We start from the raw sequence: 144,179 nt of genomic DNA, 5'->3' as shown, positions 1-144,179 counted from the left end.
GGTGACGGGGCTGGAGGGGGGAAACAGGACATTCTGGGACCCAAGTGGAAGCCAGAATGGCTTCTGTAATTCTGGGATGTCCCAGGAAAATCAGAACAGCTGAGGGGTATGTAATAAGGATCTGGCCCATGGAGCCAAAAATAGTTTCCCCACCCCTGAGTTAAAGGTGCTTCTCTCAGAAGCCTGACCTAAGGCCTATGATTTCATAATATAGGGCTTGTTGATTATTTTGTCAATAAAGGGGGTGGTGGGAATTATTAAGAAGTCTGACAAAACCCTCAGCAATTTGTCAGTGGTCCCCAAAACCATGCAATTAGAGAGCCATTGAGTTCACTGATTTGAGTTCCCCCAAAGCAGAACAGATTTGTAATCTGCTTTGGCTTCTGTTATGGGATGCGGGTGGCACTGTGGGTTAAACCACAGAGCCTAAGACTTGCCGATCAGAAGGTCGGTGGTTCGAATCCCTGCGATGGGGTGAGCTCCCATTGCTTGGTCCCTGCTCTTGCCAACCTAGCAGTTCGAAAGCACGTCAAAGTGCAAGTAGATAAATAGGTACTGCTCCGGCGGGAAGGTAAACAGCGTTTTCTGTGTGCTGCTCTAGTTCACCAGAAGCGGCTCAGTCATGCTGGCCCCATGACCCGGAAGCTGTACGCTGGCTCCCTCGGCCAATAAAGCCGAGATGAGCGCCGCAACCCCAGAGTCGGTCACGACTGGACCTAATGGTCAGGGGCCCCTTTACCTTTACTTTACCTTGGCTTCTGTTCATTTTTAAACCAACTAACCAATCAACCCGTAAAACACGCTTGCTGCTGATATCTATATCTATGTCTCAGTCTATGTCTACATTAAGATTCATTATTGTGACTCTTATGATCAGTGACTGGTGAAAAACGAGAAGTCAGAGTTCATTAGCCATATCCTAAGAATAAATATGAGCTGCCATAGGCAAGCTATGAAAAGCGAGGCGTTTGTTTCTGGAATTATTTCTGTATTACACCGAGTAGGTTCAACCCCTGGAAATTGGGATCACTCCTGGCTTAATAGAACTTTGGCAAGGACACCAAGGATAAAGTCAAGTGTCACAAAATGTAGCATCAGGAGATCTTTTATATCCCTTCAGGGAGGAGGAACATCTGCTTACCATCCCAATGACAGCCTTGCATTTATCCCTAAAGAAGTAAAGTGCAACGTTATCTGCTCCCAAGCACCATATTTGGGATTTTATTGATGCCGTTAAGATATTTATGACCATCAAATAATTTCAAAAGGGGTGCAAAGGGGGAAGCCTCTCATTTAAAAAGCGGTGTGGTGTCAAATCTCATCTTTTGCAGTAACGTATGAAAACACAACATGGCAGGAACACACAGGAAGCTGTCTTACACGGTGCCAAATTTAGTAGCCCCTCTAGCTCAGGCATGTCTACACAGACTGGCAGTGGCTCTTCAACGATTTCAGGCGGGGGCCCCCTGCCAGGGGGTATTCCCAGTCATACTTGGAGGAGCCAAGGATTGAACCTGTGACCTTCTGCCTGCAAAGCAGATGCTCTACCATTGAGCTACAGCCCTACCCCAGCTTTTGTGCTGGCAAGTACTGTAATTCCATGTCAGGGACTGGCTGGAGGATGAGGAGTGGCGGGAGGCCCCAGCCGAGGAACTCCCTAGGGAAGCCATGGAGGAAGAAGGCTGAGACCCAGGGGAGTGGTGGTGGCAGTGGCAGAGGAATAATAATAATAATAATAATAATAATAATAATAATAATAATAATAATTTGTATCCTGCACATCTGGCTGAGTTTCCCCAGCCACTCTGGGCGGCTTCCAACAAAGATTAAAAATACATTAAAATGTCACACATTAAAAACTTTCCTGAACAGGGCTGCCTTCAGATGTCTTCTAAATGTCAAGTAGTTGTTTATCTCTTTGACAACTGATGGGAGGGCGTTCCACAGGGCGGGCACCACTACCGAGAAGGCCCTCTGCCTGGTTCCCTTTAGCTTTGCTTCTTGCAGTGAGGGAACCACCAGAAGGCCCTCAGTGCTGGACCTCAGCGTCTGGGCAGAATGATGGGGGTGGAGATGCTCCTTCAGCTATACTGCGCTGAGGCCATTTAGGACTTTCAAGGTCAGCACCAACACTTTGAATTGTGCTCGAAAACGTACTGGGAGCCAATGTAGGTCTTTCAAGACCGGCGTTATGTGGTCTTGGCGGCCGCCCCCAGGCACCAGTGTAGCTGCCGCATTCTGAATTAGTTGTAGTTTCTGGGTCACCTTCAAAGGTAGCCCCACATAGAGCGCATTGCAGTAGTCCAAGCGGGACATAACTAGAGCATGCACCACTCTGGCGAGACAGTCTGCGGGCAGGTAGGGTCTCAGCCTGCTTGGGCGCTTGGGGCACTGCTCCCAGGGGTGGGGCGAGCCGCCCATAAGGGTGGGGCACACCGTGTGGGCCTCTGGATTCTGCCTGCCTCCTCCCACTCAGCTGCCCTACAGCTGGGGGGGGGGGAGGCAGCGGGCGGACTGTTTGCGCCCAAGCCACCATGTCTCTCCCAGGAGAGACGCGTGGCTCAGGTGTGCTGCAGGCCCCATGGTGAGTGCTGCCTGGCATTTTCTCTCCCCCCCCCCGGGGTGGCCTGCACCCATTGCACCCCCTTCCTCTGCCCCTGGGTAGTGGGACGCAGAAGACAGATCAGAGGAGGGAGGAAGCTGGGTGGTGGAAGTCACAGGAGGCTTGAGTGAACAAGAAGCACCAAAGGCAGGGAGGGCTGGATGCAGAAGGACACACATGGAGCTCAGGATCTGAAGGAGAGGACAGGGAGGGGCCAGACATTGCAACAGCTTCACAGCAGCTGCCTGGTCCCACTGCCTTGAGCTTCCCTTCCCCTTTGACTCCAAGGTCACACAGAACTTTTCACATAGCTGAACAGAAAACTAGAAAAGCCCAAGTTGGGAGATACTCCTCCCCACCAGAGACTGTCTGCTTGGAAGACGTCCGGAAGAGGAAGGGTAGCAGGAAGAGGAGATGTCAAGAGCAAAGCTGTGTGAGTTAAAGATGGCTCAGAACCCATTGAAGATTACTGGTCTAGATTACTCAAGCCAGTGGAAATTTGGGGGTCTTGTCCGCCAGATTGTTCAAGGGGCATAATAACTCAGCTGAGCTGTGAATCATGAAGCCCTTTCTGTCTCATGAATATAAATTCCCTTTTCAACGGTGTGTTTATAATAGAGTTACATTATTCATTATGGAATTGGCAGATTCTATACACAGCGTGGGGGCACAAACAACAGCACCCCCTCACATTTAAAAAGCAAGAACAATTTTCTGGCAACATAGAAATGATTGAATATCTAGGAAGATAGATGGTTTCATTTTAACTCCTGCTGACATGCAATATGTCAATTAAAATATTAGCATAATTTTTAATTCGGGAGATTGATTTTGGGGGGGGGGGGGTTGTTGCTTTGCTTTATTTTAATGTAATCCATCATTGTTTGCTCCCTGAGAGGGACAGGGTATGTTTATTTTGTTTTATAGCCCTGGTCCAAAATGGCATCTGCCGAGTGAATCATGAACTTCCAATTGCCTCTTCTTCAGCAGTTTGCCCTCTAATCTGATCAAAGTGAAAGCTAGCACCCCCAGAGGAAGAAGGTGGAACTACAGGGTACATAATTCCTTGTTATGTAGATGTATTCTGGAGTTAAAGGGAGGGAGCACGAGGATCTGGATAACACCTGCCTAAACAGAGGCTAAACCTGGGCCAATATTTTTCCATCCCTTCATTAGCTACTTAAAAGCTACTCAATACTAGCTGATCATTGTAGGCATTTAAAGCAGCTTGATATAGACTGCTTGATTCAAGTGTTCTGGAACTAAGTAAAAAGACGCATGAAGAGAACAATGGGATGTGAATTAACCTTTGTCCCCCCCAAAAATGATATTTTTCGAGCTTTTTCATTCATGCGCATTAAAATCACACCGGCCAATGGTTTCCAATTCATTAACAGATGCAAAACTGGATCATCATGAATATCTGATAAACACAAAGGCATTGGCAGTTATAGACTAGATAAATAGGATTTCGCAGTTAGCACAGCAGTTAAGAAATTAGTGAGATAGTAAGATTAAGGGATGGCAGACAGTGGAACTCTATATTTGTAACAGACTAGTGTCCCCTTACTGATTACTGGAACAGGAATTATGGTGTTGAAATTTAGATGAATAAATATAAATACCCAGTGTGCGGAAACTGTGAAAAAGGCAAATTCTGTTCTAGGGATTGTTAGGAAAGGAATTGAAAGTAAAACTGATATCATTGTACAAATCGATGGTTTGACTACATCTGGAATACTGTGTACAGTTCTGGTCGCCTCACCTGAAAAAGGATATTGTAGAGCTGGAAAAGGCAGAAGGCATTCTTGGTAGTGGCCCCCGCCCTGTGGAATGCCCTCCTGTCAGATGTCAAAGAAATAAACAACCATTTGACTTTCAGAAATGCTGTATGGAGAAAGTGGATGAGGAACATTCCTCCCTCACAACTCAAGAACTTGTAGACAACCAATGAAGCTGAATGCTGGAAGATTAAGGACAGATAAAAGAAAACACTTCTTCATACAGCACCTATTTTGAAATCATGCTTTCATTCAGTTCAGAGACATCACCTTGCCAACAAAGGTCTGTATAGTTAAAGCTATGGTTTTCCCAGTAGTGATGTATGGAAGTGAGAGCTGGACCATAAAGAAGGCTGATTGCCAAAGAATTGATGCTTTTGAATTATGGTGCTGGAGGAGACTCTTGAGAGTCCCATGGACTGCAAGAAGATCAAACCTATCCATTCTGAAGGAAATCAGCCCTGAGTGCTCACTGGAAGGATAGATCGTGAAGCTGAGGTTCCAATACTTTGGCCACCTCATGAGAAGAGAAGACTCCCTGGAAAAGACCCTGATGTTGGGAAAGTTGGAGGGCACAAGGAGAAGGGGAGGACAGAGGATGAGATGGTTGGACAGTGTTCTCAAAGCTACCAGCATGAGTTTGACTAAACTGTGGGAGGCAGTGGAAGACAGGAGTGCCTGGCATGCTCTGGTCCATGAGACCATGAAGAGTCGGACACGACTAAACGACTAAACAACAACAATTTTATCCCTATGATCTATGCTACCTCCATTGTCAAAGGTAGCATGCCTCTGAATGCCAGTTGCTGAAGATAACAAGTGGGCAGAGTGCTGTTGAGCTCACACCCCCTTGCGGATGTCCCCAGGGCATCTGGGTAGCCCTTTTGGCAGGACTCTTCTTGAGGAAAATCTTGCACCCCCCCCCCATCTCGATGCAAGCAATTTCATGTGGTTTGCCACCGGTTCTGAATCAAGCAAACCTTTTATCTCTGTGCAATATCCTCTAGACGTGATGAGCAATGAGATATTGGAACATGTTTATTTTGTTTAATTTTACCCCGTGAACTCAGTGATTAAAATCAGAACAAATCAAGGGGTGAATACAAATATTTTTTTTAAAAAAAATCTTCCAATAGCAGCAGGAGTGGCATCAGACAGGCTCCAGGGGATGGAAGCAGGTGTGTTGGGGGGGGGGGAGAGATGCAAAGTAAAATGCTCAGCGGAACTCAAGGCCACAGCGGTTCTTAAACTGGCAGGCTGAGGGATAAAAAAATTCCTTTCAGTAGCACCTTAGAGACCAACTAAGTTTGTTATTGGTATGAGCTTTTGTGTGCATGCACACTTCTTCAGATACAGTGTGCATGCACACGAAAACTCATACCTAAAACAAACTTAGTTGGTCTCTAAGGTACTACTGGAAGGAATTTTTTAATTTTGTTTTGACTACGGCAGACCAACACGGCTACCTACCTGTAGCCTGAGGGATGGCCGTCAACCAATGCACCCAGCTCCCCAGCTCTCAATAAAGAAGAGAATTGCAGAGAGACCAGCCACAAGAGGAACTGTAGAGTCCATGCCTTGTGTAACAAGGTCCTCGGGTTCAACTCCCAAAACCTCTAGTTAAAACTTGTGTGGGGAACCTTTGGCCCTCCAGATGTTGCAGAACTGCAGCTCCCATTATCCCTAGCCATTGGCCATGCTTGCTGGGACTGTTGGGAATTGTAGTTCAGCAACATCTGGAGGGATCAAGGTTCCCCATACCAAGGTTCCCCATACCTGAGCTCAGGTAGCATGGGATGTGGAAGACCTCAGAGTCTGAGATTCTGTCAGATAATATTGAGCCGGAATCTAGATGGGCAAATAGTAGTTTGATCTTGCACAAGCATCAGCTCACAATGAGGCTTGGCAGACCGCTTTCTCCTGTTCCCAAAACTACACACATTGCTCAGGTAAAAAGGAGAGCATTTGGCTGCATGGTGGGCTTCCATTAGCCAGCTGGGAAGTCAAAATGAGTCACAGCTGCAGCTGCTCTTCTTCTGTGTGCCAGCCACTCAACCAACCAACCAACCATGCTCTTTTCAGGGATGCTATCTGCTGTAGGGGTCTCAGGTAGGGCAATCCAATCCCACGTCCCACATTTCTGTTTTCTCCCATCTGACACTCAGTGATCTGTGGCAGTTGGTGGCCACCGAGCATGCTCAGTCCTCACTCTAGTGAATTTATTTGTGTGGGGATCTGAGTATGATGATACTTCTCCATGTTTCGCGCTGGCCCAATTTCGGTCCCGTTCCTGTTGCTTTTAGAGGGAATTATTATTACTATCTGTGAAATAGCTTCATGCAGCGACTATTATTACCACATGATTAGCTCTGTCTGTGTGATGTATAGAGTCCAGATCAAGGGAATTAATAGTACCAGTCTATTCTGCGTTGGTCAGGCCATACCTGGAATAATGTGTCCAATTCTGGGCACCACAGTTTAAGAAGGATATTGACAAGCTGGAATGTGTGCAGAGGAGGGCAACCAAGATGATCAAGGGTCTGGAAACTAAGCCTTATGAGGAATGCTTGAAAGAGCTGGGTATTCTTAGTCTGGAAAGGAGGAGACTGAGAGGAGATATGATAGCTATCTTCAAATATCTCAAGGGCTGTCACTTGGAAGAGGGAACAAGCTTGTTTTCTCCTGCTCTGGAGGGTAGGACTCAAACCAATGGCTTCAAGTTACAAGAAAGGAGATTCTGACTAAACATTCAGAAATATTTCCTGACAGTAAAATCTGTTCAACAGTGGAACAGTCTCCCTTGGGAGGTTGTGGACTCTCCTTCCTTGTGTTAGGATTCATTCCCCGTGTTGCAGTCATGGGATTGTTTTTATCACATGATGGTGTATTTTTCATTCCGTATTGTGGGAAGTGATGGAGACAGGATGTTTTTACTACTGTGTTTTACTACTGTGATGTAGGATATTTGTCCTTTTGTTCTGTCTCTTTGCTATCTGATGTTGAAGAGGAAGGAGCTGAGTTAAGATGCTCCGAGTGTGTATATGTAAATAAATGTAGTTTAGCCAAAAAAACTGCATTACTGAGTCTGAACGCTGACTGCCTATATTCTGCTGATCCTGAAGTGCGCTGATGCCTCTTGGTATCAGTCACTGTGGTGTTCGGGCTGGAGAAAGCTTTTGAATCTCCCAAACGGATGACTAGGAGGGAGAGAACATGCCAGTTGGGCATGTGTCTCTGCTGGATTCCTACTCATGTGTAGGACACTTTGAAGGTTTTTAAGCAGAGGAAGGATGACCATCTGTTGTAGATGCTTTAGCTGAGATTCCTGCATTGCAGCGTCTTGGACAAGATGACCATTGGGGTCCCTTCCAGTTCTACAATTTTATGATTCTATGATGGCCAGCATGCAGAATGGTGATATTTTGCTATGCCACTGCAAGCTTTTCTTTGGGGATGTCTGCCTTGGCATGGCCAAATTTTCGGCTGGCCCAATCTTCAAGGTGGCACACTGTCTGCACCCAAACAACATGGTATATGGAACAATTTAGTGAGAGCTCCATGTGGCAGTTATTTAATAATCCAACAGGCCCCCCCAGAAAACACAGAATCACTGAACGTACAAATGTGCAAGAGAAGAATGGTTAAGTTATAGATAACTTGAATTTTGAAATTTCGTCAGTGTTATGATTCAAGCTGCTTCTAGTTTTAGAGAGCATGAAAGAAGTCTGCATTTAAAATTCAGAACTTGGGCTCCAAAATTGCTCAGTATAGAAACATTTCAGTCCATATCTCACATTGGAAAACAATTATTATAGTTCCTGACAGATGTAATATTCTAGCTGTAATCTTATTAGTAGGAAACGTATGAATGAGACAAGCTGCAGTCAGGATGAATTTACTGCCAAGACCAAACTATTTATTTACAATGATACCCAGTTTTCGCAAGGGCAGATGGTTTAATTCTCCCAACCAGCTGCTAATAAATAGCATTTGGAAATTCAGAGGTGGAAAATCAAAGATAATATTACTATATCTCCTTGTAAACATTGCCAGTGCCATCCTATGCATCTTTACTCAGAAGAGTTTTGTTGTATGCAATAGGGAATGCTGCCAGGTAAATAGATAAATGTTGCCACGCCTGTTTTAGAGATAAGCCCTTGATAAAGGTAATTGTGCCAAAAAGTATCAGGCACATTTAACAATAAAACACTTCTTGTTGGGCCTTCTCTGAGGCACATAGACAGCCTGAGTCCCTCCAGATGTTGTTGAACTTCAACTCCCTAGTTAGCATGGTCAGGAATGATGGTCCTTGGAGTCAAACATGCTGGGATAGATAAACCCTCAGCCTGATCCAGTTGTATTGTTGTTTAGTCGTTTAGTCGTGTCCGACTCTTCGTGACCCCATGGACCAGAGCACGCCAGGCACTCCTGTCTTCCTGCCTCCTGCAGTTTGGTCAGACTCATGTTTGTAGCTTCGAGAACACTGTCCAACCATCTCGTCCTCTATCGTCCCCTTCTCCTTGTGCCCTCCATCTTTCCCAACATCAGGGTCTTTTCCAGGGAGTCTTCTCTTCTCATGAGGTGGCCAAAGTATTGGAGCCTCAGCTTTAGGATCTGTCCTTCCAGTGAGCACTCAGGGCTGATTTCCTTCAGAATGGATAGGTTTGATCTTCTTGCAGTCCATGGGACTCTCAAGAGTCTCCTCCAGCACCATAATTCAAAAGCATCACTTCTTTGGCGATCAGCCTTCTTTATGGTCCAGCTCTCACTTCCATACATCACTACTGGGAAAACCATGATCCATAAAGGGGCCTGATCCAGTAGGGCTCTTAAATATGGCTGGAGAATAGTCTTGAGTTTTTGGCTTGCTTGCTGCCAAGGTACTGGTTTCTGTGATGTCATGAGAGGAACCTACAAGCTGGTGTGACCTGCTTCCCCATCAGCAGCTCTTTGGGGTTTTGGCTTCCTTCTGCAACTATATCGAGAAGGAAACCCAAACGCACCATTGCGCTGCTCTTCCCCCCTGCCCCATCTTGATTCTGTTGGCTGTTCATCTGTGCTGTACATAAATTGTGCAGCATCGCAGCTGTTGGGTGCCTGTTTTGACACCTGCACAGGTGGGAATGCAGACATGGCACGGTTCTCTGACCATCTAGTCACTTGGGACGTGTAGGTATAAAAGGTACAGGGACAAGTAGGAGCAGAGCCTACAGAAACCCAGCTATGGAGGGTACACACCAGTGTACATCCCACTGCCACCTGCAAGGTATGGGGGAAGGGTGTGGGTTTTTGGGGGAGGGTGCCAGCTGGGACTTTGAGGGATGAAGAAGAGTTGAGAATGGATATGAATTTGGGGGCTTTCAAAGCACACCTCCAATCTGAGGTAAATATTTAGGAGCCCCAATGTTCTTACCTGAACCAGGCTTGGAAGAATTTGACCAGCAATGGGAAACTGCAACTCCAATTGCTTATAGCTGCTGATAAATGCATCTGCCACTATTTTATCTAGTAGACCTCAGAGAGAGAAAGAGAGAGAGGTATCTGAGCAATAATAGAAAAAGGCCTAAAAGTAATTAAATCGAAATGCATATTGCAATTCTGTAATAATGGTGAAATTTTCATAAGTTGACCTTTTCATGCACAGACCCTATTTGCAAAAGATTTGTGGTAAATTCTGGGTTTCTGGAATGCACAGCAGATATCCCAATAGCTTCAGCATTTTCCTGGAATTCTTATACTTGTTTGTGTGTGTTCTTAGTGATATGTAGCAACCCTTAACAATTGCTATTATCTTTCCATTCTCTCATGCCTTTGGATGCACAGAGATAAAGCCAGAAGAATGAGCGATCATCTGTGAAGCACTTTGGCTTTGGCAGATGCAATTAAAGCTTTTGGCTCTAGACACAGAGCAGAACCTCGTATTATGGATACTTCAGCAATGATGGCAAAGATCCTAACGAGCAATGACTTAACACTCTGCATTTGAATGCTCGGTCACAGTGGCTGTCAAGGTTTCTTGGAGGTTAGAAGCCGAGCTGGGTTCAGCACCATATGGTCAACTCATGTGAGCAGAGCTGATTTTGTATAACCGGGTTGATTAAACTGGGAGGATGAACTGCTGCTACTACAATAAAAAAAAAAATTGGCTGTGTAATTTCATAGATACACTGTGTTACCTGCACAGTGAAGGACCTGGCCAATTACTGTGAACTGATATGCAAAATTCACCCCCCTGGCCACTTCCTGCTTTCTGGTTTCAACTTGCTTTGCCTTCCTCAAACTCTTTACTTCTCTTCTCTTCTACCAACTGACAATGCCCATCCAACACCTCCTCCTTGTAGGGAAATACTAAGCCCCTTCAAGAAAATTGCATAAGACTTATCAAAACTCTTGTAGCTTCCCTCTTGCATTTCTCAATGGACAAATAACTCAGTTTCGGTTCTCTGAGTTTTTCCTTATTATTCCAATCACACATCACATCACATTGCTTTTTTTTTTTTAAAGGAAGTCTGCTTTTCTCCTGATATATTCATTATTATTTTTTGGTTAGAGAACTGCATTGCAACATTGGGAGAAGTGTGAATTTCGAAGGATAGCTGTGTTTCCTTTCACATACTGTTTCAGGAGCTGCAGATGAAGTAGGTTTGTGATTTATGAACATAGCTGCCAACTTTTCCCTTTTCTTGCAAGGAATCCTATTTGGAATAAGGGAATTTCCCTTTAAAAAGGGGAAAACATTGACAGCTATGTTTATGGAGTATATACTGTATTCTAGTTTGGGCGCTGTTAGAATCCCCACTTCTCCCTAAATCTATAAACTCCAGGCTTTCAAACAACACAGGGCCCATGCCACCCAATTGATTAAAGTGGTACCTCGGGTTAAGTACTTAATTCGTTCCGGAGGTCTGTTCTTAACCTGAAACTGTTCTTAACCTGAAGCACCACTTTAGCTAATGGGGCCTCCTGCTGCCGCCGTGCCACCGGAGCCCGATTTCTGTTCTTATCCTGAAGCAAAGTTCTTAACCTGAAGCACTATTTCTGGCTTAGTGGAGTGTGTAACCTGAAGCGTATGTAACCAAGCAAAGTCATTGACCATACAGTGCAGCAGAAAGAAATGTTAACTCTGCATCAGCAAATATACTTTGGCTAATCTGAATACACCCCTCCTTGCTCCTCTTGTCAAAATCTGCTACTCTGGGTAATAAACCAGTTTAACAGAACTGAAGAAGCAATTGATCATCAGTCAATTCCAGAGCAGGGCACACAAATCCCCTGCCTAAACTTTAATTACGCTCTGCCATTTACTCAAGAGGCAAGTTTAGCCTGCCCCGTGTGCAAGCTCTTTATTTTATTACTTAACCGAATAGCTGTGGGATGTTTAAAGAGATAATAAAACCCAGATTATGTAGTTGTCAAACAGATCTATTATGGGAGTTGAGCTCATTAAAAAGCACAAATCAATATCACTCTGGCTTTCAGGACAATTATTGATTGCAGCTCCCCAGGTTCTCCTGAACACTTAGTATGACAAGGCCATGAGTTGTGGAGACATAGCAGCAACACGCCCTTGCTTTGAATAATCATTATCATCATAAGAAGAGTGTGGGGGAGGATGTAGATTTTTCTTAGTACAGGCTCATTTCCATTAAGCTGCTGGTTTCAGCATGTCTGAAACCCTGGAGAGCATCTTCTGGTCTTTGTAGACCTGTCACCTTCATCAAGGTTTTCAGATTCGAGTCCATCCTTTTTAACCCAGAGATCCATTTGGAAACCTATTTCTTACCCTCCAACATATTTATAGGCATAGCTGTCAAGCGTCCCTTATTTGGCGGGACAGTCCCTTATCCTAGCGCCATGTCCCGCTGCTGTCCCTTATTGATGATGTCCCTTAAATAAGCTACTGAAGGTAATGGGGCCCTTTCTATGTCCAGCTGTCCTTTGTCAACAACAAATTGTTGCTGTTTTTTGTGTTGAATATATGCTATATGGTAATTTATGGACCTAATAGGTATTAAAGCCATTTGCACGCAACGAAATATGTATTTTATCAAAGTAGTTGTTGATCCCTTATTTTGGCTGCTGATCCTTTATTTTTGAGGCTGCTGGTCCCTTATTTTCAAATCTGTAAGTTGACAGCTATGTTTATAGGGTGGTTGTGCTCCTGATGTAACTAGAGTTGCGATACTGCCAGAGCTCACCTGATGTCTCCAGGCTTGCTTCCTCCCTGCTTCAGGTGGCAAGGTAAGCGCTTGAATGGCCAGGTGGGTGAGAACACCTTATTTAATTTTTTGAAAAAATAAGAAGACTGTGCTGCTTGCAAGCTTCAGCCCAGTGGGAGCTGGCTTCAAGTTATTGCATAGAGTCTCTGCAGGGTATGGCCTCCTCTCCTCCCTCTACCAGATAACCCATCCTTGCAAATTATTGCATTGGCCTATGACAACACTAGGGACCTCAGGTTTATGCTCTGAAATCTCAGGGTGTGTGATGCTCCTGACCAAGCTACCCTAGTTGTGACCCATGTTTGGTGGGTCCCAAGCGACCAGTTGAAGACCAATTAACTTAGATCAAGGGAAGTAATAGTGCCACTGTATTCTGCTCTGGTCAGACCTCACCTGGAGTACTGTGTCCAGTTCTGGGCACCACAATTCAAGAAGGACACTGACAAACTGGAACGTGTCCAGAGGAGGGCAACCAAAATGGTCAAAGGCCTGGAAACAATGCCTTATGAGGAACGGCTAAGGGAGCTGGGCATGTTTAGCCTGGAGAAGAGGAGGTTAAGGGGTGATATGATAGCCATGTTCAAATATATAAAAGGATGTCACATAGAGGAGGGAGAAAGGTTGTTTTCTGCTGCTCCAGAGAAGCGGACACGGAGCAATGGATCCAAACTACAAGAAAGAAGATTCCACCTAAACATTAGGAAGAACTTCCTGACAGTAAGAGCTGTTCGACAGTGGAATTTGCTGCCAAGGAGTGTGGTGGAGTCTCCTTCTTTGGAGGTCTTTAAGCAGAGGCTTGACAACCATATGTCAGGAGTGCTCTGATGGTGTTTCCTGCTTGGCAGGGGGTTGGACTCGATGGCCCTTGTGGTCTCTTCCAACTCTATGATTCTATGATTAATGTAGGGGTTTGGGTCCTAACTTAGGCAAGGATAATGATGGTCACACAAGGGGCGGGCCTTTCTTGTCCTTTCCCCTAAATACAATCACTGTGTCCCCTGAAAAGGTGATTTTGAAAGTCGGTGGGGAATTTTCTGGACCAGAATCATAGAGTTGGAGGGGGCAAATTCAACTCACTGCTTGACACAGGCACCCAGGGCTAGAGCATCTCTAACAAATGGCTGTCTAGCCCCGGCTTGAAGATCTTCAGCCCAGTAGAGACCCTCTTCCCCTCTAGATTCCATGGTGCACTGCCCTTCAATTCTTACAGACGAAATGCAGAATAAATGCCACGATGACGTCTCTTCCCAACGTCACATGTTGAAATGGATGCAAAGAAAGGAGGGTTATCGCTTGGAACCTGGCCAAGCGGATGTGTTTGCCGAGTTACACATTTATTCCTTCTCTGCAGCGTGTAGGTCAAACGGCATCAATTTAGAAGTCAGGCAATGTTTTCCCTTTAATTGCCAGAGCTGACAACTAGCTGAGATGCAAACGTCAAGCAGGGAAGAGCAATCTGGGTGGTGCTTGCCTCCTGAGCCATCACCTGTGTTGTCAAGTGAATCTTCCTTCCCAAACCTTTTACCGTGGGTGTGGATGATATATATGCTCAAAATCTTGCACCTCATCTTATTTTGCTTTTGCAGTCCAATCACAGAATCTGTCGTGTCAGCAAACAGACACTTTAGATGTCCCACTTTACCCAAAAGGGTTTTTACAAGGCTTGCACCTGAAAACTGGTACTAGGGTTTAGCGTCTCGGAAGCTTCTGTAATAATGAAATGCATCCTCTCTCTCCCCCCCCTCCAGCCTCATGTTCCAGAATTGCTTTGTTGGTGTAGGCAGAAGTATTATTGGAAAGCAAGGAGGAGAGCAATTCTCTGCAATACCTACCTTTTGGAACTCCATCCCATCTCATATCAGGCAGGCTCCACCTCTTTTTGGCATCTTCCACCTTCTTGTGAGCACTTGGAGTTGTGAGGAGACCCCCATTCCCTCAGACAGGTACCATTCCTAGGTTGATTTAACCACCAGTCCCTCTTCCTAAGGAACTCTAGGAACTGTAGCTCTGTGAGGGAAATAGGCATCACCTAACCACACTCAGGGACGTGGGTGGTGCTGTGGGTTAAACCACAGAGCCTAGGACTTGCCGATCAGAAGGTCGGCGGTTCGAATCCCTGCGAGCTCCCATTGCTCGGTCCCTGCTCCTGCCAACCTAGCAGTTCGAAAGCATGTCAAAGTGCAAGTAGGTAAATAGTTACTACTCCGGCGAGAAGGTAAATGGCGTTTCTGTGCACTGCTCTGGTTCACCAGAAGTGGCTTAGTCATGCTGGCCACATGACCCGGAAGCTGTACACCGGCTCCCTTGGCCAATAAAGCAAGATGAATGCCGCAATCCCAGAGTCAGTCACAACTGGACCTAATGGTCAGGGGTCCCTTTACCTTTAACCACACTCAACACCCTTGACAAACTACAGCTCCTATTATTCTCTTAGGGGAAGTGATGGCTCTTTAAAATGATATGATACTGCTTTAAATGTATAGTGTGGGTAAAGGCTGAATTGTACTAAAAATAGACCCACTGAAATTAACAAACTTTGGTTAGTTGTAGATTTGGGTAGGTAGCCGTGTTGGTCTGACGTAGTAAAATCATTTTTAAAAAATTGTCCAGTACCACCTTAGAGACCAACTAAGTTTGTTCTGGGTATAAGTTTTCGTATCTGAAGAAGTGTGCATGCACACGAAAGCTTATACCCAGAACAAACTTAGTTGTTCTCTAAGGTGCTACTGGACATTTTTTTAATTTATTTTGTTAGTTGTGTCCATTAATTTCAATGCGTCTACTTTGAGTAGAACTAACATGGATGCAACCATTAATCATCAACCTCAACTAGGGATGGAGGACTATGTCAATTTCGGTTTTTCTGCTTTTCATTTTTCCAATCTAAAATTCAGTCCACACCTTTCTGTGTCAGGTAGCATTTTTTAAAAAAGAGAAAATTCATATGCATTTGTTTGCACATTTCTTCTAATATACACATACCTCTAGGCAGTTTCCCCCAGTATACACACAATGTTTTCTTGTTTTTGCAAGCAATTTCCCCAGACATGTTACTTTCACTAAGGCACACATTTGTGTGCGTGTGCATGCACTTTACACACACACACACACACACACACACACAGTGCACCACAAAATTTGGAGCAGTGCAAAACTGAAAGGATAACTGCTTCAGGTGAATATTAGCAAAGGTTCACATTTAAATGTTAACAGATTTCTCCCCAATCCTTATCCTCTGCTGAAACCAAACTAATTTTTGACCCCCTTATTCCTCTTGCTCCTCCTTTTTCACCCTTTCCCTCCTGTCCCTTTATTGTAATGGACATAGTTGTAAGCGCCTCAGGGCAGGGACTTGTCCTATTTGCTGACGTTATTCTTGAAAGCATTGTGTTCATTGATGGCAGTCTCTAAATGATGCGAAGCAGGATGACTTAAGATAATCAAAGAAGGAAAAAAAGTAGTTATGCACCTCCAATTTCTGCTAAAAGAAAGTGCAGTTCAGAAATGAGCTATGCACTTATTTCAAACACTTACTCTAAACAGAGCAGCAATATGCGGACTGCAGAAACACTGATGTCCCACTGTTCGCACTTATGTTCATCCTCTGAACAGTCAGGCGTTTGACCTTGCCTGACATTCAGCATGTGTTGAATTGCTGCGTTATTATAATCATGCTTATCCTCACTTACTTTCCTTTCAAATTTCCTATTTTTCCTTAGGCAATTTTATCCCCATCTGTGAAAGCATGGCATTTTTTTATTTTTTATTTTTTTGGCAGCTTTATCGAAATACACAGTTTTATCCTAACTATGGGGCTTTTTGCAAACCAAGTCTCATTGAGTTCAATGGAATCTTTTACAATACACCTGAGAATATGATTGCCGGGTTACCCTAAGGTCCAGCAAAGTATTAGATCCATAGATTTCAATGGGTTTAAGCATGTACAACTCTGTGTTACGGGTACAGCTGTTTTGATCACTTCTGTGCATGGTTATTTGGCAGGAAGTTGGTCCAGAGAGCCCAGTGTGATTTATTTACAGTACAAAGGAAGTATGCATAAAGATTGCCTGTTCCGACTAGTTGCCATATATGAGCAGAGCTTCTAGGGAGCTCAGCCAACGGAACTGATGACAAGATTGCTGAATTACTAATAGACCCCTTAAACAAAGAAACCAAACTCAAAACACAGCCCACAAAATAACTAAAAAAAACCCACCACGTTGCAAAATGCTGCCAAGTGTGATTTCTATGAAATCAGGGATGCTGGATTACTAGGATTGTTCAGCAATGTCGTTTAACATGACTAGTGTTATCCCCTTTTTCCGATGGTGGTTACTGTGCATTTCATGAAACGAGGTTATCAAAAATCAAGAAAAGCAGGATTTGGAGTGAAATTGGCAACTCCATCAAAACAGAACAGTGTCCCAAACCTACGGACTGCTCTGATGTCCGTAATCCACATTACTTTCATCAAAATTGCTAGAAAATCTCCCAGAAAACATGCTGCTCTCAGCACCAGCCACTTTCACAGGTTAGATTCTAAAAAGATCACATTTGAACATCTCTTGCTATTTATGTTAAATGTCAGATTGCTATTCATATGAAAGCAAAGAGGAGTGGGGCGAAGTTTTTCTTTTTGATTATATCCTTTTCGAAACAATAAACAAACCTTTAAAAGAAAGAGAGAGAAAGCAAAGGAGAGAAGAGCTTGGAAAGTTCGTTTTTAAAAGGAACTAGTTCCTGTTCAGTTTTGCCCCTTTACAAAATGAATTAGTTCAGTTTGAGTTCATCATGTTACAAGCTACTGTGCTGAAGTACAGGGCTGAAAAGTAAATCCAGGGCCACACAGAAGTAATAAGATTTCTGACAGACAGACAGAATGTCAACAAGTGAAGGTTTCCCCATCATTGTATTTCCATACTAGAAAAGACTTACCCTGTTTAATTTGTCCCAGCCGCACCATTGTTAAAAGGACAAGGCATCTCTCACTTTGTACTTCTTACTACAGACTGCTTCCATTGTAAGAAAACAAATCTCTTCAGTAGAAAAGATACAGAAAAGGCCTCACATTCCTTCCTTCTTATTGCTTAGCAACAGTGATTGACTCAAGCGTCTTTAGGACCAATGGCACCTCTCTATCTGCCCAATAAGCCGTAAAATGGTGCCTCCACAGTTTGCTTTCTAACTTTCTTTATATGTCTGATAGCTTCCATTATTTTTGAAAAAGTTATTCTAAGGGCCCAGGCCTCCTGCTGGGGGGCAAGCAGGGCAGGGGGGGGGAAATAAATGTGAACTAGAAATCGTTCAAAGTTCTACCCCCGCCAATGAACAATTCACCCAGCAATTATCAAAATGACTTTTGGGTGTGGCTCAGAGATTTTTTTCATTGGCTCAGTGAACTTTGTTCAACTGAACTAGTTTATCCTGAGCACTGGATGAGAAGTATTTGTCATGCAAGTGAATATTCAGGCCAGCATTGGTCTCACATCCACATTATGAAGCCAATTAAAGCAAGAGCTCCTTTAAATCTTAGCGTGAAACCACATAAGCTACATTTGTCTCTTTGGGTGCATCCTCAGTGGGAAAAGTCTATTGGGTGCTGTGGTCACATGGTGGTTGGAGCTGGAGCCAATGGTGGGTGGAGTTTTATTAACATTACAATGATGTTTGGGGGATGAGCTTCTCTCCTACCAGCCTTTATATTTCCTAGATCCAAATAAATGGAGACACTGCTGGAGGGAGGATAGTGGTGAATCAGTAAAACTAAGGCAGGAAATGACTTGTTGAGAGAGTGATGCTTTGCTTTTCTAGTCACCCCTTTTCAACTCCTCAGGCTGTTTAGCACAGAGTGCATAAGCAAGAGAGAACTGGGGGTTTGTGCAACATTATTTCCTTTCTTGCTTAGTTACATTTACATCCTGCCGAAGTGCACAAGGCAGTTTGCAGTTTAAAATAGTCAGATACCAACTCTTTTATATTGTTGCCTAAGTGGGGGTTTATTCAACCCTTTTGCCTCGTTTTGAAAACATGCATGATAGTTGCAGTGCCACTGATCGCAATCCCCATTGCTTGTTGGACGATTGTGATACAGCGGCACCTTGGGTTACAGACGCTTCAGGTTACTGACTCCACTAACGGAGAAATAGTACCTCGGGTTAAGAACTTTGCTTCAGGATGAGAACAGAAATTGTGGGGTGGCGGCGGGAGGCCCTATTAGCTAAAGTGGTACCTCAGGTTATGTTATGTACTGAATTGAATAGGATCCAAAATGCAGCAGTCTGATTGGTCCTAGAACAATGCAGCAGTATGATTGGTCTGCAGGAGCCACCCAATCCAGCTCCAGATGGAAGTGAATCCACAACCTGATTGGCCTATAGAATTCCGGAATTAGCCAATCACGTGCAGCCCATTGTGTAAATAATGTATATAAAGCAGATACTTAGGGGGGACTTTCATTCCTCCTCACCACTATGAGCTGAATAAAGAGCATGAAATCCACCCTTGACTCTGAGTATATTTCAGGTTAAGAACAGTTTCAGGTTAAGAACGGACCTCCAGAACAAATTAAGTTCTTAACCTGAGGTACCACTGTATAGGGACATAGGACATCACTCACCCCTCCTGTTGTTTCCAGTAACTGGTATTCAGAGGTAACAATGGAGGTAGAACAGAGGCCCCATATGCACTATACATCTAAATCTGTATTGTACCACTTTAAACATTCAAAGAATCATGAGAACTGCAATTTGTTATGGGCGCTGAGAGTTAGGAGACCCCTGTTCCCCTCACAGAGCTATAATTCTCAGAATGGTTTAATAGTTAATCCTTTCCCCTAAGGAACTGTGGGAACTGTACTCCTGTGAGGGGAATATGAGGGTTTCCTAACAACTTTCAGAGCAAGCTACAATTCCCTGGATTTTTTGTGGTATGATACTGCTTTAAATATGGGACACGGGTGGCACTGTGGGTTAAACCACTGAGCCTAGGGCTTGCTGATCAGAAGGTCGGCAGTTCGAATCCCCGTGACAGGGTGAGCTCCCGTTGCTCGGTCCCTGCTTCTGCCAACCTAGCAGTTCAAAAGCACGTCAAAGTGCAAGTAGATAAATAGGTACCGCTCCAGTGGGAAGATAAACGGTGTTTCCGTGCGCTGCTCTGGTTCGCCAGAAGTGGCTTTGTCATGCTGGCCACATGACCTGGAAGCTGTACACCGGCTCCCTCGGCCAATAAAGTGAGATGAGCGCTGCAACCCCAGAGTCAGCCACGACTGGTCCTAATGGTCAGGGGTCCCTTTACCTTTACCTTACTGCTTTAAATGTATAGCCATCAGGGTGAAAGCTTTTATCCTCCAAATGTTTGTCTAATTCTCTCTTAAAGCTATTCAAGTTGGTGTCCCTCACTGCTTCTCGTGCGAGAGAATTTCATAGTTTAACAATGCACTCTGATTAATTAAATAGCTCGACAATTTCCTCCCCCCCCCCCCAAATTAATGATGCTGGCCTGTTTTGCTTCTTGGAAGAGCTGGCCCTGGGAAGAGTCTTCCTGCCTTCACAATCATATGCTGGGGAATCACACTGGGAAAGCGAGGGATGTCTAATAAGTTAATTTCAATTCCATGTGAGCTCATCCCTCTCCTGCCTGCTCAGAATGCATGAGACGGCACTGGTTGTGCTGGCAGATGCTTGCTCGGCGAATGTGTCCTTCTGCCTGTCTGCCCCCAGAAACTGAATCCAAGCTGAAACATTTCAAACAAATGGCTTTTTAAATAAAATTAACAGCTGCTACTGTATTGGCCTGTGGCAGCATTTCTCGCCTGTTCTCCCATTTTTCAAGATCATCTCAGATCCACTTTTATTTTTTTTTTAAGGAAAAAAGTCTAAGAAATAAAAACACAGCACACTGGGCATACTGATGCCTGTTGATGAATTTCTTGAAGGTGCTGGGAATCAGACAAGGCTGGGAGGGTGGGGCATGCGTAGAAATATAGTTCAGTGGTGGGACTATGAAAAGTGTTTAAGGGGAGTGAGTTGTGGGCAACACAAATTGGCGGCAGAACAGAACTGGAAGGGAACACTGTTTTATGAGGAGGGGAAGGGATACAGAAAGCCCATCAACTCGTTCGAAAGCATCAATTCCAACCATGCACTGCAGAGCATCCCATGCTCTTGTGTGCATGCTGAGCATGGCAGAAGGGAAAGGGATAAGTCATTGTTCAGGAGGGGCAGGTGCCCCCCACCCATTCCCTCCACCCATATCACTGCTTGGCTTTCAATTTGAACTTTTATTCCTCTTCCTTCCCCCCTCCCCTTTTTATGAAGATTACCCGCTCTGTGATACCACAGCTAATTCTCCCTTGGTCTCCTCGCTGGCCCAAATAGGACTAATTTAGCCAGCTAGCCCGGGTGATCATCTAATGTTTATTGGATGGATTTCCCCCCTAAATTGATTTTTGAATTCCGAATTTACTGTTATTCACATTTCATACTGTATTTTATGCTGTTTTTTGTTGCATCACTTAAGTGTTTTAAATTTGTTGTTAGCCGCCCTGAGTTTTTTGAACTGGGAAGGGCGGGGTATAAATAATTTATTTATTTTTATTGTGTCACCCTGATGCCCAGATAGTGGTTACTACAGTGTGTTCCAGTTGCTTGCTATAGTATGGTTACTAGATTTTTTTCAAGGAACCCAGGGACACTTTTTCCCCCATGCTTTATTATTTTAGGAAAGGGTTGCCCAGAGTTCTTGACCTTTTTTAGGGGGGGACCCCAAAGTTGTTGGGCACACACCTCGACACAAGGCAGGCAGAGAAGCCCATCTGCAAACACACAAACACGTGGCGTCTTGGTGGGCCAGAGAAAAATTGCTGCCACATTTGTGTGCCAGATCAGGCCTCTGGGCGAGGGATTAGCTATCCCATTGTGTAGTTGCTGATGTGAATGAACTTTTCTGAATAACCAAACAGAAGGAGCTGTAATGGCGTAGGATACACACATTGTGCTGCTTACCAGCTATTTAAATACTGACTTCCACTACAGCACATTATGTTTTTTTAAAAAAATAATTTTTATTAATTTTAACATATAAATTATAAAATGTAGCACAAACCTTATCACTTATACAATCTTTTTAGACTTCCTCTGATGATCCACCGTTTTAACCACTTCTCATGCATTTCTTAACTTTATATTGCCTTTACATCTCTTAACAATTCATCCTTCCCCTTCTTCATTTTTGCAATACTTCCAATATTGCTCCTCAAAAAACTTCTTGCAAACCTACAAACGTTGTCTGATCTTCACAAATACTTTTCAAATAGTCCGTAAATTTCCTCCAGTCTTCCGTGAATTTCTGGTCCCACTGGTTTCGAAACCTTCCTGTTAGTTTATCTAGTTCTGCATAGTCCATTAACTTCATCCTCCATTCTTCAATCATGGGTAATTCTTCTTGCTTCCATTTTTGGGCCCACTACAGCGCATTATGGCCGTACAGCTGCTGCAGTAACCAATCATAATGTTCTGTAGACCAATCATAATGCACTACAGCGCATTATGATTGGTTACTGCAGCAGCTGGCTGCACACCCTTCCCAGATTTTGCGGTCTAGGAAGTCTTTGGTCATTTTGCCCAAAGGATATGGGATAAACTCTACTGGGGGTGGGGAGGGAAACCATGCAAAGACATGCCTCAGAATAATCATAAGTAGCTCATTTATTGCAAGCCTATGAAACATTTTCCCTCGTTTATAAATACTATAAATATTTATTGCAGGTCTGCAAAATATTATTTGGGGAAGAGCCTGCTGGGATACTGCCAGGGAGACAAAGTCCATCATGGCCCCAAGCCGTCTGCCGGACGATCCATCGATCTCCCGTAGGCACGCAGTATCAGCAATTAGTGACATGAGTTTCCTGAAATATCTTGCCACATTCCAGAGCTCATGCACACTCTATCAGCAGATAATGCACAGCAAAAGTCGCACTCAGGAGAGCATTATTTACAAGTTTTATTCAGCGTTGATCAGAACAAAAAAAAAAAAAACATGACTGCCTGCGTCAGTGTCTCCAGCACAGAGAGAAACGAAAGCAAAGACACAACAGAAACATCCTGTGAAAACAGGAAATACGCAGGCTGTGACACAAACATCCTGCTCCCTTTTAAGGTGGAACGGAAATATCCTAACAGAGCCATCACACAGTTTCAGAGCTTCTGCTTTGCATGAAGTTGAATCCCTGGCAACTCCATGCAGAACTTGGAAAGACACCTGCTTGAAAACTCCAGACCTCTGCTTGAAAATTACAATGACAGTATGGCTCTAGATGGACCATGGGTTTGACTCAGTATAAGGCAGCTTCCATAAAGAGCATAAAGAAGGCTGATCTCTGAAGAATTGATGCTTTTGAATTATGGTGCTGGAGGAGACTATTGAGAGTCCCATGGACTGCAAGAAGATCAAACCTCTCCATTCTGAAGGAAATCAGCCCTGAGTGCTCACTGGAAGGACACATCCTGAAGGTGAGGCTCCAAGACTTTGGCCACCTCATGAGAAGAGAAGACTCCCTGGAAAAGACCCTGATGTTGGGAAAGATGGAGGGCACAAGGAGAAGGGGATGACAGAGGGCGAGATGGTTGGATAGTGTTCTCGAAGCTACCAGCATGAGTTTGACCAAACTGCGGGAGGCGGTGGAAGGCAGGAGTGCCTGGCGTGCTCTGGTCCATGGGGTCACGAAGAGTCGGACACGACTAAACGACTAAACAACAACAATAAGGCAGCTTCCCATGTTCCTTCATTTGCCCCTAAACCATTAGGATAAATTCTTTGCTGAATCTCCCTCAAATACATTTAATTGCAGTAATGATGGTGTGTTGGGTGTGAAACTGCTAGTATGGCAGTTTAATTAATTTTTTTTCCACCTCCCAGTTTAACAGGATTTGACACATAAACATGAGTATCTTTCGGCCCAGAGATGAAAAAGTAATGTGTCAAAGTTTCAATTAACATTTGGGGATCTCCAGAGGTTTGCCACCTAACTAAGGGAGGAGGTGTGTGGAATCACTTGAATTACGATAAAAGTTCCATTTGATCTTTGACAACTTTTTTTAAAAAAGAAAGCAGCACCTAATTTCACTCTTCATATTTATTCTCTAGCAAAGTCTGAAATGATTTGCTGTCATGGGTGGAATGTATTAAAGATGCCGTGCTGCGATCTGCTGTTTGTTTGTATGTCTCCAAAGGAGGCCCCAGCCTGTCAGAGTCTTTTTAATGGAAAACTTTCTCTTTTGTCATCTGGCAAAAATAATAATGGGGTGAGAATTTATTTCCCCTTCTCCCAAAAAAATATCTGCCATCAGCTTTCAGCTGCTTGTGATTCCCCCCGCCCCAGTGGGAAATTATTTTTCCTGGGCCATATTATTAAAATGGTAGGTGCTGAGAGAGAGAGAGAGAGAGAGAGAGAGAGAGAGAGAGAAACCTTAGGTTTTTTTGCTTTTGTCTTAAAGTGTCCAAATAAAATTTTCAGCATATGGCATGGCTCATGTTGGATGTCTGAGAGAGAAAACAATAATATGCAGTCCTATACAGAGCTACTTGCCCCTGAGACTTGGTTAGGTAGTCGCCTCAGGCGGCAGGTTGGACTAGCTGGAAGCGTGCTGCTTACTGCCTCCTGTGCATTTTGCCCTCCTTCTCCCCACTGCCTCTCTCCATGGTCCAACCCCCCCCCCCCAGCATTCTGGGGCTTCCCTTGGCTGCCTCGATTTTCTGTTTTGCCTTCAGTAGCAAAATATCCTTGAGCAGCCTTGATTCTGTGCACACTTAGTAAGTACCAGGGCCACAGAAATCAGTGGAACCAGTAGCAGACAATGTGTGTGGAGGGGGAGGCTGCTGCCATTCACCTGACCTCCGTTTGGTTGCATTGCTGCAGGGTAGAGCGGAAGAGGTGGAAGAAGCAAGGTCAGTGTGGTGCAAACACACCGGCAGAGGAGAGGTATTGCAATTCTGAGCCGTTTATAGGTCAACACCGCACCTTGAATTGGGCCTGGAAATTAAATGGCATCCAGTGCCGTTGAACCAGGATTGGTGTTATATGCTGAAACCGTCTTTCACCAGTGAGCAACCTGGCTGCTGAATTCTGTACCAGCTGGTTTCTGAACTGTCTTCAGAGGCAGCCTCACATATAATGCATTGTAGTAATCTAACCTAAAGTTGATCAGAGCCTAGACAAGAGAGGTATGGCTATTCCTGTCCAGATAGGGGTGCAGCTGGGCCACCAGGCAAAGCTGATGGAAGGCATGCCACGCCACTGAGTCCAAGAGACAGCAATGGAACCGGAAGCAACCCAAGCTATGTAGCTGCTCTTTCAGATCAAGTGTAAGCCCATCAAGTGCAGGTAACCTCTCATCCATCGATCTAGAAAACTGCCCACAAGCAGTGCCTCAGACTCGATCTCAACACACCAAAGAAGCATTTCAGGAAAATGCATTGCAATCTTTGTACGAGAAATTGTGTGGGCAAAACCGGAACATCTGGAGTCACGGTGCTATAATGCATACACAATGCATATAAAACGCTTTTTCTTTACCAGTGTAGCTGAGTCCTCAGTCTTATCTGAATTGAGCTTCAGTTTCAATGTATGTACTTGATGGTCTGGATTGTGTAATGGTCTAAAGTGTGTGTGTGTGTGTGAGAGAGAGAGAGAGAGAGAGAGAGAGAGAGAGAGAGAGAGAGAGAGACAGGCTGGTGGTCTGCTATTCCTGTGGCTGATCACAAAGCTGAATTAGTTGCTTCCAAATAAAGTAATATTTTGGTTGCTTACAAATAAACTAATTTTATTATTGGAGTTGGGCCTGAAAGCACTGTTCAGTAAAAATAATGGATGAGAGTCAAATCTTAAAATGCAATGTGATGTTAAACTGTTAATCAAAATTGCCTCCTACCAAAAAATAAAGTATTCAGTATGGGCTGAATTGTTGCATAAATATAGTGAAGATGCCACACAGTAATACTAGCAGTAGCAGCAACAGCAGCAGTAATGGTACCAACAACTCCCTCTAAAAGCTGTGTTCAGAAGTGATTGTGTAGGGGAAAAGCAGCACTCAGGCATCAAAGGAAGGAGTCGGAATGCTTGGGGAATTCCAAGGTTTTCAGAAGGCTAAAAATATTTAGAAAAAATAATCACTAAGAAGACCAAAAAAAAAAAAAAAAAAGAGAGAGAGAGGAAATGAAACAAAATCTGAACAGCCCGTGATGTCTGACGATGCTAACTGCCACAGCTGTTTGTCTCTGGTGTAAATGTGGGTAGGGAGTAAAGAAATAATTTTGGAAGTATTTTGGAAGAGGGTGCAGCTGAATGGCTGGTTAACAGAACAGAACAGAAGCATTTGGTGCTGCAACACTTTGTGTTACATCCTCAGCATCAGTACATTCTGAGTGTTAGAAGCATTCCATGTATATTTTAATATATTATTTTAATTCATGCTTGAGCAGTGCTATAATAAGTGAATAATTCCTCATGTAAATCCCTAACTGAATAAGGAACTAGTTGTGCAAATAGTTCCTAGTACACATAAAGTTTTATTTACCTGTAAGTGGTTTACCAGAAATACTAAAATCATCCATAAAAAAATAAATTAAAAAGGGAGATCCAGAATGTAGGTGCTGCCACACTAAAAGATTGATTTCTTATAACAAGTATTATGTGGCAACTACAACAGTGCCAGTTCTGCAGATCAAAGTTAGGGGGTCAGGTGATCCCGCAAGAAAAGTAGTCCCATGACACGAAGGGCTTTACATATCAGCAGTAACATATTGAACTTTCTAGCATAGAGCTTAAGGTGGCATGCATCATTCTCCCCTTTCTCTTTTTATCCTCACAACAACCCTGTGAGGTAGGTTACACTAAGTCAGGGGTCAGCAAACTTTTTGTTAAGTTGTGGGTGAACATATCAGACGTCACAGCGATTCTTCAAACAGCACTTGTTTATTCACAGGCCAGAACAGAACTGAACTGAAGGGTTCAGCCAGCCAGCTTATATAGAGCTGCACTAGAACGCAACAGTAACCATTTTCTGTAATTATCCAATCACTGAACGTCACTTTCAATCCCTTATTTGCATATGTGGACCTGAGTGAAAACTTTCTATACTATCCCCCTGCTGGCCCAGGGTGAGAACTTCAGTATATAACACTTCTTCAGCAGGGGGCCGGTCCACTGTCCCTCAGACCTTGTGGGGGGCATAGCTGTCAACTTTTCCCTTTTCTTGCGAGGAATCCTATTTGGAATAAGGGAATTTCCCTTAAAAAAAGGAAAACGTTGACAGCTATGGTGGGGGCCCAGACTATATTTTGGGGGAAAAGAAATGAACGAATTCCTATGCCCCACAAATAACCCAGAGATGCATTTTAAATAAAAGCACACATTCTACTCATGTAAAAACACCAGGCAGGCCCCACAAATAACTCAGAGGTGGATTTTAAATAAAAGGACACATTCTACTCAAGTAAAAACATGCTGATTCCTGGACCATCCGTGAGCCGGAGTTAGAAGGTGATTGGGCCGGATCCGGCCCCCGGATCTTAGTTTCCCTACCCATGGACTAAGAGAAGGCGACTGACTCAAGGTCACCCAAAAAGCTTGATGGCTGAGCAGGGATTTGAAGCTGGGACTCCTACGCCTTAGTCCAACATTCTAACCATTACACCATAGTGCCTCTCCTGTGTCCTTTTCTAACATAAAGGCCCAATACATACATTGAAAGCATGTAGCAATAAACCCACTCACATTTGTTTAGGGGAAGTTGTCCTCCATTGGTTAATAACAAGACACTTAGCCGACTGTAATCCACATCTGCACTATATCAAACTGTTTGCATGGATAACCTACCAAAACTAAAACACTCCCCCCCCCCATTCTTGTTTCCTAAGTCAAAAAGTGAGTTATATTATGATTTCACACCTTTTTACATTGAACACTGTGTCAACACAAATTAACATGTTTTATTTAGGACTAATTTGAACATAATTTGGTGCTGAAACATCAGTTTCTTAGTACGGTGGTGCCCCGCAAGACGAATGCCTCACAAGACAAAAAACTCACTAGACGAAAGGGTTTTTCGGTTTTGCGTTGCTTCGCTAGACGAATTTCCCTATGGACTTGCTTTGCAAGACGAAAACGTCTTGCGCTGTTTTTTTAAAGCCACTTGAAGAGGCGCAGTTGTGACAGACCGTGCTTCGCAAGACGAAAAACATCGCAAGACGAAAAGACTCGCGGAACGAATTCTTTTCGTCTTGCGAGGCACCACTGTATTTTAAATGTAGGGCATAATCCAGCCATAATGAAACCCATTGAGTACAATGGGTGATTGTTAGCAGGTTGCTTAATCAGATGGATTTAAAAATGCTTTACTTTGGATTTTTGGTGCATAAATGTGTGTGTGTGTGTGTGAGAGAGAGAGAGAGAGAGAGAGAGAGAGAGAGAGAGAGAGAGAGAGACTTTTGTTCAGCCTTTCATCCTATTGTCTAAGCTATTACCCATTACAGACCTCGGTAACTAGAGACAGAACATCATACTGACATCTAGATCTCCCCTATGCTTGGACTTCTGCCATCTGCACAGGCAAGACTTGATGTGAATTTCCTCTAGCAGCTAGAAGGAAATTGAATTTTTTAAAGTGCATTTGTTCAGAAACTGGTTCTCCTGTGGAAAAAACAAACCCAGACCCAAAACAACCTCTCAGAATAACTTCAAGTCTTATATATATATTATCCTACTACCTTGGCCGGTGTGAGATTTGCAGATGTGCATTACAGTTGTCCTTTCTGCCCTTGCTACATTCAGAACTCGCTAAAATTCTGCAATACCCGGCAACAAATGTTAGCATCTGTAATGAGTAAGCTCTGCCTTTAAATAAGGGCAGGACTGAAAATGTGGAAAGTTTATTCTGAAAGTTGAAATGCAGGGTTTTGGGGTGGGGGAGAGAGAAAGAGAGAGGGGTAATGCCACAACCATTTTAAACAGCCATGTGTTAGTATATGAACTGACTTAGCCAAGCTTAAATAGTTGCATAGTTACAGCATTCTCAGTCTTGTTGGGTAGTGGAGAGCTTCAGCCTCACATGTCTATCATAGGATTTTTCTTAACAATAATGTGTAACTGAAAGCATGAATTAAATACAGTGGTACCTCAGGTTAAGAACTCAATTTGTTCTGGAGGTCCGTTCTTAACCTGAAACTGTTCTTAACCTGAGGTACCACTTTAGCTAATGGGGGCTGCCACTGCCGTGCAATTTTTGTTCTCATCCTGAAGCAAAGTTCTTAACCCGAGCTACTATTTCTGGGTTAGCGGAGTCTGTAACCTGAAGCGTCTGCAACCTGAAGCATCTGTAAGCTGAGGTACCACTGTAAATGGAAAAACGTAGGGTGGAGGATAGCTCAGTCAGTAGGGCATGAGACTCTTCATCTCAGGGTCATGGGTTCCTACCCCATGTTGGATGAAAGATTCCTGTGTTCCACGGGGTTCAACTAGATGACCCTTGGGTCCCAACTCTACAGTTCTATGATTTTACGATCTAGACTAAGCTACTCACACTTTAGTCCTCTTGAAATCAACAGGACAAATTAGTCATGTGCAACTTAAGTCCCATTGCATTGTATATGCTGCCGAGACCACATAACACCAGTCCTGAAAGACCTACATTGGCTCCCAGTACATTTCCAAGCACAATTCAAAGTGCTTGTGCTGACCTTTAAAGCCCTAAACGGCCTCAGTCCTGTATACCTGAAGGAGCGTCTCCACACCCATTGTTCAGCCCGGACACTGAGGTCCAGCTCCAAGGGCCTTCTGGCGGTTCCCTCACTGCAAGATGTGAGGTTACAGGGAACCAGGCAGAGGGCCTTCTCGGTAGTAGCGCCCATCCTGTGGAATACCCTCCCATCAGATGTCAAAGAAATAAACAACTATCTGACTTTTAGAAGACATCTGAAGGCAACCCTATTTAGGGAGATGGCATTTTTAAAAATTATTTATTTATTTATTTATTTATTTATTTATTTTTGTTATTATTATTCGGCTAAATTCTTCTCAGATTCGGCCCACTAAAATGAATGAACCAAGTTAGTTGCGTCCATTAACTTCAGTGAATCTTCTCTGAGTGTGGCCAACCTTGAATGCCACCCACTGATTTCAAGGGGGCTAAAGTCTGAATATGTTGCTCTGGACCAGCCCACTGACATGAGATTTGCTCTGTGATGATTCATTTGCATGTGCAAGCCAACATTTAGTACTCTAGTCATCAAGTCATCAATTTGCCTCTGTGAACCAGCCCTTCAATGTCTTAAGTTGCAGTGTTGCCCTTTGATGGTATACACCCAGCAGCAGCAACTCCTGCCCCCCCCCCCGGAAAGTAGATCAAAACCTTCAGCTGAAAGTTGCATGAAGGTGTAGTGAAGAATGGATCAGGCATGTATGTATGTAGGGTTTTTAAAATATAAAATAACACAACCCAGGCATATACATATAAATTTATGGCATTTATAATTGCTAACATAGAATACGAGGCGTCCTTCCACCCCCAAAGGACAACCTCATTTAAAAGTTATAATTTTACATGAACGAAATGACTTATTCATCTCAAATGCATTACCTGTAAATTATTCATTGGCATAAAGCACAGAATAAAATTATACCAGCCAGTAGAAATCCTTGTCAATGGATCATCCTTGTTTCTGCTTTCACAACAACAGATTTTTCTTTAGCGCCTGCAGATTTTAGTTAACGATGTATCTTTCTGATGAAGAATTCGTATAGGCAGCATACCTGAAAATACCCTTATCGTCACTGAAAACCAGACACCAGAAACCCTGATAAACCAGGCTTCTTTCGACTTTTATTTATTGGCCTTATGTAGTGTTTTGCACTTCCACACTTCCCCGAATGCTAATTTCCTTTTGAATGGGAAAACACGGACGCTGACCAGTAGTCCATCTATAAAATGAGCCCTGCTGGATTGGGCTTAAAGTCCATCTCTCCCAAACTCCTACTGGGAAGAGTTGTCAGTCAGCTGCCTCCAGGAATTCAATAATCAGGGCATGGATAACAACCTTGTCTTGCTTTTGACCTCACCTGGCAGCTATTAGTTTTCAAGGGCATACTGCCTCAAAGTGTAGTTTCCATCAGTGATGTAGGGACCCAGAGTTACAGGGTGCATATATGCAAGCACCTTTTACTGTAGCAAATCTCTGTCTCCAGTGTCCTAGGGCCACCCAGTTAGCACAAAGGGGGCATATTTTAGTCACTGTATGCTCCAAAGCTATGCATAGCTCAATTGGTAGAGCACGAGACTATTAATCTAAGGGTCGTGGGTTTGAGCCCCACATTGGGCAAAAATATTCCTGCCTTACATCGGGTTAGGCTATACGACCCATATCATCCCTTCCAATTCTGCAATTCTTTGATTTAGGAGCACTGGAAACCCAAAGTGTTTCAGTTTCAAGAGAATGGTGTGCAAGTTCAAGAGAATGGAGCAATTTATTTCATTTCATTTAATTTCATTTTGATTTGGTTTGGTTTGTTATATTCCTGTGCCTCTTTTCATTCATGTGAATCTCAAAGCGGCTTACAAACAATAAATAAAAATGACATAATAGAACATTACAAATACAGCATAAATCGTACAGAATAATTAACAAATCCTCAGTGAAACAATAACAGTCTATAAAACGCTGCTAACAAGGCAAGGACTGAAAATAAGCTAAAGCAAAAGTCATATCAATTAACAAATCAATGCAGCATTTATAATCTATAAAACAATATAAACCACATTAGCAAATAGCAGCCCAAAATAAACTGTTAAGTTCATGCACACACTTTCCACACCCCAACGACTCATAATATTTTATTCTGTTCTGCTCATTAAAATACACGAATTCCTGGCACAGCGACTCCCTTCTGAAGGTTTCTTGGGCTGGAGGTGGAACCGCACAGGTGAAACCAACCACCCCACGAGGGCAAACAGAGTCTGTCTCCCCTCACATTTCTTCCTCTGGAAACAGCTCCCTTAGGCAGATGGAAAAAGCCATTGCCTGCTGGCCAACACTCAGAAAGAAGCTATGGGAGTACTCCAGATGATTTGCCCATGCCCATGCAGAGAAAATAGTAGGTCTAAGCCAAAAGGCAACACATTGATCATTGCAATGCACCCTGAATTATTATTATTTTATCATTATAATATTATTGTACAATCTTAGAAGAGGTGTGGCTGTGCCTATAATGAACGGACCCTGAACTTTACCACTGCACTACTGGTTTCCATATAGTCATCAGGTCTAACGTCCATTGATAAACTGATCCTCCATGAATTTGTCTAATCCTCGTTTAAAGCCATCTATGTTGGTAAAAGGTAAAGGGACCCCTGACCATTAGGTCCAGTCGTGGCTGACTCTGGGGCTGCGGCGCTCATCTCGCTTTCTTGGCCAAGGGAGCCAGCATGTGGCCAGCATGACTAAGCCACTTCTGGCGAACCAGAGCAGCGCACGGAAACACCATTTACCTTCCCGCCAGAGTGGTCCCTATTTATCTACTTGTACTTTGATGTGCTTTCGAACTGCTAGGTTGGCAGGAGCAGGGACTGAGCAATGGGAACTCACCCCAACGCAGGGATTCGAACCGCCGACCTTCTGATCGGCAAGTCCTAGGCTTATTACTATTTCTTGTGTAAAGCTGTGTAAAGTGTAACATATTCTTGCCTGTTCTGATTCTCTCATTCTTCATCTTCCCTGGATGACCATGGCGGACAGGAACTCTCTAAGGTGCTTACCATCAGCACATCATGTGACAATGAATTCCAATAGTTATTTATGCATTGTATGAAAAATATACCGGTATTTTCCTATGGAAGGGTGCTCATTCAATGCATGTTTTATGGCAGAATTTCTAAACTGTATTAGTGGTTGTGAGTACATAGCTGTGGGTGGCATAAAATATGCATATTAAAAATATGTGCTGTTGTATATTTTCCCAAAATAACTGGGTGGCAGATAATTATATACCAAGTGGGGACATTATGTAGGAAATTAGATATTGCAAGGCATTGTTTAAATTATGGAGACAAATGTGAGTTGGCTCTCACAATGATGCAGAATATATTAGACTAGGATTAACCATTTTCTAATTGGGGCAGGTGTTTTGCTATGAGGAATCTTGTGCTTTCTGAAAAATCTATTGAATATGCTTTACTTGTATATTTGTGTTTTTCGCTTGTCTTTTAATGCTGTGAACTCCCTGAGATCTATGGATGAAGTGTGATATACAAATTTAATAAACAACAACAGGTTGTTGAAACTATCTGAAAGGTTATACCAGTCTAGGATTAGTTTTTTTAAAAAGCACAGTACTGTTGTTTTCTTTTTAAATACAATCTGCTATCTCTTATCCTATATATATATATATATATATATATATATATATATATATATATGCAGGTTTTGGTGTCTTCGGGTGTCTTCCCGTGTAAGAGTTGGGGTGTCTAGGCGACGTTTCGACGAGGTCTCACTCGTCATCTTCAGGCTGGTGCTTTCGGCTTCTTGTTACTGGAACAGAGCAGGATCTCAGTGTTTGAGTTCCTATAAATACTGTTGAGGGGGTGTGGTGTATAGCCTCCAACGTTCTGGGCAGAGAGGAAGTTCCCAGGTTAGTGTGCCTTTTCTTCTTTTGTTCATTAATTACTTGAGGGATATCTTGAGTGATTTCTTGAGTGATATTCTGAGTACCACTTAGGAGGGTCATTAGGTGTGGATTAGTTGCTAAAGCTTTCGTGTCTTGACCTCTTGAGCTTGTGAAGAGTTTTTCTGAGAAGATGGCTGTACTGCACTTAGTTGTGCTCTGGCTTGGCTTCGTGTATAGGGGCGAGCTGTGGTTTTGTGCCCTGTGCCAGCCAGATCTGTGTAGGGATTGCAGGGGGGTGCAGCATCCGGAGGTGCCACTATGGCCACAGATCTGGCTGGCACAGGGCACAAAACCACAGCTCGCCCCTATACACGAAGCCAAGCCAGAGCACAACTAAGTGCAGTACAGCCATCTTCTCAGAAAAACTCTTCACAAGCTCAAGAGGTCAAGACACGAAAGCTTTAGCAACTAATCCACACCTAATGACCCTCCTAAGTGGTACTCAGAATATCACTCAAGAAATCACTCAAGATATCCCTCAAGTAATTAATGAACAAAAGAAGAAAAGGCACACTAACCTGGGAACTTCCTCTCTGCCCAGAACGTTGGAGGCTATACACCACACCCCCTCAACAGTATTTATAGGAACTCAAACACTGAGATCCTGCTCTGTTCCAGTAACAAGAAGCCGAAAGCACCAGCCTGAAGATGACGAGTGAGACCTCGTCGAAACGTCGCCTAGACACCCCAACTCTTACACGGGAAGACACCCGAAGACACCAAAACCTGCATTCCTGTACCCGTGAAAATCTACGAAAGCATATATATATATATATATATATATTACCTTTAACCATCTAAGAAACATTTTAAATTCGTATCGAGGTATTGATTAATGAGCTTTACTGGGACAATCTCACCTGCAGCTGACTCCTCTACTTTACACTAATCAATCACAGGAGCAGAACTGACTTGAGGTTGCTTCTTCTTCTTTAAGCACTGTAAACCTGAATTTTTCACATGTTCAGATTCAGCACAATAAACTGTAGGTGGTGGTGGTGAAGTGTAGATAAAAATGCAGGCTGACTCTAGCCTTTATTGCTAAGAAACAAATCATTAGGGTATGCACCAAATACAAGTTTTTGTTTGAACTCCGAATGCATCAAAAGGGTGACTCCAGAGGGTGCCTAATTTTTTTCCCATTAAAAATTCTGCAATTCCTCCCTTTCCCAAATTTACAGAATTGGATCACATACTGAGGCATAGTAGCATCCCTTGAGTGGATAAACTTGCCAAATTAAGAACAAATAGTTCCGGTGGTTTTGGGGCTTCATACTTTTTCTACTATTTATGCTAAAAATAATAAATCTGAAGGTTTAATGTGGTTTGTGCGCATTCTACTAGGTGCCATTAAAGTCTATGCTTTTCCCCTCTTTTTTTTTTTTTTTTTGAGGAAGATGTTTTCACTCCTTGTAGTTTTGTGGGGAAAGATTTCAGTAGCAAAATGTCATGCATTCTAGAGGTAAAGGTAAAGGACCCCTGGACGGTTAAGTCCAGTCAAAGGCGACTCTGGGGTTGTGGCGCTCATCTTGCTTTCAGGCCTAGGGAGCCGGCGTTTGTCCACAGACAGTTTTCCGGGTCATGTGGCCAGCATGACTAAATCGCTACTGGCACATGGAGGACCGTGATGAGAGACAGAGCGCACGGAAATGCCGTTTACCTTCCCGCCAGAGCGGTACGTATTTATCTACTTGCACTTTGACGTGCTTTCGAACTGCTAGGTTGACAGGAGCTGGGACACAGCAACAGGAGCTCACCCCATTGTGGGTATTTGAAACACCGACCTTCCAATCAGCAAGAGGATCAGTGGTTTAGACCACAGCGCCATCCGCGCATTGTAGAACTGCTGCTAGGAAAGTAGCCACTAAATTTTCAGGAGGATAGATGAAGGGTGAAATATACTCGGAGTCGAGAGTGGATTTCATGCTCTTTATTCAGCTCATAGTGGTGAGGAGGAATGAATGTTCCCCCCAAATATCTGCTTTATATACATTATTTACACAATGGGCTGCACATGATTGGCTAATTCCTGGATTCTCCTGTAGGCCAATCAGGTTGTGGATTCACTTCCACCTGGAGCTGGATTGGGTGGCTCCTGCGGACCAATCATACTGCTGCATTGTTCTAGGACCAATCAGACTGCTGCATTCTGAATCCTATTGTTCTAGGACCAATCAGACTGCTGCATTTTGGATCCTATTCAACTCAGTACATAACAAAGGGGGTTGAAATAAATGGGGAAATGATAAAAGTTTCAGTCTTATGTTCTCCTCAGTTGGCACCCAAAGTCTCAGAAACTAAGTGCAAAGCTGATTTGACAGAAGTGGCTGGGTGGGCATGTGACTGAGCCAGAAGGCTTTGAAAGTCCAACATTTTCTAAGCAAGCACCCTACAGAATGAGTAGAGAACACAAAACAGACAAGAACAAGGTGATATATTACTTCAGCACCCCTCCCTCAAAGCACTATGATTGGAGGGCCCTGGTGAAACCAATCCCTCTGACCTGTCAGTCACAAAAGAGGTCTTCCATTCTACTCTACCCACCCTGGCTTCTTTGTGGGCAAATGTTTCCATTTTGGCAGACATGCTGTCTGCAATGCTTTATCGATATCTAAATTTCCAAAGCACCCCAAAATACTTTGGAGGTCCCTGTTTCAATTTGGGGCACTTTAGAGAGATGTTGCTTTCGCTTAGAGATCCCCTGGACCTATTCAAAGCTTCAGTTTCCATTTTGGATTCACCCGGAACAATCGCACCCCCCAACTGTGTGCCTTTCCGTCACAGAGAGCCAGTGTGGTGTAGTGGTTAAGAGCGGTAGACTCATAATCTGGGGAACCGGGTCCGCGTCTCTGCTCCTCCACATGCAGCTGCTGGGTGACCTTGGGCTAGTCACACTTCTCTGAAGTCTCTCAGCCCCACTCACCTCACAGAGTGTTTGTTGTGGGGGAGGAAGGGAAAAGGAGAATGTTAGCCACTTTGAGACTCCTTCGGGTAGTGATAAAGCGGGATATCAAATCCAAACTCTTCTTCTTCTTCACAGTCCACCTCACCCAGTATTTTCTGCTCCGACACAGTGGCTCATTTCAGTCAGACATTTCCCCGCCCCCATCTCCCGCTGCCTAATGCTTTTAACTGGAGATGCCAAAGACTGAAACTAAGGCCCGGTTCCAGAAAAAGCATGTGCTCTACCGCTGAGCTATGGTCCCTCCTTAATGGATATGTACAGCTTGTTTGGAAAGGAAAGTTTATTTCTCCCTGTCTCTTTCTTTGCAAAGCAAAGAAGTAAGTCTAAATCAATCCTTCTAAATTAAGAAAGAGAGAAGCAGCATATGTGGGGAGGCTGTAAAGAAAAGAAAAGAGCTAAGTAGAAGGAGTGCTGAAAATGGAGAGAAAAGGCAGCATTGCTACTTCTGCAATTAAAAGGCTCAGAGGTTATTGAGCTCTCTTTTCCATCATGGTAAGGATTGGCAGAGAAAGGGAAAAGCGAAGTGGGAAAGATTCTATTTTATTTCAGAGTGCGCATCAAAACTGAAGTTTTCATTCCTTGTTCTTGATCAGAGAAAAATGCCAGAGAGTTCACAAAGTTTCAGTCGTGTGAAAAGATGGTCTGGATCAGGGCCACCAACAGGGAAGTACAGGGGTCAGTAGGGGCCCCAGACGTTTAATTTTTTTTTTAAAAAAGTAAGTCAATCAAACATTTCTAAAGAAAGTTATAAAACAAAATGCAAGGACAATGCCAAGGCTGTGGCAGGCAGCACCATGGTTAAGGATGCTTAATCTCCATTGCTAAGCAATCACAAGAAGAAATGTTGACTATCCCCAGCTGGGACTCAGAGCAGCAGCAATTCAAGAGAAACTGGATGGAGGATACTGGAGTATGTTTGTCTAAGCATTTTTCTTGTGTCCACATGATTTCATTCACTCCCCAAGTGTGCTGCCTTTGCAGAACAAAACACAATCACTTGGAAATAGCTCTCTTGATATAAACGAGGCTTCCTTCTGATTGAGAAAAAATGTGATATTGCATTGCCCTCCTCAGATTTTCTAAGCCCAACCTTCAATCAATCAATCGGCAGTAACCATCAAATAAAAATATAAAATGCAAAATGAATAAGCAAATACAACCATAAAATAATGAAGCATCTTACAACTGCAGCAAGTTAAAATTCCCAGAGACTGTACTTTAGCACAAAGAATTTTGTTGTTTATCAAGGTTGGCAAAGAGTTTTGTGTGAGAGTTCTGAAACTGCACATATGCTTTGCTTGTTGTGTGTTTGTAACTTGGTTTTCCTCCTAAAAGCTCTAGTCTGTGTTCCATTGTCTTCCCCCCTTTATCTTCACAATTGCCCTGTGAGGCAGGCTAAGCTGAGAGTTGGTCTTCAGCATGTAATGGAAACTACATATGGACTTCTGTGGTGAGGGAATCTCATCACTTGGGGGCGCCACAGAGGCTACCCTGCCTAGGAGAGGTCCTTAGCACCTTCCATTTGGGCCTTTGAGAGTCACGTGTAAAAATAAATAAATTCAGAAAGTTTTTAACTGAAGCTGATTTTAAACTGGAGAATCACAGTTTTCATTTTTGTCCTACATTATGTATTTTTGGATTGCTGTTGTGGATTTTATTTTGGTTGACTGTAATGTTATTGTGAGAGTTCTGTTTGTTTTTAAAGCAAAGTGTGCAGAGAATTTTGCTTATATGCTGGTAGAAGTTTAATAAATACACCCTTTAAAAACCTGCACCAGCTGTTGATTTTATCTATTGTTTTGTATACTGTACCTTACAATGGCAGGCAGAGTTCCCAGATGGTCTTCCATCTCAACCAGACCAAAGAGCTGCTTAGTTTCCGTAAGGTCCCTATACTTTGTACATTTCTACCACATCCTTTCTATAACAGGGATGGGGAATTTGTGGTCTTCCAGATGTTGTTGACCTTCAACTCCCATCATTCCTGACCATTGGGGCTGATAGGAGTGGTAGTTCAGGAACATCTGTAGGGGCATAGACTGATCTACATGGAATAATTGGTTTAAGCTGTAGCTGCTGGGCCAGCCCAAGACATTTTGGGAACTAAGAAGGGGTAACTGAAGATCCACATCAGGAACAAGGAGAGAATCCAATCAACATTACCTGAATCAATACTTGTTATGGGAGGAATGCCCATTCTGAATAATGTCAGGTGGGTGCAGAGCTCAGAGGGCAGCCCTCGCCATTTCCTCCCTAAGGGAGCCATTCACTGAGAGGTTGTTGTAGAGGCAACATGGGCATGGGATGCCAAGGAGGTTTCAGATCCAGCCTCCAAGGGGCATGCCACAGCCATTGTTGTAACTGTGGCAGTGGTGGCAGCAACCTTTTGATGATCGCCAAAGGAATCCCAGAAAGTGTGCTGACACTGCTGACTTGTGCCAGGGTGCCAGTCTTAAATGGGACATTCTGGGATTAAAACAGAAGCTAGGATTGGCTTCTGTGATCAGGGACGCCCTGCTTAAGTTGTGAGGTATGGAAAACAGCTTTCTATTGTCACCATTAGACAAGGTTGTGGTGTGTGTTGTATGATGCTTGTGGTTCTCACAACAGTTCCTCTGGTTTGCAAATGTGCTTACAGACCTAAAAACATAAGACAATTCCTGTTGTAAATTAATAGGATAGAATAGAATACTCTGTGCTTGTGGCACATTATAAAGACTGACATTTCTTACTACCATTATCCATTATTTTTGTTCATTCATCTATTTATACCTACAGATCATGTGATCAGTGTGATGTCATCTTGTAGGAAGAAAAGAATGTGGGCAGACACCATCACATGTACCTAAAGCTTAGTTACAGCTGAGAACAAAGATTAAAAGGATAATCTAAAGATCACACGAAAAGGGTAGGCTTTGAGGATGAATTTGAAGGAAGATAGAAGCCTTACATTTCCATCGTGGAATAGCTGCTGCTCTTAAGCAGCTGATTCACAGCCCAGTATAGAGAGAGGCTCTTTATAGGTATATATCTGAAAAGCATTTTAAAGGACAGTTCTTGTGGCATTTCAGTATTTATTCAATGATGCCTATAACTCCACTTCTACAAATTCGTACGAACACATGCAAATGCATTTGCACACAGCCCTTTTATTTTCCCTTTTTATTAGTGTGAAACAAAGGCCAGGTCACATTCAATATTGATTTCCTTATGAAGAAGACATTGTGGCTTCTCTGGATAAGCACTGGAACAAGCGACATTTGGCATGACTCTACAGATTTCAGATTAATGGGCTTCACTAGTTTGAAGGCTGAAAGGAATGATCACAACCTTCTAGTATTAATCATTTCATGACAGTCTTTCCTAATAGCACCATTTTTATACCTCTATGGTAAATTTAGCTTTCAGTGTTAAATCTCCCACTGCAGATCATCCATCCTCACAATGTCACCGCATATTTTCAGCACCAAAACTGTTGAATAAAAATGGCAGGGAGAGAGGAGGAGGAGGAGGAGGAGGAGGGGGGGAGGGAAGGAGGGTAGCAAGGCATTAAGCTTTCAATCAACCAGAGAAGGCTTTAGATCAGTTTTGAGCAATGTGCAAACACACAATCATGCTATGGCTGAGCAGGGCCCACCGAGGTGCGTGAGACTGATAGGGAACTGATCTGGAAGGAAAAGAGCATGTGATGGTACATAAAAAAGAGAAAAGCTAGCTGGGTAATACACGAGGGGTCTGTAAGGTGCTCTTTGTGTATGTTTCTCAAACTAGGACTCAACAGCTGAGCTCTCGCACTAGGGATGCGAGAAATTACATAACATATCTATGCTACATCTTTTTTACGTAAATTATGCAACTTAAATTGTCGTTACGTTATTCCGTTACATTCATTTCAATGTAAATGAAACACAATGCAAAGGGGAGGAAAAGAAATCAATTTCCTATAATGTAAACCCTGAAAGTAAGTATAGCAGTGAATTCTGATTATATTAACTGGATTTATTTGTGTTCTGGACATGGGAGGAATATGCAATCACTGGCAATTTCCACTCCTGTTTCTGTTTTTGTCAGAAGTCTCTAACATCCAATTGCATTTTTTCTCTTGCGCCACTAGTGCTGTGTTTCTACCTTATATCTCAGGAGTGTCCGTTAGGTGGCAGATCTAGCCCTGTCACCTGACTGAGCATTATATGGCAGACATTAATCTCTCCTGTCGATAATGACCCTTTCACTCGTAAACTGCAATACTTTCTGTTACAGTTCTGGAAAGACACTCCACACTGGAATTGTTCTCTGTTCCCCATTTGTGGATTAGATTGTTGATTTGCTCTTTAACTGCTGGTGTCTTTGCTTCCTTAACGTTGGTTTTCTTGTAGTGGTTTTTGCTAAAGTTGGTTGTATGGTACTGATCCTGTAGGCAGATCAGAACTACCTTATGTTTTAATATTGCTATGTATTGCACGGATATTTTATGAGATGGTAGCACACACCCATAAACCCACACACCCTTCCTCCCGCCATCTTGGATTATATTGGATGAAAGTAAAAATTGCCACATCCCTCCCTGTCTGTAGAAAGTAGTTCTTGGGTAATCTACAATCAGGTAGGCCAGGAACTGAGATGGGTCCAGGAGTGCCTAAAGGCAGCAATCACAAACCCTTGATGGAGAGTGAACTCTGTCAATTAGGCATGAACCCCTTTTCCCTTCACCACCTGCTGTTCACCAGATCTGCTGACCATCACTGTTTCCATTTAGTCCGGGTTCTGCTTCAGTCAGTTCTCTGTTGCCAAAGCCTGACACACTCATTAGTGAACTGGTTCATTAAGACTTTGCCGTAATTGCTGTGGTTAGGCTAAGCTTCAGTAAGCACCAGAAAATGTTTATTTGCGTTCAGGAATGGGCGAGAACCAGGAAATACTTTTTTAAAAAATGAATCCTAATGTGCAATGAAAGAGAGTTCTCATTTGTTTGTTGTGCTTTTCATGGAAACCGAAAGTTCTTCTGTGGATCCAGATAAAACCAATTATCTGATGCAGACAATAAAGCATGAAATGTCATAGGAGTTTGGGAGAAATATCCTTGGGGTATCCACTTTCTTCCTGGTTCTCTGACTACCCATTCAAATTGATTAGGTAGGCATTCAATGACGAAAGAAGACCTTGAAGGTCTGTACAGATGGAATTGTTCTGCCGGAAATAAGACAACTTGAAATAGTTCAGGGGGGAGGGGAGTAGGGATAAAGAAGAGAGAAAAGAAGTATTTGGTTCTGACTCAGTGGCTGTTCAGACAGGCTTGGAAGAGCTGTTCAGATTTCTTTCCTGTGATGAGGGCTGGTTTGGGGTGTGTGTGTGGATCAGGTTGCTGTAGTTTAAAAACAAGTAGCATTTAAGAAACCGAGAAGAGCCTGTTAGATCAGTAACTCACAGCTGCCAACCAGATCCCTGTGTTAAGCTAGCAAGCAAGACCCAAGCAGAATAACATTTCCTGTTCCTGTGCTTTTCAGTACAGTGGTACCTTAGGTTACATACGCTTCAGGTTACATATGCTTCAGGTTACACACTCCACTAAGCCAGAAATAGTGTTTCAGGTTAAGAACTTTGCTTCAGGATAAGAACAGAAATCGTGCTCCGGCAGCGCGGCGGCAGCAGGAGGCCCCATTAGCTAAAGTGGTGCTTCAGGTTAAGAACAGTTTCAGGTTAAGAACAGACCTCTGGAATGAATTAAGTACTTAACCCGAGGTACCACTGTAACTGGAATTCAGAAGAACTGCCTCCAGTGGTGGTGGCCGCGCATAGTCATCATCACCAGTGGCCATTGGTAGCCTTATCCTCCATGAATCTGACCAATCGTCTTTTAAAGCCATCCAAGTTGGTGGCCATCACTGCCTGCTAGGGAAGCGAGTCCCATGATTTAACTATGCGCTACGCCAAGAAGGACTTTCTTTTCTCTGTCCTGAAGCTTCCAACATTTAGCTTCCTTGGGTGCCCATGAGCTGTAGTGTTACGAGAGAGGGATGATTTATTTGTGGGTGGCGCTGTGGGTTAAACCACAAAGCCTAGGACTTGCCGATCAGAAGGTTGGCGGTTCGAATCCCCGCGACCGGGTGAGCTCCCGTTGCTCGGTCCCTGCTCCTGCCAACCTAGCAGTTTGAAAGCACGTCAAAGTGCAAGTAGATAAATAGGTACCACTCCGGCGGGAAGGTAAACGGCATTTCCATGCGCTGCTCTGGTTCGCCAGAAGCGGCTTAGTCATGCTGGCCACATGACCTGGAAGCTGTATGTCAGCTCCCTCAGCCAGTAAAGTGAGATGAGCGCCGCAACCCCAGAGTTGGTCACGACTGGACCTAATGGTCAGGGGTCCCTTTACCTTAAAGATCCCTGCTTGTGTGCTAATGTAGATCCTACATTTCTGGGTTTTTCCAATCATTTCTAAGGAGCCCAGAGGACCATAAGCCCATGCAAAGCTGACCTGACTTTTGAAACAAATGTGGAAGCTCTTGTAGGGTGGACATTTCATGTAATCGTTGGTTCCCTGTGCTCACGAAAGATGAGCAGGGTGAATACTTAACACATAGGTGTGGAACCTGTGGCCCTCCAGATGTGGTTGGACTCCAGTTTCCATCAGCCTTAGCGACCAGTGGTTAATGGTCAGTGATGATAGGAGTTGTAGTCTGGAAACATCTGGAGGTTCGCAGGTTCTACACCTCTGATTTAATCTTTTCGACATTCTAAAGAAATTATGAGTTGTTTCTCTTACTGTTGAAGGATACTTTGATCAGATGCATTCACCAATCCACCTTGAGGGAGAGCCTGAGAAGCACAGCTGGGCGTGGAGACCCCTCAGTGGATGGTTTCTGAATCAAGCAGATGGCTTCAGTCTAAATAGTGGACATTCCTTTCTCACAACCTCTCAGAAAAAAATCTCAGCCACATATCGAAACGCTTTCCCCCCATGCTTCCCATAATGTAATTTTATAATTATCATCCATTTAAATTATTAACAACAGGGCTAGCCCATAAATGTGACCTTTTGTTCTCTCGCAATTAGAAATGCTAGCACTGGTTTGAGACAACATAATAATGCTATTGTGGAAAATGCTGAAACACACACACACACACACACACACACACACACACACATTCATTTCCATTCAAGATTGCAGCTTGCACAGAATGAATTTAATAAGAAGCCTGATGCCGATACAGTGGTACCTCGAGTTACAAACTCAATTCGTTCCAGAGGTCCGTTCTTAACCCGAAACCGTTCTTAACCTGAGGTGCACTTTCACTAATGGGGCCTCCTGCTGCCGCCATGCCGCCGGTGCACGATTTCCATTCTCATCCTGGGGCAAAGTTTGTAAACCGAGGTACTACTTCCGGGTTAGCGGAGTTTGTAACCCAAAGTGTTTGTAACCCGAGGTACCACTGTACTTTGCTGGCAAACGTCCTCCCTCTATGTGGGGAGGAGATGTCTTATGAAGCACTTGTGTGTATGCAGAGACTTCAGATCAGGGTATTTACAGTGTTCCTAGAAACTGCTGGCAGGAAAGCTCACCACCACCCTCACCGCTTATGGCTGCTTCCACCAGCCGAGCAGAGCTGGACCACCTGAAAGAACTTCCCTGTGATGAAGAGCACCATCTCCATCTGCTCTGGGGTGCTGGTACCTTCTGGGCCACTGAGACTTTCCTGCCAGGTGGAGGGAGAAGGGAGATGTTGATCAGTCACCTTGGAGTCACCCTGGCTCAGAGGGACAAGTGGGATGTCGGGAGTGATGAGTGTGTGTGTATGTGTGAAGGAGAGTGCCATAGGGTGCAGCAGCACCCCTGGGTGCTTCTTCTTGTCTTCTCCTTGAGTCTAACCATCCCTTTCACCATCTTTCCTTCCCATTCTCCCCCCTTCATCTTTCTTCACACTCAGGAAGACACTGGCTGCATTCAAATGGAAGTTTATTCACTTTCCTCCACGTATCCCTAACAATCACTTTATGCATTACATTTTAGCTTTCAAAAAGACGTACGTAAAAGCCACTTCCAGAAATCTAATGGAATACTGCACATGTTTGGCACTCAGTTCCATGTTATTTGATTCCAGGAGTACGAAAGTGATGAAATTTGAGGCAGTATACGGTTACCCAGTTCTTTCCTGCTGCTTTTATGGGTGAATCATTGGGAGAACAGAAGCAGGCATGTAGAAAAAATGGGTGAGGAGTAAAGACATTTTCCAGGAATGTTCGTCACTCTGTCACACGGCATCCACCAATGTGAATGATATTTGGCACACCGTAGAATCATAGAATTGTAGAGTTGGAAGGGACCCTGAGGGTCATCTAGTCCAACCCCCTGCGATGCAGGAATCTCAGCTAAACCATCCATGACAGATGACCACCCAATCTCTGCTTAAAAACCTCCAAGGAAGGAGAGCCGACAAGCTCCCGAGGGAGTCTGTTCCACTATCAAACAGCTCTTACTGCCAAACAGCTCCATGCTGGTATATTGGTCAAAATGCAACAATTCCACAATGCAACAAGTACTGCAGTGTGAACAGAATATTAGAAAACGGGACAGAAGCTTTAGTATTATAATCGGTAAAACTAATGCAATATTCCCCATGCTTGAACACACTCAGTCTGGATCTATGCTGATTGTAAAAACGCTTAAAAAAGAAATGTTCTATAGCTCTCAATGGAATTTCACATTGTCAATTTTACATTGCTCTGCAGTGCCCTCTGGTGTCGTATGCTTATAACACATTGATAACATTTCAAATTTTACTAGTATAGATTAGTCCCCAGTCTGTTCCCCTGTCATCCATTTCGCCTCTTTCCTTCTTTTTCTTTCTTTCTTTTTCCTGCCCCCTGTCAAATTCCCATGCCTTAGCCTTGCTTACAAACCACCTCTTCCTGTTTGGGAGCTGCTGCTGTCAGAAATGAGGGAGGCAAGCAAGAAGGCCCTTGGCACGCTGCCCGAAAGTGTCCCTGAAAGTGGACTAAGACCTGCTGGTCCTCTCTGGCTTACAGTTTGTGAAACTTTGGTGGACTACAAGAGGACCATACTGCATAGAGTTGGGGGGTCAGTCTAGATGATGCCCTGGATCCCTTCCAGTTATTGGGCTCCTTTATCTGTTGGGGTAAAATGTATAAGAACAAGCTTGCCAAACCTTTTCCTTCCATTGAGGTAGTGACATTGGCTAGCCAGTTAAGCACCACACTTAGCATAACCAAATACTTGCTCTGTGCCATAGAGAAAATGGGCCAATGTTGGGGGGGGGGTTAACCCCCCTCTTCCGCTTACTTATGGGGTTCATCCTGGAAGCCCCCAACCCCCCAGTGACCCAGCCCAACATTGTGAGTACTATGGGACCTGTTCATTTATTCTTGTTCTGACTCAGAGCCTAGTATGTTTTAGGTACTTGTTCCGTATTTTATGCCCTGCGTTTACATAGCCACTCACTAACAGAAATTATTCTCGCTGTCCGCCAGGTGAAAGAGCAACAAAATACACTACAAAATAATAACAGCACCTATAACATATTATTATAAAAAACATATTATAATACAAAATACACTACAAAATAATAACAGCACCTATAACATATTATTACAAAAACATATTATAATACAAAACATAACAGCATACTATAACATATTATTACAAAATAATAACAGCACCTATAACAAACAATACTTTTGTATTTGAACGAACAAATGAATAGAGGACACTATTAATAGCTGGGGACCCTCTTTAGTAAAGGTAAAGGGACCCCTGACCATTAGGTCCAGTCATGGCCTACTCTGGGGTTGCGGCGCTCATCTCGTTTTATTGGCCGAGGAAGCCAGCGTACAGCTTCCCGGTCATGTGGCCAGCATGACTAAGCCGCTTCTGGTGAACCAGAGCATTGCACAGAAACGCTGTTTACCTTCCCGCCAGAGCGGTACCTATTTATCTACTTGCACATTGACGTGCTTTTGAACTGCTAGGTTGGCAGGAGCAGGGACCGAGCAATGGGAGCTCACCCCGTCACGGGGATTCGAACCGCCGACCTTCTGATCGGCAAGTCCTAGGCTCAGTGGTTTAACCCACAGTGCCACCCGCGTCCAGGTGACCCTCTTTAGGTTGGCGGAAATGCCCTCTGCATCTGTTCAGGGGCACCCATATTCCAGGAGTTCACTCTTGATGCTACTACCAATTAGGTGCCAACACAAAGTCTCCATGAGCTCCAGCTTAAAACTCGATTTTCTTGCCGCCCCCTTTTTTTAATGCCAAGGACGGACAGCTGTCAGGGATGATGGGAGATGCAGTCCAGCAAACATCTGGACTGAGGTCCACAGGTATCCTCATGCCTGGACCACAATCAGGCGAGCCCTTCTTTCCCGGCGCAGCAAAACCCGCTTTCAAAGAGGGAAGGGGGCAAGCAAACGTCGTTATATATAAGTGTAGCATTTCTTTCACCCAGGCAGCGAGTGAGGGCGGATCTCGCCGCCCACAACCGGGGAGGGGAGGAAGGAACGAGGCTTGGGGAGGGGGAAGCTCTCTCTGGGCTGATTCTCTGATCTCATCGCACAAGCCAGTCAGCTGCGAGCTGTCTGCCTCTCTCGTCAGCTGATCCAGCAGGAGAGCTTTCCGTCTCTCATTGACTCTTCTCCTCTCACTTCCCAAGTGGATTCCTTCCTTCCTTTTTTTTTTTTTTCAAAGATAGCAGCAGCAACAAAACTCTTGCCGGGGAGTTTCTGGGTCAGGAGGAGGATATATTCCGAAGGCTGGTCGGGGGGGGGGGGATTTAAAGCAAAACAACAACACCAACACACAGCAGCAGCACCCAAGCCCACAGCCCCAAACTGGATTGCATTGCAACTTTGCTACAACTCCGCTCCTTCTGTTCCCTCCGTCCAGGATGGCTTCCAATTTTAACGACATAGTGAAGCAAGGGTATGTCAAGATAAGGAGCAGACGTTTAGGAGTAAGTATTTTTATTTTTTTGAAAAACAAACAAAACAAAACCCTCCACTGGCGTTATTGTACCGTGTTTGATTTATCAATGGGTTGGTGTTGTTTAACCACAGCGTTGGCCACGTGCGTTGTGTGCGGTTGTCCGAGGACCTGAAAGGGAAAACAAGGTTGCATGCTTTATTTTTATTTTATTTTTGACTGTGCAAAGGGCCAGTCCTTTTCCAGGTCTCTCTCCACTGCCATATGTGCATTATAAATATAGAAGCAGCTTGCAGTGCCGTGCAAAGGACATTTCTCGATAACGGATACAAGCGGGGTGGAGGGAAGGAAAGCCTGCAAAATCCACACTGGCTCTATTGCTGTCTTTCCAGTGCCTTAGCTGTGTTTGTGTGTGGAGAAACTAGCAAGCTTTGGAATGTCACAGAACTCTTCTGTTAATGGGGTTTGTGGAAGTGAGGCTCATTTCTGAAGATTTAAGAGCGTGCTTAGATAAATTTCTTCTCCAATCATATTAGAATTGTCTAAGGGATCTCCTAGTCAGCCAGTGTCCCCTCTTAACTTTTCACTTTCAGAAGAGGAGCCAGCAAGCAGACTTTAGGACTCAGTGGTTCAATGCCCATGCGCAGTTCCCATTCATTTCAATGGGGCTCGCCCAAAAGAACTTCCTGGCAGATTAAGAGTGTTGTAGCACCTTAGAGATAAGCAGCCTGATGCTGGAGAAGCTCGCTCAGAAATAAGCCCTGCAGGATCCAGTGACATTTATACCCCAATAAATATGCCGTGGCAGTAAATCCAGTGGTATTTTTGCATGCAAAAGGTCTCTGGTGAAACCCCTGGCATCTCCAGGTAAGGCTAGGAAAGATCTCTGTCTGGAACCCTGGAGAGTCAACAGTAAACCATATGGACCAATTGTATGAGTCAGTATAAGGCAGCTCCTTACATTCCTATTCTGCCTTGAACATTGATAAAGAAAGCAGAGATATAAAATTTTTGAATAATGATCAACAACGTAATGCCTAGATGACAGGCAGCAGTAATGCATTTGTTTCTGAGCCAACATGCAAGGGTGCTACCGTGGACATGGACAGTCATATCTATGTCTAATCAGAATTAAGTCCCATTGACTGAAATCCCATTGACTCCATACTACACCCCATTAAGTGTGCATAGGATCTCAGGCTGCATTAGCTGGTGCAAACATCAAGCTACAACGGGAATGTAAAATTCACATTGGCCGCAATGTGACAAATATGTAAAATTCACATTGGCTGCAGTGTGACAAGTGCAGTGTGTAGGTAATTGGAGTGACAGTTCTTGAATATCATAGTCTCATATTAACAAATCACCTGTTTGAAGGGACACATGTCTTGCTACCTGACTAAATATTAGATGTTCCTTTCAAATGTGTATTGCTCAGCATGGATACAGGTGCAAATGTGAGGATGTCATTTCCTACATACATGGCACTTGTCAGAAACCTCTGCAATGCATCTGTAGGTATAAGTTTCGGTGTCAAAATGTTACCAAGGATGCCCCCTCCATGCAACATTTGGTACCTAAAAAAAGCCACAGTCTTTAGTGTGCTAAGTGAGCTTGCAACTCTCTACTTGGTTGGAGAGTTTGAGGAAACAGGAACCTATGCTATTCCAATGGGGTTGATATTATACAGAAGTGCTGGCTATAAATGTTCACAAAGTTTCATGGTATGGAAGGTGTGTGTGTGTGTGTGTGTGTGTGTGTGTGTGTGTAGAAGAAATACCTTGTATGAACATGTGTGTGTTTAAAGATATATCTCCAGACCAGTGCCTTATTGATTGCAACAGAAACTGATGCCTTAATTTCCTGGTTTGACTCTACATTTTATGTTTAAGCAATGATTTCATTTATTTACACTTCTGTTCCATTTTGTACTCTAGGTTCATGGAGGTTTATGTAGCAAACCTATGATAGTCTTAACTCCACCATCATGCTCTCTGCCACACAATGTTGAACTACAGTGATCCATATTAGGACTGGGTTCTGCAAGTCTTGGGTTCAAATTTGAGGGAGGCACATAGCTCAATGGTAGAGCACATGCATTGCTTGCATAAGATTCTGAGTTCAGTCCCAGGCATCTCCATGTAGTGCTATGTGAGACTCTTATGTGAAAATCTGGAGAGCTGTTGTCAGTCAGTGTAGACGTTCCTGAGCAAGATGGACCAATGGCAGCTTCTTATGTTTCTATTCTCACCCATTGATGAATTTACTTGATAGACGTTGGCAACTCACTATTGTTCTGCCTTGGTTCTTCCATCTGTGAAATGGGAACTATGACCGATCTTGGAGATTGCTCATACAGAACATATAACTAAGGTGTCTCACGTGGCAAGCAGCAGACAGAAAATAGGTGATGCCTGAATTTCAGATCTGAATTGCAAGTTGACTCCTAGAGTCCTCGCTAGGAATGGGATAAATACAAGAGATATGTACAAAAATATATCAAAGGTTTTTCGTCTATGGCACCATTTGAATGACCTTGGATAAAGAAATATAGGAGAAATAAGATTAACGGTACAAATTGTTGTAATAATGTATTAGAGAATATATAAAGAATAGATTAAAAATGGTAGGTACATTCACTATTAGAATAAAAGCATACAACGAGAATTGACAGGAAGTCCAAAGTTTTTATGATATTTTTTGTTAATAACTATTGTTAATAATCTTTGTTAATAACCGCATAAAAAGTAGCATAAACACAGCTGAAGCTTAAGGTTTATAACTATGTAAGAAAGGACAAGTATATGGGGTTTTTTGTGTGTGTGCGTGTATATGATTGAAATCTCAATTTACTCAATGAGATTTACTATATATATGTAATGTATTATAAGACTATTAATAAAGCTTGTTACATTGCAAAGAAAGAAAGAAAGAAAGAAAGAATGCTAAGGAGCCACAGAATAGTCACTTCCAATGGTACAGTAAAAGTGGGAAAGGTGGCCTGTTGGGAGAAGGAGATAAAGCTTAAAGGTAAAGGTAAAGGTACCCCTGCCCGTACGGGCCAGTCTTGCCAGACTCTAGGGTTGTGCGCTCATCTCACTCCATAGGCCGGGAGCCAGCGCTGTCCGCAGACACTTCCGGGCCACGTGGCCAGCATGACAAGCTGCATCTGGCGAGCCAGCGCAGCACACGGAACGCCGTTTACCTTCCCGCTGGTAAGCGGTCCCTATTTATCTACTTGCACCCGGGGGTGCTTTCGAACTGCTAGGTTGGCAGGCACTGGGACCGAATGACGGGAGCGCACCCCGCCGCAGGGATTCGAACCGCCAACCACGCGATCGGCAAGTCCTAGGCGCTGAGATTTTACCCACAGCGCCACCTGAGATAAAGCTTGCTAGTTATTAAAAGTTTCAAACAGATGATGCCTTGCGAAGATCATAATGAAATATGCCAAATTGTACCGTGTGCTAGGGCCCTCAGGTACAGTTCACATTAAATTGTCACCTCAGGTGCGGTAAGCTTTCTGTGATTATTGTGCTCATCTATGGTGTTACCATTGTTAGCTTTGCTGTCATTTTTTTAAAAAGTGTTTGAAACAAACACAGCAAAATGGTCAGTGCTGCTGCTCTCATTATATTGCTAATTAATTGTGTTTTGCACCAGGTGTAATGAGAAAAAACCACCACCAGGTGCTTGTTTAGATGGGAGCTCAGGGACTATACAGGTGGAAAGTGGTGCTTATACTTTGTCCAGGACACCTTATATTGTATTCATGGTGTGGAACAGACTGTCTAACCAGAGTTGTGCATGCTCTAGTTATCTCCCGCTTGGACTACTGCAATGCGCTGTACGTGGGGCTACCTTTGAAGGTGACTCGGAAACTGCAATTAATCCAGAAAGTGTCAGCTAGACTGGTGACTGGGGGCGGCCGCCGAGACCATATAACACTGGTCCTGAAAGACCTACATTGGCTCCCAGTACGTTTCCGAGCACAATTCCAAGTGTTGGTGCTGGCCTTTAAAGCCCTAAATGGCCTTGGTCCTGTATACCTGAAGGAGCGTCTCCACCCCCATTGTTCAGCCCGGACACTGAGGTCCAGCACCGAGGGCCTTCTGGTGGTTCCCTGGCTGCGAGAAGTGAGGTTACAGGGAACCAGGCAGAGGGCCTTCTCGGTAGTGGCGCCTGCCCTGTGGAACGCCCTCCCAGCGTTCAAGGCAATAAACAACTATTTTACGTTTAAAAGACAATGAAGGCGGCCCTATTTAGGGAAGCTTTTAATGTCTGATGCTGTATTGTTTTTAATATTCGGTTGGAAGCCACCCAGAGTGGCTGGGGAAACCCAGCCAGATGAGTGGGGTATAAATAATAAATTATTTTTATTATTATATAGTTGATACCTATTGGAAAAATTCCCCCTCCCCAAAATGTTATTGTCTATTTGAGTTGTTCACCTATGTATTTATAAGCTATTATACGCTGAGCCTAGGGCTTGCCTATCAGAAGATCGGCGGTTCGAATCCCCGTGACGGGGTGAGCTCCCGTTGCTCCCTGCTCCTGCCAACCTAGCAGTTCGAAAGCACATCAAAGTGCAAGTAGATAAGTAGGTACCGCTCCGGCGGGAAGGTAAATGGCATTTCCGTGTGCTGCTTTGGTTCACCAGAAGCAGCTTAGTCATGCTGGCCACATGACCTGGAAGCTGTATGCCGGCTCCCTCAGCCAGTAAAGTGAGATGAGCGCCGCAACCCCAGAGTCGGTCACGACTGGACCTAATGGTCAGGGGTCCCTTTACCTTTAGCTAATAAAACATGGATGCCTATGGAGATGCCGAAAGGAAAAGGGAAAACCTACAAATTCAGTACTGCTATGCATTTCCTTTAAAGTTAAATAGAATAGTTAGAATTAATGGAGTCCAGGAGACATTATTTTGGAGAAAGAGGATGTCACTGTGGCTACTGGAGATGAGTTTGTGGCTGCTTTCTGCCTCTGTTCCTATTGCTGTGAATTAAGCCACGGTTGGCTTAGCATGTTGTCCAAGCCCAGGCTCGTAGTTTCTCTTGCTTTAGACAAACCATAAGCTGTAACCAAACTTTGTTCTTGGCTTACAGTTTGTGCTTTGCCTGGAAGAGACAAACTACAAGGCTGGGTTTGGATGACACCCTAATTGAAACCATGGTTTAGTACGAAGCAAGGTAGCAGCAGAAGGGCTGGGGCACCAACTTGGGGCCCCCACTGTGGGTGCCCAATGTTGGCATGCACTGCGCCATGCCCTAGTGAAGTTGTGACATGGCATGATGTCATCATGTCATGTTGTGATGCCACTGCCGTGTAGCAGCAACTGAACCAGAGCGAATCAACTAAAACATCTGTAACATTCATGACTTGCTTTGATACAACATCATTCTAGCCTCCCTGGAATTAGATCTTGAATACAATATCACAAGCACATGGAATCAGAGATAGGAATAGTGGGTGTGAACGGTGAGTGTTGAGGCCAAAGACTTATTCCTAATGGTTTCAGTGTGATCTTGTCTCATATTAAGCCACAGTTCTCTTTATTTATTTGTTCACTATTTTATGTTATAGTCTTCTTTGGTCATGATGGTGGGTCAAAAAAAGTAAGAATTAAAATAAGTAGCAATGTACAATTAAAATCATAATATAAAAACTAGAAAAAATAACCAATATTGGTATAACAAAATGACAGCACAGAACTGGAGGACCACACTGGAGGAGGAGGAAGAGGAGGAAGGAAGATGTCCCCTCAGCCCGAGGCCTGAGGTGCCCCTTGACCAAAGAGGTGCAACTTGACCAATCATCAAATCAAATTTTATTAAACGGTCACAGACCAGATTAACTCGTACAGCTAGTCAGCGAAGCATAACACCGGAAAAAACAAAGGACAATTTCGATACATAACTGCAATTTAAAATTAGACAGCATAAATAAAATTAAGTATTTGCCTTCGCCTGCATATTGACATTGGAAAGCTCTTGTTTCCTGCGCTTAATAGCGGCTACACAAAATTTGGCCACATTGATCGTAATTTCAGGAACCTTATCTTCTACCAAGGCTCTCATACGTTGGAGTTCTGGTTCATTTTTAAGCTTTTGTAGAAATGGGGCAATAAAGGTCAAATGTAGATCCTCGTAGTAACTACAATGCAGCAATACATGCAGACTTGTTTCCACTTCCGATGAGCCACATGGGCAAACACGTGACTCATATGGTTTGCCCTCATATCTGCCTAGCAGCAGGGCAGAGGGCATCAAAAATCATCAAAAAGCATAACTGATGGAACAAGACAGACCTCATAGGGGAGGTCATTTCACAACGTGGGAGACACCACGGAGAAGACCCTGTCACATGCTACCACCTCTTGAACCATGGAGGGTGGCAGCTCGGCCAACCAGGCCTCTGCTGCTGATCTTAACATCTGGGCAGATGGATGTAGGATGAGACACTTCTTCAAATATTTGGGGCCCAAGTTGTTTAGAGCATTGGCATGTGACACAGGGAATTCTGGCTCAATGTGGGTTAACAACTGAGGAATTATAAACCAGGATTAGTTATTCACTATTATATTATATAAGAGCAGGTACCTTAATTTCCTTATTTTCTACTTCCTTTGTCCTTCCTCATCCATTGTTCTTTGGCATCATAAATATATTATATAAATGTATTACACTCAAATTGATTTGTTTTTTAAAAAATGACACATAGTCTAATAGTCATAATGACAAAGGATGAGGAAGAAGAAAATAAGGAAATTAAGGTACCTGCTCTTATATAATGATATAGAATGAAATTATAAAATAGCCACTGATGAACTCAGTTTGGGGCAAGGAGGAGAGGCAACTAATTGCAGTTGGTCCCATCCAAGCCAATGGTATGAGCCTCATTCTTGTTATTTGTGATAAGACAGGAGACAAAGTCCTGCTAAACATTTGAACCAGCTGAAATATTTATATATACAAACAAGTTTTTGCTTGAAGGCCACAGTAAGTGAATATACATGTAGCAGGAAAGGGAATTACAGAAATTATAGCTGGTGGCTAATTTAAAAATCTGATTTGGGTTATTTACTGTTAGTAAAAGTGCAATTTTACATTCCATTTGAAACGGGCAATTAGCATATTCATTTAATTAAAAAAATAGTTGCCATGGAAGCAATAGTATCACATCCTCCTTCCAAAGAAAAGTAAAATTATCGCATTGCCTCTCTAAAATACCAAATTCATATTGAAAATCCAGGGATCTCAAGGCAAAAACATTGTTGCTGTTGTTGTCGTCATTTTCATTATCATTCTGCAAATTTTTTTATCTGCCTTTTGACTTCCAAAAGGCCCCCCCCCCAATGTGTCATCCAGATAAAAAAAAAGCAACAAAACAATATAAAATTAGATTAAAAACAAACACAGTACATCAATTAGATGATTTAAACTATATGTGCACCTTCTGGTTAGGATCCCCAAACACTGACTCAGTTTCTCCCCCTCATGAGTGAAATACAGTGGTGCCTCGCAAGACGAAATTAATTCGTTCCGCAATTCTCTTCGTCTTGCGGTTTTTTCGTCTTGCGATGCACGGTTTCCCATAGGAATGCATTGAAAATCAATTAATGCGTTCCTAGGGAAACCGCCCTATCGCTATCTCCCCCCAGCCCCTTGCTTCAGAAGAGGTCCGGGGGAAGCGGGAAGCGAAGCACTTCGCTTCCCCGCTTCCCCCGACGTCTTTTGCTGCAAGGGGCTGCAGGGAGATCGCTATCTCCCCCCAGCCCCTTGCTTCAGAAGAGGTCCGGGGGAAGCGGGAAGCGAAGTGCTTCGCTTCCCCGCTTCCCCTGACGTCTTTTGCTGCAAGGGGCTGCAGGGAGATCGCTATCTCCCCCCAGCCCCTTGCTTCAGAAGAGGTCCGGGGGAAGCGGGAAGCGAAGCGCTTCGCTTCCCCGCTTCCCCCGGACGTCTTTTGCAGCAAGGGACTGCAGGGAGATCGCTATCTCCCTGCAGCCCCTTGCTTCAGAAGAGGTCCGGGGGAAGCGGGAAGCGAAGCGCTTCGCTTCCCCGCTTCCCCCGGACGTCTTTTGCAGCAAGGGACTGCAGGGAGATCGCTATCTCCCCGCAGCCCCTTGCTTCAAAAGAGAAGACCCGCTGTCCCCGGGGCAAGCTTCGTTTTGCGAAGCAAGCCCATAGGGAAATTCGTCTTGCGAGGCAACTCGAAAACGAAAAAACCTTTCGTTTTGCGAGTTTTTCGTCTCGCGAGGCGTTCGTCTTGCGGGGTACCACTGTACCTCTGAGCATCTACAGAATGCTTTCCCTTAGTAAATGGAATGTGCCATGAAGTGGCTTTGCTCCTCTACTTCTATTTCAGCATGTAATCTAAGGGCCAAGGTAGTTTTAAAAAAACTCTTAAAATCAGCTAGGGATTTCTGACTTATTTTCTTTCCCCTGCGGAAGCAGGAGAGAGAGGTTGTGCATTTTGCCCACTCTTGGGAAAATGTCGCCTATCAAAATTTCCCTGGTCTGTCTGGATATCAGCCAGAGGAGGTTACTGGTAAGCAAGCTCCAAGGGCAGTGAGAGGGGCCAGCCTCTATGGTGGGGGCTTGCAAACTAACAAGGGAATGCTGAACAGCTCCCCCACTAAAATTACCCCCCCCCCCGCCGCCACAAGCTGTTATTAGCCCTGCTGGAGAGAAAAAGATCACAGAGGGTTGAACTAGATGATCCTTGGGGTTCCTTCCAACTCTACCATTCTATGATTCTGTGATTGAAGGAGAATATTTCAACTGGGAAATAACACTAGGGGTGGCGATTAAGCACTCCCTGTTCCAATGCTTGTTCTCCATTGCTGATTATAAGTTAAAAACAGCTGGGAACATTGTCCTAATGTTGTCCTGGTTTAGACAATACCATACCCTCCAACATTTCTCAGATGAAAATGTTATTCCATAACGATAATTTCACTATTTATACCCCACATATCTTATTGGGTTGCCCCAGCCACTCCAGGCAGCTTCCAACATATATAAAAACACAAAACATTAAACATTAAAAAAACCTTCCTTATACAGTGGTGCTTCAGGTTACGGACTCCATTAACCCAGAAATAGTACCTCGGGTTAAGAACTTTGCTTCAGGATGAGAACAGAAATTGCATGGCGGCAACAGGAGGCCCCATTAGCTAAAGTGGTGCTTCAGGTTAAGAACAGTTTCAGGTTAAGAACGGACCTTCAGAATGAATTAAGTACCACTGTACAGGATTGCCTTCAGATGGCTTGGAGGTTGGATAACTTCATACTCTCCAACATTTCTCCCATGAAAGTAGGGACATCCTAAGGAAAAGCAGGACATTCTGGGATCAAATCAGAAACCGGGATGTCTTCTCTAAATCAGGGGTGTCCCTGGAAAACAGGGACACTTGCAGGGTCTGTAATACGCTTGCTACATATGCTTGTGAGACTGAATGATCTGTAATCACAATATTATGTTGCCTATGCAATATATTATACAGTTATTTATCTGGACTATGAAAACTGAATCCAAAGGACACTTTCTGCTCTCTACCCAGATCTGCCTTCCTGTAACTCACTGCTTCCTGTTCTATTGTCAGTGGAAGGGATGATCTACTATATTACATCCTGCGATACTCATTCTACTATTTGTAAAATGATCACCATTTCTCTCTTCCAGTGCTTCAGTCTAATTACGGGCGATTCCATTGGCTGCCTCTCCTACGGTTTTCTTGCTAGATCTTGTATCATCCTTGCAGGTGTCCTGAGAACCTTGTATGGCTTGTCAAAATCCACTGACACATACTCAGGGAGGGGGTGTCCTTGTATTCAGAAATAACACCGTCTTTTCCCACCAATTGTAACATGAAGAAGAATCCCAGGCGGAGACGCTTCTGTTATATATAGAGTGTGAACTGCTAAGACCTGAGCATTCCATAGTGACTTCCTTCCTGCATCTTTGATATCCTCTTTAATGGGGCAACCTGAGGACAAGACTTGGAACTGGCAGGGCTTGAACTTGGATGCAAGCTGCCAAATGTGTTCACAGACCAGTTTAGAGCCACCCACTGCTGTTTCTGGCGGAGGACTCTGAATTCTACCTTGCTCCCCACTTCCCCGTCCTGCTGCTTCTGCAATGATTACAATTTTATCGACCAATAAAATGACAGTTAAGGAGTTACAGACTTCCAAAGGGGCAGTAACAGAGCTATGGGCACCAGGCACCCAGCTGATGCTCACTAGGCCTTGCAGTACACCAAGATTAATTGAGCTCATGTACCTTCCATGAACTAGTCAGCCCCATTCCCAGGTGTGTGCAAAACGGTTGCATCTCTGAAATAACCACATGGATTTTGTGATCATGCAGGCATTTATCTGAACATTAAAGTTGTTTCTTGTCTTTCAATCCTATACAGTGGTATCTCGGGTTACATATGCTTCAGGTTACAGACGCTTCAGGTTACAGACTCCACTAACCCAGAAATAGTACCTCGGGTTAAGAACTTTGCTTCAGGATGAGAACAGAAATTGTGCTCTGGCGGCGCAGCAGCAGCAGCAGCAGCAGGAGGCCCCATTAGCTAAAGTGGTGCTTCAGGTTAAGAATAGTTTCAGGGTAAGAATGGACCTCCGGAACGAATTAAGTACTTAACCCGAGGTACCACTGTACATATTTCTGTTAAGCAGAGCATTAGTTTGTTTTCTTCCCCTTTGGGCACTCCCTGCAAAGTTGGGTTGTTTTATTTGATATTACTGTCAAATTCTTCCACTCTAATACTTATTAATGGCCAGGTCTAACTTCTTTATCACCCACTATACCCATCTGTTTATTTTGTGTTTCTATCTTATTCTGTTATATTTATTCTCTGGCTTGCTCTTTGATCAGAATTTCCTTTTCGTTGATAACATTTTGCTAGATTCAAATGCGCCATACTTCTAAAACACAGTGTCTTCTGTTCCCTGCCCCCGAACACCTATCCCACAGTTAAATGTGCAGCAATCCTTGTTGCACATGAATGCAGGTGGCCTGTATCTGAAACTTTTCTGAAACTACAAACCAGGGGACATAAGAACAACCACCCAGTAGCTCCTTCTATGCCCCCCACTTATCCAAATTGCATTGAGATAATAAGGCAGTAAATGTCCAGTCGCTGACAAATCCACCATGGATCAGTGATGGTCCATTGTTAGGGAGCATTCAGGGCCATGTCAGTGCAGTTTGCCTCTGAATACCAGTTGCTGGAAACTGTGAGAGGGGTTTGGGGCTCCCTATAGGTAACTGGTTGCCCCCCGTGAAAACTAGACTTTAAGCCTGATCCATCAGGGTTCTTCTCATGTATTCTGCTAAGCTCTTGACTGGCAGGAGAGAAAAGCACATCTGCCTCAGAATAGTGCCCCTCTTAGTGTTTTACACATTCTACCAGTTACCTGGTTTCATCTTCTTTGCCAGTATCATTGACAGGAGCGAGCCAGCAGTAAATTACATTGAGTAAGTTGGAGTTAACTCTGGATTGGCAAAAACGGGATCTGCACAGGAGTGTCATGTCTAATGAGCACAGCAACTCATCTCTAGCAGGTCTTGTTGTAAAGACTGAAGTTCCCTGCCCCTCCACAGCTGCCTAAATCCTGTCCTCCTCAGGATTTTCCCCAAGTAATCTGAGACTATGCTTATGTGAAGCTTACTACTCTGCCCTCTTCATGCCTCTCCTGGTTCTGGGAGACTAGGAGAGAGGGGAGCTTGTTGCAGCAGCAGCGGGAGCCACCTGTGCCTCTTCACCAGCTGGACTCCTCTCTGCCTCTTGGCCTCCCCACTCTCCTGCTTCTGATTCTGGACTTCTCTTTGCCACAGACTCTCCCAGCAAACCCGGTTTACCTCTTCAGCTTCTGACACCTCCTCCCAGTCTTCTCCCTCTGACCACTCAGCATCGTCCCCCCTCCCCCATGTCTTGGAGCCTTCTTCCCTTGGGGCTTCCACACCTGGTTTCTGTTATTCTCACCCTGGGCCAGCAGGGGGATACTGTAGATAGTTTTCACTCAGGTCCACATATGCTAATAAGGAATTGAAAGTGACATTCAGTGATTGGATAGTTACAGAAAGTTGTTACAGTTGCGTTGTAGTGGAGCTCTATATAAGCAGGCCGGCTGAACCCTTCACTTCAGTTCTCTTCTGGGTCTGTGAATAAACAAGAGCTGTTTGAAGAATCACTGTGTCATCTGATGTGTTCACCCACAACTTAACAGTTTCTCTCACCATTCTCCTGTGCCCAACCACTCCATGACAATCATTAAGCAGCACAACTTGAAATCTTTTAAGCCAACTGCAGGTTGGCTGTGTAAATAACTGATCTGATTTTGCTGTTTATCTGGGACTGTAAATACAGGGTGTGTGTGTGTGTGTGTCAGGCACCTACAGAAGATAATATGTGGCTAGTATGCTGTGTTTGGCTTGCTGGGACACAAGTCATTCAGACTTGCTTTAATTTACAATCCCCAAATGTACAGGGGTTTTATTTATCTCTTGGTATTTCAACAGACGCCATCTATAGAATGTAAATTAGGACTTTCTTCTATTGCCAATTTTTTTGACAGGCCATTTGTTTGATTTCCCTGTTTTGCAATTATTAGAGAACCAAGGGGGAAACCGAGAGAGTGCGTGAGAGAGAGCACACTGTGATTTTTAAATTCACCGTGCTCGTGTCGGATGCTTTTCTGCATGACCTGCCTGTGCTGACTCTTAGTGGTGTGTAATTTGTAATTCCAGGCCATGTTTCCCCCCAAGATTCCATGGATTTATGTTTTAGCCACATCATAACGGAAAATTTGCCAAGACAAACCGCTAGCTGTCATTGAAGATTTACAAAAGAATATTTTTAAAAAGTTAATCTTGAAGCAGCATCTTGGGGAAAGTTGCAAAATGCTTTCATGTCTCAGAGATGATGGTTCACGTGTCAGATGAGCTAAAAAAAATGATTCTTACTCTTGAAGGAAGTTAAAAGTTATTAAAGTTATTATTATAGCTGATCATGTCTGCCAAGCCTGTTTTAGGATTGTAGAACAGAGATAACAGACATGTTTCTGCAAGTGTCTGAATTGTTAAGAGTTGTTTTGGTCATCTTTGGCATTCTGTTGAATGATTTCCCTTTGGAAGCATTTCCACAGTGTGCATAACAGAAATAAATACTTATTTCATTCATTCCTTTCGAAAACAAGAAATAATAATAATAATAATAATAATAATAATAATAATAATAATAATTTATTATTTGTACCCCGCCGATCTGGCTGGGTTTCCCCAGCCACTCTGGACGGCTTCCAACAAAGATGAAAGATACACTAAAATGTATTATTATTATTGTTATTATTATTATTATTATTAAATTTTTACTTGCTTTAAGGTGCCCAAGGCAGTCCAATGCAACTTACAAGCAAATATAAGTACCTGTGTATTATATATTTACCTAGTCAGATAGGTTTTCATTGGAGAACATTTGACGAGTTGTGATAACCAATCTGGTTTCATTCTGTTATTTTTATTCTCTGTATTTTAGCTTTTAATGTGTTGTCATGACTTTCATGTGTGCGGCCTCAGGCACTTTCAATAAATACTTGATATCGAATAGGCCACAAGAAAGGTGACAAGTGAGCCTCTTTGGGAAGAGTATTCCACAGCTGGGGTGCCACCACTGAGGAGGCCCTTTCCATTGTAGTTATTGTAACAGAACCCTTCTCAAACAACAGTATGTTTTGCATTTAACCAGGACAGCTTGTAACTTTCAGCCAGCGCCTGGTGGTATAGCTCAAAGCTAAGGGGTGCTTCCTCAAAGTAGCAGCTTTGTGTTCAGCAAGACATTCTCCCTGTTTTATATTCCTGCCTTAGGCTGTAACTGGCTTTGATCCATCCCACTCATGCTGGTGTCATTGGTCCATCTAACTCAGTATTTTCTACACTGACTGGCAGTGGTTGGCCAGTATTTCAGATTACAGATTCCACTAACCCAGAAATAGTACATCGGGTTAAGAACTTTGCTTCAGGATGTGAACAGAAATCATGTGGTGGCGGCAGGGCGGCAGCAGGAGGCCCCATTAGCTAAAGTGGTACCTCAGGTTAAGAACAGTTTCAGGTTAAGAACAGACCTTCAGGACGAATTAAGTTCTTAACACGAGGTACCACTGTACTGCAGATTAACCTCGGACTTCCTGCATCAAAAGCGGATTTTCTACCATAGAGAGCTACAGCATTCCTGTCAATCACTGTTCTCATGTGAAGTCAGGACCAGAAACCAGGCCAAGACCTAGAGATGGATTTGCATCATCAAGGCAAAGTCCTAGGTGGAAAAGGAAGCATTTACATCCCTTCCTGTTGAGGAGAGATAGTGCCCAGTCTCGAATGGGAGAGACACTGACCATCCTTCATTCTCTAGGAATATGCTCCAACCTGTAGGCCTGATGGCTCATCATCCTAAAAGGCCAGTTGTGCAGAGAGCCAAGGGTTCCTGAAGCCAGTGCTTTTTTCTGGGGGTACACATACACCTAAACATTTTGTGAATCTAAGTTTGACCTCATTGAGTGGCAGTATTTCAAATATGAGTAGGAGAATGAGAGTACAGTCATACCCCATATTATATTTGCTTCATGTTATGTTTTTTCAGGTTGCATCCCACGGCGACCTGGAAGTACCAGAAAGGGTTACTTCCGGGTTTTGCTGCTCGTGCATGCGCAGTAGTGCTAAATCGTGCTTTGTGCATGCGCACAAGCACCAAATCACGCCGCGTACATGCGCAGATACGGTGCTTCATGTTGTGAACGGGCCTCTGGAACGGATCCCGTTTGCAACCGGAGGTACCACTGTACCCCTTTAAAGAAAAAAAGCACTGCCTGTAGCCCCTGTAGTTCCTCACAAGAGGAACCACAGCTGCCTGTATTTTAAAAGTCTAGGTTGTGAGGTGATAACTCTAATTTACTGCTTCTCAGTGACTCAGTGCTTAAGCCTTTAGAGTAGTTATTCCCCACTAAATTTTGTGGAAAATGATTTGCTGGTTACTAGTGACAATTAAGGGAAGTTGCTTAAAGTAATGCATGCATTGGCTATTTCCTTTCTATTCTTCATTGGCGGAGCTTAATTAAATGGAGTTGCATTGATCCAAATCAGCACAGGAGCTGATTGAAAGTAATCCAGTTACTTTATATAGAACATTTAGATGACAACTTCCAGGGCAGAACCTTCCCAGGGCGGACTGTGTCAGAAACTTAATGCATAATGCATCAGATATCAGTAAAGGCAGCGTCTCAAAGAAAAACATTAAAGCATGAACTTTCTGTGCCAGTAACACCAACAGTCAACAAACTGGGGAGGTTTTCGAGAAAGTTATGAAAGTGGAAAAGGTCAGGGAGATAAATCATATGTGGGCAAATGGAAATAGCAAGGTATTTTAGAAAAGCCAGTTAAGGCTGCAGTTCTGAGCACTCACACTGAGAACTCGTTGGAAAGTCGACGTGTTTAGATCAGGCAGCAAGATGATTATAATACTCAAACACAAAATATAATGTTATAAAAGGGAGCAATTGTTCTCTTGATCTGCTGAGAGCAGCAGCAATAGCAATGCTGTCTGGGCTATAAGATGACAATTTAAACTGAGCTGCTCACCGGAACAAACAACTGAGAGGGCGTATGGAATTTCCTTCCCAAGAAAAGATGGAGCAGACATCTGCCAGGAATGGTTCACGTTTACAACGTGGCACCTTAGGAAACGGCTGTGGTCCCATCTGCATATTACATTTAGTTTCAAAAGGGAAGGCCTTGATTTGAACTGGGTCTCAGTAAGGGAGAAGGAGAATGCTATGGAGTTCAGCGTGGGACTTTTTCCATAGCAGGAGTGATGATGTCAACAATGAGAGCAGCAGGTTATTTGATGGAGTCTTCTTGCTTTGGAAAACGAATGAGTTGATGGCGAGGCTTTCAAGTTTGATTTCAACAGATCAGCATAGAAGAAGGCCATAGGGTGAAGCTGGTTATTTATTCCCTTTTCTTTAATGCAGTTTAAATGGTTATACTTCTTTGCAAGTTGTTTTTGTTTCCGATTGAATGCCTCAAAGCAGTGGTTCCCAATTGGTGGTCTGTGAACCCCAGTTGTTCTATATAACCCACCCAGGGTGTCTGCGGCACCATTCACATAACAAAAACTATTGTAGAGATATCAAAATTTTCAAAAATAGTGGGTTAATGGCTTGGCTTTTGAAAAACAGGGGGGCTGCTGTTACGGTTGCCATAGCTTCTAGAAAATTTTCAAAAATCGGCAATTTTGAGTTTCGTTTCCTCCAAAATCTCAAGAACTTTTGAATTTTACTTCTAAAAATATGGCAATCCTACTGTTGTACTTAGCTAATTGGAAACCACTGCCTTACATATTGCATGTCAGCTGGCTGAATATCTTTTTTTTGTTAAGTTCAGTGTGCTGCCAGAAGTAAGCTCTACTGAGTTTGGTGGAGTTTGCTCCAAAGAAACTATGCATAGAATTGCAGTCCTGATGGTCCTGATAAATTGGATATTACGCTATTTATTGGTGCTTGTGTTCTCTATCTACCGCTATCCATTCAGCAGCCTGCATTTTGGGACTTTCCCTGAGGGACATGCCTATAGACCATAGCTATCAACTTTCAGATTTGAAAATAAGGGATCAGTAGCCTCAAAAATAAGGGATCAGCAGCCTCACCTGTCCCAGGGACAGTCTACAGGATATCTAATAATCCGAGATAGCAATGGGAAGCAGCAGGAAACGGCGCTGGAATAAGGGAATTTCCTGCAAAAAAAAGGGAAGGTTAACAGCTATGATGTAGACATTTATTGGGACTGTGGCTGCAGCTGGAGCCATTATGAAAATTTACTACTATACCACAGAGTGGAGAGGAATTTGTGAAGAGTGCTTCTGAGAATGTACAGGTTACATATAGCTCATTACTAAGTAGCTGCAACCATCTTCCCCCTCCAGGCAGAAGCTTGGCATTTGCCTTTTTCAGAGACAGACCACAGTGTACAACTTTTGGGGCCTCTTCTCATATATGTACAGTATATAGGATAACCAATGATAAGTGGAGTGACTAACTGGGGATTAGGTTAATTTTTGTGGAGTTGATGGACTTTTCTTTCCATTTTCATTTTCTTGAGTCATCAGCAAGTATGGCCAGGGCCCACGCTTCTAAAATGACTCAGGGCTTTGTTTACTGCTGTACCACTCATTTCTTTAGGTAACAGGCTACGTAGAAACGTAAAGAAATTCATGAAGGGTTTTTCCGAGAATATATGGGTTACACTTTGTTGATGACTAAGCTGCTATCATCTTCCCCCTCTGGGCACCTAGGTCAGAACGTGCGCTTTCCACACACTTTTGAACACTGGCACTTGCCTTTTTAGAAACAGACCCAAAGTGTAAGACTTTCAAGGCTTCTTTATCCATCTGCAAGATAACCAGCAATAATTGGGGTGACATACTGTGGATTTGATTCATATAGTTTTTTTGGAGCTGACAGATCTTTCATTGCACTGTCTGCAAATATGATCGGAGTCCCACGCTGCAAGAGTGACTCAGACTTTTGCTTCAGTGAAATTAATGTCACTGGTTTTAATTGAAATTATTGATCCATTAGGATGTTTACACCATTTACTTCCTGGTGCCTAAACTGCAGAGGATTAAATAATTGGACTCCTCATTTGTTTGATGTCAACGAAGAAAACGTTGGTTCCAGTGAACTTACTGATTTAGTTTGGAGCGGTGGCGAGGGAAGGAACCCTTTTCCATCTGAGAGCTGCATTCCTTCCAGGGCTGCATGCCGGCAGGGGAAAAGTCCAGAAGCAAAAGTGGGAAGATGAGACTCTTAACCTTGATACAATAGGCTACATTCCAGCTGTGCAAAAGTCAGATATACAGACACATGCACACACCTCTCTCCTCCATCAAGGCAAGCAAAGGGTATTTTTTGCTCAAAGAATAGCACTTGATGGGGTCATGGAGCAGGGCCTGTGAGGGGTGTGGCCTGGAGAAAGTGGGTGTGGCCCAGTGTGGGGGAGGGGAATAGCCTAAAGAGAGTCCTGAACATCAGACAGATTCCTGGACAATTGCATTTGGTCCCCAAGACTTTAGTTCCCTATCCTCAGTTAAGAGTATGCTTTCCAATTTCTTCTTTTGTTCAAGTATATGTATGTATGTATGTATACAATAAATTCAGTTCAATAATATTGAATGGCGTAGCTTATTATAGAGGCAAGGGAGTTCTGATCACGAGGCACATCTGTTAAGGCCTTGGTCTTAGCTTCTAATTTTTTGGCTTTGTGGAGCTCGAGTGAACATCAGACAGCTCTAGCTCTGAACTTAAACCAGCAGAGTTTTAAAAAACCAACAACATTAAATAGCACAACTGACCCATTAAATGAGCAAGGCTTTTTAAAGGAAACAACTCTGATAAAAAGGCATTGATAAAATAGTATCTGAAGAAGTGTGCATGCACACGAAAGCTCATACCAAGAACAAACTTAGTTGGTCTCTAAGGTGCTACTGGACAATTTTTTATATATATATTTCTGATAAAAAAGCAAGATTCATCACAACCTCCTGACTCTTCTCCCCACAACCAAACAAACTTCAAAACACTCCTAGTATCCCTGTGCCTGCTACTGCAAGTCTTGATTGATTACCAAGAGGTCAGAAATCGAGAGATGTGTGTGCACAACTGGACCAGTCCCTAAGCAAAAAGTACCACAAAGGTATCACCCTCTGGCAATAAGCAGAAGGCATGTTCCATCTGTTTTGTACGTCATTCTCTTATGGCTCATATCATCACCATCACCATCATTATTAAAAGTGGAGGAAAGAAGGCTGCATACCACAGCAGATGGAGGTGAGCAAAGTGTTAATGAGTGCATTGTACAAGCTACGTCAACATTAGCAACAGACGACAGCTCTTCCCCCTCCTCTGCAGCCTTCATCCTAATTGCTAAGTCCTCATAGTCCCCCAAGTTCCAAAGTCTGTATGGCCACGAGTTAGTCACTGGATGTATTGCACTGGCAGGCAGCCCAAGTTATTAATGAACTGACTCATTTATTTATTTTTAAGCAATATCTGATCTGCGCTGGTGGAAGCTCCAGTCAGGTAGCAGGAACAGAGCTGAATCGATAGTATTTTCTGTGTCTTTGTCATTATAGACTTAGTTACTGTACTGTGAACATTACTCATATAATTTATGTTTGGAATCAGCTTCACGTTGAAGCAGAATGGATATTAGTGTGGGCACTCAAGGTGGACTTTCAGCACTAGGGACAAGTGTAGGAGGAATACCAGATTACGATTTTGGATATAAATTTGAGGGTTCTGGAGGATCAGCCCCAGTTAGACAGAAGAGGCAGTGGTTGGTTTGGTGGGAATATCTGTAATTCAGTGGTAGCTTTGTCTACAGAAGGCCCCAGGTTCATCTCCAGGTAGCGCTGGAAATATCCCCTGACCAAACGTCTGGAGAAACTGATGTCAATCCTGGGCTAGATGGACCAGTGGTCTGACTCAGCAGTTTCCTGTGTTCCTTACACCGAAAATCCATTTTGGGGTTGCCACTTGGGGAGTTGCCACTCTGAGACCTTATTTATGGCCCCCAGCATGGTGAGAGAGTGTGGAAGGAAAGCTGTTGGTCACCTTGTGGGGTGAGAGCCCACAACAATGGTGGTCATAAGGCTCTTCCTGGTGAGAGCTGGGGTGGGAATATCTGCACTACCCCAGGTAGGAAATGGAGTGGCCTCCTTGGAAGAAAGAGTCTCAGAACCAAACCAAATATTGAGTGTGCTACTATTCTATTTATATACCTGTTGTCTTTGTCCATGGAGTTTTCTTGGCAGGGATACTGGAGTGGCTTGCCGGTTCCTGCTCCAGGTGGATCATGTTTGGTCAAAACTCTCCACTGTGACCTGTCCATCTTGGGTGCCCTGCACGGTATAGCTCATAGCTTCTCTGAGTTGTTCAAGCCCCTTCGCCACAGCAAGGCAGTGATCCATGAAGGGGATGTATGGAATGCATTTTTAGTGATGTATGGAAGTGAGAGCTGGACCATAAGATGTATTTTTAGTGATATATGGAAGTGAGAGCTGGACCATAAAGAAGGCTGATCACCGAAGAACTGATGCTTTTGAATTATGGTGCTGGAGGAGACTCAAGAGTCCCATGGACTGCAAGAAGATCAAACCTATCCATTCTTAAGGAAATCAGCCCTGAGTGCTCCCTGGAAGGACAGATCGTGAAGCTGAGGCTCCAATACTTTGGCCACCTCATGAGAAGAGAAGACTCCCTGGAAAAGACCCTGATGTTGGGAAAGATGGAGGACACAAGGAAAAGGGGACGACAGACGACGAGATGGTTGGATGGTGTTCTCGAGGCTACCAGCATGAGTTTGACCAAGCTGCGGGAGGCGGTGGAAGACCAGGAGTGCCTGGCGTGCTTGGTCCATGGGGTCACGAAGAGTCGGACACAACTAAATGACTAAACAACAACAACAACTATTCTATTTAGAATCATAGAATTCTAGAGTTGGAAGGGACCTTGAGGCTCCTTCATCCTCCATAGGTTCGGAAAGCATAGTCACTGGGTCCCCTGCCTTGTCAGGCCCAGGTGCAAGCTCTGTGACCTCGTCTCATCCCTGCCCCTTCTCCACTCTGAGTCCTCATCCTTAGGTGCCTCCTGGTCCTCGGCTGAATCACAGGGTTCTGAGGGATTCATATAACAGTTGGATGGGCCAGAACTGTCCTGGGGGCAGCAATTTGTCACCTCTGCTTTATGGGTGGCATCAGAGCTCCCATGCTTATGCATGGTGTGGTAAGATTAATGGCTGCTTAACACTGTATTTGCCATATGTTCCAAATCCATGAGCAGTCAGGTACTGTCTGGACAAAGAGGAGTGGTGGGAGACAACTGCCAGTGCATTGGTGGTGGGACACCAAAGAGAGGTGAGAGGGAGAAGATTAGGAGGAGGTGCTGGATGCCGAAGGGGCAGCAGGATTTAGTGAGCAAGAGGACCCTGTGAAAGGGAGCAGTTCAGACTATAAGGCTGAAGCAGAGGAGGAGGGGTCAAGAATCCAGGGTGTCTCTCTCTCCGGCTGTGACAAACTCTCTTCCCCCCTGGGTTTCAAGAACTCAGGTAGTAACGAGAAGAGCAGAACTGAGGTCAGAGGTTTGCAGTCGCAGTTTGAGACTGCTTGGGGAACATCTGGGAGGGGAAGAGCCTTAGAGAGGGTGGAAGGCACAGATCTTCAATCCTGGCAACTGCTCCACAGGGTCAGGACCTATTGGGAAGTGTTGCTGAATCAATTAGACTGAGTTGTATGTTTGCTTCCTTGAATAAAGTGTTAAGTTCCCTGACAACAGATCTTCCTTTATTGCTGACCTGCGTCTGACTCCAACCCTGACATGAGCCCGCAGGAGGTGAAAAAACCCCTCACCTCATTTTGCACTTCACACATTATGGCACATCTATATTTTCCTGCAAGGAGACTCTCTCCCTTTCTCAGTCTCTCTGTATCTCATTATCTCCCTGTAGTAAAATGAAATGTGTGGTTAGTTCTGCAACTGGTGAATGTCCCTTTTTAAATAAGAACCGTGTGTTTGTAGCAGCAGGAGGGTGATATCAGTGTCATGGGCAAATAACAGTGTCATGCTTAATAAATTTGAGGCATATTTTAGGATGCAGACATATAAGCCTTACCTCTTCATACTACTCATTGGTTTAACCACTTTAATTAAAAAGACAGTTTGCATGTAAACTGTGATGACGAGGTAGAACGAGTCTGCTTGCTACGGCCATCTGTGAAAATGGGATGCTGGATAAGGCAAGCCACTGACATGATCCAGCAGGTCTCTTACATTCTTATGCCTTGCATTTTGTGGCAGTGGTGAGCTTCCATTTTGTCAAGCATGCCACAAATAGAGATAGTATCATCCTTAAAAAACATAGATAAATATATTTTTTTTTAAAAAGTATTTATGGTTTATTTGTTTGCTATGAGTGATACTGGAAGTAGACAGACCACTGAAATCAACTGATTTCAATAGGTCTACTTTTGAGTATGACTAAAATTGACTATCGCCCTACATAAGGCCAAAAAGGAGAGAGAAGGGACTAGACAGAGGAAAAATCCAAGTTTTCAGAGTGCCAGCATGTTTTATTATCCCAACATCACTTCAGAATCAAGAAATCCATTTGTTAGCAGCAACATTTCTCAAGATCAACCAGGACAGATAAAATTCTGTAGCACTTCTGATAAGAAGTGTTGCCCCACTGAAGGAATTTCTTAATTCCGAAACATGTTGGGCATAGTTTGGGAACTTGTCGTCTCTGGATTTTCTTATATTCACACATGGCCATCCAATAGCTTTGCTCTCTGCATGGCACACATAGAACAATAAAATGCAAAATTAAAATACAGTATCATAAAATCACAGTTTTCAGAGCAGAAAAGCTTCTCCCTGGCAGAAATAAAAACAAACCGCAGCTCAAAAGTGGTGGCTAAAACCATGGCAATTTCATACATGTTAAAAACCACAGGGTTTTTGAAAGGCTAGGAAAAATAAACAAGTCTTCACTTGGCATCGAATAGGCCACAAGAAAGGTGGGAAGGATATGCCACAACTGAGGTACCACCACTGAGGAGGCCCTTTCCGTGGTACCAACTGGAGTGGGACCTCAAAGTTTGGATAGCCATTATTTTAGGTATCCTGGTCATTCGGATTTAAGAGATGAAATGAACATTATAGATTAGTCATGGAGATGGACCTATTAGACTGCCAAAGTATGGCAGGCATTCACTATCTGAACTTTCCAGAAACAACTGAAGACATTTTATTCTGAGAAGCTTCCCCAGTTGTCTGCATAGGTCTAGTGCCATGTGTGTCTACTTTGTCTTGTTCTTAAAATTCATATTCTGGTGTGTGTGTTGTTGGTGCTGCTTTTATTATATTTTGTACATTGACTTGGAATGTATGTTGAAGGCGACTGATAAATAATATTAACCACAATAATATAATGCATATTAAACAAAGCTACACTGGAAGCCACCAGCTCTGGACAGCTCAACTTGGACAGCTCATCTGGGATATCTCACCCTGCTTCCAAAGGCTGGAACCCACAAAATATAGAAAAATAAAAAGAGAGGGGCATATCACAGACTCTTCATAATAGAATCTCTTTTCACCTTCATATGCTAAAATTACCTTACCGCGATTACTCTCCTGGAGGTTCATAATGTTCAGTGATGTATTGACAATATTTAGGGATGCCTTGCCAATAATTAGGGATGCTGTCAAATTCCACCACCATTGGCCTAGAGACTGGAAGCCCAGATATCAACTGGAGTGGAAACATTGCTGGAAAGGGTCAGGACTTGCCAGACTGCAGATGCAAGGAATCAGTTATTTATACCAATAATCTGGCTGGGGAATGTGGCAGCTTTAAACTACTAGAAGCCCCTTCAGCAAACCTTGGAGGACACTGAGAGAATGTTCTCTTTAAAACAAAAATGGGGAACTTGCAGCTCTCCAGATTTGGCTGGACGACTACTCCCATAATCTTTGTTGGGATTTGATGGGAAGTTGCCTGGCACTGTAGCAGTCATACCTCACCCCATGCCCCAAAGGTATTAGAAGGGGCTAGGTAATGTTCAGCATCTTCAACTGGAGTAGCGTCTTGATGCCGCCACCGTAAAGCAGTTCTTGAACCTCAAAACTCACCATGGCAGCTTTCGTCAGCCTGCTGCCCTCCAGATATTTTGGAGGCCAATTCCCATCAGTTCTAGCCATTGTAGTCCAAAACATTTGGAGGGTTCAAAATTTGAAATGACTGGCTTTTCATTGTTGTTGTTGTTTTTTAGTCATTTAGTCGTGTCCGACTCTTCGTGACCCCATGGACCAGAGCATGCCAGGCACTTCTGTCTTCCACTACCTCCCGCAGTTTGGTCAAACTCATGCTGGTAGCTTCGAGAACACTATCCAACCATCTCATCCTCTGTTATCCCTTCTCCTTGTGCCCTCCGTCTTTCCCAACATCAGGGTCTTTTCCAGGGAGTCTTCTCTTCTCATGAGGTGGCCAAAGTATTGGAGCCTCAGCTTCACGATCTGTCCTTCCAGTGAGCACTCAAGGCTGATTTCCTTAAGAATGGATAGGTTTGATCTTCTTGCAGTCCATGGGACTCTCAAGAGTCTCCTCCAGCACCATAATTCAAAAGCATCAATTCTTCGGCGATCAGCCTTCTTTATGGTCCAGCTCTCACTTCCATACATCACTAATGGGAAAACCATAGCTTTTACTATACAGACCTTTGTTGGCAAGGTGACGTCTCTGGCTTTTCATAGGCTTTTCATAGGTTCCTGCTTATTCCGTCAGAAACCTGATATCAGCTCTGACCTTTTCCAAGCATGCAGGTTGTGTTTAGCATAAAATTCCAGCTGGAAAGCTCTTGACATCTTACTATGTTTCAGAACTTTTGTGATACAAAATTCCCTGCATGGAGAAATTTTGTCGTGATCCCCCTCCTTTAAGGTAAGTACAACGTTAGTGAAGCAGAATGCATGGTGAGAAATGTCTCCGTTAATGAGCTGCCACCCTATCTCTAGGTCGTCTATTTTTACAGGTTTATCTCACATATAGAAAAGTCAAATTTTGGGCACACAGCCAGGTGTGTAGAATATGATCTTGCACTGCAGGGTATTGCATTCACTTAAAGAAAGAAGAAAAGACGGAATAAAAAACCAAATTCTTCAGAATACCTGATCTGTCAGTTCTCATAGGTGTTTCCTAGCAGCTTGTACAACCACGGCAGGCACATTCTGCTTTTGTTGGGGAAACAGCAGAATAAATAAAGTGAAATGTCTGTTTTCCAGAAAGTCTTCCATATGCCTCGATGAAGCAGAGCTTGGCCTGATTTGTCCTATGCAGGACAGTAGTGACAGTAATGGTTGTTGTCAGCATCTGTTTGTCTCTGGAGACAATGGAGGAGTGCACTTTTGGGAGTGAAGTCAAACTGTTGGAAGGCCTCAGTGCCTGCTGTAGCTGTAGAAACTGATAAGGGAGAGAGATGTTTTGTTGCATCTGGGGCAGATGAAGGCATCTGGCTGTGCTGCTGTAGATGCACCCCGGCATTTCTTCTCTCTGCATTCCTCCCAATGCTCATTCCTCCTCTGGTCACTGCTATGGGTACATGACCTGTCTGTCTCCAGGCACTGCGGTCGTCTGCAAGGGATTTCCACACAGCTGGGTCGATGTTGCCAGGCTTTGCAGACATCTTTGTAATAGAGAGTTGGTCTGCCAACTAGCCTGGTGCTGGAAGCCAACTCCCCGTACAGCCCATCCTTGGGGATTCTCCTGTCTTCCATTCTGTGGACATGAGCAAGCTGATTTGTCCTATACACAACTGTAGTGACAGTCATAACATTAGATGACCATTATGATGATGATGATGTAAAATAGTGTTTATTGTATTGAAATATTATACTTTTTAAATTCTTTTACTGTCTACTTTTCTTCGCATTTTTACTTTTTTTCTTTACTTTTTCTTTCTTTCTGTTTTATTGGATATTATTCTTTATGTGTGGTTTTGTTTTGATGTGTTTACTTTGCAACATAATAAAGAAGTTTAAAAACAACAACCCAAAATTAGCTTATCAATACCATTGCAGTGCAGTAGCTGCAAGGTGGACAACTGTTCCTTAGCCCTGGACCTCTGCGAGTCTTTTCACACAAATGTCATTCTGGGGATAACTGAGATAAGAACTGCTCTTTGTATTCCAAAAAGCAATATGGAAATAACACCTCAAATCCTTAACCATACATTTCATTTGAAACCAATGCACCTGTTTTGTATATGGCAGCACACTCAGTTATTGGTTATACCAATGCCCAACCCTTCCTCCAAGGAACCCTGAATGACTTAGATGTGCCCCCCAAGCAGTCACTGGCACAGATGCTGGTCAAGGTCAGGGCTGACAGAGGCTTCAGAGATGGTGCTACACCAGGCACCTTCAAATTGAGAGAGCTCATTGGTAGAGCACATTGGTTCGCAAATATCTCCAGGTGGTGTTGGGTAAGACTGCTTCCTGAAATGTTGGAGAGCGGTCTCGGTCACTGTAGACAATATTGTCGCAGCCTTTGCCAACATAACAGGTCAAAAGCACACTAGTGCAAGTAGATAAATAGGTACCACTGCGGCAGGAAGATAAATGGCGTTTCCATGTGTTCTGGCTTCCGTCACAGTGTTTCGTTGCACCAGAAGTGGTTTAGTCATGCTGGCCACATGACCCAGAAAGCTGTCTGTGGACAAACACTGGCTCCCATGGCCTGTAAAGCGAGATGAGTGCCACACCCCATAGTCACCTTTGACTGGACTTAACCATCCAGGGGTCCTTTACCTTTACCTTTTACCCCTTGCAGCAGCCTTCCCCAAGCATTTTTTAAGTGTCCTTAACTGTGAAAATGCCTCTTAGGTGCTGTTCTGCGTAGGCCTGTGACTTCTGTCTAGCTGGAATGTATAACTGACTATAAAAAAGGTAATAATCATACCCATTGCCCTGGTTTGCAGCCTGACAGCAACTCTTAAGAAAGTGGTTGTCACAGAGCAACTGAAAGTTGTTAACAGCATTTGATTGACTGATGGATCGATTGCATGAAGGCACTGGCCATTTCCAAAGACAATGAGGCAAAATGTTTTAAAGACTAAGAGCAGAAGTTTGAACCCTGTGCAGACCATGACCGCAACCCAGTGCAAGGCCTGCTGCCAGATTCTGCAATTACATGTTAACAAACTCTTTGTATTTGCTTATTTTGTCCCTCTCCCAGAACGCTGATCTCTATCATTGTTTTAGCTTTCGTGGTTGTTGGCAGTTTGTCTAAGCAGATGTTGAGCTGAAGAAATTCCAAGTGCCTGAATGACAGACAGAGAGAGGCGGAAAGGCAGGCAGGCAACCCAACCCCATCTCCTCCTGGTGTTCCTTCAGATATTTGATCCTCCTCATTTAAGAACAAATTGCTTCTGTTCAACTCTTTGGCTGTGAAAAGTATCCAGCTGTAATAGCTGCCATGTGTCGGGATCAATACAAAAGTGTGAAGCCAGTGCTTTTCCTCCTCTTTAACCAGAGAGAGAGAGAGGCAAATGAATCATTTTGAAGAATCAGCACTTAGGGATACATTAAAGCTCTTTGTCTTTGTCTGTGTTCATTTCCCCGTAATCCTTATGCAAAAGAAAATGAAATCCTGACAATGTGTTTTATTGATCTCTCTGGGTATTGCTATTGCTGTGAGTTTGCTTCCTGAATTAAAGTTTGTTGTGCACTGCAGTTAGTGTGGGCTTGATCCGGAAGATGTTGCTTGTGACGTGCAGCAGTCAGATCAGAGGTAAGCCCTTGTAAGTTCAATGGGACTTCCTGCCTCGGAGGTGGGGAACCTTTTTCAGGCTGAGGACCACATTCCCTGGTGGAAAACGTTATGGGGGCCACATTCTCATGGTGTTTGGGACCAGTGTAAGAGCCAGTCTAAGAATTGATGGATAAACATGAAACCCCATACACATCCATTTGTGTACCCTCTGATGCAAAAACATAATTTGGGCTGGCTACCTCAGCATGTAGCAGTTCCAAGCATGGCCAAGATTATGCATGGGAAATTGTGAGGGGTAGTTGGAGAATTGCTAGGAGACATCCCCCCCAATTCCCCTCACAAAACTATAGTTCCCAGAATGGTTTAACAATCAATCCCTCTTCCCAGGGGATGGACGGAATTGTAGCTATGTGAGAGGAACAGTTCTTAGCACTCTTCACAAACCACAGTTCCCAGGTTTACTTAGGGAAAGGCATGGCTGTTTAAAGTGGGATGATACTGCTTTAGGCATAAAATGCAGACAGGGCTTAAGTTAGCAAAAACTGGAATTGTTAAGGCTCTGGAATGAGGTTTTAAGTTGATATTTTGGTTCAGGGATAGTGTTTCAACATGAACTGTCAAGGAGAAGCTTTATGCAGCTGTGGTTTTTCAAGCCACTTCATTTCCCCCACGCTCCGCTGAGCAGAAATGCACAGTGTGTTTTATATATTGGACGACAATCTGAATAATTGTTATGAATGGATTTGACAACAGCCAGAGAAACAATGAATTAATGTGCACGTACTAGGCAAGTCTATTATTCAGAGAGCAAAATGCTCTCAAAGGATGTTGTCATTAGACATTTGTGAACCTGATTTCACTTGCTCAATGCTGGAATTTTTAATGAGAAAATTATTATTATTATTATTATTATTATTATTATTATTATTATTATTGCCCTAGCCACTCCATGTTATCTATAGTGATCTAAAATATATAGCCACTATACGTTGTCTATAGTTATGTCTGAACAGGACCTGAATCACTTATGACCCACCAGCCTGAACATAGCTCACAATGTATGGTGGTGTAGCAGGGGCTCTATAGATGTCCCAATTTTGCTGTTGGCCTGGAAAAGCAAAAGCAGGGAGAATCGTATCAGCATCTAGGAGGAGAAAATACATACTTCTTGTCTCAGTTTGGCTTGGTGAGTCAGAGTTTCTGCAGGACTTACGAAGTACCACCCACTCAGTAACCGAAGAACTGGAAACTGGAAACTATGGACTTAGCTAGATTGGTAAAGAAAAAGTGATCTATCTGTGTTGTATATGCACTGTAACATCATGCCACCAGGTGGTGCTGTGGAGTCCAGTTTTTCTCTACCTGTTTCCCCTGTTTAAATGTGCAAGATGTTTAACTGAAACGCTTCTTTGATGTGTCTAGATCCAGCCTATATGTGCCAGGATCAGAAACCATGGTTTAATCTCTGCTTTTTCAGCAAACCATCACCAAGGCTGGGGAACAATTTCCAGCTTGAGAGCCACATTCCCCTGTGAGCAGTTTTCTGGGGGGCTGTGACTCTTAACATGACTCTTCCCCTTATGTATCACTGGGGTACATGATAACACAAAAGGTTTGTTTCTACACACCATCCATGCGTTTCTTCATCTGGGCAAGCAGGATGGAGACTTCCAGGATACATTCCAGCCATGCAGAGACCGTGGAGCAGGGTTGGTGAGAGTTGTGGTCTAGAGAGGCCTCAAGGATTGCATTTCTTCTTCAGATCTGATGTTCCTCACTCCCAGTTTAAAGCTTATCCTTGTCAGACGTAATGACAAAGTGCCATTGTTGTTGTTGTTTAGTCGTTTAGTCGTGTCCGACTGTTCGTGACCCCATGGACCAGAGCACACCAGGCACTCCTGTCTTCCGCTGCCTCCCACAGTTTGGTCAAACTCACGTTAGTAGCTTTGAGAACACTGTCCAACCATCTTGTCCTCTGTCGTCCCCTTCTCCTTGTGCCCTTCATCTTTCTCAACATCAGGGTCTTTTCCAGGGAGTCTTCTCTTCTCATGAGGTGGCCAAAGTATTGGAGCCTCAGCTTCAGGATCTGTCCTTCCAGTGAGCACTCAGGGCTGATTTCCTTCAGAATGGATAGGTTTGATCTTCTTGCAGTCCATGGGACTCTCAAGAGTCTCCTCCAGCACCATAATTCAAAAGCATCAATTCTTCAGCGATCAGCCTTCTTTATGGTCCAGCTCTCACTTCCATACATCACTACTGGGAAAACCATGGCTTTAACTATACGGGCCTTTGTTGGCAAGGTGATGTCTCTGCTTTTTAAGATGCTGTCTAGGTTTGTCATTGCTTTTCTCCCAAGAAGCAGGAGTCTTTTAATTTTGTGACTGCAGTCACCATCTGCAGTGATCATGGAGTCCAAGAAAGTGCCGTTAGTCATAAGTAGATGCTTATGCCTTCACAGGGTTGCATTTGAGGCAAGGAAGGCCCATCCCGTTTCTCCACCTGAGGGGAAACTGGAATTGCCACCTCCTGCCTACCTGCTTCCACCGCTTTCTGCAAAGCATTGCTGCTTGGCTTCTCCATTTGGTGGTGTGATGTGGAAGCCATGTGGTGCGCAGGAACGCCCTGGTTCTCAGCAAACTCTGTGGGAGCCGGGGCGTTCCATAAAGCCTCCTCCACCTAGAGCTTCTGAATTGTCAAATTCTGCCTAAAGTAGGGAAGCTGAGTTACATTTCCTCCCGAGCAAACGTCTGTGCTTAGCCCGAGAGAAGATGAGCTGGAGAACTCCTTGCCGCAAGAAAAGGTGTGTGGCAAAGAATTTAGAAAATTCACCCAAATATGGGTGAGATATTAGTAGAAAATGATGTCAGTAGCTGCCGACTCATTATGCCAAATTCTGCATCCGCCTGCCACCATTTTGTGGCAGGCTGTGCCCCCCGCACCACCATTTTGTGTCTGGTGGGCCTCAGCAATTTCCAGCTACCTCAAGTGGGCTCTGGGGGTGGAGAGTTTGAGAGCCCTTGATGTACGGGAACTGAATCAAAACCTCTCAAAGAGTAAGTGTGTGGTGTCTTCTAACCTTTTGATAAATGCCACACAAATTGACGCCAAAGGTTTCAGATGCTGAGAAACCGGCCCTAGAGTCATGACTTGTAGATTTACAGAAGGGAGAAATTTACAGAAATTCACTTTGACTAGAAGCAAATCCCTTCTCAACAGTCTCGTTATTACACTCGACAAATAAGCATGTTTACCTTCTGGCTAGCATTACAGATTCAAACAATCCTGCTTAACCTTTGCAAATAATCCTAGGGTTATTTTAATAAGGCACAAACTGTTCACCCACCAGCTGGATTCCCTAAATCTTTAGCTGTGCTTTTATTTGCCAAGCTGTTGAACGCAATGCCACCTGGATGCCGCAGCGGTTGCTGGCGTACCTCTGCACTCTCTGGAAACGGAGTTTGGTTTCCTAATCCTGTGTAGTTATTTTACCATCAAACGTCGCCATTCTTCTCTTGTGATGATGTATATCTTTGGTACCTAGATCTGTCATCCTGAACGTGGAACTCAAGCAAGTGGGGATAAAATATCGCCTCAGATTGGATGGTTTTGTTCACAAAAATGAATGCCCTTTTTGTGTCTCAGGCAATCCTTTTCAGAGCTCTCAAAAACTGGCTCGGATCCAAAGAGCCATGCAATTAGCTGTGCATGCCCCCCAAAGGGGTTTGGGTTGCATTTCTCTGAAAGCAAATCCCTTGTCACCTGGCAAAGCTGCATTTGAAATGCAGGAGGGATTCAGAAGCATTTTGGGATATGGCATACTGTTCAAAGGGATAACAAAAATATGTTAAAAAACCTCGTAAAGTCACTCTTGCAATCCTGACCGCGATTCGTATGATGTGTGCTTTGAGAAACACAGAGAAAATATTGTAGTACAAATGTGGATGTGATAATAATAATAATAATTATTATTATTATTTATTTATTTATTTATTTATTTATTTATTTATTTATACATACCCCAGCCATCTGGCTGAGTTTCCCCAGCCACTCTGGGCGGCTCCCAATCAAGTGTTAAAAACAGTACAGCATTAAATATTAAAAACTTCCCTGAACAGGGCTGCCTTCAGATGTCTTTTAAAGATAGGATAGCTGCTTATGTATTTCCTTCACTTCTGAAGGGAGGGCGTTCCATAGGGCGGGCACCACTACTGAGAAGGCCCTCTGTCTGGTTCCCTGTAACCTCATTTCTTGCAATGAGGGAACCGCCAGAAGGCCCCCGGCGCTGAATCTCAGTGTCTGGGCTGAACGATGGGGGTGGAGACACTCCTTCAGGTATACAGGACCGAGGCCGTTTAGGGCTTTAAAGTTCAGCACCAACACTTTGAATTGTGCTCGGAAACATACTGGGAGCCAATGCAGATCTCTCAGGACCGGTGTTACAGTATGTGGTCCTGACGGCCACTCCCAGTCACCAGTCTATCTGCTGCATTCTGGATTAATTGCACTTTCCAGGTCACCTTCAAAGGTAGCTCCACGTAGAGCACTAGTAAATACTAATAGTAAATACTTTCCAAGCTGTAGTAGAGGATGGTCGACATAATGGGGTTCATGTGTGGTAGAACGAAGTGTGTTGTGAGTTGTATTGTTTTCTTTATAGAAGCTCTAATAAAGGGTTTGGGAAGCTGCCAGCCCACAGATGTTAGACTCCAATTTCTGTCAGCCCTAACCAATGCATTCAGCAGTCGAGGATGATGGTATTTGTCATCCAACAACATCTGGAGGGTCTCCATCTCTGTTCTTTTGAATTCACATGTGGAAGGTCTGCTGCCATGATGTCCCCACCCCCAATGGATTTTTTAAAATGATCTATCATGTAGGTCTGTAAGGATCAAAGTGGATGTGACACACAGAGGACTTCCATGACTCAAATAACTGATTTTTCCCCCCTTACAAAATCCAGTCCTCCATTTTAGATGGTAATATGCTCACCCACTTTGAAATATGGTAAGCTAGCCCTCAAGGCCAGCCCAAGACGTTTTGTAGCCTGAGGCAAAGGACAAGATGGCACCCTCTCCACATTCTAAGTATAGAAACTGCAAAACTATAAGGAGGCAATAGAGCCCTGCCTGAAATCCTGCAGAGCTGCTATCAGTCACTGTGGACAATGCTAATTTAGATAGTTAGTATAAGGCAACTCTGTGTGTCTTGGTGGATAAATGGGCCTATACAGTTGTACAGTGGGTTACAAACACTTCGGGTTACGCATTCAGTTAACCCGGAAGTAGTACCTTGGGTTAAGAACTTTACTTCAGGATGAGAACAGAAATTGCGTGCCGGCGGCCCGGCAGCAGCGGGAGGCCCCATTAGCTAAAGTGGTGCCTCAGGTTAAGAACGGACCTCCGGAACAAATTAAGTTCTTAACCTGAGGTACCACTGTATGTTTTATATGTCCAGTTTACATATTCTGTCTTTCCCCCATTTTACTGGTGCCCCCAGTCCTATCAAATGAAACTATCAGAAAAACAAACAAACCTTTAACTGGCTTCTGAAACCATTGCATTCTGAAATTATGGGCAAAAAACTCCCAAACCATCTTGGGCTCTCTGAATTCGTTGTCAAAGCCACTTAATTCCAGTGCATCACCCCATTGTATCCTTTTGCCTGGTATTCCCACCCTCCAGTCTTTCCCCAAGTATATAAAATACTGTAAACTCTCCTGCAGACAAAGCCCCCAGTTCCTTCTCAAGGATACGTAATGAGAAAGGAAGATGTACTGCCAGCTTTAATTATACAATCATTAGGTTTGTACAGCATCTTAATACCAGCAAAGCCAACTCCTTAGGCGGTCCTGTTTTCCTGGGACCCTACATTGCTTTGCATTAGCATATCTACCACTTGTGTTTTCCCAGTTGGCTCTAGAAAGGCTAATGCTCACAGAGCTATTCAGTAATCATTTTCATATTAGGCTATTACGTTGTTTACTTACTATATTGCCCCCTTTGGAAAATATAGAGAATTCTACACTTGATCTCTAAATCTGCTTCGTTTCAGCGAAATATAGTTTCCCTCTTTCAGCAGGAAGTCCCTTTAAGATGCACAATGTACGTTTCTGCTGCTCTTGTTGTTGAAGAATACAGTGGTACCTCGGGATGTGAACGGGATCCATTCCGGAGCCCCGTTCGCATCCTGAATGGAATGTAAGACGCGACGGCGTGTCTGTGTGTGCGCGGGTCGCGTTCTGCCGCTTCCGCGCATGCGCATGATGTCATTTTGAGCGTCTGCATGAGCGGCAAAACCCGGAAGTAATGCACTCCGTTACTTCTGGGTTGCTGGTGGGGGAGATATTAATAGTGATAGCAGTAACATGTCTATATAAATTCTTCTAATAATCTGAACAATTTCTTCTGTCGTTAAATCCCAATATATTTCAGATAATAACCCTTTAGTGTTCTGTAATTTTGAAATTAATTTCTTTCAGGCCAATTTCCTGCATTGCAGGAGATTGGACTAGATGACCCTTGGGGTCCCCTCCAAGTCTACAATTCTATGAATTTCCTTGCAATAAGTTTGCGCTGTTCATACACCCAAACCACTTATGAAAGCAACATAGCCCTTCCATTAACCAGTTCATTTTGCTTAATTTTGAAGGCATTAAATGCCAATTATGCAACACTTCAGAATGATTTTGCCTCCAAAGGATAGAAATGGAGAATTTTTACACAAAAAAAGCTTCCTGTATACTCCCAGTAACCACCCCACAATAATAATCCCATCTTGCTTTTAAACCTTGGAGTTTAACTTTCCCCCTTCTGTCATTAAGCCCCACATTTTAGATAATAATCCTTTAAAAAGGTAATGGTACCCCTGACTGTTAGGTCTAGTCACGGATGACTCATTTCACTCTATAGGCCGAGGGAGCCAGCGTTTGTTCGCAGACAGCTTCTGGGTCATGTGGCCAGCATGACTAGGCCGCTTCTGGTGAACCAGAGCAGCGCACGGAAACGCCGTTTACCTTCCCACCAGAGCAGTACCTATTTATCTACTTGCACTTTGACATGCTTTCAAACTGCTAGGTTGGCAGAAGCTGGGACCGAACAATGGGAGCTCACCCTGTCATGGGGATTCGAACTGCTGACCCTCCGATCGGCAAGTACTAGACTCTGGTTTAGACCACAGCGCCACCCACGTCCCCCGTTATATGACCCTTTAGTGTACTGTAATTGTGAAATTAATTACTTTCAAACCAAGTTTGTTTTCTATTCACTTTCCTCCCATGATAATTTAACACATACCTTAGTGGAAGATATTCAAACCATTGAATTCTATCAACACCATTGCCATATTTTTTTACCAATTTCCGTATACTGCAAAATTTGACATTCTCTTAAAAAATCTGATCTTTTACTGAATGTGGCACTTTCCCTTGCTACCAAATTTCCCATCCATTCCTTGAGAGTAGTCAAATTGCCCACGACTTGCAGAGAAGGCAGAGCATCCTGGGATGGACCTTGGACAGCTCAGTTGGCAGAGCATGAGGCTTTTCATCTCGGGATCGTGGGTTTGAGCCCCACGTTGGGCAAAAGATTCATCCATTGCAGGGGGTTGGACTCGATGACCCTTGTGGTCCTTCCAATGCTACAATTCTATGATCCCTAAAAAACAACAACCCAACAACAACAACCAAGAGATACTCACACAAACATGAAAGGCTTTTTTCATTTAAAAAAAATCCCTTTGGGAAAGAGCCCTAGCTCAATGGTAGAGCATTTTTTTTGCATGCAGATGGTTCCAGGTTTAATCTCTGGCATGTGCAGGTAAAAAGGTAAAGGGACCCCTGACCATTAGGTCCAGTCGTGACCGACTCTAGGGTTGCGGCACTCATCTCGCTTTATTGGTCGAGGGAGGTGGCGTACAGCTTCCGGGTCATGTGGCCAGCATGACTAAGCCGCTTCTGGTGAACCAGAGCAGTGCATGGAAACGCCGTTTACCTTCCCGCCGTAGCGGTACCTATTTATCTACTTGCACTTTGACATGCTTTCAAACTGCTAGGTTGGCAGGAGCAGGGACCAAACAATGGGAGCTCACCCCATCACGGGGATTCGAACCACCGACCTTCTGATCGGCAAGTCCTAGGCTCTGTGGTTTAACCCACAGCACCACCCGCATCCCTGGCATGTGCAGGTAGTGCTGGGGAAAACCTCCTGTCTTGAAGCCCTGGAGAGTTGCCTGTTGGGGTGGACAGTACTGAACTAGATGGACCAGTGGTGTGATTCAGTATGAGGTAGCTTCTTACGTTTCTATTTTCTGGAGCTTCTCCTTTGTAAAAAAATCCCCTTTCCCTAATTTTTCCCTGTAAGGGAAATTTTAGTGTGCGCACCCGTACTAGCCTAGTTCAGATGCAATGCTCGCTTGCTCCTTTTTCATGGCACTCAATGGTGAATTTCTAAGTGGACAACAGAAACATACATCTTGACTTCCTTCCACATCTAGGTGCATGGACACTAAAGCATCATCTGGTGTACAACCTGCCACTCCATTTCACTTATGGTAGCTGGTGAGGTTCATTTTGAAGTGTTAAGTATGGTAACATATATTGCTGGACAACTTTGCTTTGTTATTTCATTCTGGCACAACCTCCTGTTATGTTTTTAAATTATGCAGCTAAGTTTGGTTGCCGAAACACGGTGCCTCTCTTCCCTTTTATTCCCCACATAACCATCTGCCCATATAGTAAGTGGTGCTGTTTAAGTTGCAGCTATCTTATAATAAGTACAGCAAATCAGCTGTGTGTCTAAACATTGTACGAACCATCCTCAGGTTTTTAACAAAGAGAATTGTTATGATCGGTTTCCCAACATGTTGGCTTCTGAAGCGGGTGCAGAACAAGCTGTTGCAGAAGTAACGAAGACAGCAAGGAAAGGGCCTCCAGGATTGCTTAGCAGAATGTATTACAGGCATCAAAGAATTTCCCCTGTTTGCATCTGTGAGTTGGTGTGGATATTGTCATTATACAGCCTAGGGACTAGGTGGCACTGGAGTCCAGTAATTGTATCTGGGAGGAGTCAGAAATTTCCCCGGTCTATTCTGCTCTTGTTTAAGGGAGACAATAAAGTTCTTGCCTAGCTTCCTGACTGGTGTGTCCTCTAAGTCTTCCATGGCAATAGCCTACTAGCACTGGCGGAGAAAGGGGGCGGGAGGAGCATACTGCCCCCAGCACCACATTCCCGGTGGGGTGCCATTGCGGCTGACCACTGGGCTGGGCGCCATGCCCCCGGGACGTGCGCCATGCCCCTGCGGGCAGTGTGCCACACCCCTGGGACACACACCAGCTATGCCCCTAATGCTGGAGCATGAAGCTCCACCACTGCCTACTAGGGAGGTTCACATAACCTTTCCCCTGCAGGTCGAAAGGGCATGTGGGGGATGCTCTGGAGGGTATCCCCAACACCAACAACCCCCTACTGTGAGTGGGCGCAATGCTCCTGTCCTGCCCCAACCATAGACACCCACAGCAGAAATTACTCCTCTCTGATGTGTGTTCAGCCAGCATGGGAAAGGGCTGTGCCTGTGTACTACGCGTAGTGTGAAGGCATAAGGGGAAGACCCTGACTGGCCGACATCCCCTAATTGAATTTATTTATTTAATATTTGCTCCTAAATATGACTACCAAAAGGTTTTCAAAAATAACCGATCTGTTATGTAACATGTATTGTATACAGCAAATGAACGGACAAGCTACAATGCAATTGACAGCACGTTCTGAAAGCAGCTTAAGAGTCAGGGATCCCTCCTCCTTGCGAAGGGACATCTTACTCACAGCATGCAGCGTTCACCTCACTCACAGAGAGATGCACACTACAGCCAGATCCTTATGTCGACACAAGTTGTACAATGTCCACTAGTCATCCCTTTATACCCCCACACCTTAGAAACATCCCTAACCACACCACCCACCCAATCACTTCAGTATCTCCCAGTCACTATCAATAGTGTCACCAACCACTATCACCAATCTCTCTGCCCGCTCTACTAAAAATGTACAGTGGTACCTCAGGTTAAGTGCTTAATTCGTTCCGGTGGTCCGTTCTTAACCTGAAACTGTTCTTAGCCTGAAGCACCACTTTAGCTAATGGGGCCTCCTGCTGCCGCCGGGCCGCTGGAGCATGATTTCTGTTCTCATCCTGAAGCAAAGTTTTTAACCCGAGGTACTATTTCTGGGTTAGCGGAGTCTGTAACCTGAAGCGTATGTAACCCGAAACGTATGTAACCCGAGGTACCACTGATAGACTCATATAAAATATCAGAAAAAACATCCATCCACCAACCATGTGTTCTAGATGTAGTCATTACAATGACCCTGTAAGGTGGGTCAGTATGAGACTGATGCTGAGAGACACCACCTTGCCTGACACACCACCTAGCACAGGGGTGGACAGCATGGTGCCCCTGCCAGCTGTTTTGGACTACAAGTCCCATCATTCATGAACATTGGCAGTGCTGGTTGAGTGATGGGAGTTGTATTCCACAACATCTGCAGACCACTGCATTGGTTGTCCCTCCACCTAGTATGTTCATGGTGAGAGGAGATTTGAAACAGGACCGTCTAGCTCCCTGTACCAGCTTTCAGATGTAGTCCTTTCCTTCTTCCTCTTCTAACAACTACCAATGGTTTTACATCTTTCAGCCATTTACCACCACTACTGTAATGGGTGTATATGAAGTTGTTATTCTGCATCAAAGACAATTTGAATCTCTCTTGAATTATGCAATTACCAGCCTAATACAGGGATACTCTTTAAAGAATATCTTGCCATTCCTCTGTGCTCACTGCCAGCAAATATGCTATTGTGGGATTGGGGATCGGGTTGCTACTTATGCACCACCCCCACCACCAACAAAAAAAAAGGATGAAAGAGAACATGCTTCTTCATATGTACAGATGCAGATTTGGAAATAATTACTAAAATTATTTACACATTGCACAGGTCCCAGGTTCAAAATACAGGACCCCAGGTAGGGCTGGGATTGGTCCCTGCCTAACAGCCTGGAGAGTTGCTACCAGTCAGTACGGACATGGTTAAGCTAGATAGACAAATAGTGTGACTCATAAGGCAGCTTCCTATGTTCCTGACATAAATAGGAACACTATATATTTTAAGATAGTAGAGAAGACTGCGGCAAAGTGACCTGTGCACCTTCTCAGTCTTCTGCCCAGGTGTGAAGAGTAGACAGGCAAATTCAAAGCCCTTCCTGCTCTCCCTTCAGAGGACTGTCCCCTGACCACCCTCCAAACAGACGCCTGCCATATGCCTGTAAAGTAAGACACATGTCCAGCCCATTGGAGTCCATTCCTCGGGAAGGGTGTAAAGGAGGTTAGGGGCTGAATCTGGGGAACTGCAGTGCGGACAGCACAATAGCTGTGGAGGTCATTGGCCGTGTCTTTCCAGCAGCTGACCCAGGAGGGGAGAGCTTATGAGGGGAGGAAGGGGATGTCCACTTGGATAATGGTGGGTGTCACTCTGTATAGGCAGATCTCCTTGAAGGTGATTGCATTGTGCAAATAAGTGACTTGGAGATCTTTTGGGATTATAAAGCAGAATATAAATAAGATAAATAAGCAGTGCTTTTTGTGTGATTTTGTAGTCATGGATAGCACTTTTCTTTGCTGCCCACGGCAGCCATTTTGTTCTGGCGCCCATGACACTTTTATCACAGTATGAGTACTGACACCTCATTTGTTACTAAAAAAAAGCGCACTGTAAATAAGTAAGCATTGAAGTCCATAAATAAATAAGGGTTTTGGCAACCAAAAGCAACAACAAATGCATGCTTGTGAGTGAGAATGTCAGTTGGTACAGGAAATGGACATCATTTGGAAAAGCCGGAGGAGGAAGAGTCTGAGAAAGAGGAATCAAAACCAACTCAAGGGATTTTGCTGAGCTGAGTACCCACCCCTTGCAGTTTTATGGGACTCTTCATTCCCCCAAATGGAATATTTGAAAATAATTATTTGTCACAAGGTTCACTTTTTAAAAATAATAATAATGTGTTTCAATGTTTCTAGATTTATCAGAGATGCTGGCTAGTCTTCAAGAAAGCATCAAGCAAAGGGCCCAAAAGAATAGAGAAATTTTCAGATGAGCGTGCTGCTTACTTCAGATGCTATCATAAGGTAAGAGAACGTGCATGCTTCCTGTGTCTCCTTCACAAGAAGGTTTTCCCATGTAAGTAACTCCCGTGGTTAATCTAGACTTTAGCGGCAATCCTGTTAATGATTTGTTATGATTTAGGCCCCATTCCCAGGGCTAGCCCACCCATGAGGCGGGGTGAGATGGTCACCTCAGGTGGCAGTTCCGTCCACCTGCCCTTGCTGCCCACCCATCCACATGTCTCCCCAATCTCCTCAATGCGCCACTGGCACTTCACTAGTCCTCCCTCTCTGGGCCCATTCTGCACATCCACCCAAGAACATCTGGCTGACTGCAGAATGCTGGACTAGATGGGATTTTTCCCTGGTCCAGCAAAGGCTCTTCTTAAGGTCTATTCTTCCTATCAGTTTATAATCAGCCTTAGAGAAGATATAAATAGTATATTTAAATTGTAACTTTAAAAATTAATACGTCCCTTTCAGAGAATACCTATCAGGGGTTGTATCAATGGAAACAATATAATTCGTTCATCATTTGCATAATCGTTGTTGCTAGATAGAAAAGTTTCTGAGACTCCTTGTAAAAAAATAATCAGTTTGGGATCACTCTGCCTGAGAAGGTACATGTGTAATTCCCCTCAGCACCATAACAATAATAGACCCTTTAATTTTTAATCTTTGACGGCAACAGCTTAATATATTAGAAAATTGGGATTTAGGTGTGCAAACAGTCTCGGCGCCTGGGAGTGAAAAGATAAACCTTTGGTGGCTGATCCATTCTTATTTGGCTTGAGAGGTGTTTAAGGAATAAATCTCATGAGAATACCACATTTGAATCTCCTTAAACTATTTGCTCCGATCTACATCTCTCGGATGCATAATTTATACAGGACTGTCCATGAAGCCTGGGGGACAATTGGGCCTACGTGTGTCTAGAAATAGAAGTTCAGGGGAAATTTATCTGAGGCCATTTTCAAAAGTCACGAGAAGAGACTCAAAATCCCTTCCTCTGCTTCATCTCAACTCCTATTGGGATTGCGCAGAATGTATATTTAGAGCACTTTAATTTCGGCTCAGCACAGAAGGTGTGTCATCTGTAATGATACTGAGCCGACAAATTATTGATGCAAATCTTATGTCTCTTTTACTCTCTCCCCTTCTTCACATGGTAATGTGAAGTATAAGTGGTACATCCACCTCTGAATGATGTGGGAATTAGGGCTGAAATGGAAGATCATAGTCTCTTAAACATTTGCTTCTTTAAAATGGGTCTTTATTTCCTCCCCTTGCATAATCCAGAGACTAGATTCTCTGCCACTCAAGGTATGTAGCTACCCATTAAACCCTGTTTATGTTGGTGTAATGTGAACAGTGGGTTAAATTACACAGTGCTTGGTCTCATGTCTTGAGGAACACATCCCCATGTCTGGATGTTCTGAGATAAGGGTGTCAGGTGCCCTGGGTTACCATAGCAACACCAGCAAGGCTTCCTCTCGATGTGACATTCACCCACCAGGCTGCACTGGTCCGTGTGGAGTCTCCTGGGGTGGCAGCCATGGAGAGAGTTGGCTGTTTCATCCTTTTCCCCTAGTTCAGCGGCAGTAGTTCTGGAGGTGGGAAGTGGGACATTCCCAGATCCAGATGGAAGCTGGGAATGCTGGGAATTTGGGATGTACTGGTAAAAACAGGGCAATTCAGGGTATGGTATATCTACAGACTTCCTAGAACTTCTACATTTGCAACCATAATTACAAATAAAGCCAACCCTTTAACATATTTATTGTGGTTTATTAATCAAAAGTAAACAGTAATCCAACTAATCCAACCCTAGATTACCACACTAAAGACAGCAGCAAAAGTCAAGACACACACACTCTGGTACCACTGATCAACAAACAACAACAGCATCAAAAAGCTTATGTAAAAAAGGATTTTTTGCTCAGTTGTCAGCAGAACACAAATACAGAAGAAGATGCCCAAACTTCTCATGGAAGGAGTACTAGCACTGAAGAAGCCTTCTTGTCATGTCACAATGAACAACAGCACTCTCTTTTTTATGCACAGAGCCAGGAATTCTAAAACATACTAAACCTTTATTGGCCTCGTTGGAGTCAATAATGTGTTCTAATAAGCATCACAGGCAATGATTTAGGATCAGTTTAATTCCACAGTGCCTGGAACTGATATAATCTAGCTGTTTTTTTCCTAGTGATTTATTGCACTAGCTCATCTGACTTATGTTCCCTTGCCTTGGTGATGTATGATGCTGACATATAACTCTGATGATCTGGCTTTATAGATACATGGGCATGGATCCAGAGTTTCCTTCTGCCAGTGGCAGCATCCTGGGAGCATAGTTACATGCATGAGATGCTGCCAGTGCCTGCTGGTGGAAGGTAGCTTTAAATGTTCCCCTTGAAGTCCATTTGGAGGAGGCGCTGTAGGAGTTAGTGAAAGTTGCCTTCCTGCAGCTTCCAGAAGTGAGATCCTGTTATGGATTGGCAGCCCTTTCTTTCATGGTAAAGAACTTTGGATCCAAGTCGTGGTCAAGGGAAATTATATCTAGAAGGGTTTGCCTAACCAGGTGATAGGAGAAATGTTTGAAAGGAGAAGGTATGAGGGTATCTTTTTCAGCTCCCTTATGCTATCTGAGGCATGGCAGCACAGTGTTGCACAGCATGTCTGCAGGGAGGCCTAGAACAGCATGAGGATTCAAGATTGGGGAGAACTTACTGAATTTTCTGGACCAATATGCAAACTGAAAAATCTTTTTAAATTGGCACCTCTCCGTCGTTTGTAGTTAAGCTCTCCAGCCAAGTAACATGTACAAAAATGCATATGTGAGTGAAAATAACATACATAAATGCATTGTATTACAGAAAATAGCTTTGCAAAAATGTGTACATCAAGGAAAATTTCTATACAACATCTAACAATATTTGGAGAATTTGGAAAATCCCTACTGGATATGTCAATGGAGAGTGTTAGGCATCTCTGGAAATGTCCACAGCAGTTCGTAGAATCCATTCCAGATATTATAATGTAAACTGGAGTTTTGGCAGAGTAGAATGAATCCATTCTGCCCAAACTCTTCAAAGCAGATCTCAGGCAGCTTCTCATTCCCAGTTGTGGTTTTGGTTATATATCACCCTAATGTATGCATCGTCTGGCTATTATTGAGTAGAACAGAATTTATTGTGTTCACGTAGATGAATGCTTCTTGGTCTCTGCAATATCAAATCAGGACCTTTGGCGCTATGAAGATAACAATCATGGAAGATGAACAATCTTCCTTGCCTGCTTTATGAACTGATGCCAAAATGAAGTGCAAACAGTGGGAAGGACAAGTAGCAAAAAGAAAACAAATTTTACTCTTCAGGTGAATGAACTTTGAAGCCTCAAATGTGAACTGAGGCTTGCAAGATGTACGTTGAAATATATTGCTCTGCCTTTTGGATTTCTGCATAGCAGTTGCTCTTTCGGTGTCTGACCTTTAAGGATGAATTGATAACGTGAATAAATCGAGTAATGCTTCACTTTTATTACTTCCTTCCCTCCTAAACAGCATAAAGCCATCACAGGCAGCCAATAGTCCATACCTCATCCATATACAGTTACCTTCATAAAGAGCTTGCTATGAGAAAGCGTTTCAAAATAGAGTGTGATATCTCATTTCCTTCTACTCAGAGGAGACCCAATCATATTAATGAACTTAATTACTTAAGCATGATTAAGTACTCTGAGTGTGATTAATGCTGGATATCGCCCGGAATTCAGATTAAAGCTATCTTGAAAATATTAAGCCTTTGTAACCAAATAAATGATGGCATATTTTCATTTAATTGAGAAAAATATATGGAAGAAAGCTAGATTTCAACAAGGCAAGAATAAAATCACCTTGTTTGGGTTGGGCAAAGTCTTTCCTTCCCCTTTGCATGGTGTGTGTGTGAGAGAGAACATTAATGTGTGTGCATGTGTGTGAGTGACAGAATGAGAGAAATTATCAGGTGGTAAGGTGGCGGTGTGGGTTAAACCACAGAGCCTAGGGCTTGACGATCAGAAAGTCGGCGGTTCGAATCCCCGTGATGGGGTGAGCTCCTGTTGCTCAGTCCCTGCTCCTGCCAACCTAGCAGTTCGAAAGCACATCAAAGTGCAAGTAGATAAATAGGTACCGCTCCGGCGGGAAGGTAAACGGCGTTTCCGTGCGCTGCTCTGGTTTCCCAGAAGTGGCTTAGTCATGCTGGCCACATGACCCCGAAGCTGTCTGTGGACAAACTCCGGCTCCCTCAGCCTATAGAGCGAGATGAACACCGCAACCCCAGAGTCATCCATGACTGGACCTAATGGTCAGGGGGTACCTTTACCTTTAAGGTAGTATTAGTTACATATGGTAGAAATTTAGGCATTCAGATCAGACTTAATATTTGTTTTGTTTTTATTAATAAAGCTTTCTCATAATACAATAGGATAAAAAGCTAATGTAAATAAAAGCGAAAACAGAGAGAGAAAGAGGAAAGAAAATACAGAATCCTTGTTTCACACAGAAAGTGGTGGACCCACCTGATCTCTCACCCTGGGAGGTCTTCCCTTCACTGCCTCAGATCAGCCTTAATCTTTGCATCCCACTCTAATAACTACTCTGCTGGATTGGACCACAGGGCATCTTGTCCACCAGTCTCCTTCAAACACTGCTGAGCCAGAAGCTTCTTGGAACCCTTCCAGCAAAGCATGAAGGCAACAATGTCTGCTGTTATTTTGTCTGCAGTATGTAGTAATGAGAGATAGGTTAAGATGAGATGTCAGTGTGAGATGAGAGCCAGTGTGGTGTAGTGGTTAAGAGCGGTAGACTCGTAATCTGGTGAACCGGGTTCGATTCCCCGCTCCTCCACATGCGGCTGCTGGGTGACATTGGGCCAGTCACACTTCTCTGAAGTCTCTCAGCCTCACTCACCTCACAGAGTGTTTGTTGTGGGGGAGGAAGGGAAAGGAGAATGTTAGCCGCTTTGAGACTCCTTAGGGGAGTGATAAAGCGGGATATCAAATCCAAACTCTTCTTCTTCTTCTTCATGACTGCCCCATGAGCCTCATGACCCCACTGGGAGTTGAATGTGTGAATCAACTGAAAGGCTAGAAGCAGGAAGGAGAAATATATATAGGAATAGAGGTGAAGCGCAGATAATTATCGGTATGTCTGCCTGATGGAATGGCAGGGTACCTGATGGCTTTTTGAGAGACATAAAATGGAAGATGGCAAGATCCCCAAGGACATGCTCTGTGGGGAGCTGGCTTCAGGCACCAGACCTGTTGGCAGACCAAATCTGTGTCATAAAGATATCTGCAAACATGACATGAAGGCCGGCAACCCGCCATGTGGGAATCCCTTGCAGATGACCGCAGTGCCTGGAGACAGACAGACAGGTCATGTATCCACAGCAGTGACCATAGGATAAATGACCACTGGCAGGAGCTCAGAGAGAAGAAATGCCATAGTGCACTGGCAAAACCTTCATCTGCCCCAGCTGCAACAAAACATGTCTTTCCTGTATCGGTCTCAGCAGCCAGAGCCGGCGCTGTAACTCACCAACGCTTTGACTCAATGGCATACTCTTCCATTGTCTCTTGAGACAGAGGAATGTCAACAATGAGAATAATATATTTGCCTATCTTCAGCTGAACGGGGGGATGAAAGAAATCTGTGTGCTTGCCAATGAAGGTTCATTACTGAGCTATTTGAAGTGCCTCAGATCACTCTCCTTCCTAGGCTGAGGGGGGAAAAATGGAGAAAACAGGATATATACTGGAACAGTATGATTTTTGCAGCTGCTGTTGAAGTTGTAAAGCAATGAACCACGCGGCGGAGCGCTGGAGAACTTCTGAAACAACAATGGGATATTAACTCTGCCCAAGGCATGATGGAGAGCAGCAACGGCTGGGAAGACCACAGATAGAATAAATGTCACATACAGGAGGAATAAGGATATAGTTTGAATGATTCACCTATAGGGTTTATAAATCATTTAATGTGTCAAGACGAATGGATGTCGTTAATTTTGCAGTTGTTGTGTAAGGGATGGTTATTTTGAATGGAATGTAACAGATGAATAAGATCTTGGAACGCAGAAAAAAAGTAAATCATCAAACCATCAATTCTAGCATGAGGGAGGCCACCTAAATTATAGAATTGGGCATCTGAATGATTGGCATCCGTAATTGTATTGTATTGTAATTTGGCATTGCTATCATGAGACTACCATTGGATTATTGTAATTGAAAACGAATAAAAATTATTGTTAAAAACAACATTGAGAGCAAGGCTATCGGGAGCTACTAGCCATAATGACTATGTTCTACCTCCTCTATCCAAGGCAGTATGCGTCTGAATAAGGGTTGCTGGGAATTGCAGGTAGGCAGAATGCTGTTGCACTCATGTCTAGGTTGCAGGCTTCCCGAAGGCATCGGGTCAGCAACAAGATGCTGATCCAGATGGATCCTTGGCCTGAACCAGCAGACTCATCTTAAATTCTTATGCAACGTGGTAGAATCATGAGATTCCCAGCTATTTTGTGTTAAACTATTTTTAATGTACTTTAAATTGTTGTGAGCTGCCCTGGGACCTTCTTGAGCTTTGAGCACTCAGAATCCCATACCTTGGTAATGCAGATCCCTGCCTATTGTGCTGGCCCTGAATCCATCTTGTCAGATGCGGTGCCGGAGTGCAAAGATCCGCCTGATGTCCCCTCCCCCCCCAGGTTGCCCAGTCCCAGGCACGCAGGAGGGCAGAGCCGGCTGGCTGCCTCAGAGCCTCGCTGGCTTGCTCACCCCCAACTCGCGGCGCAGAGCCGCCCACAGCAGAAGAGCCCGCCATGGTGCTCTGACAGACAGGCGGGCTCTTCCCCAGACTCAACTCTCGGGCCCCGGACTCTTGGCCTAGCGCCCCTGAGAGCCTGGTGCCTGGGTGCCCCACACTCCTAGCGCCTATGGGTAAGATGGCCCTGGTCAGATGCATTGTTTTCATTCATTGTGAACACACAGATTAACACATTGTATTCCCATTTCTCCTTGCCTTCAGCCAACCTGAAAAATGCCTGACCCAGCAAGCCAAATGTAGTCAGTCTAGCCACATACAGTAGCCTCTCAGGTCCTTAACAAGTCATCTTGCTTTTGCCATCTTGAGCAGGAAAAGAATACAGAAACTTATAAGTCCCTATCATACATGCCTGGTGAGTTGTGTTCAGTGCACTGAGTCACAAGTTACACAAGCCTCCTCCATATAAACCTCTTTGTACAGAGATCTTAATGAGAGCTGCAAGTTGCTGTCTTATTTTATTCCCCTCCCCCTCCATTCTTCTTCTTTTTTTTACTGCAGGTTACAGAACTTAATCATGTGAAGAATATATTGCGCTTGCCAAAGAGCACAAGGAAGCACGCTGTAGGGATATATTTTAATGATGACACATCCAGGACGTTTGCTTGTGAATCAGGTGGGTTTAGTGGCATGGGTGGTTGTCATTAGCTGTAGTAGCTGTAACTGTCGCAGCAAGCTGTAAACGTTATAAATGTTACATGCCACACCAACATGCAGATTTTTGGTCGTTTATATGCAGAGCTTGAAGCGGATGAATGGTGTAAAGTCTTGCAGGTGGAGTGCCTGGGGACTCAGATTAATGATATTAGCCTTGGAGAACCTGACCTTTTGGCTTCCGGTGTAGAGAGGGAACAAAGTGGTATGTAAATACTTTTTTTTTTTTACACAACTACAAATAGAAACGTTTAGGCTGCCTCTGCAATGTGCTCATGAAATCCATAAATACTGTGGACCAGTGCAACAGAGTGTGACATTCTTCCATGCGATCATGTTTTGTGCTCCATGGTTGCTGCTGCTCCCAATGTTACACTATTTATAGATGCGGATATATTGCAATGACCAAAGTTAAAGCGTTTCAGCTTCCGCCAACTCAGTAACACAGTTGGGATTTAAAAACAATTTTAAAAATTGAACCTCAGATGTGATACAAAGAGGAAACCGAAACGTTTTGCTGCACAGTGCTAAGCCTGCCTTGAATTTCATATGTCATTTCATATGTTGTTCTGTGTTTGACCGAATCCTTCTAGGGTCAAAAGCCTGCCTCAGAAGCAGGGGAAACTTTTCAGGCTGAGGGCTGTGTGGGAAAATGTTGGGATAGGTGGGTGCATGCCAGTCAGAAGGAAGAAAAATGGAAGGTGCAAAGGCTGTGACTCCTACTTTTGTATAGTAGGTTATGTGCCAGCCAGAGAAAATTCAAGGGTCCTTGCAGGGCAACATATAAGAAGCACCACCCCAATTCAAGATATTGGAGAAGGGAATAGCAGGGGGGCGTTCAACTGCCCCTCAGACCTTGTGGGAGGCCAGACTTTATTTTGAAAAAAATAATGAATTCCTATGCCCCATAAATAACCCAGAGATGCATTTTAAATAAAAGGACACATTCTACTCATGTAAAAACATGCTGATTCCCAGGCCGTCCCCAGGCCGGATTTAGAAGGCGATTGGGCCGGATCTGGCCCCCGGGCCTTAGTTTGCTTACCCATGGAATAGAGCTTGGGCTAAGGAGAGCAGTCTGAGGAAGAGCCATGGCATATGAAGAGTCTTGAAGGCCATGTCGAAAGGCCTAGAGGATGCATTCAGTCCCTGGACCTGAGATTTTTTCACCCTTGGCACACTTATATTTATTGTTACAGATAGGTAGCCGTGTTGGTCTGCCATAGTCAAAACAAAAAAATTCCTTCCGGTAGCACCTTAAAGACCAACTAAGTTAGTTCTTGGTATGAGCTTTCGTGTGCAAGCACGAAAGAAGTGTGCTTGCACACGAAAGCTCATACCAAGAACTAACTTAGTTGGTCTTTAAGGTGCTACCGGAAGGAATTTTTTTGTTTTATATTTATTGGTTGGTTTAAAGATATCAGTGTTCAAAGTATGGATGGGGAGGAGAGAGGCACACAAGCAAGATCTGCCTCCAGCATGCCCATGTGTGATGTCATTTGCAGTCGTCAAGCTTGGCAGCAACCTAAAACCGCACAGTTTTTGCTACGTGCCTGTCTATCTCAAACAGCTTCACAGTCAACTCCTTTAAAACTGGTAGCAGGCTTTCACACAGTCAATCACTTCCCTTTCCTGTAGATTGTCAAAGTGACAGAGCAAAGATCAAACTAAGGATAATAGTGCGGAATGCTTGCGTTGAAGCTTCCAATGAACAATACATTCCCTGTTCCTGGAAATGCCATTCCATTGCATCCTGCCCCCCATATTCTCATTATCTAATATTTATCCCCCATTCTGTGCCCACTGAGCTCAGGCCTCACTGGGCTTTGATTGGAGTCATACCCCCTCAAAAAAAATCATCTCCCAGGTAATATAGTGGTGCCATTTTGGACAGATAACAACTGATTCTCAAAGAGTTGAGTTTGCTCTTAGTCCCATAGCAAATTCATCTTCCCATAGTCCTTTCATAAGGATATGAAACCAAGGCTGAAGTCAGTGGCTGTCTAGTTCCTAAGTCCCTGAAAATTGAAATTTTTAAAGACTGAATACTGTTCCTTGTTACGCATTGTCTCAACATTGAGGCAGGGAAATGCTATAGATGAGATCTTTTCTACACATCATGCAGAATGAAGTACTGGCGGTATGAGTTGGTAGAATTCTAGACTTTACAAAGATAGCTGTGGGTGTCACTTTTTGTGAGTGGTCTTCCACCCTGGGTAGAAGGCTACACTGAACGTTCTGATGTGCAGAATGTAGTCTTATTCCAGCATTATAAAAATTGGGGAAATTCCACATAGGGGGAGAAGCTCTCATGGACAAGGACCTTTGCTATGCCTCCCATGACCTTCTTTTAGTGTATCCTCCTTGAACACTGTAGAATCCCAATTTTCTAGGGTCCTACATTGTGTGATGAGCTTACATGTGTACTGATTCAGACTATCATCCTTCAATTCTGATGGCAAAAGCGGTGGATTTATTTCTGAACTCCCCCTCCCCCCATTTGTGGAATTTCCCAATTGCTCTCTTGTTTTGTAGGACTGTTGTGAGAAGAAGAACTGCAGAATTCTTTGGACATTGAGAAATGCTGTTATGATATGATTGTACAATGTCTGTCATGATGTTTTTGATTCTGCAAGGATTTTAGTCTAAATCTTTTGTTTTTCTCCCAGAGAGATTCAATGTGTATTTGATGCCATCCCCTAATTTAGATGTGCATGGGGAATGTACCTTGCAGATAACGTTTGAAAATATCTGTCTTTGGGACATCCAGAATCCCAGAGTAAAGCTCGTCTCTTGGCCTTTAAGTGCCCTCCGACGATACGGGCGGGACTCAACATGGTTTACATTCGAAGCTGGGAGGTGAGTGAATGCTTTGCAACAAGGCTCCACAAGTTCTTCAGACTCAGGAATTCTGGGCACACCATACATTTTATTTAAAGCACTATGCTGGCACTTTAAATAGCCATGACTTCCCCCAAAGAATTATGGGAACTACCCCATCCTTATTTAAATGGCCCCAGAGCTCAACTTGACTTTTAGCAATCTGAGGCTGTTTGAAACCCACTCAACCAAGATCTGTATGCCTCTGAATACACCCAATTTGACTTGGGGTTCAGGTCTTGGGCAAAAGTGGAGCCACCACCATAGATACATATATTGATTAGAGCTGAATGCCACCAGCATACTAAACAATGGTTTAATTGGGGCATGGGGGTAACAACAGAAAACCTACACACAGAAAACTGAGCAGCAACATCATTCCCTTGTATGCAACTCGCATGCCTTAGATCCTTCGTATATATTTTAACTTGAATGAGTAGATTGTCGTTTTATCCACAATGAGAAGACTGATACTTTGGCTCAATGTGGAACCAATTGCATTTGATAACTTCTGCCACAAGTATAGATGAAATTTCAGAATGTGTGATGATCATCTTCCAAATAAAAATTAAAAGTGAAAGAAAGGGAGCTATTCTGCTTTTGTGTCCTCCTTTCCACTGAATGTTTTCGTAGGGCTTTTATTCTTATATAAATCTAAGAAAGAAAGAAATAAAATAAATTCTGTCTGCCAAGCCATTGAAGCTGCTGTGAAGTTGGGTATCTAAACTTCTATATTAGTTGCACGCTTATGAATATGCACACATACTTACATTGCATATATTTGCTTCCTGACTTAACACATATTAACAAGACATTTTGTTGCCTGAGGCAAAGGACAAGATGTCCCACTTCAACTGGATGTTCAGAAACCAAATGGGCTGACACTTGACTCTTCCTTCAGCCCTCATGACAGAGCAGTATCCTGCACCACGCTTGAGGGTAGCAGGTTAGCTTAGGAGTGCAGGAAGAAGTGGCTTACTGGATAGGGTTGAACTATCTTCCCGGTTGTTGTTTCTTACTGGGAGGGAGAGAGGAAGGTGGTGGGCAGGTTGGCGTGAGGCAAATGCACTGGGACAGTCAATCTAGTACCCCTGCCAGTGTGTTTGCACCACCATCTTGCCTCTAACACTCTGCTTCCCAGTAAGTAACAGTGATCCACCTGCCAGCAAACTAATGTAGCAGCTCCACTCCACCCAGCAAGGCTCTTATGGATTCAGGGCAGGCCATTTGGCACCCATAGTTCTGTTGGCTTGCTGCCATGCCCCGCATTTGCCACCCAAGGCAAACCTCCTTCTGCCAAACAGTAATGCCTGGCCCTCCATGTCTATCAGCTGCTGTTATCTCCTCATGCTGTTATATTTCTGTGCAGGCACTACTACAGATGCATGCTAATAAGTCAGTCCGCTCACATGTGATCCTACTCTGTTCTCTTTCTGGCAGGATGTGTGACACAGGGGAAGGGCTATTCATCTTTCAGACGAGAGATGGGGAGGCAATCTATCAGAAGGTTCACTCGGCAGCTCTGACCATAGCAGAACAACACGACCACTTATTACAGAGTGTGAAAAACTCAATGGTATGCTTACTGGCCCTGCCTGTCACCCTCTAGCAGTCAGCGGTAATGACATAAAATCCATAGGCCACCTTCCTAAGCATGAGTTCAGATTGTGATTTTCAGATTGCAAACAGATTTGAGTGTGGGGTTGTCTTCCTCTCCTCCTTGTTAACTCATTCAATTTCTTCATTTCTTCATGCATGGGGTTATCGGACAAGTCTGTAACTATGGCTGCTTTTCAATTAACTAGCCTGATAAGAAATGGCTCTGCACCAGATTTGCAGATTGGTTTATGGATTTTGTTTCTTTCTAAGAAGTGAGCATGTTGTCTAAGTTGCTACAACTGATCTAAGTCTTGTAGACTGGCACGAGTAATGTATGGCATATCAAAATGGGGTAGGGTGGTGGGCTTCAGCTTTTGCATGAAATGTAAAATACCTGCTCCTCATACTTCTTGCTATTACTTCTAAGTCCCTGATGCATTCCTGAAATGCAAGTTAAAAAGGGTATATGAGAATGACATCTTCTGTATCTTCACATGTGTCGCCCATGTTCCATGTGATCTATATGAATCTCTGACCCCTTTCAATACTTTAGCTGCCTAGAGTGGCTGGGGCAACCCCAGTCAGATGGATGGGGTATAAGTAACAACAACAACATCCATATTTAGTATCAGATGCTAGACTAAATAGTACTTTGGTATGACTCAGTAGCTTTTATGTTCTTATTTCTATTACCTATCAGCTTCAGGGCTCTGACCATCTTAAATAAATCTTATGATGAATCGTATGAGTTTTATTTGAGCAATATTGCTAAAACTGGCATAATTTGCATAGGAATAAGCCTATTCTTCTGAAGAAAGTTGATGCACGCAAGCATCAGGCAAATGTCACAATAGATCAAGCATTCCCTCATGCATGACAGAGGAAAAGGAAAGCCTTTTCTAAGATGGTGCCTGTCACTCACAAAAGTTAATATTAAAATTATATTTCTAGAGAAAGCTGCTACCCAAATTCGATTCGCAAAGCCCTAAACAACTTATTTCCAAGGGACAGTCTGAACCCTTATATCTCAGCTTGATCATTGACATCACCTGCAAGAGCATCTTTGGTCCTTCCCATGTCAGCAAGACTCATGTTGGAAGGGACACCCCCCAGGGTCATCTAGTCTGACCCCCTGCAAAGCATTTGAAAACAAGACACTGAGATTTTAGTGTCATCAGTCCAGTCCTGTGGAATAATCTGTTCACAGAGATTCAGCAGGTGCCATCTGTGCTAACTTTTAAATGCCTGCTGAAAACCTTTCTATTCTACCAAGTCTCTGCAGGCAGTTAAGACTATTTCCTTCCATAATGGTTAACTGATGTCCCCTTTTAACATTTTTCATATATATATATTTATTGCATGGTTTTATGTTTTATTGCTGTGAACAACTTTGATTTTTTAAAGAAAATGACAGTGGTATATAAATATTTGTATAAATAAATAAATAAAACATCTGGGAGCACCTTTTATAGAATTATGGAGTTGGAAGGGACCCCATGATCTATCTAGTCCAACCCCCTGTAATGCAGGAATCTTGGCTCAAGCATCTGTGAGAGATGGACTTCCAGCCCACACTTGAAAACATCCAAGGAAGGAGAGTCTCACCTAGGAGCTCCCTGCCCCTTGACATTAAACAGGTTCCTGCTAAAAGCATTTTTGCTTCGGCAAACCTACCCAGATACATCAAGTCAGCATGCATTTTAATATGTATTTTTTAATATATAATGTATATTTGCAACTGCCAATTCTATTTATATTTTGATATGGTTTAGACCTACATATTTTTAATTTCTGACTTCATTGATTATTTCAATGCATATTTTATATAAACTGCTTGGAGGTTTATATAAAATAAGCAGTATACAAATTACGTTGCGTATATGAAAATCTTTTCTTTTGAGCTCCCCCCTTCTAATTGTTTTTCTCTAGCTGTTCTCTTCTAGCAAGTTTTATGTTCTCTGCGAATAAAAATGATCACTCCCATTTTCACTGAATAGGACTTAACAGTGAAATCAAAATGATGAGGGTTCTGCTTTGAGAAATGGGGTGGGTTGTGTGTGTGTGTGGTTTTTTTTTGGTGCAATGTTTGACAGAGTTCTGCAATTCCAAAAATAGATTCCGATTTGTTTCCATGACACTGGAATGTAGGATAACATTACAAGTTCTGTTGAAGCATTACTTGAGGGACCATATTTATTTAACATGCTGTGGGCGGAAGCCTCTATTGTATGTTCAGTGTTCGTTAGATTGGTGTGGGTGTTTAAAGATACAGTGGTACCTCGCAAGACGAATGCCTCGCAAGACGAAAAACGCGCAAGACGAAAGAGTTTTCTGTTTTTTGAGTCGTTCCGCAAGATGAATTTCCCTGGGCTTGCTTCACAAGACGAAACGTGTTGCGAGTTCTTGAGAGTTTGTTTCCTTTTTCTTAAAGCCGCTAAGCCGCTAATAGCCGCTAATAGCTGCTAAGCCGCTAATAGCCGTGCTTCGCAAGACAAAAAAACCGCAAGACGAAGAGACTCGCGGAACGGATTAATTTTGTCTTGCGAGGCACCACTGTAACTAGTTGATTTCGTATTAATTCCACACCCCCCACACATTTTTAGTCTTTGTCTGAACTTTGAAGAAATTAGAAGTTAAATATGAGACTTAAATCAATATAGCTGAATATCATAACTGACCAAGAGTTAAATCGCAAAAGGGAAATGTAAAGATTCAAAACTGTCCTTTGTTATAGCTTCCGTTCCCCTCCCAGTGGTACTAAGTTACTAAAAATGACAAAGTGTTGCGTGGATCCAATACTTTTTGACGGGAGGATGAACTGTACTTGTAAAGAAGATGCCTTTCTCAGATACCCTTTTATCTAAGGGCAGATATACACTATACATTTAAAGCACATTCAGTGCACATTTAAACTAGTTGCCCCTCTCCCAAAGAATCCTGGGAACCGTAGTTTGTTAAGGGTGCTGAGAACTGCAGAGTTGTAATGGGGAAACTACAGATCCCCAGATTCTTTGGGGGGAGATATGTAGTTTAAATGCACATTGAAAGCACTTTAAATGCATGGTATGGAGCACATTAAGCCCTTAGGGCAGGTATATTATTATTGCCCTGGAAGCAGGGGATTAGAGAAGAGAAAGCAAATATAAAAAGCAAAGTTTGCTGAGGAGGATCGGAAAGTGGCCCAAAACCTCCTCTCTATCTATCTATCTATCTATCTATCTATCTATCTATCTATCTATCTCTATCTTAAGTCACATAAAAAGCAATGGTAGCCATGTTTGTGCATAAGGTAAAGGTAAAGGGACCCCTGACCATTAGGTCCAGTTGTGGCCGACTCTGGGGTCGCAGCGCTCATCTCGCTTTACTGGCCGAGGGAGCCGGCATCCAGCTTCCGGGTCATGTGGCCAGCATGACTAAGCCACTTGTGGCGAACCAGTACAGCGCATGGAAATGCCGTTTACCTTCCTGCTGGAGCGGTACCTATTTATCTACTTGCACTTTGACGTGCTTTCGAACTGCTAGGTTGGCAGCAGCAGGGACAGAGGAACGGGAGCTCACCCCGTCGCGGGGATTCGAACTGCCGACTTTTTGATTGGCAAATCCTCGGCTCTGTGGTTTAAGCCACAGCGCCACCTGCGTTTGTGCATAAGAGAGGTTAAAAAAAAAGAGTCTTGAAATTCATAGTTGGGCAGCACCTTTACTTGGGAATAATGGAAGTATCACAAAATAGTGGCAAGTCATATTTTGCAAAATGCTCCTTTTGCAGTAACACATCTCCAAGCTAAAGTTTCTACAAGCTTGAGCTAGCTTTTAACGCAACATTTTCATGACTGAATGATATCGCCATGTGTTTATCTCAAGGTCCGTTGCCTTTTCTTTCAGCTACAGATGAAAATGAGTGACCGGGCTGTTTCCCTCAGCACCATGGTCCCCTTGCCCCGCAGTGCCTATTGGCAGCACATCACAAGGCAACACAGTACTGGGCAGCTCTTTGGCTTACAAGGTAGGAAGCTGATGTAATAATAGTTGAGGCCTTCTTTCATTAATAAGTACTATATCACGTGTATCGCCAAACGATGGTTTGGTATGCCAGGAATGGGCTTGCATGCTTCCTCCTTCCCTCACATGCTCTGATTCTCTTCCTGTCTTCCCATGTCAAACTATGGCTTGTGCTCACTCTCCAAACCAGGGTTGGAAGCCACCTCCAAACCATGGTTTCCAGCTTCAGGTTGAAGGACAAGCACAAACTACAGTTTGCCAATTTGGTTGTAATAGCAAACTCTGGTTTGCTGTCAACCAGGAGGTTCAGGAGACAAGTGGAAAGGGCAAAAGGAAGAAATGAAGAAAAAAGAGGGAGTAGATGAGCCTAAGGTTTACTAGTGTAGTGTCATGGTCATATGTGAGCCAACAGTGATCAGTTTATCAGAAGACATTTCCCCACTGAAAAGGCAGATGGATGCCATCAGTCCTTTGGGTGATATTTTCTGGGCTATTGGCCAAATATTTGCCAGGATCGTTGTTAGAACAACAGCCACTTCCCTCCACTTCTATAGTTATTCTGGACATTTTGCAAAAGTGCTGCAACCTATACCTCATATCTCCTCACAAATGATCACAGGAAATTTTATAATAATGTTTTTAATTATCCTCCCCTGCTAAACATGGCAGATGTGTGTGTGTGTATATATGCATCTACCGTATTTTTCACCCTATAGGACGCACTTTCCCCCCTCCAAAAATGAAGGGGAAATGTGTGTGCGTCCTATGGGGTGAATGCAGGATTTCGCTGAAGCCTGGAGAGCGAGAGCGGTCAGTGCGCACCGACCCCTCACGCTCTCCAGGCTTCGCACACCTCTCCGCAAGCAGCGGGAGCGCTCCCGCTGCTTGTGGAGACTTGCCTGCATGCCGAAGCCTGCGCGCGCTGATCTCAGCGTGTCCAGGCTTCGCGGACCTCTCCGCAAGCAGCAGGAGTGCTCCCGCTGCTTGGGGAGAGTTGCCGGCATCCCAAAGCCTGCGCGCGCTGATCTCAGCGCGTCCAGGCTTCGCGGACCTCTCCGCAAGCAGCGGGAGCCAGCGCTGGGCTTCCACGGCTTGCAGAGAGCTGCCTGTTTGGGGGCTGGGGTCGGGGGAAGCTCGGGCCGCCCCAGCCCCGCGCCTGGGGGGGAAATAATTTTTTCCCCTTTATTCCCCCCCCAAAAAAAACTAGGTGCGCCTTATGGGATGGTGCGTCCTATAGGGCGAAAAATACGGTAATCATTGGACAGCATGTTAAATATGTTTTCTTATGATCTCTGAGGGACATCTAGTGGCCAGGATAAGTACATTCACTAATGTTCAATAAAGCATTTCATTGCCTGGATCTGGAAAGATGGGTGCTCATATCTTCAGCTGAAGTTCCTGTGGCTGCTTCATGTTTCTAAATTCAAATCCTGAGAATCTAGGGAGGAAGGAGTCTTGAAAATGCCCATCTTTGCTCAGCCATGTATACCTGAAGGTTGATCCCAGTGTTTAAGCACATAAAATGAATCAAAATATTCCCAATATATAAACTATAGGGATTTCTCCTCCTCCTTTTATGTTTGAAGAAGAGTCTTTTATCTGGAATGTGCAGTGGGCAAAATAATAAAGTTTTGATCTGTGTGAGGATCAGTTCTTGGCAACGTATTTGGAACAGCAAAAGAACATACGAAAATGTGGGAGAAAATTAACAGATCAATGGAAATTGGACTCAATCTAATAGGGATCCCAAACCTAGTTTGAGAGTATTCAGACCAGAAGTTATTTGAGCCACATTCAGCTAAGCATGAACAGGGCTAGGTAGATTTCTAGGGTCAAAAACTGGGCAAAGCTAAGCCTAATCTGGAGTGGAAGGCAAGGTGTGAAATGGAATTATGCAAGATGGCAGCAGGTGCAGGAAGGAGAAGCTGGCCTGGTCAACAGGAATAAGGACACACTAGGATTCGTTGATGCTGAAAAGCATCAAAAATCCATTGTGCAAAAAGGGCAGGACTCTTCCTGAGTCCCACTTGACTGAGAAAAGGGTAGGCTGGGGTTTACCTTATGTTGGTTATTTTGTACTGCTTTTAAAGGTGTTTTATTATATACATATAATAAACTGTCCTGCTATCTGTGGGCCTCTAGCTCCCACCATCCCTGATCACTGGCTTTGCTGTCTGGGGCTGATGGGAGTTGGAGTCCAACAACAACTGGAACGCCACATATTCCCCACCCATGTATTAGACATAACATGTATGATAGTTGGACTGATATATTGATTTCCCCCCCTCCACCCCCTGATCTGATTTGGAGAAGATAGTCCACTGAAGATCCATCGGACAGAGACTTTCCCCACCTATCGGTCGGAGCATTGATAAAAGAAAGCCGAGGACATTTGAAATGTGTGCTCCTTGAGATAGACTGCTCCAGCAAAGAGGCTTTCATTGACAATTAGCCAACAATAATGATGCTGACAGAAGAAACAAAGACTGGATTAAGACTGCGATGTTATTTTTTAACCTTCAACCAAAAGATATACATCTTAGAGATAATATTGGAAAGTTGCTATATTTCATAGTTACATCCAGAAGAAAAGAAGCTCTCCTTTGGTGTCTGATTATTATTATCTTTGGAATATAATTGATATCTGTTGATGATTTGTCCTATGCTATCAGTTGGTCAAGATTCATTTTGATGGTATCTTAGATAATGTAGTTTACATGTATAAACTACATGAAATATTTGTATATTTTTCTTTAACTTCAGTGTCCTGATTCATCACTGAGCATAGCAATTTTCAGAATGGTGACCAGTTTTTTGGAACTGGAATCTGTTGTCCCTGTCTATTAAAGTCTGATTAAGACTAATCTAAGTTATCAGCAGACATTTCTCTTGTCTTTTTATGGTTCATTTCATACTCCTCCTGTGTTTTAAAATGCCTTTTAGAAGTTTAGAAGTAAAATGCTCTTTGCCACATCGCTTGAAATATCGCATGCAGGTTTTCTGAGAGACACAGGTTGAGAACATCAACAGAAGCACCATATCTAAGGTGCTGCCAACAAGTAATAAGAGTCTGACTTGACGTTCTCAACGTCTTATTGGGAATTGCATTGCATCCCAATGGCATCTGAAGAGGTAAGCACATACGTACATCCTTTGCCGAATTCAAATCGAGGGATTTCATTTCTTGTAAACGTTCAAGTTATGGAGCTGAGAAAAATAAACAATATCGCAATAGGCCTTTTTAATAAAGCTGAACTTATATAATAGTAGCTTGTACACATGCAGCTAAACAATAAAGCGAGAACCAAAACATGAAGTGAAATAGTATGCTCAAGCCTTAATATGAAGGTGGTGAAAGTGAAGTGGAAGATATTAAGGGGGGGGGGGACTAGTGAAGAGAAATATGGATCCTGAATATCCTGTTAGCCCAGACTGAGACAACTGTTGGATGCAACAGAACATGAATTTACAAAACATAGAAAAGTGCCTTATTCAGAATCAGACCATTTGTACATCTAGCTCAGTATTGACTACAGTGAGTGGCAGAGTCAAGGACAGTCACATTTTTGCCTGGAGATGCCAGGGATTGAACCAGGGACCTTCTGCATTCAAAGCAGCTGTTCCACCATTGAGCTTGTCCCGATAGTCATGGTTTGACTCATGTAGGGTTCTAACCTATGTAGGGCAGTATCTCCATTTATTTTACAAACAGGAGTGTGTACAGTGGAGTTGGTTCACACAAATATTGAAAGAAGTAATAAAGTATCAAATAACAAAGCTGGTCAGGGAGTCTGGGCCTTAGCTTTGCTACTGTATAGGTTTGGCCTTCCAGGAAACAGCTCTGATGTATAGGCTCCTGGATCTATCAGAAAAGTCGAGCTGCTAATATGACTGGATTGCCATCATGACAACAGGAGGGAGGAGGGAACTGCACAACTGAGACTAAGAACCAGTAACTCCTTTAGCACACATATTTACTATCATATTGGGGGTTTTTTGGCCTGTAGGCAGATGGGTGGAACCTCTTGACCATAGCAGTACTTTTGGACTGAGACTAGCTGAGTAGTGCAGAGAACTGCCTGGTCAGAGAAATGGAGATTGACAGAAATATCTTGGTGAGCCTCTCAAAATTCAAATGAATTATGGAAGGATGTATGGGATAGAAAACAGTGCAGCTTTGAGATTTTGGGAGAAACTGCACAGGGAGTAGGAGAAATGAAGAGTGGAAGCAATGCAACAAACTAAAATTCTAGTTGCTTGTCGTCATGTTTCCAAGGTATGCTCTCAGTTAACAATGTATATTTATAACTTGGACCCCTTTCAGTCATGGCAGGGACTATTTGGTGTTTTGCAACTTTCTGACTAGTTGCAGGACCTTAGCCAGACCTAGCAGAGTACACGCAGAATCCACGGAAGCTGTTGGCGACTTGGCTGCAGACAGGATAGATGAAGCAGAAACCAGGAACTTGTAGTTAGGTGTTTATTATATACAGTGGACTATTTACAGGAACAGAACACGGATCTTTAGCTAGCTCTCTCATACACGACTCACAACTCCTACACTGACACACAGAACTCTGAACCTCTGAACACTGAACTAACACATTCCAGTTAGTAGGCCATTAATTATCACTCCTTTGAGAGAGCTTGACCAATCAGGGAGCTTTCTCCATGCCTCTGTTATCACCAGGCAGACTTACTCCTTCAGATTGCCTTCTGGCTGTCTGCCAAACCTTAATTGACTCAGCTCTCTATATTGGACAAACAGGCCAAACCTTACGTCAAAGAATAAACGGACATAAATCTGACATCAAGAATCACAAAACAGAGAAACCAGTAGGAGAACACTTCAATCTCCCAGGACACTCTATACAAGATCTCAAAGTAGCTGTTTTACTACAAAGGAATTGCAGAAATAGACTGGAAAGAGAAGCTGCTGAATTACAACTCATTACCAAACTTAAAACCATGGAAAGACCTGGGCTGAACAAAGACATTGGATTCTTATCTCACTATACATGACTAAACCATTTCTCACCTTCTCACCCCTTGCCTTTTCCTGTAAGACCTATTACAGTCGTTAAGAGTCGTCAACAGGCTCTCTCAGCTATCTGCCAATCTCCCATTCCCACCACCCTTCTGAGTAACACCCCTCCCCACCTTCTCACTATATAGAAGGATCTGGCAACTTCTGTTTCAGTGTATCTGAAGAAGTGTGCATGCACACGAAAGCTCATACCAAGAACTAACTTAGTTGGTCTTTAAGGTGCTACTGGAAGGAATTTTTTTTTATTTTGACTATGGCAGACCAACACGGCTACCTATCTACTACTTAATTGACTCTGTGTGGGTAGCTGCACGTACACAGTTTCCCACAGTTGATGAGATTGGTTGTACTATGCATAGCACTTTCCCCTGACAGCTGAGTCAGGCACACAGGTCGGTTCCTGGATGCAATGTTTTAGTATGTAATTTTTTGAAGTGTTCAGAGTCATTTGCATGGCCTCATTGCTACGCATTGTATCACCATATGACTTGAGGACAAAGCATTCTGGTCAGGAAGGATGCCCAAGTCTGTACCTGGTTTTCCATATGAGAATGGAGGCTACTTGCCACTCACTTCTCACTGCAACACCTGGCATTCCAGCAAAGGCCAGGCGATCACTCAAAGTGGCATATTGTCAGACCCAAGGGGTGCCACCACAAGGAAATGTGCCAGAAGTGACTTGCTGGGTAGGATGGTACTCCCCAGCAGGTAGATTGCCATTGCTTACTAGGAAGGCGAGGTGGCAGGGAGGTCAGCACAGTACAAATGCCCTGGCAGAGCCAATCCAGTGCTTCTGCCAGTGTGTTTGCACCATGCCAGCTTTCTTGTCCCACCTGATAAGCAACAGTAACTCAACAGCCAGGAAGCTAGTGCAACAAAGAAAGCGATGGAAAGATAAATGTCACTTAACAGCATTTGCAGAGGAGGACGTGGAGAGGTTGCATGCAACAGGAGAAGAGGTCGTCCACAGCTGTTGAGTTGCGCAATGTTAAACAGTTCAGAGCATCACAAAGCAATCATAAATGAAATGGGAGACCAAAGAGAGCACCAATGCATTTTTCTGTAGTGAGCATGGAAATGAATGAAATGGTACTCAGCTATGCAGAAGAGATTCCTGAAAACCTGAAAGCACAGCTAAGGATTCTAACTAACCCTTCCTTAAACGTAGCTCTGAAATGCCAGTACAAAAAATTGTGGGAACGTCCCATAAGCCACCTGATGTGCTATAATTCTGCTAGTCTGATGAGTGGGCAGTGGGTAAGAATAGTCTTTGGATTTGCAAATTTATCAGCTTTATCATCCTTAGGAGTCCTTCCGAATCGAAAGGCTGTAGAAAAGTGAGATGTCCTAGTAAATACGGAGACAAAGTAGGTGCAGACAAAGAAAGGTGCAGCTCATCTGCTTTGCTCTGGCCAAAGGATCCATGTGAAATAAAGGATAGTTAGATGGCATTGTGTTGTTTAGCGAGGAAATCAATACAACACTGTTGTTTAAGACCTTCTGCACAGCTCTGCTTAATTCCGCAGAGCTTAATTTATAAGGAACACAGATTAAAACGTTATTTATTTCTGGGCTGGGCTTCTCACATAAATAAGTGGTTTAAATGGCAATTTGGGGCTGAATTGGTTGCTATCTTGGAAATTTTGTCCTGCTCGCACTTTCCCTTGGGCTAACGACAGCATCCATTTGTGTTTCTCTTTATCATAGAGGTGGCAGGTGTAGAAGCCTCCATCAAGACTATATCCACCCAGTAATTGATTGTTGTTGTTTAGTCGTTTAGTCGTGTCTGACTCTTCGTGGCCCCATGGACGCCAGGCACTCCTGTCTTCCACAAGTAATTGATACAGTGCAACTATATATACAATAGAGTAGTCCAGTTATAAGGAAGATGGGAAATTCCATAAACCTGGCCTTGAAACGATAAGCCCGTTAGTTAGCTGCATCGGATATCTGCCTACATTCCACCAGAGTTGCGGCAGAGAGGGAGTGGGACCCAGAGAGGTCATGCTACTTTCAAATGTTTTGCATTCCTCTTATGATTTGGAATATCATTTATGACATTTGGTGTCAAAAGCTGTCGCAAACTGTTAGACAAATGTGTACCTGTGGATACTGATGATCAGAATCAATTTGTCAGATGGGTTGTTGCTCCACCATTGTGAGCTGAATTAGCTAGAGAGGTCATTAGCTAAGCAGAAGGAGAGGGATTGCGAGATCAGATCGCTTCTGGCCTTGGGTAAAAGGTTTCCAAAAAGCTGCTTGGAGATGAATTCTAATAGGTTCCTTTATACTTTAGGGCTTGCATGTAATGATGAGATGGTGCACATGTGACTGAATTTTGACACTGCATGCCTCGTTCACTGGAATACCAAAAGGTTCTGAAATATTAAATTTAATCAACCAATCAATCAATCAATCAATCAATTAGATTTCTATACTGCCCTTCATCTGAGGATCACAGGGTGGTTTACAATATAAAAACACACAAAAAATAAAATAACAGTATTAAAGAAAAATAATAATAACCCCCTCCCCATAAGATTTAGGAAACGTTGATTTAACGTTTTTAAGTTTGGTTTTATTTGTTTTATTTTAAAATGTAAATACCAGTTGCTCAACAGAAGACCGCTAAGCGGTTTGCAATGGAATATACATGTATGTGATTGTAATAAATCTTTGCATGGCTTAACCATTTATTCAAGTTAACCATCCATTAACATCCAACATTTCATTTTCATAAGTGCTGTGGACATATATATAGGTATAAAAGCAAGAGTGTGCATGATCAAGCACATGGCTTCCTGGGCACCAAAATCCCACTGAAATCAATGAGACTTAAGAGCTTAGAAAGCTGTGCTGGAATGCAACCAACAAGGCCTTTAAACACCCCAGGACTGCGATTTCAGCTTACTATTAATTAAATGACCTTGCACATAAACAGCATGCAGAGGAAATAAGGGTTGAGCATTGCTACCCTGTGGCTCCGCATAGTGAATCTGACATACTTTCTGTCTTTGCATTGCTCTTCATTTTAACAAGGACAGAGTAAACTACCTTGGTTCCAAGCAGGAATGAAATGCACCCCTATAAAGGAAAGTTTTTAATGTTTAATGCATTATTATGTTTTTATATAGGTTGAAAGCTGCCCAGACTGGCTGGAGCAACCCAATCAGATGGGCAGGGTACAAAAAATAAATGTATTATAATTATTAGTTTCAGCCACTTCTAGACGTCTCCTGCTCTAGATGGGAGTCAAAGCTTGCAACCCTAGCCCTGTTTGAACTCAATGGGACTTACATCCGAGGAGACATGCATAAGACATGCATAAGCAGGAGATTATCCCCATTCATTAGTGAAACATGCAGATAATTTTTATTATAGCATAATTATTTATCATTCTTAATTTAGCAATATTCAGTCTTGCTGCACCTGGGACAATGATATTGTGACCGGTGTGCTGTAGTGGTTAGAGCAGGCTTCCTCAACCTCAGCCCTTCAGATGTTTTGAGACTACAACTCCCATCATCCCTGACCACTGGTACTGCTAGCTAGGGATCATGGGAGTTGTAGGCCAAAAACATCTGGAGGGCCGAGGTTGAGGAAGCCTGGGTTAGAGTGTCAGACTAGAGCCTGGGAGACCAGGGTTCAAATCTCCGCTCAGCTATGGAACTCAATGGGTCACTGTCACTCAGCCTAATCTACCTCACAGGGCTGTTGTGGGGTTTAATTGAGGAGGGGAGGAATCATGTGCACAGTCTTGAGCTCCTTCAAGAAAAAGGTGGGATAGAGATGCAATAAATCCTAAAATAAACAGTACTGGTCCTCTGCTGTGTGAATTGCCATGGTCGGAGGCAGTAAGGCTTTTGAATACCAGTTACTGGAAACCACAGGAGGGAGAGAGCTCTTGTGCTCGGGTCCTGCTTGTGGGTTTCTCACAGGCATCTGGTTGGCCACTATGACAACAGGATGTTGGTATAGATGGACCACTGGCTTCATCCATCAGGCTCTTCCTATGCTCTTCAGTGGACCAAAGATGACCTGGCTGGGTTTGCAGTCAGTAGCCTGTCAACATAATAGGGAACAACAGACCCTCCGAGTGCCCCTATTTTCCAGGGACAGCCATGGATTTTCAGAAGCCATCCCAGTTTCTGATTTGATCCCAGAATGTCCCACTTTTCCTTAGGACATCCCTATTTTCACCCAAGAAATGTTGGAGGGTATGGAGATAAGTAACTATATAACCTTTGGAAGGCATCTGAGGACAGCCCTGTATAGGGAAGGTGGTGTTTTTTTTTAAAAAAAATGTTAAATGCTTTATTATGTTTTTATATATGTAGGAAGGCACCCAGAGTGGCTGCAACAACCCAGTTAGATGGGCAGGGTACAAATAATAAAAATATTATTATTATTATTATTATTATTATTATTATTATTTATTTAGGACGTTCCTATTTTCACCAGAGAAGTGTTGGCAGGTTTGGTGACTGGGAACCATTTCAAGAAAGGAACTTGGATGAGGAGGTGGATCTATTGGATTGCTTAGGAAAAATAGACCTGATGAGCACTCCTTTAAAATGAGAAAATTCTCTCTAACTAGTTACTCCCCGCCCCCCCCCCCCCGCTGTCAAAATGTGTGCTTTCAAAGGAGAAGACATATTTGCCTGAATGGTATGTCTACGTTTTAATAAATATTTCAAGGTCTTCAGTCTACTATTTTTAAATGGATTCTGAAGACAGACATGGCTCAGATATGGTCGTTATGAAGCAGACACCTTGTTCATTCATGGTTCCCCTCCTATGCGTGAGTAAGCCATTGATGTTGGTGCTGTGCTGAAAATGTCTCCTATTTTTCACTGATCGGTTAATGAGAAAAGAAATAATCAAAGGGAAGAGACCGTTTCACTGAAATCCTCACGGGGGCGGGCGGGGCTTTTGGCATGCTTGCCTTACATTTGAGTAGGGATGTCTTTCACAAGAGTCAGGTTTTTTATTTTGTTTTTTGCAGGAGGGGAAAAAGCAGGTTTTTGAGTATGTTATTCCAAAATACTAGCTGAATACTGCTGATGTTGTGTGGCAACATGCCAAAAAATCCAGAACACCCCTAGCACTATAAATTGCAAATGTGGAAAGGCACTCAATATGGCTCATACACAACTGTATGAATAGTGTTTGCCACTTTTAAAATCATGTCAGACCTAAGATTTAAGCTGCATTTTTGTGCACACCCATTTGGGAATAAGCCTTATTGAACTCAATGGCATAACTGTATGGTGAGGTCCCAATGAAAATACAAGGTAGCTAGTACACAAGGGGAGAGGATCAGAGCTGCCACCCCACAGTTATAACTCCCAAAGTTTCTTTCTATTTCTTCCACCCTATTTTTCAGGAATTATTTTCCCTTTTGCACCCATATCCATTTCCCTCTCGGGACAAATAGCAGCTGCATAGGGGAAGAGATTTTGTTGGGGAAATATCACAGAGGGGATATGTCCTCCCAGGTTGCCCCCTCTCATATCGCATTTTTAAAAGTATGTAAATGTGACAAAATGTAGTGAGTGGCGTTCAGCTAAGCTTTACTAAACAGCAGACACACTGAAATTAGTGTGAAATTAGTGAACATGACTAAGTTAAGTCCATTCATTTTAATGTGTGTGCTCTGAGTACAGTCAAACCTCGATTGTCAAATGTAATCCATTCTGGAAGACCGTTTGACTTCCGAAATGTTCGCCAACTGAGGCACGGCTTCCGATTGGTTGCAAGAGCTTCTTGCACTCAAGCAGAAGCTGCGTTGGAAGTTCAGGTTCCAAAAAATGTTCAAAGACTGGAGCATTTACTTCTGGTTCAGGAACCAAAACGTTAAAAGACGGAGCCGTTCAAGAACCGAGGTTTGACTGTAAGCCTTAGCTGAATACAGCCTATTACCTAGTTAGGCCCTGAGGCTTCATCAAACAGAATGACCTTATATCACAACACATGACATCAAGATATCAATGAAAAATTGCACCATGAATTCAGCTGATGAAATAAATATCTATTTGAAAAGGAAGATAAGCACACCCAGCCCAATAGGACAATGATTACAAAACATGAAAAAAGAGTTTCACATTGTAGAATTTAGGAGGTTTTTGTTGTTGTTGCTGCTGGTCTTAGACCTACTTCTTAACTTTCATTTTGGGAACGTTGTTGCTCCTCTCACCACTAGGCGTCACTCTTTTTCCATCTCAGAGGATAAGAGAGGAAACAGCCAACTGCTTTATTTACTTATCAGTGCCTACTCTGTGCTTTGATCCCTGGCTAAACTGGGGTTTATAGCTAATAAAGTCAAAACATCTTACACTTTTTCTTCTTTTATCTCACTTGTGGAACCGTCCCCAGTTTCTGCTGTATCAAGCCTCCATCCTTTATCTCCCCTGTTGCTCGTGGAGCAATAGAGCCAGCGTGAGGCACCTGGGCTATTCTAAATGGGATCTTGCCGGCGAAACCTTATAGACAAAACAATAAAAGTGTAAATGGGAAAGGGGGATGAGCTGTAATCGTCTCCTCTGCAAATATATGGGCCCTGGCAAACCTTTCCTGAGCCGCTGCTCCACATGCGGTATGAACAGGGACTTGCGGGGTTTAAGTAGAGAATCCTCTCTTTCAAGGTTCTGCCTCTTCTTTGGTCCGGGGAGATGTGGGTTTGCTCTGAGGATTAAACAGCAGCACACATTGCTTGAGGGAACGCCTCTGTCTTGCAGAGAGAGTCCCAAACATTTATCTGTGAAAGACCTCAGAAGTCTGAGAATATGGGAGAGGAAGTATTTCTTCAGACAGTGTATAGTTCAGCTATGAAACACGGTCCCTCGGAAGGCAGTGATGGCCTCCAATCTTCTTGTTGTTGCTTAGTCGTTTAGTCGTGTCCGACTCTTCGTGACCCCATGGACCAGAGCACGCCAGGCACTCCTGTCTTCCACTGCCTCCCGCAGTTTGGTCAAACTCATGCTGGTAGCTTCGAGAACACTGTCCAACCATCTCGTCCTCTGTCGTCCCCTTCTCCTTGTGCCCTCCATCTTTCCCAACATCAGGGTCTTTTCCAGGGAGTCTTCTCTTCTCATGAGGTGGCCAAAGTATTGGAGCCTCAGCTTCAGGATCTGTCCTTCCAGTGAACACTCAGGGCTGATTTCCTTCAGAATGGAGAGATTTGATCCTCTTGCAGTCCATGGGACTCTCAAGAGTCTCCTCCAGCACCATAATTCAAAAGCATCAATTCTTTGGCGATCAGCCTTCTTTATGGTCCAGCTCTCACTACTGGGAAAACCATGGCTTTAACTATACAGACCTTTGTTGGCAAGTCCAGTCTTCTAGATGGCTTTAAAGGAGGATTAGGCAAATTCATGGAGGAGAGAGCTTTCAGTGGCCGTGCTCTTTCTCCACAGCTGGAGGCAGCAATGCTCTTCTGAATACCAGTTGCTGGAAGCCACAGGACTCTTGGGTTCAAATCCTGCTTGCTGCTTTCCCACAATCATCTGGTTGGCTGCTGTGAGAGCAAGACACTGGACCAGGTGGGTCACCGGCCTGATGCAGCAGGCTTTTCTTAGTACTTAAAATGGAGCGACTCGGAAGCAGCACGGTTTGATGGGGCTGAGCAGCTCCCCTTCATTCTGCTCCTTTGATGAGATGGTTTGCATAGGGGGAGCTTGCCCGGTGGGGCAGAGCCACAGCAATAGCCTCCTGGCTGCTGCATCTCTGGTGCTTACCAGCAAGAAGGTCAGGGCTGCCTTGAGGGCACTGAGGGAGCCAATCTGGCACAACCCCCTAATCCACCACTGGCACTGCCTGGTCCTTCCTGCTATTTCTCCTGGCAAACAGCGGCAGCGGTGCTTTGCTGCTGCTGCTGTGCCTCAGCAGATGAGCTGCTTCTGGGTGTCCACAAATAATACAACAACAACAACAACAATTTATTTATACCCCACCCATCTGGCTGAGTTTCCCCAGCCACTCTGAGTGGCTCCCAATCGAGTCTTAAAAACAACACAGCATTAAATATTAAAACTTCCCTAAACAGGGCAGCCTTCAGATGTCTTTTAAAAATAGGATAGCTGCTTATTTCCTTGACATCTGATGGGAGGGCGTTCCACAGGGTGGGCACCACTACCGAAAAGGCCCTCTGTCTGGTCCCCTGTAACCTCACTTCTCGCAATGAGGGAACCGCCAGAAGGCCCTTGGCGCTGGACCTCAGTGTCCGGGCTGAACGATGGGGGTGGAGACGCTCCTTCAGGTATACAGGACTGAGGCCATTTAGGGCTTTAAAGGTCAGCACCAACACTGAATTGTGCTCAGAAACAAACCCCCTCCCTGCATGGAGTGCATGGAGGAAGCTGCATTCTTGTTCTTTCTTACCCTTTACTCATGGTCACCTGTGCCATTCTTTACATGCATGAGTCAATAAAAGTTCTGTGCTCAGACAGATATCTGCAGGTCGAGCTCCTCCGCATGAGGATTGTTCATCCCCAATAAAGGCCTTTCCTCACATGGAGGTTCTCTATCCTCCTGCGTGTGTGTGGAACTCCTCAGATGTGTGTAGAACTCCTCAGATGTCCACTGAAATGTGAATATTATCACTGTGTGGCAAGGATATGACAAGGCCCCTCAGCCCCCCCCCCCCCAATTTTCATTCAACATGTGGATGGGATCATGTGCAGTCTCTGGATTTGTTCTGCTCTGCATCTCACTCTTCCTGAATCCTGGTACACCAAGCTATGTAGAATAATTTCGGAAATTCCTGAAATTTCCATGCAGCTTTTCATTCCTTCTGTTCATTTTGACCCCTCCACTCCCAGAAACCTACAATGTAACCTCACATTAACAAAGTACAGTCATACTTCGGGTTACAGACGCTTCAGGCTGTGCGTTTTCAGGTTGCGTACCGCGCTGAACCCGGAAGTACTGGAATGGGTTACTTCCGGGTTTTGGCGCTCGCACATGCGCAGAAGCACTAATTCGTGCTTTGCACATGTGCAGAAGCGCCAAATCGCAACCCCCGCATGTGCAGATACGGCGCTGCCTGTTGCGAACGCTGCAAGTTGTGAACATGCCTCTCGCTCGGATCATGTTCGCAACCCGAGCATCCGCTGTAATGGCCTAAAATAAAGCACTGATGTAATTATCTCTATGATAGCATTTATTTTAGTTATTTATGAATCACCTTTCTTCCATAGGAGCTCAGGGTGATTATACAGTGCATTTTTTTAAAATAGAAAAAAGGGTGCCGTACTCACACTGAAGATGTTACAGTAAGTGCCAAACTTTTAATATTTTTTTGGGGGGGGGGAGTGGTGGTACTGCATAGCCTTGGATACCCCCAGAAAAAAAGCACATACAACAAGCTTGATATACAACAATCATAAAAGGGGAAAAAATATACCCAACACCACACTAAAACAGAAGAGGCTTGCTGGTGGGGTGGAACCAGGGCTTTTTCCAGCTGGAACTTTCAGGAACTCAGTTCTGGCACCTCTCAGGTGGGCACATTGGCATTATAAGAGAACAAGGGAGTTGAGTTCTGGCATCTCTTTTTTCTAGAAAAGTATCACTGGGAGGATAGTGGGTGGAACCCCAATCTAGGAGGGAGAGGGGTGAGGTGGCAGAGAGGTCAGCATGGTGCAAATGCCTTGGTGTAGTCAATTTGGTGCTACAGTATTTGCCCCATGCCAACCTTCCCACCACCTTGTTTTTCCCCCTCCTGGTAAAAAATAGTAGCTGACCTGCCAGGAAGCTAGCCAGGAATGGCTCCCCGCAACCCCACAAAATATTGTAGGGGCCCAAGTAAGCCCCGCCCTGCTTAATCAATCACATGATGCACTGCACACAGACCATTTGAATGGGACTGCCCAGGGCTGAAGTTCCCACAGGCCCTAGGAGTTGGCTCCTGTGTCCCTTCCCATCCATGTTCAATGGATGCCTGCTAATGTTTCATTTTATATGAAGATATTAAAGGTACGCAGGCCACAATGATTAACTTCTCCCTTTCTGCGATAAAGGCAAGCCATCCTTTGCAAAACATATTGCCTCTGAAACTGGAGTTAATATTTGCATCAACACTGATTCCTTCACAAACACATAATGACCCAGATGAAACGTGCATGGTGTTAAATGATGGATGATCTCTATTTTTAGCATAATTTAGTCAAGGGAGAGAAGGGCACCTACATTTAGCGTGCTTTCTAAAATATATTTAAATGCACAATAACATCCTGTAGTGTTTTAAGCCCTGAGAAACAGATGTTATATTTACAACCATATGTTTCTATTTTTATATCACAAATGCCTCCCGTTAGGCTTTGCCTATACAGCTCTTGCTTTGCAGACCGGGAATACAGTTCTACCAATTCTGATCCTCACCGTTCAGAATTGCAGGCTGCTGACAGTACCTGTTGTTGCCTATTGGCCTGACTGAGGCTAGCATGGGGCCAATAGGGCTTCAGAACCCCGCCCCCATGCTTCATAGCACCTCTGTGGCCATACCCTGCAAGTGTCTCTATTTTCCAGGGACAGTCCCAAGTTTAGAGAAGCTGCCCTGGTTTCTGATTTGATCCTGCCTTTCCTTAGGACGTCTCTATGTCCATCAGAGAAATGTTGGGAGATATGGAGTTATCTGACACCCCCACCCCCCAAGTCATTTGAAGGCAGTCCTGTATGGGGAAGTTTTTTATGTTTAATGTTTTATTATGTTTTTATGTATGTTGGAAGCCACCCAGAGTGACTGGGGCAAATGGGTGGGGTATAAACAGCAAAATGATGATGAAGATTATGATGATGGAATAGGATGTCCCTATTTTCATTGGAGGGTGCTGAGAGGTGACAGGATACTCCCTATCCCCCCCACAGAGCTATAATTTCCAAAGTTTCCTGTGAAGAATGATTGTTTGTTGAATTACTCTGGGAATTGTTGTGCTGAGAGAGGATGAGGGGTCTCCTAGCAACTCTAGGCACCCTAAACAAATTTCAGCTCCCCACAATTATTTGAGGGAAGCCATGACTGTTTAAAGTGGCATTACAGAGCTTTATGATGTGAATGTGGTCTTAGTCTGATTCCACCCCCGCCCCAAGTTTACTCAGAAAAAGACTTCCAAACCTTTGCAAAAGAAAAAAGAAAAAAAGAAAAATAGAAAGTTTAATTTGACTAGTGGCAGTTTTATCTTTCCTCAAAACATTAAAAAAGGAATATAACGGACAGAGGGGGGGGGGGGGGGGGAACCTCAGTGCCTCATACAATCATACAGCTTCATTCCAGATAAGAGAAAGCAACAAATATTTGTGGGAACAAAGAAGTCTTGCGGTGGACCTTTGATGACCTTTTGCAGGATGACGATAAGGATCGATAGAAAATGGAGCTTACCTTGAGCAGAAATAGAGAAAATACATTTTGCCGAGGTCTCTTTCAGGGCCTGTGTCTCTCCGTGTGTTTTTATAACATTTATTCTGCCAATAGATTATTCAATTTACTTGTTTACAGCTTGAAACCAAATCAATCCAAAGTTGCTTTTGCTTTCCAGCATGTGATGGCAGAGTCCTCACAGCGAATTGCTTAAAATGGTGCGATCCGCTTGCTCTGAGCAAGAACAAGGCATTTAATTAGAGTTTCATCTCCATACTCGTGTGTTAAGCTCTCTGTTTGTTCGAGGTCCCTTTGGCTGTCCTTTATTTTATTTATTCAGCTCCGTCTGCTCAAAAATATATATACTCACTTACAGCAAAATAATAGTCACTTGTTGGGAGTGTGCAGTTTCATATCAGTTGAATTTGGGTTATGCAGGCTGCTGCGTGTGTAACTATGATGGATGAGGCAGTCAGAGAAAGCGGGGTGGGAAAGGATGGGGCTGTTTGTTGCATCACTGCAAGCTTTAAAGGTAAATAAGGAAACAGAAGTCCTGCAGAATATAGCTGGGTTCAGATACAATCAGAACATTATATGGGATGGATCCAGACAATGGACATTTATTTTTGCAAGCCCCGCGTGTTCATATGCAAAAGGGCATAGACCTGATTTATGCCCAATTATATCAGGTAAGGCTCATGAGTTATTGACCCAGTGGGTGGCAGCCAAGTAACACACCCCATCAGTGTCTTGTGCAATGGGATTCCCGCCCCCGTCTCCCCTGAACATCCAGCACCTTCCCCAATTCTGTTCCAGAAGGTTTGGGGGCATTCCTTGCACAGATTCAGTGTGTGCATGGGGAGAAAGGGGAAGTTATTCTGCTAGCTGAAGGCTGATCGCCGAAGAATGGATGCTTTTGAATTATGGTGCTGGAGGAGACTCTTGAGAGTCCCATGGACTGCAAGAAGATCAAACCTATCCATTCTTAAGGAAATCAGCCCTGAGTGCTCACTGGAAGGACAGATCCTGAAGCTGAGGCTCCAGTACTTTGGCCACCTCATGAGAAGAGAAGACTCCCTGGAAAAGACCCTGATATTGGGAAAGATGGAGGGCACAAGGAGAAGGGGACGACAGAGGACGAGATGGTCGGACAGTGTTCTCGAAGCTACCAGCATGAGTTTGACTAAACTGTGGGAGGCAGTGAAAGACAGGAGTGCCTGGCGTGCTCTGGTCCATGGGGTCACAAAGAGTCGGACACGACTAAACGACTAAACAACAACAATTCTGCTAGCAGAATGTGTTAATCAGTGCTACTTTGGACGCAGCTGTTTATGACTCTCAGGGAGACACCCCCCCCCCGAAGGTCCTAAGGATCTTCAGAACTCCAGAGGGTCTCCTGTATTCACAGACTGCCTGGTGAGCCCCTCACTCTTTGAATTTGGGTGCTCTGGTCAGCGTAAGTTCCTGGGCCCTTTCACCTATTCCTTGTAGTGTATGATCCCTACTGACACCCCTACATTCTGTAATGTAGGACCTGTGCTTGCTTGCTACAATTTTGTCGTTTCCCCTGTGCACTCCACTGGTGTAACCTGCCCCAGACTTTCCCCTATTGCCCTTGTGGCTGAGATAAGGCTACCCACCAACTGTTCCTTTCCACCATATCCATTCTCTCTTCTCTTCCTCTGCTTCCAAACCTCTGCCTCTTGCCTTCTTGCCAGTGGCGTAGGGTGGGTTGTCAGCACCCGGGGCAAGGCAAGTAATTTTCGCCCCCCAACCCATGGATTTGCGCCCCCTAACCCGTGGATTTGTGCCCCCTAACCCCCAGGTGTTGTGCCCGGTGCAGCTGGCCCCCCTGCACCCCCCACGCTACGCCACTGCTTCTTGCATGGCCTTTCTGATACTCTGACTGCTGATTCCTCCCTACCCTGTTCAGCGCCAGCCACTGCTTTCTCTTCTGTCTGTGCACTTCCTGAGGTGTCTTCCATATCTTTGCCATGGTCCTGACTTCCAGCCTAATCTGACTCACCTTACAGCCATGGAGCAATGAGTGGCCAACTGCACCACTGGCTCCCGACAGTCACTAATACTCAGATGTCAGAGGCAAACACTTGTGGCTTGGAGTGGGAAAGGGGTCTGGGCCATAGCTGTCAACGTTTCCCTTTTTTTAAAGGGAAATTCCCTTATTCCTAATAGGATTCCTCGCAAGTAAAGGGAAAAGTTGACAGCTATGGTCTGGGCATTCACAGGAGTCCTGCCCCATGTGATCCAGATACACTTTTGACCTTCATGCAGAATGCCAGCATGTGTGGGGCCACTATGAGTGGGATTCAATGAGATTAAGGGCCACTATCTGAATGATAATATCTGAAGTTTATCTATCTATCTATGAGTGGGATTTGTATCCCAGGAATGGCAAATCAGTTACAGTGGTGCCCCGCAAGACGAATGCCTCGCAAGACGGAAAACCCGCTTCGCAAAATGAATTTCCTATGGGCTTGCTTCGCAAGACGAAAATGTCTTGCGAGTTCCTGCGGGGGTTTTTTCCTCCCCCCCCCTTTCCCCAAGCCGCTGAGCCACTTATCAGCTGATCCGCTAAGCCCGCTAATGGGCTTGCTTCGCAAGATGGAAAAAACCGCAAGACGAAGAGACTCGCGGAACGGATTCTTTTCATCTTGTGAGGCACCACTGTATGTGCCAAAATCTGGGCACATTGTTTTGTGGAATTGCTCCAATGAGTTTGGCCCATCTCTAGGTTCACCGTAACCTCCCTTTGTAGGTTGAACATAAGACACTTCTTTAGGAGTGCAATCAGCAAGAGAGAAAACCCTGGCCCGATCTTCTGATTTCCTCCCCTGCTTGGCTCATAGAAATCAAATGTGCACTGCTGGAAAAATGAAATAAAAGTGATTTGGGAATCTACAAATTGAGGTTCTAGTAACAGTCTCCCACTTATCATCAGGGGAGGGATACAAACCGTAGCATTTTCTCACCACGTTACATGTAGAAATGTACTGATTAATTCATTATTCTCACCCTCAGTGGTAGCTATTTAGTCTGATTTTAGCTTCAGCTCCACACACCTTGGCTCTGTCTTGCCCAGATTCTAAGCTAAAAGCAGCATTTCATTGCTTTAGTTTGAAGAAGAAGGTTATGAATGGGAATGTCTTAAGTAAAGCCTATTTCTATTTTTTCCTTCAAGGATTTTGATGTGCTGAAATAAGTAATGGAACCAGATAAAACAGGGGTGTGAATCCTTCCTTCTGTCAAGGGCTGCATTTCCTTGGAGCTAGTCTATTTAGGGCTGTTTGGCAGAAGTGGGTGGGGTCAAATCCCATATGGGTGGGGGTCATCTGCTTTTGGGTTTATACCTAGATTGAAACACAACTAACAATTGACTTGTGCACACCCCCAAGCTTTGTGATTCAGTTTTCCTTTAGGGGGGGGGCAGAAATGCATACAAAAGTGTGTGCTGAAGTCCTCTCTCCACCCTAATGAGCCCCCATGCTCTGCTGGGGGATGTGGGGAGGATCTGACAGCTTTCCTTCTCCTTCTCTGGTACCTAGAGTCACAAGGAGAGGACCCCTCTTCTCCATCCCTGGGTACCAGTCATCCCCTCCCCCATCTGCTCCTTCTTAGTGTTCCCCCTTCTCCTGGTCTGTCTAGGGCTACCTAACTATGTCACATCCCAATGGAGCCAAGGGACCCACAATCAATGGAAATAACACAGAATAGAACCTGAGTGCTAGCATGGCCCCACGAACGTGGGTACCCTGAATCATAGGTACATGCAGCGTGCTTGGCCCTGGTACTGAAATTTATGGGTGCCTTGTCCCTTCATGGGAAATTTTGTGGGTGCTTGGGCACCCAGAGTTCCAGGGAATTGGCACCTATGGAACTGAAATAGGATGGCTGCATATTACAATAATCGGTTTAGATATAAGGCGTGTGTGATCATGACCAGATCATTCAATCTGATCTGGAAGCTGGGCTTCTAAATAGATGCATGGTTTGTGTGTGGGCTAGTAGTTGGGCTTAAGCAGGGCTGAAAGGAAAAGTTCCTTATGCATGCTCAGAAACACTCTCTTTTAGATTGCTTCACTTGCTTCATTGGTTAAGCCTTGAAGGCTGCACCTAGCTATCACGCAGCTCAAATTAAGCACTGTTGAGTTGTTGTTGGCAACCGTCTGTCTTTGTAACTCGGAGATGGTTTGCCAATGGGTCTGTTGCCTGAAGCCAGCTCCTCCTAGGGGAGGATCCTGAGGGATCCTGCCACCTGCTAATGTGGTCATGATGCCATTGGGTAAGCTAAGAGCATAATGCCCTTGCATCTTCTGATAGTTGTAGCAAAGGAAAGCCCGCTAGGGAGCGCACATGATGGTGACACAAACACACAACTGCCTTGCCAATATTTATTCACTTATGAATGACATTGGTATATAGTGCTTATTCATATATGTCCCAGGCTAGCTCACAATACAAATGAGAAACGATAAATGACAAGCGCAAATACAAAAAGCACTAACACACTTCTAAATAGCAACTTAAAAAAAGCATACAAAGGGTAATTAAAACACCCGGAAAGATTTCTCTTCATGCATTAAAAAAATAGGTGGCTAGCCCAGGGTTGATTAACGCTTCCATTAGACAGAGTGAAATGAACACCTCTAGTACTGTATCTGGTTTCAGTGTCCTGAAAGGACAGCAAATTGTTGTGTAGGCTGCAAAGCAAGCCCCCAATCCCAAGAGTGGGGGAGAGAGATTGGATGATGCTAAGCCCCAAACAGCTCCACTGATCTCCATGAGAGTAGATCACTCCATCCCACATACCCAAAGGGCAGGCGGAGCTTAGTCCCCAGAGGGTGTTGGTTGTATGGTTCAGGAATGGCTAAGCCACTGTTATCACTTGATAGAATTGGGCTTGATTTGGACCTGATATTTCCACCATCCCCAGGCTGGCATAGCGTGGGAAGAGTTTTGTCTACCCTCTGCCTTCTGCCTGCTTAGCCTAAGTGGCAAGTCTGTGGGTGCAGAGGTGGCTAAATATAGGATTGTTCTGGCTCATTTTTTTAAAAAAATATTATTATTATTGCATTTTACTGCCGGGTAGCAGGAGATGGGATTGCGGGGTTTCCTTCCTTAGGTGTCAAAATAACCTAACCAGCTTTGGGTTCTACTAGGGATGGGTATGTCATTTTCAGTTCTTCAGTTCTTAAAATCTTAAGCTCTGTTTTCCACAGCTCCATATCAGTTTGTGATTTTCTTTTCATTTTGAGAAAAAGTCCTCATGGAAATGCATCAGCACTTTAGTGTGAATTTCTCCTAATATGCATGTGTTTCGGTGTGATTTTGCTGAACCCACACATTGCTTTTTCAAAACAGTTTTCTCTAATATAATGTATTCTTGCATGTTTCACATTTCTTGGTTGGAGACCTGCATTGTAAAATCAGAAACGTGCGGATGTTTATGGATGCCATGTTTTGGCTCATGCACTGCTTTGGAAAGTAGGACTTAGGTTCATTTGCCTTTCAATGCAAACTGAGTTGGATTTCTGCATTTGATTCTCCACTTCAGGCAGCAAAATGTCTTGGGCCAAACTGCACAAGGCCCACCTCTATGTACTGCATAAACTATACAACTCACTCCTACGGGAGGCAGTGATGGCCCCCAACCTGGATGGCGTTGAAAGAGGATTATCATGGAGAAGAGGGCTATTGATGGGTACTTGCAATGATGGCTGTTTTCTGCCTCTACAGCTGGAGGCAGCAATGCTTCTGTATACCAGTTGCTGGAAAACACAGGAGGAGAGGGATTGCATGGCAAGTCCCCTCCCCCATGTGAAATGAAGACACTGGACACAGTATTTAAGGTTAATGGGCATAAAAAGGCCACAACTTTATTGATTACAGAATTGGAAGGTATTGGCCTTAGGCATTGGCTCCTATCAACTACCCGGCATGGGGACCGGGAAGGGTTGTCCACAAGCCGTGGGAGTCCTGTTGAAGTACGCCAACTAGGATCCCATGGGTGTCACCGCTCTGGGGCGTGCCGGGGGCCCTTACCTCCCTAGGTTTCGGACAAGGCAACGCCCCCCCCCGAGTCCTCTACCGGACTACCCTTTCTTTTTGGGGAAGGTGATGGCGTTTCCTTCCCCCTTCATTTGCATAACAATTGACCCCTGCCAATGCCTAACCGCCAACACCGAATAAGTTGTGACGTTTGCTACGAGGTAGGCGAAAAAACCAAAAGGCTCGAAGTGTGCCAACTTGGAAAAATTCCTACCAGGCCCCTTGCGGCAACCAACCGAAGTCCATAGCAAGGTCAAAGCTAGCTAAACCTAAGGGGTGGGTGGGATGGGAAAAACCGCTCGGCTGGAAAGGGGCAAAGAGGGCGGTCCCCAGGCATGCCTAGTCTTAAATAGGCTAGGCCACACCTCCCTGGCCCGCTGAATGGCGGGTTGGGTCGCCGACATGCCCGGGGATTCCCTGATCACGCGGGGGCAAGGGCCAGCCCCCGCGTGTGTGATGTGGGAGGGATTTCTGCCCGCAACCCCCTCTCCTCCCAGGTCGGAAATGGCTCTCTCTGCTCCCTGTTCAGATCCTGCTTCTTGGTTTCCCACAGGCATCTGGTTAGCCACTGTGAAAAAAGGATGCTGGAATAGATGGGCCATTGGCCTGATTCAGCAGGCTCTTCTTAGGTTCTTAGGTTCTTCCATCATTCTGCCTGGACACTGAGGTCCGGCGCCAAGGGCCTTCTGGCTGTTCCCTCACTGTGAGAAGCAAAGCTACAGGGAACCAGGCAGAGGGCCTTCTCGGTAGTGGCACCCGCCCTGTGGAACGCCCTCCCAACAGATGTCAAAGAGATAAACATCTACCTGCCACTTAGAAGACATCTAAGTTCAGGGAAATTTTTAATGTGTGACATTTTAATGTATTTTTAATCTTTGTTGGAAGCCGCCCAGAGTGGCTGGGGAAACCCAGCCAGATGGGCGGGGTACAAATAATACATTATTATTATTATTATTATTATTATTATTATTATTATTAAGTGCAGTGAGTAGCAAGCAACATTGTTTGATAGGGCTGAGTAGGCAGGGGCGTAGGAAGGGAAGCAGTGGGGGCAGTCTGACCCGGGTGCCCTCACTGAGGGGGGTGACATTCGGTGTGCCGCCCGCCCACGACTCCCAATTCTACCCTGAGCCATCAGTGTAAGGGGGGAGCTGCACCACTTTCCCAGTGGCATCCCCCCCTTCCCCCTTCATTTTGACAGCTTGGGGAAGGCTTGGGAGTTGTGGGTGGGCGGCACGCTAAATGTCCACCATGGGCGGCTCACTCCGTCCCCCCATGGGCAGCTCATTCTGCCCCTGGCTGCAGGATGGCGAAACAAGGCCAATATTTGGAAATCCTTGTCTAGACTCTGTGTAAGGATTTTGTGGAACTGTAACAACCTTTCATGTGGATTTTTTGGACTTTACGAACAGACAGATGGAATAGACACTATTACACGGATGGACCTTACGCATGAACTGACTAAAGAATGATCTGGTCCACTGGGTCTTCTGCTTTGTTTGTTTGTTGAACTTTATGAGTTACTCCCGTTGAAATTTATAATTTGATACTATGAATATTATACCTTGTTTACCTAAGAACACAGCCGGTTACGTCTCATGTGTTTATTGAGTATGCTTTATGTGACCATAGGTTTGTTTGTTGTTGTTTTGCTCCGGGCACCCGAGCAGCTATCCTGCACTTGGGAGGGCACCCTCCATGTCACGCCCCCCCTCAGGAGCACACCTCACCCGCTGGAGCAGCGCGGGCATATGCTCCTCCACTGTGAGTAGGTTTTCTCCATTCCGTTCCTTTGATGAGACGCTTCACGTAGGAGGTGAGAATGCTCAGCTCCAAACCGCCTTGCCGTTTCCACAACAGTGTGGCGTTCTGTGTTTCTCCACAGGAAATCGCCAAATTTTTACAAGTCTAGCCACAAAGTCTTCATTTATATTTCGTATCCTCCTGCTTCATTGCACTACCAAAGCAAACACAGACCGTGTAGCTTCTCTGCAGGGCTTCATCCAGCAGGTGTAGACAACTGTCAGAAGGTTGATGGATCTGTCCTTCACTTCAGTTCCACTCTGGTGAAGAGAGTGAAGAAAGATGCAATTTGCTGATTTCTCTGCTCCATCTTTGGAGATATTCTTCCCTCTGCTGTGTAGAAGGTCCCAGAGTTGCTTACTTACAGAATCTTTGGCCAAAGCAGCTGATGCTCTAGAAATCACTTCAGATTTGCTGCTCCTCGCATTTCCACCTCTCTGGTTTCAATATTTTCATTATCGGATAAGATTTTAACCTTCATAATGTCTGTTGCCCATTACAGTTGCTTGTTTTTCAATACTACCCCTCCCCTAAAACTCCATACATACAATTGTCCCTTCTGCTTCCCTTTTGCTTGCACCTACTCTCTCACTCCCTCTTGCCAGAGGTAAGAATACTGGAAGAAGTAGCCAGAGCTTCCTGCCTTGTCCCTCTGGGTGCCAGCAAGCACCCACCATTTCTCTCTGCCCCCCCATTATTCCAATTACAAATTCAGTTTGCCACATGTTTACACTGGGAACTATTATTGTTAGAAAGCCATCACTGATATTTGTCAGGAATTCAGTGTGCATTTTCCTTAACCTGCGCATGTATTTTTTGCAAGCCATTTCCCCTAATATAATGCATATTTAGGCTATTTTAAATGATATACACATTTTGGGCATTCTTTCCCTGAACATGCACATTATTGGTTGGAGAACTGCATGGCAAACTTCGGGGAAGTGTAAATTTCAAAGCGAGTTTTGGTTCACACATTGTTTCAAGAACTGTGAATATGGTAGGTCCACATGAAGAGGCAAACTGAATCAACTCCTGCCCCACCCAGCCCTATCACGGATATTCTCAGGTCCTGGTGCTGATCCTGCAGCATTCTGTGTTTATTTTACTGCTCTCGTGCAGAATTACAGCATGCTACAGACATCATCAGGATAAGGCAAAGCAATTCTATGCCGATTTAGCTTCTGAAGAGCAAGCTGCTAAAGCTGATCCGTTGGATCGGGCTGCCACCTGTGAAGGAAAGATTATTCTATAGAAGACTGAGCGAGCAATACTCAAAGTCGTCTTGTAACAATTTATACACAGCACTCAAAGATTTCCAACCTAGTTTTTTTCTTCGTTGTCTTTCAGGCTCCTCTCTCAAGCCTGCAGCAATGCATGTATCTTTGGATTTCTTTAATGACTCAGGATATCATCTTCTGAAAGGCTGACAGTGTATCTGAAGAAGTGTGCATGCACACGAAAGCTCATACCAAGAACTAACTTAGTTGGTCTTTAAGGTGCTACTGGAAGGAATTTTTTTATTTTAGCTTTATCCCCCTCCTTTATGCATGGAGGCATCATGTGGACAGCCAATGCGAGGCAATCGTTTTGCACTTAGCATCAGCTCAGCTGATTTGCTCACAGACTCTGACTCAGATGGGGCTTTTCCATCCCATCATGAATAAATAGTCAAAGCTCCACACAGGTATTGCAAAGCAGAAGCTTTCCCAGGTGATGACGACTTGGCCTTCGTACTCCATGCTCTGGTTACTTCCAGAATGGATATTTAGAATGTGTTCTATGCGGGACTGCCCTTGAATACAACTTGGAAACTGGTCCAAAATACAACACCCAGATTAATGGCTGAGGAAAGGTTGACATGGTGATCACTAGATCCCAATGTCAATCTTTCTCGCCACCTTGTTTCTGATGTCGATCTTCACTCACCCCATTTTCCCTTGCAGGGAGGGCACACACCCTTGGGGTGAAAAAGGCTCTCAAACCTTACTTGATGGATCGGTCAGCTCCTTGACACTTCGCTCACATTTCCCTGGTGTTTGAACCACACAATTTCCGCGTAGTGGCATAAAGACTAGTGCATGGAGGCTGCTCTGCAGATATTCTGACCAATGTATGGAAAGTTAGGTGTGGTGGGGCACATGGAAGGGGTGGGGCCTGCTGCTGTGACCATAATGCCCACCACATGCATACCCAGTGAACCTCTGTGAAGACAACTGTCTGCTCATTTATGCTGTGGATCACTCTGAGATCTTCAACATCAACTTCGTTGGACTGGTCATGTTGTGCGGATACCTGATTATCGTCTTCCAAAGCAACTACTCTATTCTGCACTTAAAAATGGTAAGCATAATGCTGGTGGTCAACAAAAGAGGCTCAAAGACACGCTCAAGGTAAATAAATAAACTAAAAAAAGTACAAGCACCGACATTTGGGAAACACTGGCCTGCGAGCGCTCCACTTGGAGAACAGCCTTTACTAAAGGTGTCATGGGTTTTGAAGACGCTTGAACTCAGGATGAAAGGTGTGGGATGTGCGAACTTGCTAACACAAGTTAGGAAGGATATTATTAAACAATATATCCTCTCCTGTCTCCCTAAACATCCCCACAAAAGGGAGAAACGCGCGAAGAGGAAGACAGGCTTGGGAAACCCTCACCATGATCAATTCCCGCCTGGAAACCTATGTCCTCACTGTGGAAGGATGTGTGGGTCCAGAACTGGCCTCCACAGTCACTTACGGACTCACTTTTAAAACCGTGTTTATGGAAGACAATCTTACTTGGCTACGAGTGATCGCCAAAGAAGAGGAAGACAAATCACATACTACATACATACATACATACATACATACACACTGTACATACATTACTGGGAGCAAGCACAGAGTTGCCCTTCCATTTACTGATATCAAAGCTGCATGTTTGATCATCTCCCTCTTTCTCATATAAGACCTGGGATCACTCAGTTAGTAAAGCATGAGACTCTTAATCTTAGGGTCAAGGGTTCAAGCCCCATGTTGGATGAAAGATTCCTGCATTGCAGGGAGTTGGACTAGAGTATCTTTCCAGTTCTGCAATTCTATGATAAGTCTATCTATAAGTCTGATTTCAGATTATCTAAATGATAATATGAAAATCACCTGCTTTAAAGTCAGGGCAGCAGAAGAAATTAATTAGACATATTTCAGCATAGCTCGAAGGAGATCTCAGGCATCGCGAACGCAAAGCCTCCTATGTGTTAATTAAAATTTGACTTGTCTCTCCCACTGTAATATGTACACGACCTATCTGGTGGTTTGCCACCAAATGTGGAATAAAGCAAGACATGTGGGGAAACAGAAAGCCACTCTCACCGCCTCTGCCTGATGAAAGCCTACGGAATGGCAACGATTAAGTAAGACAGGCAGTCACTAGATTAAAAACACACACCACACCACCTCAGCATTGAGTTCTGAGCTTCAAACAGAAGGCATACTGTGCCACAGTCAGCAAAACATTACTGGTGTTGATGATTTGCTGACTGAGAGTAATTTAACAGTTGCAGTCCCCTTGAAAGAGTCTGGGGGTGCTTCCTGGACCAAGAATCCTTGACTGCAGCCAGGGCCAGATTTAGGTTTGACGAGGCCCTAAGCTACTGAAGGTAATGGGGCCCTTTATATGCCCAGCTGTCCTTTGTCAACAACAAATTGCCACTGTTTTTTGTGTTGAAAATATGCTATATGGTAATTTATGGACCTAATGGGTATCTAAAGCCATTTGCACATGTTGCCCTGCAACCAGTCCATGCAGAATGTAGGCACCCTATATATAGAAATGAGCAAACCAGTGATATTTTAGGGAGCAGGCTAGCAGGCGGGGCCCATTACTTATATCATAGGAGCCTGCACAACACAAAACACTGTTGCTGTATGTAGGTTTTCTTTTATTTGTTTTTTATCTCATATTTTTGGAAATGTACATCCAGCTTTTTTCCCCTTTAATTTTTTTTGGGGGGCCCCAAGAGAGTGGGGCCCTAAGCTATAGCTTGGTTAGCTTATACGTAAATCTGGCACTGACTGTAGTAGTCTAGGCATTGGTTCTTCAAACTAGATTACTGCAAGTCTGTGGTGCTTCCTTCATACTCGGTGTGGAAACTATTAGGTGCAGAATATTATAGCAGGAGGAGGAGAAGAGGAGAGGACAGAGGGTGAAGAAAGAGCTGTGAGTTGAGGGGGACCCTTTTCTCATCCTTTGAACCCCCTGGGGAAACTCAACAAACCTGCTGTACTTGGAACAGGGTGTGCAGAGTGCAGCTGAATAGAACACAGCTGTGGGCATCCACCTTTAGCCTGCCCATAAAAAGCAAGGACACAGCTACACAGCTGCAAATAAAACGTTTTATATGTGTTGTAAAGTGCAGTATACAAATGCGACACTAGATGGCGACAGTGAGCTATGCAAAATTCAGTGTATTTTTCAAAACGTTTTAAAATAAGACATTTTCACAGCTTTTTTTTTAATATGTGTGTAGATTCCACCTGGGTCTAGGCTAGGCTGACGTTAGCTGTTGCCAGTAACTCTCTTCGTTGTGAGACTTTTGTGGGTGATGTGAGAGTTTGTTTGGAGCCTGGGTGACAACCTGGAGACAGAGGGAGAAAACAAATGAATATTGATTGAAATATATTAGTAATTTTGCATTAATGCAACATTTTTATATGTAACTGTGTGGGTTTTTTTGTAATATTTTAATTTAACTGTTGTTTCAGTTTTTTGCGCACTGCTTAGAGATATACTTTAATATATACTTTAAATATATTAAGTGGTATAGAAATCAATCAATCAAATAGGATTTCTGAAATCAGTGAGATTCTGTCAGCCTATCACACCTCTGCTTGGAGATCTGCATTGGCTGCAAGGAAACATACATATTTTTCAAGTGAACTGGTTCCAAGCTGTTAGCTGCTTCATATACGGTACCAATAGTAACACCTGAATTTGTCCCAGTAAGAATTTGCCAGCCAGTGTAGAACTCTGAGGAGGTCTCACAGGGCATTTGTTTAGATATTAATGCATATTATTTCAACTGTAAAAAGTACACAATGAATACTCCCCTCCCCGATTCCATGCTTTACAACAGCTGGACAACCACAGTCCTGATACATTAGAATCAAATTGACAACAAAACCGTCCTCCACCCCTGATAATACATATATATTGAAGAGGAAAATAAGTTATGAAATGAGCTTCTGGAATGCATCCAAAAATGATTTAAATACTTACAACAATATAACAAAGAGCCATATTCTACTAATGAGTCCTGTCAGTGCAAGGATTTCCATTTGCACATTGGGACTTCCCCTCCTCTCCTTCCCCTCCTGTGTGTGATGCAAACCTCTGCAAATATGCTCCAGAAGAGAAATCCTTGCATCGACTGAATGTTTGCCTTAGTGCCAAGCTGGATTCCACCCAAAGAGTCTTGTGGCACATTAGAGATAGACAAGTTTATTTTAGTATTTTTCAGACTGCAGCCCACTTAACCAGATATACAAAAGCATACATTGTCATATGGCTCTTTGTTTGTTTGTTTTTTGCAGTATGAAACTATCGTGGCCACTCCTCTGAAAGTTATATAAAAATATGTATTTTAAAATGCATTTTCTCTAAAAATACACATTTCTCAACATATTTGCTCTCAAAAGTTGTAGCTTCAAATGCAATTTGAGACTTCTTTTTTTTGAGCTCTCAGGAAGTGCAGAAGCTGTGGGATAACAAAGGACTCAGATTTCCTTTTTATTGTGCATTGATTTCTACTCCTGAGGGCATCAGGGAAGTTATATCTACCTCTCAATAACGTTTGCACCTGAAAATGTTTCAGGGTGGACACATTCCTTCATAGCTTCCTGCCACAATCCTATCCTGTGACATTTCAGATCATAAATTTGTGGGTGGGGGGTGTGTGGATTGTCCTGCTTTTGTTGCATGTACTGTAGCTCAAGGGTGTCCAATGGCTATAATGCATTGCAGAACAACTAAAAAATCCTGAAGTCTGGATGGGCCACCATTATTGCAGCAATAACATGTCCTAAGTTTTGATCCACACATCCATCTGTAAGGATGCAGATCTGATCAATTCATTTCTGAACTGACAAAGATCGAATTCTCCAAGTATTCTTGGTAATAACATGCAACTTATTTAGCACCTTAACGAGCATATAGCTGCTATATTCCTACTGCCAGGCTAAAAGACTTTTTTAATATATAAAAAAATCTACCTTCCATTTCCCTTTGCAATACCTTTTATAAGTCCCAGGATATTATCATGTCCAATGTAACTGTGTCAAAATGTCAACAACTCAATCTACTCCAAACACATCTGTATTTAACAAACACAAAGGGAGAATTTAGAGGTCAGATATTCCGACATTATTTCTTGCACTTTCCGCACAGCTCTAATAAAAGGCAGCAGATGGTTCAATTTACCTTGTCATTTCAGAGCAAAAAGGGAAGGTGCTGACTCGACCGTTATTCACCAAGAGTTTCAGATGACCTGAAAGCAAGAACACCATCTCTATTTCAGCCGGTGTTCTGAGATCTTTTTAATATTCTCTGTGGTGCTGGCACCAGTACTAACCTCTCTCGTGTCTTGACACTCCTGAGCCAATTTGGGGCTGGTGTGTGGCGGGGGAGGAGAGGGGGAAATCCCACTGCACTTGCAGAAGTCCTTGTGCAGCAATATTCTAGCAGGACCCTATACAGTCGCACCTTGATTGACGAATGCCTTGCGAGTAAAACGTTTTGGCTCCCCAACGCTGCAAACCCGGAAGTGAGTGTTCCGCTTTGTGAATGTTCTTTGGAACCCAAATGTCCGACGCAGCTTCTGTGGCTTCTGACTGGCTGCAGGAGCTTAAGAATTAAGGATATATATATATATATATATATATATATATATATATATATACACACACCATGTGAAACAGTTATCTAAAAGGTAAAGGACCCCTGACAGTTAAGTCCAGTCACGAACGACTCTGGGGTTATGGCGCTCATCTCGCTTTACAGGCCAAGGGAGCCGACGTTTGTCCGCAGACAGTTTTTCCAGGTTGTGTGGCCAGCATGACTAAGCCGCTTCTGGCGAAACCAGAGCAGCGCACAGAAACGCTGTTTACCTTCCCGCTGGAGCGGTATCTTTTTATCTACTTGCACTTTACCGTAATTTTGAACTGCTAGGTTGGCAGGAGCAGGGACCGAGCAACGGGAGCTCATCCCATTGCGGGGATTCGAACCGCTGACCTTCTGATCGGCAAGCCGTAGGCTCAGTGGTTTAGATCACAGCACCACCCGCGTCCCGAAACAGTTATCTACCCCACAGCTAATAACTTCAAGGATACTAAGAACAGTATATTTCAGCCATCAATGGCCTGGGCAAAGAAGAATGTTTTAAAATTGATCCTCAAAGTTAACAGTAAGGGAGACAGATGCATGTCACCATGGGAGGACATTCTACAAATGGGGCCACCACTGTGAAGGCCCTTTAATGGTTCAAACCACCTGGACAGACCCTGGCTGTGGCACCACATACACCCCAAGGCCTCCCTTGCTAACTGTCAGGCTCAAGGTGGTTGATTTTAGAGGAAGCACACTTTCAGCTATTTGAGTCTCAGGTTGCTGAAGGCTTTGTACAATAGGCCTAATAGCTCCCTGGCAGCCTGTGTAGTGACTCTAGGGCTGATGATATACAGTCCTGTTCGGCTGCCCCACTTACCAACCTAGCACCCACATTCTTAATGAGCTGCATCCTTCAGAGTCCAGACCAGTGCCGGATTTACAAGCTATAGCCTAGGGCCCCACTCTCTTGGGGACCCCCCAAAAAAATTAAAGGAAAAAAACTGGATGTACATTTCCAAAATATAAGATAAAAAACAAATAAAATAAAACCAACAGTGTTTTGTGTTGTGTAGGCTCCTGTGATGTAAGTAATGGGCCCTGCCTGCTCCCTAAAATATCACTGGTTTGCTCATTTCCATATACAGGGTGCATACATTCTGCTTTTTATAATTACAGTGGTGCCTCGCAATACGAAAAGAATCCGTTCTGTGATTCTCTTCGTCTAGCGGTTTTTTCGTCTTGCGAAGCAAGCCCATTGACAGATTAGCGGATTAGCGCTATTAGCGGCTTTTAGCGGCTTATCTGCTGAATGGATCAGCTGATAAGCGGCTTAGAAAAAGGGGGGAGGAAAAAATCCCAGCAGGAACTCACAAGACATTGACGTCTTGCGAAGCAAGCCCATAGGAAATTCGTTTTGCGAAGCACCTCCAAAACTCTTTTGTCTAGTGAGTTTTCCGTCTTGCGAGGCATTCGTCTTGCGGGGCACCACTGTATTAGTAGTTTGCACCTCTTATTATTTCATGTTATAGCAAGTTTCTAGAGACTAGATTACGAGTCTTTGTAAACTGTGTTTCTAAAGGAACTTTTGTTATTGCCAAATGCTAATGTGTTTGCATTATTAAGTTTGAATAAAAAAACCACTTTAAGTTAGAGCTTAATAATTATTTCACTATTAATATACTTCTTCTTAATTGTAATTCACTATTAATATGCTTCTTTGTAAGTGTGTTTCATTTCAGCAATTACTTTGATAAAATACATATTTTGCTATGTGAAAATGGCATATATCCAACACAAAAAACAGCGGCAATTTGTTGTTGACAAAGGACAGTTGGACATATAAAGGACCCCATTACCTTCATTAGCTTAGGGCCTCATCAAACCTAAATCCAGCCTTGGTCCAGACAACCTTCAGTGGCAGCTGCCCACATTGGAGTAGAAGGAGTTCACAGTTAGGACTAGTGGGGAGTTCTCCCTGGTGTGCCAACTTTCTAACCTTTCCCAGAAAACTTTCAGTTAAAAAAAAAAAGACCCACCTTTTTATGGAAAGTTCCCTTAGCTAATTATGAGGCAAGCCAGAGGGACCTCACCCAGAAGTAAATAAAGACAGGAAACCAAGCTTTCATGCTTTCCCTTATCAGGAAGAGAACATTAATCATAAGGAATGCTGACTGCTTTAAGGAACCCCCAAATGGCACAAGCCCCTGGAAAGTCCTTAATAATTATTAAGGGACTTACATAATTTACCTGCAACATAAATCATCTGTGACAGAACACGCGGCTGGAAGAAAGAAAATGTTTCAGTATGTTGAAAAACTGCATTATATCGATCCGTTGTGTGCCGCTGCTTTATTGTGCTTAGGGTCAAAAGATACGGCTGTCACTGTTGCCGTAGCACTAAGCCTATGCCATGCGGACAGGCCTGTGCAATTGTCTAAAATGTCCCTCGAGCAGTCAGTCATTTCAGCGATTGCTTTTAAACGTTTTTACGTTGTTGTACCCTGCCCTGGTGATTTGCAAGAAGATGGTATATACCGTATTTTTCGCCCTATAGGACGCACTTTTTCCCCTCCAAAAATGAAGGGGAAATCTGGGTGCGTCCTATGGGGCGAATGCAGGCTTTTGCTGAAGCTTGGAGAGCGAGAGGGGTCGGTGCGCAAGGCTCCCCATGCTGCGGATAGCAGCCTGCTGCCCAGCGCGAGGGGCGCCCTGAAGCAGAGCGCCCCTCGCGCGGGGCAGACATCGGCCAGCCCCACAAGCTCGGGGGACAGCAGGGAGGCGCAGCGCCGCCATCCCGCTGTTCCTCGACCTGGTTCTGTTTCCCCAACCTGCTTTTGGGGGGGAAATAAAGGGATTTTTCCCCCCCTTTATTTCCCCCCCAAAAAACTAGGTGTGTCCTATGGGACGGAGCGTCCTATGGGACAAAAAATATGGTACATACTTTTAGAACTAGATTAAAATAAAATAATAATTATTTATATTAGGGTTGCCATATGAAAATGGTGGAATTTGAGAAAACCGGTAAGCATGTTAGGGAAAACCTGGGCATATGGCAGCCCATTTTTGGCGAATATCCCAAAGAGTAGCTTAAAAAGTTTACTTTTTATGGAGATTTTCTGAAAAAAACCTTAACAACTTTGGCCATAAAAAAGCACTGTCACTGTGCACGACAATTTAAACAGTATAAATCAGGGATGGGGAATCTCAGGCTTGCCCCCCCCCCCAAATACAGCCCTCCAAACCTTTTTATCTGACTCTTGAGTCATTTTGCAAGCCACACATTCTCATCTCTCACACCCCTTTCTCCCCAAACAACCCACACCACACTGGTTTGTGCTTTTTTGAGTGTTTTTGCCCTCAATCTTTGCTTCTCCTTGAACTCTGAAAATGATTCTTGCTTGCCTGGATAGACCGCAATGTGCAAGTGTGTGTAGAAACGATCCGACTGAACAATGGTAAAATTAGCATTTTTGGCTCCACCCGCTTTTGCCTATGGCCCTACCCACCACTGTCATGTGATTCCCATAGAAGGGAATGTGGCTCCCATGCTGAAAGAGGTTCCTCATGCCTCATATAAGTAAGCAATTCTACCCTCATAATCTAAACTGTGCCATGTGCCAAACAATATAGGGAGGATGCAAGATTTTTCCAGTCACACATGCTTAAGCTGAACTACAGGCTGTGTTACAGCATGCTTGGGGGCTTTCCATTCAGGGCAATCTTGTGAGACCTTTCTAAGCACAGGTCCAAGAGGTTTTGCCTTTACCCGGCTGCTTCCCCCAGGAATACCTGCTCTTTAGCGATAAATCAGAGCAAATGTCAATGTCAAAACTACTCAGACCTGTGCTTTCTAAGCTTGGGACATGGGCAAGTCTGGATGAGTGCTAAGTCCTGTTGATTCCAAAAGTTCTACTATGACTAAAGGTCCTTACTGCAAAGTAAAACTGTTTAATTGCACACTGAAATGGGAAATGCATGCATGTGTATTGCTAAGGGTTTAACACTGGAAAATTTCATTGGGGTATATACTAAAGCAAAATAGGGCTCTCTGAGCTTCTAAGTAGGTTGATAATTAACTGTTGATGTTCTCTGCTCCTTCACATGAGTGTTTAACCTTAGATCATGTGAGTAAGGTAATCAGTTGCATATATCCATTTTGAAGGGAGTTGCCTTTGCTCTTTTGTTCCCAGCCACAGTGGGAGAAGGATGTGAAAATGATTCTGCCCAGGAGAGAAAACAGCGCCAGGCTAATGGAAGCTGGAGAGAGAGACCTTTGATTTTAGGTCTGTTTGGAGTAATCTAATATTACTAAGAAGATGAACCTATGCTTTAATGAAGGAAATTAGACAAGCATATGTCTTATGGAACTATTTGGATGTACAGTTAAATACTTAATTTGTTCTGGAGGTCCGTTCTTAACCTGAAACTATTCTTAACCTGAAGACCACTTTAGCTAATGGGGCCTCCCGCTGCCGCCTTGCCACCAGAGCATGATTTCTGTTCTCATCCTGTACAAGGTTGCACTGCTGTACAAGGTTGAAGGGAGAAAAGACATTTCAAAAGTTTTGTTGTATGCAAAGGACTGAAAAAAGATGGCAAATCAGACACTTACCCTTCTTGTCTGTTAAAAATAATAATAGTGTGTAGGTCCTGTTTATTTTCAAGGTCTAGTATTTCACATTTGCTGGGTCCTTCATTTCAGAGCCCAGGTGGTTTCAGACAAATAATAACCCAGGTTTCACAGAACAAGGTGGTTATGAGTTCCTTGCCTTCAGGTCAAGTTGGAAGAGATGGCAGTGTCAAGAATACAAACAGACTGGTTCTGACTTCACAGACACTTAATTGGGTCTGCAAGTTCATTTGCCACAACTGCAGAAGATAGGGCAGAAATGCCATGAAGCCAGCTATGGCTGTGTCAGCTGAAATCTATTTCCCAGTAAACTTTGAATGCAGTTATTTTTTACGAGGGGTGGAAAGTTCCCATTATTTACCAGTCAGTTTGAGCCTCTGAACCAAATCTTACCCTCTTTCCTTGCCTCTGCTGATCATATTTCCTCTTTGCTATTTTATCTGCTTTCTATTCTTTCTGCAAGACAGTTCCCAAAATACCTCAGGGTGCATGCCAAGCTCCGGATGTTCATTACCTGCAGATGCCCTGAGCCCCAGATATTTATTATCTGTAGACTTCAGTCTGGAAACAGAACAATAAACTTTGCAGCTTGTTGTGGCACTGGAATAATCTGGAATTTGATTATATATATATATATATATATATAGAGAGAGAGAGAGAGAGAGAGAGAGAGGAGGTTTTGGGCCACTTTCCGATCCTCCTCAGCAAACTTTACTTTTTATATTTGCTTTCTCTTCTCTAATCCCCTGCTTCCAAAAGTGGAAGTGACATAGAAGCTGTAGCCCAGAAATGTTCAGATGTGGGCAGAGTGATGCTATGGAGCAGTGGCGTAGCGTGGGGGGTGCAGGGGGGCCCGGCCGCACCGGGCACAACATCTGGGGGTTAGGGTTAGGGGGCGAAATCCACAGGTTAGGGGGCGCAAATCCACGGGTTAGGGGGCACAAATTACTTGCCTTGCCCCGGGTGCTGACAACCCACGCTACGCCACTGCTATGGAGGCAGGGAAAGAGAAGACAAGGCACAGCAACCACCAGATACAGATCTCTGATGGTATTGCACCAGCCAGGGAGGTTGGCAGATGTGCGCAGCTGGAAGGAAAATAAGCATGCAGGCATCAGGGTTGGTGTAAATCTACCCTGAACCCCCCCATTCTGGTGACATGGGGAAACGGGAGGACTTTGGATCAGACGGAGCCAAAGCTTTCTCCAGTATGGCCCACAATGCCTCCAGCACATCCCAGCTGCTGTTACCAGGGCCGCAAGAAGGAATTACTTTGCATTTTGACCAGTGTTCACTGAACCAGTCTCAATTGTTATGCCAGCTCCAGGCTGGCACTGCAGTCGTTCTGTCCTTTACCAATGGATTCAAATTATAAGAAAGGAGGTTCCAGCTAAACATCAGGAAGAACTTGTTAGAATTCCTGCTCCATGATTGCAGTCATGGGATTGTTGTCTATCACATGATGGTATATGTTTTGACTCCACAAAGTGGGAAGTGACAGAGACAGGATGTTTGTGTTACTGTGTTCCGTGAGGTGGGACTACTGTCCTTTGTTCTTTTTCTCTTTGCTGTCTGATGCTAGAGAGAGAGGGAGCCCTGTTGCAGTGCTCCATGTGTTTATATGTAAATAAAGTAGATTAGCCAAAATGCTGAGTTGCTGGGGTTCTGTCATGCAAGTGGCGCAAACTCTGTGGATCCCTAAGTGTGCCGGTGTCTGTAGGCATCGGTTGCTGTGATGTTCGGGCAGAAGAAAGCTTTTGAAGCTCCTGAACGATCAACCTGTCTCTGCCAGGGTCCTACTCGAGTGTAGGCTGAATTCCTGACAGAACCTTCTGACAGTAAGAGCTGTTTGACAGTGGAACGGACTCCCAGTGTGATGTAGTGGTTAAGAGCGGGGGACTCGTAATCTGGTGAACCGGGTTCGCTTCCCCGCTCCTCCACATGCAGCTGCTGGGTGACCTTGGGCTAGTCACACTTCTCTGAAGTCTCTCAGCCTCACTCACCTGACAGAGTGTTTGTTGTGGGGGAGGAAGGGAAAGGAGAATGTTAGCTGCTTTGAGACTCCTTTGGGTAGTGATAAAGTAGGATATCAAATCCAAACTCTCCTTCTTCTTCCCGTAAAAGTGGCGGACTCTCCTTCCTTCGAGGTTTTATAGCAGAGGTTGTGGGGGGATGGGGACTGTCAAACATGATCTACTTGAGATTCCTGCATTGCAGGGGCTTGGACTAGATGACCCTCAAGGTCCCTTCCAACTCTATAATTCTACAATTCTGCTTCAGGTATCATGAACATCAGGGCTGACATTGCAGTGGTGTCCCCAACACTCCGTAAAGCTATGAGGGTGAGGGAGGAAAGCTGCAATCTTCTACACACTTACCTAAGAGTAAAAACTGGGGAGATATGTGTGGCTCTTTACCACACAACACAAGTGAAAGACCCATATCCACAAAGATGTATGGTGCTGATTTAAATGCAGTGCAACGACTATTCATATGCAGCTAGCACCTCATTGGACATATCCATAATTTTATCAGTGACTCCCTATCAACTACACATGTGAAACCATAAAGTTTCAGAGTCTTTAACGAACTCATACAGGAAGAAAAAAAAGGTTTGTGGATAAGGGTAGCTTTCGATTTGTTGAACAAGAATTTCTCCCAACATGATCACTGCATCTTTGACCTCTTGTGTTAAAGGGAAACTGGTGCAGCATTTTAAAAAGTCATTAGAACAATTTGTCACTCCCTGCTGGGCAATGTATTTTCTCGCTGGATGCTAAAAGCTTCAAAAATTGGCAACTAACTGATGTGAATAAAATATCTCAGTTTTTTCTCTCTTCACCCCTCCCACTGAACGTATCTGATGAAGACAGCAGAGATTTAGGCTGCAGTCCTCTATCTATTTATGGGGAGTAAGTCCTACTGAACTCAGTGAAGTTTACTTCTGGATAGACATACCGTATTTTTCGCCCTATAGGACGCACTTTTCCCCCTCCAAAAATGAAGGGGAAATCTGGGTGCGTCCTATGGGGTGAATGCAGGCTTTCGCTGAAGCTTGGAGAGCGAGAGGGGTCGGTGTGCACTCCAGGCTTCAGGAAGACATCTGCAGCCTAGGCAGCCCTGCGGGAGTTCCCGCAGGGCTGTCTAGGCTGTGGATAGTAGCCTGCTTCCCGGAACGCCGGGCGCGCTGAAAGCAGAGCGCCCGGCGCTTTGGGAACACCTTCGCAGCCTAGGCAGCCCTGCGGGAGTTCCCCGCAGGGCTCCCCACGCTGCGGATAGCAGCCTGCCGCCCGGCGCGCAACACACCCTGAAGCAGAGTGCCCCTCGTGCCGGACAGACATCCGCAGCGTGGGGAGCCCTGCAGGAGTTCCCCGCAGGGCTCCCCACGCTGCAGATAGCAGCCTGCCGCCCGGCGCGCAAGGCACCCTGAAGCAGAGCGCCCCACGCGCCGGACAGACATCCGCAGTGTGGGGAGCCCTGCAGGAGTTCCCCGCAGGGCTCCCCACGCTGCGGATAGCAGCCTGCCGCCCGGCGGGAGGGGCACCCTGAAGCAGAGCGCCCCTCACGCCGGGCAGACATCGGCCAGCCCCACAAGCTCGGGGGACAGCAGGGAGGCGCAGCGCCACCATCCCTCTGTTCCTCGACCTGGTTCGGTTTCCCCAACCTGCTTTTGGGGGGGAAATAAAGAGGGGGGAAATTCCTTTATTTCCCCCCCAAAAAACTAGGTGCGTCCTATGGGACAGAGCGTCCTATGGGACAAAAAATACGGTATATAGGGTCATGCTGACAGCTTCCTCTGTGCTCACACTGACGTTCTGTCTACATGGTGAACTGAGGTTGACTTTAGTACAGGCGATTGGCACCTGCACAACTATCTTCAGCACTGCAAGGGGGCAGGGGTGGGACAGGGAAGATTGGGGTTACAGGTGTCTCACTGATGTGCGTGGTACCTCAGAATACAACCCCCATATAAATGGGGAGTTGCCTGTATTCAAATGGCCAGCAATCATATCAGGGCATATTAGAACACCAATTTGCTCTGGATTAGGATCTGGAACAGCAAGGTTCAAATCCCAACTCAGCCATGAAGCTCACTGGGTGACCTTGAGGTAGTCAACCACTCACAGTGTAAGATTCTTGGTACCTAGTTAGAAGGTTTCAATTTTTTTAAAAAAATAATAATCAGAGAAATCATGCTCAGAGTCTCCTGTAAATGATTTGATATGCCACCTGCAAACTCCCGTGTTTCCTTTAAGCAAACAGAGATAGCTCTCTTCTTCATAGTTCCTACGTTTTCACCTCTCTCTCTCTCTCTCTCTCTCTCTTTCTCTCATATGACTTCTCTAGTAAGTCCTCTATAATGTGCTCCCATGCACACTTGGTGGATTTGCACCTTAATCACCCAGTCTGTGGGCAGGAGGATATCTATTGATTTTAATAAGGTTTAATAAGGTTTGAGATAAAATAGTCATAGCTGTTTTAGAAAGAAACGAGCACTTTGGCTTGGTCTACGCATAGAACAGAAGGTCTTAGGAATATGGTGTTTGAGTTCCGAGGAGGCTGGTAGGACTGTACTATTTCAGTCACCAGGGGTGGGGGAATCATATTTTGAATGTACTCTCTGGTGGGCAGAACCCTTTCTTAGCAGGTAAGGAGTGTGCTTGCCTAGTTTTCTATATAAATGGCAGCCCTCAGATGCAGTCTCGACTGGAATTGTCTACACTACCTCTGTGGATTTTCTACAGCCTTACTGTATCTCCTTAACTGGTACTGATGGCCCTGTTACTGCACAACCATGAACCCAACAAGAGTCTGATTTGCTATCGCAGGTGGAAGAGAGAAGGGATATGATAGCACAGTGGTACCTTGAGTTACAGACGCTTCAGGTTACAGACGCTTCAGGTTACAGACTCCGCTAACCCAGAAATAGTACCTCGAGTTAAGAACTTTGCTTCAGGATGAGAACAGAAATCGCATGGCAGTGGCGCGGTGGCAGCCCCCATTAGCTAAAGTGGCACCTCAGGTTAAGAACAGTTTTAGGTTAAGAATGGACCTCCGGAATGAATTACCATAAGTTCTTAACCTGAGGTACCACTGTAGTATGCATTTAAAATGGTTGGTGATGTGTTATTTTCTTTGAATGATATTCATTGCAATGCACTGGATCAGGGGTCGGCAACCTAAGGCCCATGGGATGGTAGCAGCCCACGAGGCTTGTCTAACTGGCCCATGGTGCCGCTCCCCCCACCCGCTCTTACTGGCGCGGTGCACCACAAGGGAGGAGAGTTGGTAATTTATTTACTTTTGTACTACTGTTGATCACATGACCCCAGGGCAGAGTAAAATGCACATCAATATGTAAGCAACACAATTCCAATAAAATTGAGAGGGCAGCTAAATCCATTCACACATCTTTACAATTAAGAGACCAGCTAGATCAATTACAATACATAAAAAGCATACAAATCAATATGGCTAATCTGATGCAACAACAACCCCACCACCACACACATACAAACAAACAAACAAACCATACTGCAACCAACTGAACACAACCAAGCAAGCTCTGGACTCTCCAGTCTCTGTCAATACCAATAAAAACAAATAACTATATAAATACAGATGCTGACACGAAAACCCTGTACAAACACTGTGCAATAGAATGAATAGATCA

At 44.0% G+C, this 144,179-nt stretch overlaps 1 protein-coding gene across 2 annotated transcripts; it reads left to right on the top strand.

Annotated features, from left to right (window-relative positions):
* Positions 1-46,819: 46,819 nt before the first annotated feature.
* DOK5 (docking protein 5) lies at positions 46,820-105,620 on the top strand. 2 transcript variants are annotated; one of them, XM_083508252.1, is made up of 8 exons: positions 46,820-47,236; positions 86,661-86,768; positions 94,111-94,225; positions 94,349-94,468; positions 96,933-97,122; positions 98,584-98,719; positions 102,625-102,745; positions 105,055-105,620. In XM_083508252.1, the coding sequence occupies exons 1-8, from the start codon at positions 47,171-47,173 to the stop codon at positions 105,111-105,113; spliced, it is 915 nt and encodes a 304-aa protein (XP_083364378.1). In that variant the 5' UTR covers positions 46,820-47,170; the 3' UTR covers positions 105,114-105,620. The 2 variants fall into 2 exon arrangements, with proteins under 2 accessions (XP_083364378.1, XP_083364379.1); XM_083508253.1 differs by having other exon boundaries at positions 46,841-47,236; positions 96,972-97,122.
* Positions 105,621-144,179: the final 38,559 nt, after the last annotated feature.

Source organism: Podarcis liolepis (assembly GCF_965112155.1).
Source record: "Podarcis liolepis genome assembly, chromosome: 6".
Lineage (NCBI taxonomy): Eukaryota > Metazoa > Chordata > Lepidosauria > Squamata > Lacertidae > Podarcis > Podarcis liolepis.
The sequence above is the reverse complement of the archived record's forward strand: the minus strand, read 5'-3'. Positions and strand labels throughout refer to the sequence as shown.

Coding starts and splice junctions, on each gene's coding strand:
- DOK5 (XM_083508252.1), top strand. CDS start 47,171: ATGGCTTCCAATTTTAACGACATAGTGAAGCAAGGGTATGTCAAGATA. Junction 47,237..86,660: donor TAAGGAGCAGACGTTTAGGA/GTAAGTATTTTT, acceptor CAATGTTTCTAG/ATTTATCAGAGATGCTGGCT. Junction 86,769..94,110: donor ACTTCAGATGCTATCATAAG/GTAAGAGAACGT, acceptor TTTTTACTGCAG/GTTACAGAACTTAATCATGT.